General features: G+C 32.0%; 7 protein-coding genes and 1 long non-coding RNA gene across 9 annotated transcripts; 2 read left to right on the top strand and 6 right to left on the bottom strand.

Annotated features, from left to right (window-relative positions):
• Positions 1-1,972: 1,972 nt before the first annotated feature.
• LOC139095598 (uncharacterized) lies at positions 1,973-2,931 on the bottom strand. The gene is made up of 3 exons (XR_011544883.1): positions 2,676-2,931; positions 2,313-2,619; positions 1,973-2,245 (listed from the first exon to the last, which is right to left on the bottom strand). It is a non-coding gene; the product is annotated as an uncharacterized lncRNA (long non-coding RNA).
• A 117-nt stretch (positions 2,932-3,048) lies between these two features.
• CCHa1 (neuropeptide CCHamide 1) lies at positions 3,049-7,995 on the bottom strand. Its single transcript, XM_070646976.1, has 5 exons — positions 7,728-7,995; positions 4,079-4,114; positions 3,916-4,001; positions 3,774-3,850; positions 3,049-3,497 (listed from the first exon to the last, which is right to left on the bottom strand). The coding sequence occupies exons 1-5, from the start codon at positions 7,792-7,794 to the stop codon at positions 3,299-3,301; spliced, it is 465 nt and encodes a 154-aa protein (XP_070503077.1). The 5' UTR covers positions 7,795-7,995; the 3' UTR covers positions 3,049-3,298.
• A 21,654-nt stretch (positions 7,996-29,649) lies between these two features.
• Scp2 (Sarcoplasmic calcium-binding protein 2) lies at positions 29,650-75,400 on the bottom strand. Its single transcript, XM_070646984.1, has 8 exons — positions 75,273-75,400; positions 42,832-42,915; positions 41,697-41,749; positions 39,290-39,409; positions 33,804-33,832; positions 32,028-32,075; positions 31,823-31,958; positions 29,650-30,561 (listed from the first exon to the last, which is right to left on the bottom strand). Exons 2-8 carry the CDS (start codon positions 42,887-42,889, stop codon positions 30,451-30,453), a joined length of 555 nt encoding a protein of 184 aa, XP_070503085.1. The 5' UTR covers positions 42,890-42,915; positions 75,273-75,400; the 3' UTR covers positions 29,650-30,450.
• A 10,890-nt stretch (positions 75,401-86,290) lies between these two features.
• LOC139095579 (probable cytochrome P450 6g2) lies at positions 86,291-89,139 on the top strand. Its single transcript, XM_070646965.1, has 4 exons — positions 86,291-86,623; positions 87,404-87,997; positions 88,179-88,586; positions 88,752-89,139. Exons 1-4 carry the CDS (start codon positions 86,302-86,304, stop codon positions 88,952-88,954), a joined length of 1,527 nt encoding a protein of 508 aa, XP_070503066.1. The 5' UTR covers positions 86,291-86,301; the 3' UTR covers positions 88,955-89,139.
• A 1,190-nt stretch (positions 89,140-90,329) lies between these two features.
• LOC139095580 (farnesol dehydrogenase-like) lies at positions 90,330-92,110 on the bottom strand. Its single transcript, XM_070646966.1, has 3 exons — positions 92,048-92,110; positions 90,580-91,246; positions 90,330-90,516 (listed from the first exon to the last, which is right to left on the bottom strand). Exons 2-3 carry the CDS (start codon positions 91,183-91,185, stop codon positions 90,355-90,357), a joined length of 768 nt encoding a protein of 255 aa, XP_070503067.1. The 5' UTR covers positions 91,186-91,246; positions 92,048-92,110; the 3' UTR covers positions 90,330-90,354.
• Positions 92,111-96,770: 4,660 nt separating this feature from the next.
• Positions 96,771-101,974, bottom strand: LOC139095578 (transmembrane protease serine 9-like). 2 transcript variants are annotated; one of them, XM_070646963.1, is made up of 10 exons: positions 101,900-101,974; positions 101,360-101,382; positions 101,127-101,212; positions 99,547-100,290; positions 99,251-99,318; positions 99,069-99,140; positions 98,283-98,408; positions 97,813-98,222; positions 97,088-97,202; positions 96,771-96,870 (listed from the first exon to the last, which is right to left on the bottom strand). In XM_070646963.1, the coding sequence occupies exons 1-10, from the start codon at positions 101,958-101,960 to the stop codon at positions 96,812-96,814; spliced, it is 1,764 nt and encodes a 587-aa protein (XP_070503064.1). In that variant the 5' UTR covers positions 101,961-101,974; the 3' UTR covers positions 96,771-96,811. The 2 variants fall into 2 exon arrangements, with proteins under 2 accessions (XP_070503064.1, XP_070503065.1); XM_070646964.1 differs by lacking the exons at positions 101,360-101,382; positions 101,900-101,974 and adding an exon at positions 101,271-101,327 and having other exon boundaries at positions 101,127-101,217.
• A 3,631-nt stretch (positions 101,975-105,605) lies between these two features.
• LOC139095597 (hatching enzyme 1.2-like) lies at positions 105,606-107,317 on the bottom strand. Its single transcript, XM_070646983.1, has 2 exons — positions 106,888-107,317; positions 105,606-106,176 (listed from the first exon to the last, which is right to left on the bottom strand). Exons 1-2 carry the CDS (start codon positions 107,285-107,287, stop codon positions 105,638-105,640), a joined length of 939 nt encoding a protein of 312 aa, XP_070503084.1. The 5' UTR covers positions 107,288-107,317; the 3' UTR covers positions 105,606-105,637.
• A 3,758-nt stretch (positions 107,318-111,075) lies between these two features.
• Positions 111,076-113,063, top strand: LOC139095576 (cytochrome P450 6g1-like; the record flags this gene model as incomplete). The annotated part of the gene is made up of 3 exons (XM_070646960.1): positions 111,076-111,397; positions 111,874-112,487; positions 112,631-113,063. Coding segments are annotated over exons 1-3 (1,369 nt in total), but the record flags the coding sequence as incomplete, so codon positions are not given.
• Positions 113,064-113,303: the final 240 nt, after the last annotated feature.

The following is a 113,303-nucleotide window of genomic DNA, read 5'->3' as shown; positions in this document are numbered from 1 at the left end:
CTGCATAATGAAAATGCAATGATGGTCAGGTCTGTGAAGCCATTCTGTGAATTTGTTAGAGGAGAAACAATCTTCTGGCCAAGTCTGATTAAGTCAAGCAATATGCCTAGTAATAATCCATGTCCATTTCCTGCCGTAAGTAACATACTCAAAATATTTGTTTATTTGATGCTGAATTGATGTCCATCCATACAGGGATATTACAGGCTTCAAAAGTTTTCGGTGCCGTTTTCCAAAAGCTTAGTTCAGCCACTGAGTAGTGGCAAGTATCTGATGAACATTATCATGCAGGAAGCTGGAAAGGATCTTCTCAAATATACTATTGATTTCACTGTGAAGAAGTAGACATCCAGATAGACATTTTTGAGTGATTCTCAAGACAACTAGTTGGAAGTGCTAATTATTGACTCAAATAATAATAAAAGATATAAATTTCAAGGATATTAAGCTTGTTGCCTTTTATTGTATTTGGTAAACAGAACTGGTATCTTTATGGAATTTGCAGATAAAGGAACTGATTTTTTAATGAAGTCCATCGACAAATTGGACATTCAGACCCCTAAATGAACCCATCAGCTGTCAGAATTAAGAAACCATGATCATAACACATACTCAAACTGCATTCTAACACTTAATTCCCTTCCCGAACCTAATTGATTGAGTATAGTCATAAATACCCTCATTTAGATGAATTTGGCTCATTGTCTGATCGAGATTAATCAAATAAGCAACCAAAACATCTAACTGCATCTAAAACAAGTTCATTTGCTTGACATTTTGATTATTATTGAAAGATATACAGTCAATAGTCAAATATACATCACGTGCCTTAAATAAAACAAACAATTGCATCATATGGGTTCGTTCATTTAGTCAGTCTTGCCAAAAATCTGGAAAAAGAAGAACAGTTAGGGATGAAGGTACTCGGAAGCTTCCATACTACCTGAAAATCAAACTCAATCCAATCAACGTCCTTGCCTGAGGAGTATTAAGAAGTATAACATATCATGACCCTCCTGAACATCATTTATGCAGCAACCCCCAATCCAAAATAATTAAATCAATGTCAAAGCTATTCATATGCTTGTTGTCTGATAATTATCGATTTCCGGATGTAAACATATATAAAATTTTTAATTAGTTCAATTTTTATGATGAAAAGCACCGACTTTAGGCACTCAATGAATCATTTGCTTGATAGTTTTGCAAACATAAGTACATAAACGAGACAGGAATGGCTTTGAAGGAGATTTGCAGGATCTTTTTGTTAGTTACAGTGTTTTTACAGCTATCTACTCAAAAAGTCATTCCTATTGTTAATGAAGACTTTGAAGACTGTACTGAAAATGGTAAAATGGAGATGGTTGATTTCAGCAATTTAAAATTTCATAACCAGGATAACGAGAGTAAGTATTTGAGGTCCTAGCTGGTTTATGGATGTGCCTTAATTTCTGTATGTTAATATTTTAAAGTGTACATGAACGGTGATGTGACTTTCAAAACCCAGATTGAATCGCCATTTGTAGTATCCATGAAGATTGAGCAGTACAAGTACAATCAATGGTAAGTTGTTGTCTACGACTTAGTTGTAGCTGATATAGTCATATGACTAGCCAATAGCTCTGATCAATTTCTCTAGGGTTTCATCATTCTTAAATCGTTACGTTCCTGACTTTTGTCTGCAAATGAAGTCCATTCATGAGCCATGGTATCCAGCAACTAAAAATATGCCTAACTGTCCAATTCCAGAAAATGTAAGTGAATCTCAGTCATTAAGCTTTAAATGTTAATTAAATTATTTCCAGTCTGTCCTAACTATGAACAATTTGGCATCTGGTGACTTTATTAAGAAGATTCCTGACATGTATGAAGGGAAGAACAGATTCACTATAACTTATGAAATCAGAAATGGAACTAAACTTCATAAAGAATGCTTGAGAGTCTATTTTGAGTTGGAAAAACCGTAGCCAAATTAAATTTGTTCCTAAATACTGAATTTATTGTAATATCAAGCAAAAATACAGAAAAATACCAAAATGATTTGTTAATTAATTTTAATTTCTTAAAAGAGGAATTAAAAGAATCATAGATTCATAATCAGTTGGCTCAAAACTTAATTTCTTACATATATCTATTGATGTGCTAAGTTCCAGATCACTTAATCGTACAAGCTAGAATTAAAATTCCATGATTTCAACGTATCCACACATTTTTGTAAACATTGCAGTATTGAAGATATTGACGACTGTTGGATAGAATAAAGGAATTTAATTAATTAAATCTATTAAAAACTTAATTATTAATTTACGTACATTTTTGACATTATCCTTATCATTTAAATCAAAAAGACTTTCTACTTGTGCTGTATAAATGGAAGTGGAATCGTCTTCCATGTTCTTGCTCTTTTTGTAAGCTTTCTTAGAAGCATGCTTGTCATGATCGCTGTCTTTGCTGGATTTTGAAGCTTCATTTCTTTTGGATTTTGATGACTTGTGCTTTTGATCATAATCTTCATTATTGAATGATTCATAGTGATATTTACTCATTTTATCTCCATATTCTTGGTTCTTCTTCTTCATGGTTTCATTTTTGCAGCAACACGACCCTGTATCTTCACAGCTGTAACAAATTTTTCCAAATGAACCTCAAAAAACAATTGAAATTAATTATATTACCTTGTGTCAAAAAGTTCGTTGAATTCTCGAATATCTCTTGGCTTTCTTGCATGTTTATGAGGTTTGAATGCAGAGCTAATGGCAATGCAAACCATTAAAATCACAGAAATTTGCAGAAATAATTTCATAGCTTTCTTTATATTAAATTGACACTTTTGGACGTAAATAATGTGTTATATAATTAAATATTATGAAATATCTATCTAATTTTATCTATAAACGTACTTTAATTAAAATATTACAGAAAATGAACTGAACAATGACACACTCAAAAGCTAAGAAAGAAAATAACCTCAAGCCTTAAGCCAGAACCATACAACAGCATTCTTTTTTAAAATCTGAAAAATCGTTAAATTAGAACAATACAACAGCATTCTCTCTTTGATGACCTCTCTTCTTTATTTAAATAGTATATTAATTAATCTATAATTACAATGCTTTAGTGTACAATAATTTTTAGGTATTTGATGACCAAATATAGTTTTAAATCCAGCCTTAAAAATCAAAACAATATTTGATCAATAAGAAGAAAATATGCAGTAATATTTTTTCCCCATTTTGTAAAATCCGAGATGCTATGTTTGATGTTCAATTGAAGGAAGAAACGTGTTAATTTATATCCATTATTGCGATAAATTTGGAATCTGTTTTACTAGTCTCATCGATTGATATGGCTTAAGATCGTCATTGAGTCTTGCTGCTGTCCTTTGTGGTGCATCTTCATTTTCATCTGATGATTCAACAATTGTCCTTAAGTTTCTGTCAGACTCGTCTTCTTCATACATTGGAAATTGTGGATTTACAAGTGGGAAATTAACTGGTCTGTGAATTGAAAAATTAATAAATTCATTAACGGTTTTATTTGAATTTTAATTGCTGTTGTAGGGTTTTCAAACAGAGTTGGCTTAGTAAATTTGTGAAAGTGTTGATTTAAGTGTTTTTCGTGGAAATTTAAAGGAAAACTCGTGAAAAACTTATGTATCTGTGCAAATAGTGATTGTTAAAAGTGAAAGTGATGTGAAATAATTCGGAAATGATTGCAAATCCAATGAAAATTGTCAAATTGACCTAAAAGGTAAGTGATGAATTTTTACTTACACATCATTGTTTGGATATCTCATTGGTTGCTGGATGGAATTGTCTCTAAATAATTTCTTGAACGGAAAGACATCATTCTGCAAAGAATTCAGATAAATAGCATGAACGAGCAATAAATTTAATAAAAATTATAAAATCTCACCTTTTCTGGAAATTTCAAAGCAGCCCAATGATTAAAGTCGTTACTTTTGACATCTCTCTGTGGGTTGTATGATCGCTTTCCATGTGCTTCATAAGAATAATTGAAAGATATTACCAAGAGTCAATTTTCACACATAAATCAATATAATGAACATATCGCTTACCTCCCCAACATGAATGTCCATAGCTCAAACATGATGCTGAAAATAATAATGGCATAAGAGAAGGAAAAGAAGTTAATTTATAGGTATTCATTGAAAAATTGCAGTTGCATTTAATGTAAAAGATAGGATCTATTTTAAAACAAGAAGCTGAACAACATAATGGAATAATGGATATCCTTTTAACATTAATGATGCTCATCCAATAACTTTCGCTTTACTTTTCAAGAATTTCTCATTATCCTTTATGAATTATGAAATAGTGATGAGGCGGCGTAGGCTATGCTGTTGAAAGGGCATCACTGCCTTTTATCTTTGTGCATTCTTTTTAGTATAAAGGAAATGCGATTCCAAGATGGGTGAGATTTAATTAAATAATTTCTTGATTAGGTACTTGAATAGTTTGTTCTTTACAAAATCTTTAGCATTTATGAGGCTAAGGGTCAAATTGGTCTGAATTGAATCTTAAATTGCAGAATAGTCTTTAAAATTTACGGGATTGTTAAAAGCATTGATTGGTGCCATGAACCGTACATCATGTAAGGTTTCAGTCGAGGCCTACTACCACTCCAACTGTACCAAATTCCAACTTATAAATCACACCAAAATCCATCAAATCTCTTCAATCTCAAAAGGAATATTTCCACATCAAGCCATAAATAACCGAGATAATCCACAAATATTCAACCAATATACAAAAAAATTAACTCAATTTAACATTCAATCACCCCACAAAAATTGGCTTCAAGCATTAAAATATTTCATTTAATCTACTGTAATTATATTTACTCGAAACAATCAAAGTGATTGTGGAATTTTTCATTAAGGCTTCCGTACATGAAAGAGGCACGAGTGATACTTTTTGTACATACAATGGTATTTTCCTCATTGTCTTTGTGGCTTTTATCGACTCGCCCGCTTAACATTTTAATTTTCAATGAATAACAAAGAGAAATTTGATTGAAATTTATTTTGAGAATGAAAAGGGCAGAAAATTTAAATTAATTTTTGGGGATAAAGTCAAGGAATAAGGATTCTTAGCTGTAAACTGACATTTTTCACTATTTTTATAATCCATGCCACGTGTTTTTAGTTAAATTTAAGAATATTTCATCTTCCTTCATTTTAAAGCTCATGCCTTGACTACAATCAAGCTTTATTCTCTTCCACATACATCATTATGATGATGAAATGTAATTTTAAAAATTGCATTAATTTAGAAAATTAAAAACATTACAAAAACATAACCAAGTAGAGTACTTCTTTGTTATTTAGCGTGCTTTTGTAGCAGCATTACATTAAAAATGCAGTAATGGAATGAAAGAGAATTTTAAGAAGCTCTTCAAGCTTCATCACATAACCATATATGAATTAATACACTATTGTGATGACTAAGAAAGATGTGATATAGAATTATGTGAAAAGTAATTGACTAGAGTTAATGAAAAGGAGGAAATTTTCATTCATGAATTATAAGGATGATAGAACTGAAAGGATTTGTAGATTCTGGTTGAAGATTGACATTGAAAATTGAATTTTTAGCAATTCTGAATAGCATGATGTGTTTCCTAGGGCACCATTATGTCGTATTAGTTATTAAACGCGAGGAGGCCATGGCGGCACTGTAACCGCTGATTTTGATCCATTTTACGGCGGTTCACCGCATTGTGCCGTTTGGGAGCTGTTTTATGGACATTGGCGAGTGTAATTTTGGTTCATGATTTGACTACAAAGCAATATGATAGGATTGGGGGAATAGCGTCGTATTCAAGGGAAGGTGTTTGGTGGTCAACCCCTGGCTACGCTCTTAGGAGAGGGTGGGGTCAAAAAGTAGAATTTCTAACGTTACGCAATTTCTAAACGATCCCTTGATAAACAAACTGTACACAAGTATCTCTTTTCTCCTGTCAACAAATACCTGCGGTCTTTTTATTCTAAATTCGAAGACAGAAATCTTGTCAAATGAATTTGATTGAAAAGTTTCGACAGTATTGAATTATTAATAGAATATTTAATGTGTAATAGATTATGTTAACAAATCTTGACCAATTGACCCGAAGTTATTTCTAATCTTAAAATAAGAAGGCTTAACAGCAGTAACTGAATTTGAGAGGTTCGGAGATCATGATTGATGTAATGAACTCGGAGGCTTGTCGTAATTTAATTTTTGGTCACCAAAATTATGTCCTTAAGCAGGGATTTAAAATATTTAATGTTAGATTGCCCAGAATGAAAATGTCCACCCAAATTAAAAATTCATTAAGGTAATACTCGAAAAAAAATTTTGTTACATCCTCGTATCACTCCCTCAACAAGTTTCATTCATAAAAGGTTGCCCATAATAAAAACAACAAAGCCAAAAATACCGCTTATTGTTGTGTAAATTTACACTCTGTTACACGGTAATAAATGATAATGTGTGATATGAAAATCGTATGGATTTAGTTTTTTTTGATAAATGTACTTGATGTTTACAATCGTTTAGAAGAGAAAGGGATTTGTACAAGCCATTAAATATCAATCAGTCACTGCATATTAATAGTTTGTTGATATTTTATATTCTACGCTTAGTTAGGGATTTTATGTTTTGATATTTAAATGTTTGAATTTGAAATTAAATTTTTGTACTCATCCCTTACAGACAAATATGCCGCTTTTGGGTACCGTGGTGATATTTCTGTACCATGAAACATGCTTTCGTGCATGCTTGTTAGGGCATTTTCATTATTGCATTGAGTTAACCTATCTCTTTTAGAAGCTAAATTTTGAGTTCAAATGGATCAATGGTGGTTTGGTTTAGTACTTCGATACCTAATTATTGCTATATCGACTCTGCGGTCATTGTTTCGAGAATCAACAGGAGAAAATTGTCATTTGTTCGTTTTCGAATCATTTTTAGTGGAAAAGCAGCTCATTGCCTTCCTTTGTAGGCTACAGAAAGTTATGTCCTCAAAGGAATGTTTCGAACGACAACATAAACTATAGGTTTACTAAATGTAGAGGTCTGGTGCGTCCTAACTCATTAGAAAATTACTAGCCGCGAAACTTCCTAGTTCAGCTCAAGATCTCCATGATCTAAATGACTAACGGTTCTATTCTTTTAAAGCTTATTTATTAAACTAACTTGAAGAAAGGAAAAGCTGCCTGAATAGTTTTAAAACTGATTCAAACTTAAAAAAAACTGAATTTTAGGTTTTTAGAATTTTTGTCTTACTTCAAGAATAGCACAAGTCGATTTAATCGATCTAAGTCACCAGACCGATATAATTCTGGCATGGTGCCAGATTTAAACTGAATCCGTCCAGTCAGAGTCACACCAGTCTTGGGCTATGTTTTTGATCGACTAATAGAATTGTGCTATTTGGGATTTATTTCGTTTGCTGTAAAACCACAAAACTAACTTCTTAGAAAATAAATTAGGCGTAAAAATAGAATTTTTGCAAAACTTATGTCAAAAAATTCCCAAAAGGCAAAGAAACTTCTTTTTTTCCTCAGTTTTCCACTTAAATCACGTCATTCAAAAATATACAAAAAACCAAAGAATTTTCACACCCATAAAAATTCATGAAAAGAATTCGAAGAAATTCAATTTAATGAAATTTGATCCCATTTATGTTAAAAGTTCTAAATTGAAAGTAAATTGTCTGCTCACCGTCAATAAATTTAGCCACACTAAATACAATCATCAGACACGTATAGAATCTCACTAGATGTATCATGTTTCACACAAAAATAATTATTATTTGCAATAAAATTTAATAAATTTTAAAATTGACAAATGCTGGACGCGGTAATTGAATTAATATTTTTTTGCAAATTTAAAACTTAATTTGTCTAATTTTTAATGGAATGGATTTAATTAACAGTTTGATGACCAAAAAACTTAAAAAAATATTTCACAATTTTTTTTCACTTTTTCCTGTCATAAAAATTTTCAAATTTATTCGACTTGTTCGCACGACAAATGTTTCAACACTAACCGATGAGCATTACGATCATGTTGCTTTTATACCTGTTGCTACTCACTATCCATGCTTTTGCGAAGATGCGCCACTGTGTGGTGATAATGTATAAAGGCTCTGCCTGTTTGATTCTTTGTGTTTTTTCAAATTTTTCTTTTTTTTTCATATTAATTCAGTCATCCAACAACACACATTTATGCTTCATTTAAGGAAAATGGAAGTTTTTCTCTCTTCCTACTGATATAGTGACGATAACCACGACGTCATAAACAATTTTTGTCGCACTACAAAGAGATTTATAATGGAACGACATGTGATAATGATTTTTGTCCATCATAAAAAGTCACTCAAGTGTACATTTTGATTAATTAATATAAAGAATAGGGACATCATTTTCATCATAAAAATGGCTAATTAATGCATTTCATAATAAAATTTTTAATGAAGTTACACTTTCTTTTAATAAAATGTCAATATTGACATTTGAAATTTTATTTTGAGATTTTTCGTTCTCTTCTTGAATTTTTGTGCCCGGGAAATTCAGTATTGTTGGGATTTTTGGTTGTCCTAGCATATGTTGGAAGGTGGAAAGGTTTGACCCAAAGCTTCCCTTGATTGGGGACATTAAGCTTCCCAAGCTCCTTTACTTCTCTTGCTTCAAGTAGCTTGATGTCCATGTTTGATGTCCACAAGCAATGGATATCTTCTTAAGCTGCTTTGCTTCCCTAACTGCTTGGGGACATCAATCTTCTTGAGACAAGGGAAGTAAAGGAGCTTGAAAAGCTTGATGTCCTTGACTAAAGGATCCTTGGAAAGCTTTTTTGACCCCAAGCAAGGGAAGCAAAACTTTTGCTCAAGGTTCCGGCATCCTTCCTTTACCCTAAATGCGCCTAAATAATTAAGCATCTGATATTAAACAAAGCCTTTATGAACTTTAAGAAATTCTCTAATAAATTTTTAATTATTTGTTGATTTTAATACATTAACATCCTCTGGCGCGAAGCCTTTGGCATATTTTTATTTTTTAAAATGTTAAAAAAAGTATTTTGAAGTCTGCTGTAAAAGAAAGTGTAGAAAAATTTAACAGAAGATGAAACATCTCCTTTAGGATGAACAATAACAAGAAATAGAATGCCTACAAATCCTTTTTAACTTATGATGTTTTGATAAAAATAGAGTTAAGAAATTTATTAACATGATTTTTAACATTTTTAATTTAAGGGTAAATTCATGAATATTTTTTATATGATCTAAAAATTGACAGGCATGGTTAAAGGTATGCTGATGACGTTAATCAAAAACAGAATGAATTTTTTGACGCTCGGATCTCAATTTTGAACAATTCTTTCAAGTCATTCAACTCGAATAGCATAAGTCGGTTAATTGAATCAAAATCCGGCTCCAGGCTCCGTTTGATCTACTAACCGATATTCAAATATTGTGCTTATGTCTGCAGCGGACTGCAAAGCTTGTTGGCGTTTTCTCTGCTTCCTCAAATCACTAACTCTTGTCCAAGTAATAATTGCACTTACATGAAACTTGATACTGTCACTGCTACTGCCACAGCTCTGCACTGTCACGTCATTGTCATGCACTGTCAATCATGTCATTTTGTCACTACACTTTCCTAACTCCCAATTCAACTACATATGCAGACCGGAACAACTCCATAATTACAAGTTAAATTTAAGACAACAACTTTTTCAATTTTTAAGACAGCCATCAGATAAATAAATAAATGCAAATAAGACTAGGCGAAAGGTGAAAAGAATACAAATGTACCATAATAAATAATTAATAAGGAATAATCAGAAGAAGGAATGGACACGAGAGAAAGTGAAATCATAAAGACAAAGTTTTTCATTTACATGTCTGATAAAGAATAAATAATGAAATTGTCGTCATAAAAATGACGTCATTGAAGGAAAATTTGATGGTCTAAATTATAATGGGATGTATCAAATGACATATCCTGTGAAAAATATTTTGTCACACATGAATGACGTTCTTGTGAAATACTTTAAAAAACATTCCTAATGTTTGATGATTGAGGAATCAATGGAAATAAAAAAGGTCACATTGAAGGTATCTACAATCATCTATATTTTGGAAAATATGTGATATCTCCACAGAAATGTTGCTAAGTTATGGAAATAGTTCTCAAAAATGTTACAACAAACAAACCACAAACAGTAAAGTTTTGTCACAACAATTGACTTTTGTGGAAATTAGAACTTAAGTACAAGTCATCATAGAAGGGAGGGAAATAGAAAATTTAGATAAAGAAGGAGAAAGTGCGGGTTCGGCCTCGAAATCATAGTATTTCCTTACTTACTTCCTTGGCTGGGACGCACGAGGGCCCATTACAGCGCGTAGATAATGTCTAAAGACAGCTATATCGTTCGAAATCATAGTCGAGTGTTCAATTCAGAGTTGCAAAACAGGCACCCGTCACCGGTAAAAACCGTACAATTTCTTATTTTTTCTTTCAAAACCATACAAATTATCAAGAAATTGTAAGGTTTTTGACTATGACAGATGCCTGTTTGACAACTCTAGTTCAATTCTCAGTAACTTCCAGTGAAAGGGGCAGAGTAGCTGCCGGCTCTTAATGACCCTCCCCCCTGGCTACACCTCTGCATCATAGACTATTCAAACGTTTCATTCACCTTTTTCTTTTTCCTAGAAATTTAAAAATACATATTTTGATGAAAGTGAAACCAGTAAATGAAGTTTTTTCATATTGGAGTCATTTGGCCAGGTTAAATTAGTTGTTAATGAGTTTTTTAATTGTCGTATGAAATATTAACGATTTTTTTGAGTTGTGTCTTGTTGATATTCTCATATTACATTCCAAGAATAAGCTATGCGTGGACACGTTTGTGCAAAAAAGTTCATAAATTACAAAATGCTCGTGTATGCTCATAGTTCTAAGTAGGATCAAAAGGAAATTTTATTAAAAAATGTCTGTTTGACTATTGACTGCAATTGCCGATGACGATAATGATGAAAAGACTTTTATTTGAACTGCTGCTCAATTTATTGTCTGTCTCGATTATTACCTTTGATCAACAAGTCGGATGTACGTCAAAATTAGAAAACGGAAAGGAACTGCTGCATTTTTCAGACGCTAATTAGCACATTTCGTTCACTGATGCAGGCCGTAAATTTTTTATCCGTTTAATTAATTTTTCATTCATTGAAAATCTTTGCAAAATCCTTTTATAAAAGTGCTTGTTGAGTCATATCCAAATTTAGTGCTCGAAGCTCTTAACTTACGTAATTCATTTTTTATCAATAATTCATAATGACTGTATCCTATTGAAATTCAGTGATTCACGCTTTTGCTAGACATATCGATGCGTGAAACATCAAAACTTACGTAAAATATCCCAAATTATGGGGGAGTGTAGTACAATTAAAGATTAAAAATCAATTTAAGATTAATAAAATTGAATGATTGCTTTGATATTATCAATAATTTTTGAATACACAGACTAGTCATACTTTTGGAATTTGTGGTTGATTTTTGTGTTAAACTCAAATTTATGGTTTTTTGATACGAGAATTGCACAAGTCGGGTAATCGATCGGAAATCTGACTCAAGGTCAATGTAACTATGGAATTAACTAGATTTAAAGCAAATTTGACAGCAAGTCTGAGTCACGTCGGCCTCTGACGTTGGTTTGAATCCGTGTAACCGAATTCGACACCAAGTCAGATTCACGCCGATCTGGGATCTTATTTTTAAACAAATATCCGATTTAAAAATTGTATTTTATGAAAAACTTAATTTAATTAAAATTAAAGATTCAATATTTTTAGTTGTGAAAAATAATGACAATAATTAGTCAGAATTAATAAATTCTAATGCCACGTGGAAAATCTCAAAAAAATCGTTATTCATTTTCCAACAACATTTCAAAATCAGAAAGCTTCGGAAATTTTCCACAAAAAGCTCTCGATCGTAAAAGTTCAGAGAAACGTTTGAGAATCTTTGGAAAAATACATTTTTTAGAAGTTTTTTATTTTAACTGAAATTATCGTTCAATAAATGATTTATTTGAATACAATGAGAGATAAAATTTGTGATAAAACTTGTTAAATATGTAATTAAATTGATATATTAATACTTTAAATAAAATAAATTTGAATTCATTCAAGGTTAAATTTAAAAGCTTTTAAAATGGTTGTAAAGTTTCAATTTTACAATTTTATATTTTAATTAACATTGCCAAACAATAAATCTTTAAAATTACTCCTTCCGAACCTTCATTCATCCATTCCATTAATTTCAAATTAATTCACATTTCATAGCATTTAAAAAGTGCTGTACAAACTATTAACAAACCATTTCATCACCGATATTTGTTTTTGTTGTGTAAATATTAACAATAAATGAGAAATTTATCATTTCAAAAAATTCGAGGCTGAAATTTTCAATCCCCAAAAATATTTGGAAATGTAAACAAGAAAATCAATTAAAACACATGAAAAAAATGGCCACAAAATATTCGTTTCTGATAAAATCATCGACACAGATTTAAATACATAATAAAAATATAAAACTCAGATAAGTTTGGATTTATTTTAAAATTTTAAAAATTGTAAATTAGAGCGCATTTTAAAATATATTGGATCAAATTAATTTTAATTCTTAATTTGGTTCTTGACCCTTAACCACCACTACCCTCTAACCCTTGGATAACCCCCTATTGAACACGTCCCAGCCACTTAACTGTCAACGACAAGCTCATTCGACAGTAATTTTCATAAATTAGTCCACAAAAAAATATCCAAACTGCTAATAGCATCAAAAACTTTTTCCATCCAATGCCCTAAAATAAAAATATTATTGGCACAGAAAAGCGTCATAAAATGCATTCCGATGAGAATTCAATTTTCAGTCAGTTCATTATAATGTTCATTTACTGACGACTATCCCCTACACCGAATAGTGTATATTTAGTGAATTGCGAGATATTTATGTTTTGATGAAAAATTGATAATTGAGAAAAAAATGAATATCAATTAAATTTCCGGCTGTGCATAGTCATTCATATATTTTATGTGTATGTGTAAGCTTCCGTTTTGTTTCTTGTTTCTGATTGAGACAAATAGCCGAATATACAATAATTGCTTTTGTTATTTAATGAAATATTAAAGAGAATGGATGAAATAAAGGCTATATTTTTGGATGTGTGGGATTTTTGACTGAATTGAATGGCATCCAAGGGGCTTATTGAAAGAATCTGTCGATTGAGATTCTATTGCACTGGAAAACGAGAATTGGTAAGCTGTAGCTAGCGATAGAGTTAGATTTGGCCTTCATCTATGGGTAGTCATGAATATACCAATAATCGGCTAAGAACACTGTAACGTCTCGTCTTGCTGCTAACACGATGATAGCTTTGTACTTATTGTGATAATAAGGGATCCAATTGACAGATCCATAGTCTAGCGGATGATGACCAATCCTCAGATGATGTAATGTCAGGTCTGGTTAGCTATTGCCGGCTATCTACCTGCCACGCATTGGTATCCGGATATTTAATACTTTTAAATTGATTATGAGAGAATGAAGGAAAATATTCAAAATTGGCTCTTTTGTAGCATCTGCACCAAAAATGTTCTGTATCCATCAACTGACATCTGTTCTCATCATAGTCTACCTACTTAACAATCTAAATTCATATCTCAGTCAACACCTATGCTTCAAAAAAATTATAAAAATAATTTTCAAAGATTTACCACATATTTTTTGCTTCTAAAAGCCACTAGGGAAATTCCCCGACAGCTACAGCGCACGAATAAATTCATCACTTTCAAATGCATGCCGAGTGTGTCAATTTAATATATATTTTTTTTATTTCATCAGTTTCATTTCTCATCCAGCATTCATGCAGCAATTTTTTAGATATATTTTCCTGTGCATACCAAAAAAAAGTGGAAAAGGAATTTTCTTTTTATGTCGATTTCCTTTTCCTCTCGACGAAAAAAAAAAAAAGAAAACGTTTCTGTTGAATGGAATTATAATATCACGTAATTCGTTCGATAACAAGACGAACGTCCAATGAATTGAATCATTTTCTAATCCTTTTTATTCAACGATGCGATGTCTTAAATTTTCAATTGTTATTCATACTTGTTCTGCTTGAATTTGCATTTTTCTCTCTTTTTTTCCTCGTTTAGAATAGTTGAAAAAGTTGATGAATAAATTTAATGTGTCCAGTTGTCTTCTGGATGCCGGAAATTTACATAAAAAAAAAAAAAATGAACGAAAAAAGAATTTATCATTAAAAGCTGCTTTAATGCATTTTATGTCCTTGAGTTTAGAATTACAAAGCAGCACATTTTGTAACAAGATGACTGGATAACTGCCAGATAGTTTTTTTTTGTACGCAGCAGTAAATAATCACATGAATGCAATTATAAGAACAAATGTTGAGATATAAAATAAATTGTTTTTCATATTTATTTCTACAAAATGGTTACATTTTTGAAGTTTTATATGAATTTTTAAGCAAATAGTGGAGTTATTTGTTATATATGATATGATTTTAAATTCAACTGGGGTCCTGCCAAGGTCCTGTTAACTGAAAATGAAGCCAATATCCTTAACAATACAAGTTTTATGGTTTTTATTTACTAATTTATCCTTCACTGGCAAAGAGCAAGTTTTCATGACAAAGAAAGACCACAACGGTACCTAAAAGCGGTCTATTTGCCTGTTAGGGTTATTCTGTACCCGAAATGTCTGGTAGATAACTAGACCTACGGTCCAATAATTGTATTTTCTCAGGGACGTACGTATAGATTATCAGGACACGGGCTACGTCCCTTAACCTAGCGCTGCTCTCTTCAGCTCTATTGTGATGATAGTTTTTGTCCCAATGGACGTATTGCATTCTCCAACTTTCAATGACCCAGATTTCCCAGGGTATATCAATGCAACGTACCTTACCACAATTTGTGTGTCGCGTATCACAAACCGAGTCACTCAAGATTAAAACAGCGAAAAAGCACCCGAATTCAACTAGACATTCCCTGGGATTGAACCACGGACCTTTGAGTCGACTGCCCGACTTCCTAACCAACTAGACCATTGCTGCATTTTCGCTGTTTCCTCCTCCTCAGCTCCATTGCTATTAAAAAAGCTTCCAACCTCAGCTTCACTCACAATGATCACTTACTCGACACTATAATAATCGATTCAAATTTATTGCATACGATTGGTTTGGGAAAAAGGAAGTAAATTTTTTAAAATTTCACTTGTGCTTTCCGGAAACGAAAACTCAATGACTTTTTATGGATCTGAAATTTTAAAAAACTTTTTTCATTGTTACATGATAAATTGGATGTTTCAATTGCCAAGTTTTTAACGAAAACGATCTTTTTAAATTTATTTTCATTGCAGTCATTCTTGTTTCCTTTTTCTCGGTACTGGACAAGAAGAACAGAAGCCTTATGAATAAAATAAAAGTTTTGATTTACATTCTAGAAATTGCCTTTTTTTTGTGTGTCGTGAAAATTGTCGATTTTCACATATTTTCTCTCATGTTGTACTCATGATGATGTCATTGTTGTGTATAGCTATAAAAAATTGACATTTTCTTCTCAATTTGAAGTTTCGTACGATACTGAAAGTTTTTACGAGAATTTTATTGTCATTTTTTTGTTGGGCAAATTGGGAAATTTGAAAGCAAAAGTTTTAAAAATTGAGGTTTATTGATCAATGTGTCAGATGCAGTTGTGCTGTGAATTGTCTGTGAAGTCTTCATTTTTTGAGGCGTAAATGAGTTTTATGTGACCCACAAAAGTTGTTTTGAAGTTCTTTCTAAAAAGAATAATCCAAAATAAGGTTGAATGACAAGTTCATTGTAGCTTGCTAGGCTATTATCCTAATTCATTGTTGCAAAACCTTTTATTTTAAGCGGTACACCTTGGTGGTATGCCTAGACCAAAACCCTACACAGCATATGGTTCAGAGCATGTCCAAGAATTTTTGGCGTCACACCAGCGCAGAGTTGCAAAGCAGGCACCTGTCACAGGCAAAAACCGTACAAATTCTTACAAAACCATACAAATCATCAAGGAATTGTACGGTTTTTACCCGTGACAGGTGCCTGATTTTCAACTCTGCACTAGTGTACCGCGGCACACAGTTTGCCCACAACTGTCCTAAATATATCATAATATCCAAAACATTTTAGAATTTATGCTTCGATTTTCAATGCTCAGTGAGCAAAATTGAAATTTATTTCTATGAATATTCATTCTGACATTCCATTATCTTTGAATTGACATAACACAAATCCTTTAATATCAATTTTCCACCTTATGTCACTTAATCTTTAATTTTTCATTTTATATTAACCGACTTTCATCTTTTGTATTCAGTCATTCCTTTCTGTTGTTTTTATCAATCGATTCTAAACAGTTTAAGACACACAAAAACATATAAAGGAAATGGAATTAACTTTATACTCCAACTTAATGATCTCAATATTTATCTTGTCTCATCTCAAACCTGCATTGTAACATGTATTAAGGATAGGAAAAAGAAGACAAGGAAAATGAAAAATGATTAAGATTTGTCGAGAGTTTAAAAGGTGAAGAAACTGCTATGTTTGGTTTAAATTATTGATTTATTGGCTCCTTAAGGAGATGAGAATGGATTTTAGAAGAAGAAAAGAAGAATGAAAATCCATTTCTAAATGGTATCAATTTTTTTGAGGTTGCTGTAGTCATAGAAATGTATGGTTTTTTAGATCAGTAGACTATGTGGTATATAATGGTTGTTGTATATAATATGGAAGTGCTTTAGCTTTAAAGACACAAGTCTCGAAATTGTGCCAAGTATGACCTGGAGCTGTGTAAGATTGGATTTTAGAGAAATTTGTAAAATTGTACAAAAATAGTTCCGGAAGGCACATGGCTGAGGTATACTCAGGACGGGATAAGAGAATAAGGATTGGAGATCAAATGGCCCCAAATCCCATTTTTGTACAAAATTCTTCATTTTTGCTAGAATCTTTGGATGTAAAAATTCAAAAATTCCTCAATTTTGAGGTTAGATTGCACAAAATTTGACCACATCCCTGCCATTTTCCTCCCAGATGTGTTGGTCGCATCTGCATACACATGTCAACTTGAACTAAACTTGAAGAGATTCAAAACTTTTTGTAAATTGAACCCAAGAAAATTCTAAATTTCACCTGATACATTTTTAAGCTTTCAAAGCTTCTTTTACTTTTTAATTAATCACCAAAAGCACACAATACATTTTAAGTTTCAAAAAATTTCAAATCGATTTTGAAGAAATTCCACAACAAGTTCAATTTGAATAAATATATTTTCTTCATATTCTTTGCAACCCTTATCCCTTTTACTTTTGTAGAGTATTAATAAGTAATTTAAGTTCCATAAGTTTTCCTTTTCGTCTCCGGAGCCAAATTGGAATACTCATCACAATATGGAATATGCAAAAAATAATCTTAAATTAAATGTTTTTCAACTGAAATGATAAACTTTTATCCCTCAATTAAAAAAACTTTATGTTGTGTCACATATACATGCATGATGAAATTTATTTAAACAGTCATTTTTCGTTACGGTTATGGAGTTGAATAATTGAGTTATAGAAGTGGAATATTATCGTTTTAAGTTTCAATTTTAGTTGTTTTTTAATTTTTTAAGAGGAATACTAGTTTAAGAGGAAGTAGCGAATAAGAGAAAATTGGCAATTAGGTTTGGAAGTCGCAAAGTCGTCTTAAAGGTCACGGGTTCGATCCCAGAAAATACTAGTTGAATTCGAGGGTTTTTGCTGTTTTATTCACTTTAACTCGATTTGTGTGATTCGTGATACATAAATTGTGGCTAGGTACGTTGCATTGATATATTTCAGCGCCACAACACACCTTGATGGTATGCCTCAATCTAAAATGTACACTGCACACGGTTCATGGCATTTTTCACAGCTTAGACAACTCTGAGATACATCGTCACGTACCGAAAGTCTAACCTACCTAATCTTCAACTTGTCTTCATATTATCACACCTGAAAAGAATCAATTTTCACCTCCAAAACTATAAAAATCCTTTTTTAAAATCCCCAAACAAATTTAATCTAAAGCCTGTTGAAGGCTTACAAAGAGCATTCTCAAATCCCACCAATCCTCTATCTCTGTTATTGTTTTTATCCATTCACATCCATGAATGTCTATACCCTTTTTATCTTCACACCTGTGCAATGAATGGAAGTGAAAAATTGTTTTTTAATGAACAATAAATTTATAAAAATTTCTCATTTTATTTCCGACTTTTTTTCGTATTTACGCAATGCCTTTTTTTTACGATAAATTATCGCACGGCATCAATTCAATTCTCATTCATGAAATAAACAGGAAAATATGAAAAAATAAACGTAAACAATTTTTTTCCGTTGAGTTAAAAAGAAAAATTATGAGTAATTTGAGAACGGTTTTGACATAAAATGTTGTACGATAAAAAAGATTTTTTGAAGGTGGTACAATCAAGGAGATTGATTGTTTGATATAAAGTGAATTTTTGAGGATTTGATGTCGTATGACATTTTTGGTGGATTTTGCGTCTTGTCTAATGCAACGATATGAATTGTGGGATGAACGTTGAGTAGAAATCAAGGTTTAAGTGAGCGTTGTGCCAGGCTCATCAATAGTCCACGGTAGCTCAGTAGGTTAGAGCACAAGTCGAGAGATGTAATCGAGAGGTCGTGGGTTCGAATCCTACTCGATCCCCAACTTGATTATGACAATATCCACTTAAATGAGTGCGCTTTTAATTGCATATGCTCTTGGTCTGCTCAGGAAGCTTCAGATTCCAAGATTTTGCAATTTACACTCAATTTTCCATTGACACCAAACACACATTCCAACTTACACCCCATAAATAAACACAAACAATTTTCAATTACTTCTTAACTTTCCTACACACATCCAAACCATTTTTTTCATACTTTCGATCATATTATGCGATTATTATGATTGATTACAAACATTTTTACCATCCATTAAAGACGGAGAAGAAAAAAAATGAAAATGAAAACTTTCTCGCCAAAAAAATAAATAAATCGAAAATTATGCAAACGATGTGATTGAGATTATAAGGATTCATTTCTTGTAAGAGCAAAGAAGGTGAAGAAAAAAAAATCATTTTAAAGGTTGAAATGAAATAAAAGCCGGCACCAACGTGCGATTTAATCGATATAGCAATTTATTACGGTGGAAATTTGAGAGAAAACGAAACAAGAGAAATAAAGGCATTAATCATGGCTTCATTTGGAATGTATTAAGCTATCTATGGACAATAGAAGTGTTTGCTAGTCTGTCATCTGAGCTGTGGGAGGCCTCTTGGGAATTTATGAGATGCTGTTGGGTCATTAGACTTTAATTGGGAGTTTTTTAGTGATATTTTGTAATATATTAAGGAATTAGGCTTGATTATTCAAATTTGACAGCCTCGAAGCTCATCTTGAGCTCAAATAAGACTTACTCTCTTAAAACTAAACAAAAGACCTGCCTAAAGTCTCAGCATCCTTCATAAACAATAATAAATTTCAAAATAAAATCAAAAATTTCAAATTCAGATAAAAATTTATTATCCAAAATTTTTCTTATGAAATTCATCCTTTGATACTTCCAAATTAAGCTTGAAAGATAATTCAGACCTTTTTATCCTCAATAACTGATTTCACTTTTGTAAAAAATGATCCATTCCATTATTTCTGACTCTTTTTGGATGCATATAAATTATTCGCTAACTATTGTTGTTGTGGATATAAAAAAAATCTTATCACAATTTGGTCCTTTCTTGTTTAATACCCGAATAGCAAATGACGGTTAATCGAAGCGAAATTGGCAGACAGAAGTCAGCCATTTACTCGGAAATGGTGTAGGGTATTTAGGCACTATCTGAGGAAGCCGTTTTCGATCATCAATTGAATCGGCATGGTTAGTAAGTTTAAACCAAATGCAGCACCAAGTCAGAGTCATGACGACCTTGGTCTGTCATAGTACCAAATTTTAAACGATTAACCGACATGTGCTATTCGGATTAACAAGAGATTGATGTGGGTGTGATAAAAATTTCGCTTCTTTCCAAGGAAAGTCCATCACATTGTTTAACCTTTCATTTATAAATATTTAAATTTTGAAAATTAAATTTACTCAAGAGCTTTTCTTTGTAGAATTAAGCTTGATTGTGCTTTTGAAATGTATTTCTTCTTCATGTCTGCATTTGATTGCTTTTATATACATGAAAAATGAGGTTATGACTTTTAAAAAATAAAATTTCACGTATATTATCATGAATAAGTATAGGACCTTTCACTTATGATGTTTGACATGCATGTAGGGGCAGAAGAGCAAAGAGAAGTGTGGGATCAATTAGTTCAGACAAAAGGACATTATAAAGAACTGGAATATATGCTGTAGTTCTGAAGATTCATATTACAGAGACTGTTCATTTGTTACGTGTCGCAAAAAATCGACTTTTTGTCATCATACCCCCTTCCTTCCATAGACCTTTTTGGGGTCTCTAGGGAAAAGGGTCACAAAATCGTGTGACTGAAGGACCATGGCATGAAGTATCCGATTGCTCTGAAACTTTGTCAGAATTAAGTCCATATTGTGTCCATTTGCGTCCATCAAAATCGATGTATTGCGTTACATAATAAGTGAACTGCCCCCAAGCAATTAACAAAAACAAACCAGATTTAAACAAAAAAAACAGTTTTTTAAATATTTGTTAACAATTTAATTTTGTCAATTCAGAAACTGCCGATGGCATGCAACGTTATTAAATACTCTCTCGAGTATAAAAACATACAAAATTTCCAAATTATCAGTATTCATAAACAAGCCCTCTTCAGCGGCTATCTCTCCATAATATGTGCAAAAAAAAACCTTTTTTTTCTCCGTAGAGGAGCTTAATAAATTACATTTATACAAGACTTCACATCAATACCAAAAAACAGAAAGCTTTTCACCAATTTCGCTTCAATAATTTTAATCTCAACATTAAATCAGACAGAGGCATCAGATGTACAAAAGCCTAGTGTACCTGCATTAAAAATATTGAATTCAAGGCCCAAAAAATATCAAAATACTCAAGCTTTTCATGCCAAATTCAATCGAAATTTTTATCTCAACCTCCTACTCGGCAAAAACTTTATTCAATGAGAATCGCGATTCAATGAAACATTATTCAGCATATTAGAGTGGAAAATACAAATTATGAATGTGTATTCTACATAAGAGAAGGAAAAAAAAGAATTCCAACATGATAAATGGAAAATTTCTTTTTTTTTGTATATACAAAGAGCAGCTACTCTATCTGAAATGTATATGAACGTATGCTATAATATTGAGAATGAAAAGAGCCCCGAAGAACTGCTGAATGAAACAGGTGTTTAGATTTTTAGTCTTCATAACTTTCGCTTTAAAAAATGTCAGAGGAAATGGAGTTGATAATTGGGGGGATTGAAACGCATATTTTTAGTGTATGAAGTTTTAAGATATGTTTAAGTCGAATTCAAACGGCTCAAATGATAGAATTTATAGAGTTTTGGCCACATGAATCAGGTTCAAATCCCCGGGGCCGGTTTCTCGGTATCCACCTATCCCTAGCTGAGTGTAATTGTGTACTCTTGCCCCTACCCAAACGTATATACCTACACTATGCTTTCTCACTATCGGGATATCCCGAGATTTTTCGGGATCAGATTGAAATTATCGTAATTTCCCGAGGAAAATTTATCAGGACCGGGATTACGAGAAAGCATAACCGACACTTAACCTAAAGCCATGACATGCACCAAGCTGTAGATATAGGATGCACACTTAGAAACTAGTCCCAGATTTAGTTGAATTTGTTGTCTAATTTTACCAATCCCCAGACCCGGTTTGATCTTCGGAATCAATGTTATTGACATAAAAGCCTGTGTTTTGTAATCTTGCTGATTCTATATCCAGATGCTCGGTTCATCAATCAAAAATTCGGACTCATTCAAACTCGACTCTGACTTGATGTCGAATTTGAGTTAAATCCTAGAGTCACATCTGTATGATGCCAGATTTAGGATCGATTAGTCGAATTATGCAATTCAAGCTGGTCACAGACACAACTATAGGCAATCCTACAAATATTAACCCTGTTCTTTGAATAAAATCATGCAATTCCATTGAGTAGACAACAGAATAGAATGTTTGAAGATGAAGACCCCAAAATGATCACCATATAATCTCATGCATCTACAAGAATCAGCTAAGAAATTTTATTTATTTCTTCATATTATATTAGATTATACAATTTGTTTCCTCCTCAACATAGCGAATGAATGAAAGAATAAGAACGAAGAAAGTCATGAGTCGATAACATTTAGAATTTCACTTCATATTTCAAACAAAAAAATTTCTTTTTTCTTCCTTACTCCCATTCATGATAAAAAATATAAACAACTTTGCCGTTGTGTACTCATTGACGTAAGAGAAGAAAAAAATTCAGGTTTAACAAATGTTGAGTAGTGAAAGTTGTTCTCCCTGTTGTTGATATTAATGTTATTAAAACATCCCCCATAGGATATAAGGGGGAGAAGACATGGTTAGTGAATAATTCAAATGAGCTTTACGTTGGATAAATGTAAATTTTATGATTTGATGACTGAAGTAAGACATGCTCTCGTTTGATGATGAAATGAAACATGTTGTGTCATGTCACAAAAATAATTTGCAAAAAAATAAGAAACTTTTAAAGACCTTCCTGAAATTAAAAATGTTTTTTGATGAGAAAAAGAGAAAATTTTTGCGATATGTAAAAAAAAGTTTAGGTATGTTGATGACTGTTTGCGTTCTGTTGGATTCTTTGTGAATGTTGAGTACGGAGATGGTAGGTTGTTAGCTTGATTGTGGGTCTGTCAACCAACAGACAGGGTTGTTTTGATAAGCTTTCTATCTATCCTTGAAAATAAGCTCATATCTCGGCACAGAGATTGTTCGTCAGCGGAGCATCTACTGGTAATAGGAGATGTCAGGGTAAGACAGCTACTTGAATTTTGGAAAGCTACGGAGACAAACTTCTGCTTCTCTAATTCCCAACATTGGCTTCTCCAATCCTCTCCTCTGGCTTTCCCAATCATCCACTCCAGCTATCCTAACCCCATACTCCACTTACCTCCAATCCCCGTCCTCGCCCGTCCCAATTCCACACTCCAGTTTTCCGAACCTCAGACTTCGGCTTTCCCAATCCCTTACTTCGGCTACTTCAACACCTCACTTCGGCTTCCAGAAGCTATTCTAGCTCCAGCCTATAGCACTTTGCATCTTAAAATGTGGTTCTTAAATCTCCAATGTTGGTAACCAGCCTGAAATTTTTAAAAGTTGAAAAAAATAACAAAACTTTTGTTTTAAGTTTCAAAACGAACATTTTTTTTTTCTTTTTTATTTCACTTCATTTTATTTTGTTTATTTATTATCATCATTATATGCTTTTTCTATTACTTTCCGTCTCTTCTCTTTTTTTAAACTTATTTAATTATAATCTTCTTGATTAATATACTTTATTATTCACGAGAATAAGGGGAAAAAACTTCACATAATAGGGAAGTGAGAAAGAAGTAAGAGAGAATAATAAAGTTTGCAAGTTGCAATAAAAGTTATTCTTTTAATTATGAAGCTGATAATAAAACTTTAATAATCATATCTGTTGTTTCTCGGTTAGTGCTTTTACGCAGAGTTGAATTTTTATAGGTTTATTGAAAATTAAAATTCAAAAAAATTTAAATTTTTATGATTTTATATTTTAAATTTAATAATTTTAAAAAACAATTTAAAAATTTGAAAATTTTAAGTTTTTTAAAATTTAAATTTTAAAAAAATTTAATTATTTTAAATTAATTTTTTAAATTTTTTTTTAATTTTTTTAAATTTTCAAAATTTTTTTAAAATTTTTAAATTTCAAACAATTCTAAATTTTCAAAATCTAAAAAAACTAAAAAATTTCAAATTTCAAAAATATTTTAAATTCAAATTTTAAAAATCTAAAATTTTTAAAAAAACAGCCAAAATTTAACAACCCTGCCACAAAAAACTATACTCATTTGTGAACAATTTAAAGTGAGAGAATTTTAATTAAATGAAAACACGGAAAATATTTTCGACTTTATGCACAAAAGCCGCAAAAAAACTAAAAGAAAAAATTATTTATTTAATTTTCATGCTCGGAAAGATTTTACATTTAACATTAATTTTTTTTTTCATCATTTTTTTTATCATATTTCACATTCAACAATTATTTTTAATTCTTATTTATTATGTTTTTTTCTTGAATTATTTCACGCTATATGTGTAGAATGAATGGAAATATCAGTTTCACTTTTATTTTTTTTTCGGGCGCTTATAAGAATTGACAGTTTGATAATTAAATTTTTTTTTATAATATATTATTTTTCTCATTACTAGAATTGATATATAGTTTAATGGTTATTAAAAGGAGAGGTTGTTTTCATTTCATAAGATTTTTCATGCCAAGAGGTCAAAACTTTTTTTTTTAAAAAAATTGTTTGAAGTTAAAAACATTTTTTTAAAAAAAATTTGACCTCTCAAAATTTTTCACATTTTTTATATTTCGCTTTTTCGCATAAATTTTTAAAAATTTCTATATGATGAATAAGGAAAGGAAATTTCGAGAGATTTATTTTTTATTCCATAATCAGCATTTTTTGAAGGTTAATTAAGTTTTTAACAAGAATTTCGAAGCTAACTCGTAAGTTTACTATAACTTGATATAGGCGGACTTGGAGTACATTCATACATCAAGTAATTAGTTAACCCTTGCTGCACAATGAGACGAACCGTATTTTTCGTCATAAAAATGAGTCCTAATAAGCTAACACGGTACCATCTAGGCACCTTTACGTCTTACTGTAGATACGGCGACCTAGCAGTTGCCTGATGAACAAATTGCACTGTTCGGGCATCTAATCACATTATACTGATGCCCTATACAGATCAGACAGATAAACTATTAACAAATTTCAACATGAAATGAAAATTGTTACCTTACAAGTACAAATATATCACCTAAACTGTAAATATCCCATTCTAGATGATAAATAGATTACTAAGATATGGTTAAAACCGAATTAAAGCCACACTGCCTTCAAGTCATACCAATCCTCCTTAATAAACACCTCAATCTATTAACTCAATATCATTTCAAAGACTAATGCTCCATTTTGTGGCTGTAGCTTGAATTTAATGAAATTATTCATCCAACACCTTCAGATCAAAAAGAAAATATTTCCTAAGGAAATCATTCAGTTCTGCGTTAAATCATCCAATATTGACCTAAATATTTTCATCATGAAATTCAAGCATTATTAAATTTCATTCACATCATTCACCTTAATGAACATTATTTTACCATAGGCATGATTTATAATCTACAGTGTAGTGATGGGCAACCTGTGTGATGCGACACAGTAGTGTGGATTGGACATGCCTTGAACCGTACAACTTGTGAGGTTTCGGTCGAGGTTAACTACCCATCGAGGTGTGCCGCGGAAAATTAGAAGGTTGCCATGTGTGCCGCGACACCAAAAATGGTTTGGAAATAGCTTGAACCGTACAACTTGTAAGGTTTCGGTCGAGGTTAACTACCCATCTAGGTGTGCCGCAAATAATTAAAGGTTGCTCAACTCTGATCTATGGTTGAAAAGAACCACAAAATGGAACTACCTTCAAATAACCCCACAAAATGCTGATGAAATGGAAATAATTTTTTTTACTCTCTCATAATATAGTTTTTTTTTTTATTTATTGATAAAAGTAAAAAGGAGAAGAACTGAATAAATAGTTCAGTAGAGCAGAATTTGCAAAGTCACTTCGGTATTTAGTATTTTTGTTTTGATAGAAATCCTACAACATTAATACAATTTCAATTGTTTTTTTCATCATCATCATTATTTAATTTTATATCCTAAGGAGTAATTTTCTAATGCTTTATATAAATTGGCAACAGAAACAAAAAAAAAAGGTTGAATTAGTAGAACTAGTAGAAGGAAGAATTTTTTTTTATATATATATATTTCATTGTGCGTTCATGGCTTGTTAGAGACCGGGCAATGTACTCTAATAAGTATGTAGCTCATTAGAGTCCCCTCTGTATCATCGATCTTTTACTTCGCCTAGTCGTCTAATGAGCCATGAGAATTAAAAAGGATAAATATCGTTAAAAGGGGGTAAATATGAGTATGCTTATGCTCAATATTCTCAATCAATCACATTATTTGGGGATTTTTTTTTTCATCTTTTACAAAAGAATTTTTTTGTGATTTTTTAAAATTTATCGCATGTTAAGTATGGTTTGGGGAGGGTTTAGTGGGGTTTGTTTGTTAATTTTGAGAGATTCATGCAAATTGTCATCAAAAGTGTCGATCTAGCTTCAAATTTGAGATTTGAGCTCAAAGTCGGCTTTGAATTTTATTTGTAGTTCAGTCAACTTGAGTTAACTTTTCCATACAAAATCCAAATCGACTTAAAATTGAAAAGATCTTAAATTCACAGTTAAAATTCAAATCACCCCCTCAATACCCCACCATAACCCTTCCGTAATTCTTTTTTTCAAAATCCTTACTTCAATCATTTTTCATTAAAAATTTTCTCATTTTTTTTTTTTAATTTCAAATAGAATTGATCCGTTAAAATTTTCTAAAGCTTAAAACATTATTATTTTTGATCTTATGATTAGTAATTTTTTCTCTCATCTGGTCGCTCATTTTTAAAAAGTTTTTTTTTTTTCTTCTTTTAATTCTGCCTTAACTAACTGATTTAATTCATTCTACTGACACACATACATTAATTTAATATTTTGTGTTTGTATGAATTAACTGCTTTTTTTTACTTATTTTTCAAATTGATTTTATAGTTTTGTTAAAGTTAAAGTGAATTTTGGGATTTGAGGGATTTTTGGATAATGTTAAATATTTTTCTAATTACTGTAATTGTGCCCACAATATGTAAATTTGAGGTTAACTATAAATTACTCTTAATTATATTTTTAGTTAAAATTGAACAAAGCCAGAGCTTGAAGTCCCCTCGGATTTTATATTGAATTCGGAATCCGAATCTGAATCAAACTTAAAAGTTTAAATTAATTTTTTGACTACAAAACTATAATTTAATTACTAAATCTACTTAAATATTTGAGCTCTAAAGGTTATTTAAGTTTAATTTAAAAAAAAAAGTTTAAATTTTTTGTCAAAATTCTTCAAGTTTTAAAAGAATTTCCTACACTGAAAATGGCTGATTTGTTTCAGATTTGTTCATAAAATTATTTTAAAATTGAAGAATTTTAATCTAAATTTCCACATTTTCTATCAAAATTTACCTTAAAAACCTTTTTATTTAATGAATAATTATGCTAAATATTTTAACGATTTCTTTACGAAATCTACAAAATTGCAAAAATCAAAAACTTACAAAATAATTAAGAAATTCAAAAATTCAAAATTTCGAAATCTTAAAACTAACAAAATTAATACTGATCCCATCTCCCAAATCCCAAAATTCACTTTATTTCATATAATTTTAATAATTCTTATGCAATTCTTTTAAAAAAGTTTTTCTTCCGATTTTTATTTCTCGTTCTAAAAATTTTCTTTGTGTTTTAACATTTTTCATGATTTTTCTTTTCATGTTTTATTCAAAAAAATTTTCTTCTCATTCATTTTTGGCTAATGAATAAAATTTCATCAATATTATTTTGTTTTGTTTTATTTACTAAGAGTGTCTCATTAATCTGATTCGACATTTTCAACTCGTAAATTCATTTTTTGGAGAATTTTAATTGTTTAATTGAGGAAAATTAGGAATTTTTGTAATTATTTGTAAATTATGAGCATAATGTTCATAAACATATTGATTTATATAGCTTGTTTGTGATTATAAGAAGTTGAAAATAGATTTTTAATTGAATTTAGGATTTAAATTAATGTCGTTAAAATTGCAAAATTACCAAAAATTGCTTGCTTTTGCATTATTTCCTTCAATTTTGCATCCATAAAGATTCTTAGGACTACTTTTTGTGGTTTAATCATCAAGTAATGATAAAAACACTTCCGAATACCACAAAACATATCAAAAACTTCAATCAATTCACCTGCAAGCTCCAACTTCTTATTCCGTAGTAAAATCTCAATCTTGAAACTTACTTGCCATAAAACTTTGTGGTTAAAATCTCATTCAAGCCTTAACTCATAAAATATTCATATTTATTATCATTAAAAGAGATTCTTTAATGAAATCTAGTCCATTTACTTCCTTATGAGGAAGTAAACCTCCCCAAAGGTCCATTCACAGAATTAAAATGTCACAGATTGAATGTAAATTTATGTAAAATAGCAATCTTGTTTATGTCCTGTGAAATAATTTAAGATTATTTTTGGAAAAATTAAATTTTATTTTTCCAGTTTGTTTTTATGTGAAAAACCACAGAGATTCTCATAACAATAATCGTAGTCAACTCTATAGCAAGTTCATAATCATCAAATCCAGGTTCATTCAGGTTGAAAAATCTCATTTTAAAACTTCCAAAATTACCTTTGAGATTTTCAACTTCAACAATTTATTTGGAAATAAAAAAAACTTTAATTTTATCCAAGAAAAAATTTACGACAAGCAATTTTCATCTCTTTTACCAATTAACTTCCATTTAGCTTTCTTCTATCTCAGTTCTTTTATGCTTTTTGTTCACAAATGTGCAGGAATTGAAAACCATCCAAGTAACAATGCAATGTAAAAAGTGGAAATAGAGAAAATTGTAATTTGAAAAGGTTTTAAGTGTCGGTAACAGAAGTGAATTGATCACATATAAATTCTGAGTAGCACATGCAAGCTTTTTTGATGCTGTCATTTAGTTGCAATGTGGTTCTCTGATGTAGTTCAATGGACAACAAAAGGTATGGAAAAAAATGAGTTGGAGAATAGGAGTCAAGATGATTTGCAATTTATGGTTGAAGATTTGGGTTTGTGGATAGAAATTGAAGAGAATTGATGAGGTTGGGGATGAGATTTTGAGGACTGAAATATGTTGAAATTTCATGAATTCTTCCACTTCTTCAACATATTTTCTTATAGTTATTCTGCATAAAATCCTTAAAATTGACAAAACTTGCATATTCAATGCAGCATTTAGTTTCAAATTCAAGAATTAACTGTAACACATTCACAGGAAAAGTACAATTACGAATAACGAATCCCGAATGGGACTCGAACCCACGTCCTACAATTTCTGAGTACATGCTCCTACCACTGAGCTATCGTAGGTTATTCGACTGTATGACAAAGTGCCATATGAAAATTATACATTTTCTATATCTCTCTTATTGCTGCATTCCAAATGATATATCGTTGATGGGTCAATACAGGTATCTCATTCTAACATTTGCGAAGTCGACTAGGATCTTGTATGGAAAACTTAACCTGATTCGATTTGACTCAATATAGAATTCAAGTCCGACTTGACTCAAAATAAAATTCAAGTCGATTTTTTTTTTTTTTTTTAATTCAAGTCGACTTGACTCAAAATAGAATTCAAGTCAACTTGATTCTATGGAATTCAAGTCGACTTGACTCAATATAGAATCCAAGTCGACTTAACTCAATATAGAATTCAAGTCAACTTGACTTAATATGAAATTCAAGTCAACATTGCTCTATTGAATTCAAGTCGATTTAGAACTCCGAACATCTATGTTTATTAGGGTACCACATTAGAGTCATGCAGCACAATATAACTGAAAATCGACCTATGCATCCAAAATTCTATCCATTAACCTATAAATCTACCATTCTACACCTATTCATTATTTCCTATCTTTGTCGTCCATTGAGTCAATGAAATTAATTCCATTTATATTTCCACATAAGAAACTTTCTTAAGTATTCTTGATACACACATAACAAATTAATCATCTCATAAACTATATAAATATTTTTCTGCTTAATTGCTTCGACTACACTTCATCAACTATTATTTTTTTCATATAACACATAAACTTCATCGTCATTATGCTGTTAACATCTCGTATACACACAAAAAAAAAGCATTTTCTTATTGAACAAATTGAGTAAAAAAAAAGACAAAAAAAAAATTAAAGAAAGCAAAAAAAAAGTTTTATTGTTTTTATTTCTGCATCAGCGACAAAAAAAAAGAAAATAATAAAATTTATGCTTCCTCCAAAAAAGAAAATATTTATTTCTATGATGTTATTTCTATGTCTATATCTTAAATCTTGAACATTGATCTCATTTAAAGTTTTAATTGTTTCAAGATTTTTGAGTTGAAAAATTCAGTGAGACACTCTAATCAGCTTGGTTAAAAGGACGTTTTACCGAAAATGAAGTTGCCTGGTGCGGCTGGGTCGTCGGATTGCCAGAATTCTTGCCACAAAACGGCAAATTGTTCTCGAGTAACTTCAGTTGCTCCCTGTGAAAGAAAAGAGTTAAAATGTCATGAGAAAATTTATTTTAAAAAAATAAGAAAAATGAGATAAAATAATTTCATGAATAATGCATTGCCATTTTAATGGATTTTCTCCTTCTTGCTGCTTGCTTTATGTGCATTTTTCATGAAACTTCTTGTAAAGGTTATCACGCTTAGTTAGGCAATTGAGAATGGATTTTTGGACTTTTGCAAGACTTTTTGGATTAATTTTGGGGGTGAAATTTAAGAATGAGGGTGGTTCATGATTTGCATAATTCAGATGGGGTTGGTAGAATCTTATGTAATTCATGATTATTCGATTTATTAAAGTTGAAACGGTTTTTTTCTATATTTGAATTCATTCGTTACAATCACTAGGACATTGTTGTTTTGCCGTTATTACATTAATTCGCCCTAACCGCATGATGACAGTGGACATTGACCCATTTTTATGGAGAAAAATCCAGCTTGTCGCATTATGTTGCTCGGGAAATCAATATTCTTACATATTTTAATGCAGACCAGTAAGAAGAATCGGATTTATTATGAAATAGAAGACTTGAGTCGATTCAATTTTATGTAAAGTTCTAGTCGACTCGGAGTTTCATTTTAACACAATAACTCAATGTTGTTTAAACTGTGTGCCACGCAACACCTTGCTGAGCAACACCATGTGGTTGGTGGCATTTCAAAGAAACTTCAGCGTCACACAGTGTAAGCAACATTGCAATAGTCATAGAAGCTGCCAAATCGAACAATACGATGATGCAAATATTCTTTTTTGCTGTAATTGACCAAAGTCATCAAGTAAACGTCAAGGCATTCTCAGATTTTTCTATCAACATGGCAACATGTTGGCCTTAGCGGTGCTCTAGCAACTAAACTGTGCTACTCGGTCAAGCAATCCTATTATAAATCTTAAATGAGCATTTTATATGCTGTCTAAACGTTGGCAAGGCAGAGAATATATCTATTACCAAACAGAGGTTGCATGACAATTAAGTTGAAATTTTTTTTTCAAATTTATCAAGCAGTCGCCATTTGTTTCTACATAATGTCTCCTCGGCCGAAGTCTTGTGCCTGTCTGCTTAGTAATCTTTAATATCATCAACAAATTTTCCAATAAGCCAATGCAAATCCTTGCATATCACGAAATCCAAAGATACACAATCAGAATAATCAATTTCTAATCCTAAACAATGTGATAACCTTCAATGATTTTTTTGCATACTAAATATACTGTTATGTCCAAAAATTATCTTACCTGAGACATTTTACCAAATGCATCTTCACATTCTGCTTTGTCTAAACCATAGCTTGAGCATACAATTGCAAACTCAGACGCATCAATAGCACCATCGTTTGAAGCATCTTCTAAGTCGAACATAAAGTTCATGTATCTGTGTTAATTTGACATAGAAAATTGAATTAATTTTGAGAAGAATTTTTGGTAATTTTCATTTTCTTACCTTTGCTGCCATTCTAATGCATTGTTTGGATCCTTGGCATAAGCATCCCTAGAATGATATCAATGAAAAAGTTTATAAATTTCAAAAAGATAAATTTTTAAATGTTTTTTAAGGATATGAATAGATTATGGCATGACAAGGGGGTAATGAGAAGAGAATAAAAAAGGTAAGTTCATGAGATTGTGTTCCATAAGCACAAAAATGCTTGATTCATTGCCAAATATTTAAGGAAAAAAGCTCTTAAAGACTTTATAGTAGATTTCAAAGGTCTATGACATCTATTAACCCATAATCAAAATGACATTATTTCCGTAAATGCTTAGACACAAGTTTTTGGGAATTTATGCGAAAAACTGACGTGAAGTGATGATTTATCATAAGGATAAGGAAGGTATTTGAGGATTTCTTTAAGATTAGTATAATCCTTTTTGATACTTAAAACTTTCTTGTTCTCATTTCAACTGAAGAATTATTTCAAGGTTTCGAGAGTGTCTATTTCTCTAACTTTTATCTGTTCTTGTTTTTCTGTCTCGAACGGTTAACTTTAAAATGAGCATTTGAACTAATGCATTTAAAAAGTCATGAAGTTACTACCGCAGGAATTGGAAAACATGAATTTCATGTTTTTTAAAGAAAAGGGTACAGTTCATTGGGAGCTATTCACTCATTTCATAGCCAGAAAATTTTATTTGGCAAATAGGAACCGACTAGTTTTCCAATTTTCGAAGAGGTGATTCCCGTGTCCTCAATGACCCCGTCCTACGTCCCTGGCTTCATTTACTACGTAACTCGAAAAATCTATTTTTGGCATACCCGTACCTCCCTTACATTGTGCATTGTATGATTTGTAAAAATATCTCAACCCTCTCATCATCCCCTCTCTTCTCCTTAAGATCGGTATGTAATAAATGAAAGAGTACAGAAGAATTTAAGCATTAAAATGACTGATAGTCTGACTTTGTGGATGAAAAAGGTTACGTGGGCATCCAAAGTACTAAAGGAAGGAAGCTGTCGATAGAGACAGTATTGAATTTGGACTCGGGAATTAGCATGCGGTAGCCATCGATAGAGTTATGTTTTCCCGAAATAATTTTATTCGGAAAATTTCGGGATTTCCAGATCTCAGTCCCAATATCGAGAAAGCATAGATAGAGCTACTTTTAGGCAACATCTATGGAAACCCATGGATCACAATTGATCTGTACATCCAGAAAAGAAGAAATAAGAATTCAAACATCAAACAGCTTTTGGGATTGGGTGGAGTTCCAAACAAACAACTAAACTCACCCCCTAAAATATTTGACACGTCATTTGTGAACGACCCAAAAGTAAATAATTCATTTCTAATTTCAAATTATCATTTGATGTGATTATGTGATGTGTCAATGTTCATTTAAATTCATTTATGATTTATTGAATTTTGTGATTCCCAAGCGGCACAATGTAGCGAACCGCATTTTTGCCGTAAAAGTGGGTCAAAGACAGGCGTTCCGGTATCATCAGGACAACTTCACGTGTTGCCGACGTAGCGTTGCCCTGACGAATACGTTGTGCTGTTCGGGATCAGTATTAGCGTGACAAACTATTGATGCTGCCCCAAACAAGCATACAAAGCAGTTTAAAGAGCAAGCAACACTAAATGGTCACCCCAAACTCATGTCAAATCACAAAATTCAAATTAATCAGAAATTGATTTAAATGATGCATAATTTAGCATATGAAAATAAATTAGATTGATTGAATGATAAACATTAGATAAAATTGACAAACACTTACCACATGTTGCACCATTCTTCGACTGATACCTGAAAATATAGATAAATTAGATGTGAAATCATTTCTCTATATTGACTTTTAAGATTATCGATTTAGTTTAAAGCACGTTTTTCCCATGAAATAAATTCACTCGACAATGAGAAAATTCAATATTTTAATGGAATTTCGTGTTTCAATAAATTGGGAAGATTGAAAATGGAGTAAAAGATGATCAGCACTAGTTCTGAAGTACGAAAGTGGATAGTGATGTGCACATTAAAGGATAGAAATGAAGACAATGAGAGTATCTTTTGTTGACCTCATAAAAAGCAGTGAACAGGAAAAAGCTTTTTTGTTTTTGCAGGAAGAGTTGGTAACTTGAATTTGAGGAACATCTGTAAACAAATTATAGCAACTTTTTAGGAATTTTAAGAAAAAATTTGGAAAATGAAAGCAAATTTTTGGCAAATTATAGCAAGTCTTTGAAAAATTATAGCAAATTTCGGGAATTTTATAGCAATTTTGAAATATTAAAGCAAATTTCGTATAAATTATAGGAAATTTTTGAAAAAATTATAACAATTTTATGGAAAATTGTAGAAACTTTTTGAAACATTACAGAAAATTATAGCAAATTTTTAAAAAATTATAGAAAAATGAAAAAAGTTGGAAAAACTTTATGAAAAATTATAGCAATTTTGGACTATTGAAGTAACTTTATGCAAAATTATAGGAAATTCGTGAAAAATTATAGCAACTTTATTAAAAATTATAGCAAATTCTTGAAAGTTATAAAAAATTGTTGAAAAATTGAAGTAAATTGTTAAAAAATTATAGTAAACTATTAAAAAGTTCTAGTAAATTGTTGAAAACTTATAGCAAAATTATAGCAAACTGTAAAAACATAAGGTATAGAGAACTAGGCTCATTCCTCATCTTCCATTCCACCTCCAAACAACTCTGACCCAAAAAAAACTTTACAAACGAAACGAAAAATAATTTTAGTTTTTATTTCTCAAGAGATTCTCTTCCTGAAATGGACATAAGTGCTGTTTCATCCTCTCCAACTTAATTTAGGATTGTATAAGAGATAAAAATAATAGATAAATGTATTTGCTGAGAGAGAATTGTTATTGCATCTTTTCTGCTTTCTTCATTTTCTCTTCATTTAATTTAATGTCTCAATTCATTTCACCCCGAATGAGGAACTTGTGTCGTTGCTGTTTAAAAAAACTTTCCGTATCCTCATTCACGAAAAAAGAAATTTTTTGCCGTCTTTTTTTGGAATTAAAAAAAATGAAGAAATTTCTCACAAGAGCTGCAGGCAGTAACAATAAATTTATTTTTTGAGGATGATAATATTTATATTGCAGTACATCCAAAATAGCTCGTTTATTGTTAAAGTCTTGTGCATCTTTATAATGCAATTAAATCCACTACATCTACATCTACATCTTTACATAAAACACTGATGCTATTATGTCCTCTCGTGACTTAATGGATTCATAATGTGGGTTAATGAGAAGAAGTTTATTTTATTATACTTAAGAACAGGAATTGCATCATGTTGCAGGAAGATAGAATGCTTTTGTGGAATTTTTCTCCATTGTGTTATGTGTTGTTAATTGGGCAGATGTGCCAGCAGACACAATTTGGTCTGTCTGCGCACGATTGAAGAATTTTAATTGGGTCTGCAGACTATAAACTGCAGTGCGCTTGAAGAAAATGTGAGTTGTGATGATTGAGACTAGGTCAGTGAGTGAGAAAGTCATTTTGGGAGATGGTCATGAAGATATTGAGGATTTTAGGGCAGTAGGAAGATGTTTAGAGAGTTTTGAGAGAAAGAATTGAAATTTTTTAACTAAATTCTGGTCGCTAACTATAAAAATACCAAAAGAGATCCATAAATGAGTCTCGAGGCTCTTCATAGATGAGTCCCGTGACCCACCTTAGATGAGTCCCGTGACCCACTTAGATGAGTCTCGAGACCCAACTTAGATGAGTCTCGAGATTCTTCATAGATGAGTCCCGTGACCCTCCTTAGATGAGTCATAACCTCCCTTATTTTGCGCCTGAAGCTGGATCTGTCGCTGGCAACCGCTTGCCAATTACTAATGCCAAGTGTATTACCATCCAAAAAATGCGCTTTATACCCCAAACAACTCTATCTAACCACCAACTTTCATTTTACTACTTCCTTCTTCCTGACTATAAATTTATTCACACGAAAATTTTCGACTAATAATGGAGATCATTTATCATGTAGCAAGTAATTTACGATAATAATTCATTTGAAACAAGAAACTTGTGAAAAATTTAGTGCCTGTAATTGATGCTAATCGATGAGATTAATTCATTTTTATGTTGAAGCTATTCCTCCTGCTTTATGGTATTATCCATTAAAGTTAAGTTCTAGTTCAGTAGATTCTTTATGGGGCAATCATTTCTAATCCATTAAACACAAATTTCCTCAATTTTCTCATGAAGCCTTTTCTTCTTTCATCAGACACCCGCAAATACTCAACTAAATTAGATTAAACACTGTGGATTTTTATGTCTGTATACGGTCGGGTTGTAAGCTGAAGCTAAAATCACTTTTTTTTGTTAACTAATGGAAATGAGTACTGTGAGTAAACAATTGTTGGAATTGTTGCGGATGTTTGCACGCAATCGGTTCCACACCCTCAATTCAACACACAAAAAACACCTTCGTGATACTTAAAAGGGCTTTTATATGGCTGTCTAAAATAGCTTTTGTATGCCATAAAGTTTAAAAAATTTTAATTTAAAATCGATTTTTTGGACATTTTTGCGATTCATTTGATGGTCATGGTAGTGCATTATTGACATGTGTTGTGCTTTGTTTTGCTTTTGATATTAGCATCTGAGCGGCAGCAACAAACGACTGTACGGTAATGATGATTATAGTCAGTCACGGTAGAGTACGTTATAAAGTTTAATTGAGGCTTAATTTAACAACAAGTGAGTTGCAAAAGGTTAATGAATGTGGACTTTTTTGAGAATGATAAGGATTATGATTGTGGATTAGTATTGGGGAATTGGGGATTTTTAGGGATTGGTAACTTCAGGCGATATCTAAAGAAAGTCATGGACCATAATTGATCTGTACGGCTAGCTTAGAAAGTCAGCAAGTTGTAGATATGACTCAACATTACAAATGCATAGTCAGACAATGCTTAAAAATTAATTAAAGCTCAACTCTTCATACAAATCTAAATTCTAAGTCATTTACCACAAAACTATGAAAAACAATCTCAAAAAGAGCAAATAATGACAAAACCAGGTCAAACTCAAGTCAAACTCAAACAGTAACACCAAAGTAGTATTTCCCAGGTTGAATCTACCGCAAGTATAACTTTGACAATAAGTTTAACCAATGTTTAAACTTCTTCAACACTTAAAGATTGTTGAACTTTATAAAAACTCATTTAAATCGTTTTATTTTCATCTCAACTGATTCGAATTCCAAGTGACTCAATTTAACTTTCCCAGAAAATCTTTTTACTTCCCCCTCATCCACTTGTTTTTGTGAAAAAAAAGCTTTTTATAAATTTGATAATATCAAAGAAAATATAAAAATAAGGAAATCATGATTGAACTCAATTTTTCCTTGATAACCTTAAGGGCTTTCCGTCGTTGTTCCTTTGTTATTACTTGAAAAAAAAAAAAAATTTCGTAGAATAAATCTTATTAAATTCTCTTTTTTCCCACCCTTTTTTAATGCTGGGTTATTTTTAAAAATAAGGTATCCAGGATGGCAGGGATGGATGCAAGGGAAAGGAGGAGGGGAGTGCATTTGGAAGTCGAGCCAACCCTATCCCGTGCTTGGCGTTTCATGGTTAAAAAGGAGGGGCAGGTTGACCCCAAATTTGCACCACTTACCCCCTCCGTCTCTATATGCCCCTTTAAGGCATTCAAGAAAAGGGTGGAATTTGCATTAGAAGTCGACCCTGCCGCCACAAGCGTTGCGTTTCACGATCAACAAGGTGGGAGTTTTGACTCTAAATCACCGACAATCCACACCCTCTGCTTCAATATGCCCCTTTAAGCCATTAATAAGGTATTCAAGAAAGAAGGAGGGTTTGCTTTGCAAGTTGACTCCCCTACCTTTCCCGTGCGTGGTATGTGCCCACTCATCCCCTTCAATACACCCCTGTAAGGCATCCAGTCAGGAAAAAAGCTTATTAATTTTCCTTTGTCGTGAATTGAATTTTATTTTTGTACTTTTTTTATATGCATGAGCAAAAAAATATATTTGATTATATACATGCATGAAAAGAAGAAACTAAAAAAACTTTTTTTAAGCATGTTCGTTACGTATGTGGACTCAATAAATTTACTCATACCATCTAGCATGCTCCTGCCACCTCTACTCCATTTTTCATCTCCTTTTATTTTAGTTTCACATGTATTATAACATATATCCATGTTAATGCCCGGCAGGCAATAAAAAATCAATATAAAGGGTAACTTTACATGAGGCCATTGAGGTGAACGAAGCGTTTAGAACAAGGGTAGAAATGCTTTATGGTTGAAAATTTTTCACTGACAAGAATAATTTTTTTGCTAAGGTGGGGGTTAATTGTGTAAATTTACCACAATTGCACATTCATTTTACAAAAATATTACTCTTTTATGCTGTATGTGTAGCATTTTAATATATAAAACAATGTAACAAGCAATTCTACATCATGTTTATGTGTCCCTTAGGTAAGTTTTAATTTTTTTTATGGATATCTTATTGGACTTGTTGGAATTATGTGATGATTTGTTGATGGGTAAGACTTTAGGTGACCTGGATTAAGATAGCTTGACCTAGATATTGTTGCTTTAAGAGTATAGGGATTTTTAGAGTATTTGTAGCAATATCTGCAGATGACTATGTCGACACTAGAGCGACATGAGTCTGGCTCCAGGGTGAGTCTGATGAGTCGTGAGTCTGACCTCTAGGCGACGTGAGTCTGACACTACAGTGACGTGAGTCTGACACTAGAGTGACGTGAGTCTGACACTAGAGCGACGGGATTCTGACCAGGGTGGATGAGTCTGACCCTTACCGACCTAAGGACGGCATGAGTCTGACCCTAGAGCGACATGAGTCTGACCTTAGGGCGACATGAGTCTGACCCCAGATGACTTGATTGTAACTCTAGGTCTAGATTAACGACGTGAGTCTAGGTTCAAGTCTTTGATTAAGTTTGAAAATTGTCACATTGCATCACGAAAAAAATCCAATTAAGAGATATTCCACATAAGGGATGAATAAGCTTTATAAACACAACCGTACAGACTACAATTTAACGATTCCTCGTATGAGCTCCATAAAAACAGCTCTTTGTTCCGTCCAGTTACGAAAATTAATCCGACGAGAATTCTGATACTTTTCAACAACAACAGTGTATACAGCGAATAACAAGAATTTTTTTTATTGTGGTCGTCTCAATGACATTAACAACACACAGTAAAAACACAGTAGTGTAACTAACCTGTCCATCATTATCCTTATCAGCCTTTGACCGTAAACCCTCCCAGATTTTAAACATAACTTCATGGGTTTCAGTATTTTTTTCACTACCAGCAGGCCATCCTCGAAGGTCACAGATTTTCTAAATTAAAAAAAGAGAAAAAAATTTCATTAATATAAAAACAAACAAAAGCACAATGTATATTTAATGTCCAAAAATGAAGAGATTGGAGAACAGCACAAAAAAAAGGTCAAAAGTACAATAATGAGTAAAATAAGGCATATACCGGCAATAAAATATGAAATTTTATATCCTAAAACACACATTCTCATTAATTTTTCAATTGTTTCGCATGTTTGTGGACATAATTTTAAAGTTTATCTTTTTTTGTGCTCTACATAAATTAATTCATTCATTGTGTTTCATTATTAAGGAAGTTGCAGGGATGTAGACAGGGGTTTTATGAAGGATTTCCTCTTTCTGAGTGGTTTATGAAGTTGTTTTTCCCCTTGGGTAGTGCTTTAAGTCCCCTCCCTCCGCTTTGGGTGGTTCTTTGAAGCCTCCTGCCCGGGTTAGCTCTTTGAAGCTTAATTTCGCCCTGGGGTAATTTTTTTAAAGTTGCACACCCCTTCTTGGATAGATTTTTGAAGCCACTTATCCCTGGGTAGTGTTCAAGCCCCTCCGCCATTCGGAAATTTTTTGAACCCCCACTCCCACCCTGGGTAGCTTTTTTTGAAGCCTCACCTCCTCCCCGGATAATTTTTTTAAGCCCAAACCCCCTTCCGGGTAGTTTTTTGAAGCTTCCTCCCCCTAAGAAGTTCTTTGCAGCCTCCTTTACCCGCGGTAGCTCTTTGAAGTCCCGACCCCTCTCCGGGGTAGTATTTGAAGCCTCACACCTTTCCCCTGAAGTTTTGGAAGAGTATGCCTAAACCACCCTTCATACCCCCCTTGTCAAATGACATTCAACAGTCGGATTAATGAGAACAGAGGAAATGAAAGCAAAACAAAACTTTCTTTTTTTCGTTTGGGATTGAAACTTTATTGTTTTTGGAAAATTCAGCAAAAGATTTTTCGTAAGACAAAAGAAAACATTTCTTTAATCAGGAACGGTGAATTAATTTTAGGTTTGTTGTTTCTAATTTTATATCTCTTGTTTTTCGTTTGTAGCATAAATAATGGATATTGTCTTACTAAAAGTGGGTGTGTAATTAGGCTAGAATGTATCTGATTGCTGTGAAAACAATTAATGTGTGGGCTTTTAAGTGGCTTGAGTTTTGTGGGATTTTTTTCTTCAGCCTTTTCTTGGATTTCAATTTGGAATGAAAAGTGTTTTGGAATTTTGCTGTTTTATTTAATATTCTTGAGAGGTTTAAGGTGTAGAAAAGGTTAAAAAAGGGTTCATAGATCGGTGAAGACTCAAAAGAGTTAGATTTGGTATAATTCGGTCCGATGCTAGAGTAAAATCGGTTAAAAAAACTCGAGTGGACAGTAACTTGCCATTTACTAGTTATAAAGTGTATTTATCATTCAGGATGATTGCATACACTTTGAAAGGAAATTTTATGCATGGCGTAGATCCCAAACTCTTTCTTGTAGAAGATTTTAAGAGTATGTACTCGAACAGCACAACGAGTACGCTATGTCGCACGTGTTGACTGAAAGACCCGCAAAGTTGCTCTAATCGTAACGTGACGACTGATTCAAACCCATTTAAATGGCGAATACTTGAGTTTTTTGGTCTGTGTCGGTCAGGATAGTTCCTGTCAGAATTGGTTTTGGAAGTTCTCCGGGAGCCTCCCAACTTTGATTTTCTTCTAAATGTGTTAGTTTGAAATCTGACTAGAAGCTTTTCTGTAGCACTAACTGTGCACACCTCTTTATATTATTTATACCTATCAGATATCCCATTATAATGACACTAAATCACAACATTAAAAACCACATCATCCACCATTTAAAACTCTAAATCTTCAACTTATCTACAAAAACACCCCCAAAATGTCTTTAAAGCCTTCACAAAAACGTTTCCGTTGTCTTGAAAAATTGTTAAAAAATTCACAAAGTTCATCTTTTGTTTGGCTCTAGATAAGATAATAAATGCCGTATATCCCCTTGGAGCTTATAAATATTTTCTTCATTCCAGCCTTTACCGAAAATAACAATTCTTTCATTCACAGCCCTCAAAAACGAAATGAGAGCACAAAAAAATTGTTATTTTTATTATCACAGCATGCATAAAATAAAGAAATTTCAGTAAAATGCACTTTCGATCATAAAAACCATCCAATCCACCCCCAAAATGTCGTACATTATCTTCATTTTCATCTACAAAATCTTAAATAACTTAAAGCTGTTCTCAATGTTCTTCTTTTTTTGGTTCTGTAATATATTTCCAGTCGTAACGACTGTTGATGCTTTTTCTACTCACCTGAATTGCTATCTCGAAATCCTTTTTGTCGATTTCGCCACTATTATTTATGTCTGTGAATGGTAAAAAAAGAGGAAAAATAAGAAGAAAATATGAAAAGAGATGGCAAAGTAGCATTAAGGAGTTGAATTCTTTTAGCATTAAATAACTAATGACTTTCTTCCACAATATATGAGCATATGAACATTTGTTTGAGAACAATGAATGAAATAGAGACGAGAAGAAGGACGTGATGCAAGGTTTGGATTTGTTGAAAATTTGAAATATGGATTGGCTTAGGATTTGAAAAGGTTTTGATGAATTTTTGAAGATTCAGAGCTTATATTAGGTTTAATTTGGAATTTAATCGGAAAATTTGGAAGTTCTAGTCTTTTTTTGGTATTTTTGTTACTGTCAATTCGTTAAAAGACCTCAAATTTCGCATTTTGTTGAATTTCTAAAGGAACTTTAACCAATTCTCAAGAGCCAAAAAAAAGGCGTGTGGGAGGTTTGACACCCATGCCGTCGGATGAAGCTGGTTTCATCGCCGGATTTCGCCTGCCAATTGCCCAGTTCACGCTAAATGGTCCAGTTAGACTGATTTACAATAGAGCCCAAAGAGCTCGAAATCCGAGTCGACTTCGAACTCTACTTTAAATTATGACGAAACAAGACCTGGACATCAGTAGAATAGGCACATCCGAAATTGCTGACAAAATTGAGTATGCTCAATTAGATTTTTTTATGTATACTCATAAGGACATTCATTAAAGTGCGACTTCAAATCCATAGAAATGATCTATAACATCTCTATTGACCCCATCTGCTATCCGATAACCTTATTATCTCATAATCTTCCTTAAACTATATTAAAGCTTGATTAAAGTCAGAACACAATCTATCTTTCAATATTAGCTTTCCAAAGGCTTCCTTTAACCATACCTTGAAGTCATAAAAGTCTTAAAAATAAAAATAACATTTCATCCTCATGCACATTGGTATTAATTCATTCTCGTATCCATTTCTCCTCTTCTTTGTATATTTTATGCTCATATGAATAAATACGTATATACATGTAGGTATCCGTACAGCACAAGCTTTACTGATAGGATATCATATAATGAATTAATTTTTGAAATAAGAATTTGTATCTTACCAAAGAATACGCTGAAGACGTATAGGAGCTTCTTTTTTCTGAATGCTGAAATGGACATTGTTTCCTCTTTTTTATGTCTTTCTTCTGTGAATAGAGAGAAGATGCTGTATTTAATGAATAGAAATAACACTAAAAATAAGATTAAGTTGAAGGTAAAAAATAAGAGAGAAATTGAAAAAGTATTTGTGGTAAAGTTCAGGTTATCCTTTGTGTTGTCTGTGAAGTTGGAACGATGAAGGATGGGGAAGGGCTGGGAGTTAACCCAAATTCCACCTTTTTGGTTGAAATTCTTCAATTTTTTAGGGTTTTTTGGTGAAAAATTTAAAAAAAACCTTCAAATTTCCTTCGAACTACCATTTCACCCATGAGTCGAGGCTGCTTGATGTCGGAATGGTTTCGTACTTCGGTACCTAATTATTGTGATACCGACCAAACCCCTCCCTTCCTCCTTCTACTTGCACACACCCCTGTTGTGAATCTTCAACTCTTTAAAGATCTCAAACCGACCAAAAAAACCATCTCATGCAGAACTTCACTTGAAAATTAACTTATACTTAATGCAGCACACAAAACCAAAATTTTTTTTTCACATTTCAATTCATTTTCATCAATGCAGTCAAGTCTTCTTCATAAGCTTCAATCTAGCAAAAAAATAATTTCATTTTTCCCAAAAGTGAAACTAACAAGAAATTATAGGAGCTGAAAATGTTGTCAATTATTGTATTTCCCAGTACGAATGTCAAAATTAATGCTAAACTAAAAGTTTTTCTTTTTTTTGTACGTCTACAACCTCAATTTTAGTTTCGTTTCATTAAGAAACTTTTTTTTTTGGTGTCTTTTTTATGGCTGGATGTAATTAATGACACAGTTTTTTGGTGACAAAAGGAAGAAAATTGAGTTTCTTTTTGGATGCAAAAGGATGGTTAAGTGTTTAAAGGTTTTGAAGAGAATTTAGTGACTAAGTTAGATGTATTAAGTGATTTTTTGCATTTTGGCATATTAGAGTACAAGTCATAGAGGCCAAATGCACGTTACTGATAAAGAATTCTCAATCCTGGTATCAAAATGTTGTGAATCTCGGGATTTCGTACACTACAATCTCAGAATTGCAAAACCCAATTGATCTGAGGTAAGGTCGTTGTGTTCAAACTGTTGACCACTCGACCTAGACCTGAACTCTGGAACATTCTATTCTACAAGCACGTGAGTTTGGTTCCTAACAGAAAAGACGATCGACAATCAGTTCTTAAAGTGACTTAAAGTACTGTCAATATGATTGAGCTCTGTACAGTGCATCGTGCGCATTTAGTCGTTTATCTATTCCAGTGTTATCTAAACTAGATATCACGACACTCTGGATGTGGCATTGAACAGGAACTTTATGAATCCGGACTTCAAAATCAGTTTTCAATGTGGCGAAGTCCACAGTTTCCAGTGTAGGCGACTCTTCATTAAAGCCCTGTCAATTCTGATTTACTTAAGTAGTGTGAACAGTAGTTTAGACAGCAGTGCTACCCTACATACATTCCATTCTATCCTCCATGACCCACTTAACTATCACAAATATTTCCATCCATAAACATACATTAAACTCTCTATAAAGTCAGTCATCCGCACTTTAATATCGTCCCTTTCAAAAATATCACATTTTACACCATGAATTCAACAAAAAACCATCAAGTCATCCTGCATAGAACTTGCATAGACCATTCCATGATACATGTAATTGAATATGAGATTATTCTACATTTGAGCTTAAGTGCTACATAACTTCATGCATGTAATGCCATGAAAAGAAAGTCATCAATAATTTATGAACCTTCAAAAAAGGCACAATATAGGCGTTCATATAAATAGCAGACATAAAGTTTTAGCACTGAATAGCCGAAAATATTATTGGAAAAACATATTCGTGTGGAAGTTACAGCCATACTGAGTAAAGTAAAACTTTTTCAAGACTTCATAGACTTCGCAAACTGACATGGGTTAGAAAAATAAAGTAAAAATGAACTAGTTAGGCTCCATTGAGAGAATGAAGTCTTATTATAACTTTATTCATGGGAATATTTTCATAATAAAAAAGTTTTTGTAAGAAAAGAATGAAAACGATAAAATACTTGGTCTTGGCCAACTTTTAAGAATGTCGAGTAAAAGAGCTTTAATGCCATGATCATGGAATTAAATGTTAAAGACGATTACGTTGATGTAAATAGCAGATTTTCTTGTGGTTGGGTAAAAATGATGATAATCTAATGAGCTTATTGAATTTAAGGAACTTGTTGATGAGATGCTGTGATTTTGAGGTGAAATTCAGGTGTAATCGGGGTTTTAAGGGAACGTTTGCAATTATGACAGTTTATTCTCAATGGATTCTCAAATCTTTGCACTGCATGACGCAGGGTATATCAATGCAACGTACTAAACCACAATTTGTAAGTCGCGAATCACACAAACCGAGTTAAAGTGACCAAAACAGCAAAAGAAGCACCTGAATTCAACTAAACATTCCCTGAATAGAACCGAGGAACTTTGAGTCTAATGTTCGACTTCCTAAACGTGGCAATGGGCCCCCGTGCGCCCCAGACATGAAATTAAGAAGTAAGTAAGTAAGTTCGACTTCCTACCCAACTTTTCCATTACCGCTTGTTCGCTGTATGTCGATTGCATCTAAAATTCATTGCGACTTCTTGCTTTGATTCGAAATAACCTTGGTGCATCCTCAGAACTGAAGATTACTCCAAAATCTTAAGTAGCTTCACATAATAATATTTCTAGTGCCTAAAAGCTTCAATTTCTAGCTCCACAAGCCATAAATTCCCATCAGATACCATCTTTAGCTGCCTAACTGTCATAGTATGTCCAAAAAGTCTTAATCTTTATGCCATACTACACCATCAACCCCTAACAACTTGAAATTTGTCAACTTATCAGCTCACGTAATATCAAATAAATTCCAGTGCCACATTTATCTCAGCAACAGAAAAAAAAGAATAAACACCTCAATAAATTCCATTCTAACATCAACAAAAATAAGCTATATCCATTCATCAATACAATGTACAATATTATTTGTGAGTGTGTACACGACACAGCTGAAAGAAGATTAATATATATTTATTATTCCATCACATTAATTTCACACTTTCTTGCTTCTCTCCACTCGAGTTTTCCTCCTAAATAATTCATTTATTGTTTGCAGAGTATCGATATTTTTTTATTATTATGTATGTTGGAGGATTATGAGGGAAAGTGATGAGATTCTGGATTTTGCTTTGTCTGGATGGGTGGGGATTATATTGAGAGTTTGAATGGAAATTATGTTAAAATGTTGAAATCAGCATTGAGAGTATGCAGGGCCTTGTGTCAAATTATTTTTTAGGTCATCTTCTTGAATATTTTTCAGTTTTATTATAGACAACTCTAGCTTGCAAGTATGCTTTCTCGATACCGAGACCAGAACCGAGAAATCCCAAAAACCTTCCGGGATTGGGATTTCTTTCCCGAAATTCCGGTCCCGGAAGATTTTCGGAACTTCCCGGTTCCGGTTATGGTATCGAGAAAGCATACCTGCAAGAAAGGCCCGAGTGAAAAGCACACGACGTCAAAATAGCGAAAAATCCAAGACCAGGCCAGCATGAATATGACTTGAGGCTGTAATTTAATCGAATCTTACCCCAGGTCAGAGTCACACTCGCCTGGTGCAATATTCTTCTCGTTATTTCGACTCAGTATGCCATCTGGGTTGGGTATTAGGTATAATTGAGTATTAGATTTGTAGACAATTACAACCTAACTTTAACCATGCATATCCCAGCATCCATAGTCAGATGAGTTGATTGGAGAGAGGTAGGTGGAGATTGGGGGTGGCGCATGGTGCATGGTGGGGATGGAGCACAGAGTATGTGCATGGTGGTGGTGGTGCACGGTGTGAGTGCATGGTGGGAGTATGTAACGCTAAACCAGAGGTTGGGTTATGATTCCTATCTGGAGAAAACACTAGCAAATTGAAGATTCTCCGACTTTTCTCCTGGCTACCTGTCTACACAGCCTACATACCCTATTCATCATCTGTCTACCAATCCCAAGCACCCAAAAATTCACACAAACTCTTTTCACCTCCATTTATTATATCAAGCATTATCCCTCATGTATCGCAATTCACGCAGTATTTTCTGCGCCATTTAAAGACATCCGCACATTTTTATGACACGAGAAGAAAAAAATTCATAATTTAATATATGTACACAATATTATTATTGAGACTTTTGCTCTCGTTATTCTTATTATGATGACATTAATAAATCTTTAAGTAAATATTATTATAGCCATGGCATATTTTATTGATGCATTTCCTACGTTTATGTTCCTTATATTAGATAACATAAATTCACACAATTCATGCTTTAATGGATGACATGAAAGGAATCTTTTGTTATTTTCGTCCTTATAAGATTGTGAATGTGTGATATAAAGCTATAAAAAAATGTGCAACGGAAGCACAAGATTACCATCATCCGTGTCCACATCACTCCTCATAATTTTTCAATTCATTTAGAAATGAGGGGCTATTCATGGATATAATGGACATTTCTCACACCTTGATTTCCTTTCATTTATGTGAAGCTTTTAGTGCTATGAATTTTTATGGTTTCTTACTTTTTTTGAAAAGGACTTGAGGGTGGATTCTGTGATTTTATTATGTCTTAAACACTTATGAACGTTTAGGGCTGTAGAAAATATATTAATTTTGTGAGAATAAATTTATTATCAAATTTAACGGTTGAAAAATATTTGAAAATTCTTTTGAAATTGTATAATGTTCAAAAATCAGTTTAAATGACTTATTCGAATTTTTAAAATTTAAACAGTCAAAAAATTTGAAAATTTATCAAAAATTGAAAATAGTTCAAAAACAGTTAAATGAGCTTTGATTTAAAGCTTTTAAATTTTAACGGTCAAAAAATATTTGAAAATTCATCAAAAATTGCATTAAGCTCGAAATTCAGTTAACAAACAATTATATACGATTTTTAAATTTTAACGGTCAAAAAATATTTGAAAATTTTAATTTAATTTTTTAACAAATTTTTTCATCCCAAACCCCAACCCTGCAGCTATAAACTTAATCCCCAGCTATTCTTGCACTTAACAATGACAAATACGAGTAGCACTATAAAATAAGCAGTATAAAAAAGTGAAATTGCAATAAAAATAAAACTTATCTTTCTCGTTGTCCAAGCATTATTGAAAATAAAAATAATAACTTTTATGATAATGCTTGCAATTTATCAAAAGTCATGACAAATATAATAAAAATTGAGTTTCAAATTAGAAACTTTTCACTGTGGTTTGGGGAATAAGTTTAACGTTATGAATTTTTTTTAAATGTGAAAATAAATTTTAATGAAATTTTTTTATTTTTTGGTGTGAATTGTGGGAATTCTTTTTAAATGTTTCAATTTTCAAATTTTTCAATTTTTTTAATTTTCAATTTTATTTTAAATTTTTCAAATCTGATTCAATTTTTCATTTTCTTTAAACTCTTTTTCAAATTTTTCCATTGTTTTTTTAAATTTGCCAAACTTTTTAATTTTTTTTAAATTTTTCAAGTTTTAAAAATTTTCAAACTTTTGAAAATTTTTCAAGTTTTGTTTGAATTTTTGAAAATTTTCAAATTTTTAAAATTATTTCAAACTTTTCAAATTTCTTTAAAATTTTAAATATTTTTTTTTTTAAATTTTATGACAAAAAATTTAAATATTTTTCATCACAATTCACAATTTCACATTTTTTCACGACTTTCCAATTACCGGAATATGAAATATCAAAATCAATGAAAACAATAAATTCTTGAGTCTTTTGTTCCTGCTGAATTATTCATTGTCGTCTATTCTGATTGCAAAAAAATTCACGTACATTCTTTTTACAATACAATGCTTTGAATTGTAGCTTTTTATGAATTCTGACATTCGTTTTGAATGCATTTTTTATCAATTTTTAGTCGAATTGTATTGCATACTGATGGCTTTTATTGTGAGTTATTGTTGCGACGGTATGATCAGTTTTGAATTGTAGCTGAATAGGTCAGCTGGATGGGAATTTTTTAATGCTTTTGGCATAAATGTAGTTTGATTGGGGATTGATGAAAAGGTTGTGAGCTGAACAAAATGTCGTTTTAGAATTGGAGGGGGTAATTTGAAGATTCAGAGCGGTTTAGAAGGTAATTAGAGGACTGTGGCTAATCCATTACATTTTTACTATTTTTATTCATGCATATTTTGCATTTTTTGAACATTTAAGTTCAATAATTGAACCTCAAGTTCAACAATTGACCCTTAAGCTCAGTAATTGAACTTTTAAGTTCAATAATTGAACCTAAAGTTGAACAATTCGACCTTTCAGTTCAATAATTGAACCATTAAGCTCAATAATTGATCTTCAGGTTCAATATTTGAACTTTTCACTCAATAATTGATCCTTAAGTTCAGCAATTGAACCTAAAATTCAATAATTCAAAATTTAGTTCAATAATTGTACCTAAAGCTCAGCAATTGATCTTTTAAGCTCAAAAACTAACTTCATTTCAACAATCATTAATAAAAACATCACAATTTCCATCTCTTCCTTCCACATCACTCAACTCCCAAAAGCTTTCAAAAGTAACTAAAATACCAATTTATTCTCATTTCCACTCAACTGCACACTCTATAATAAATTTGCACTATTTTTTTTTCGAATTCCATCAAATTCTACACTGAAATTTTAATGCTGCAACTCACGACTCTTGACTGATGTCCTTCCATTAACTAAAAGCTTTTTTATTTCATAAATAATGAAGACGCTTTTCAAAAAACTAGTGTAAAATAATAAACAACTGAGATTTTTCATTTTTACTGCAAATGGAATGATTCCAATTTTTTTTTCAGTGAATTGCATGCTGAGTCTCATGATTTGAATTCATTTTTCTCATGAAATACTTTTTTGTTTTGTTTGTCATGATAGCTTCGCTCTTTTTGTGTGTTCTGTGTGTTTTATTGCACTTTTTTGTACTTTTTGAGTGGATAGAAAGTTTGTGATTAGATGAAGTTTATAAGAAAAAGAACAAGATTACTTTTAGTTAAAAAGGAGTTAAGGATAGAGCAGTGATGGGCAACATTTTAGTTCTCACGGCAACCTTTAGTGGTCAATGACTAAAACCGCACACGGCATACGATTCATGGCACTACCAAAGATTTTTGGCGACACATTATTGGGTCGTATCACACAGGTTAGCAGCCACTGGGATAGAGAAAGGTTTGAGGTGTGGGAAAATACTCAAGGTGTTGTAAAATGGAGCTGAATTTGAAGACAAATGAAGAAAGCTACGGTATGGAGTTTTTAAAGCACTTTTTTTCTTATATCAAATAGAACCCGCAACGCTTTACGATTCACTGTGGATCTTACTTAATTACTTCGCTGGCCGTTCAGATCAAGTGTGCTTTATGGCCTTCCCCAGATTACTGTGGATCAATAGGGACTAATCGTCATCAAATGGAACCCGGGCTTATCTACCTTTGTATTCTTGAGGAGGGTAGAGAGTGGGGAGGGGGTTTGTTGATTTTTGACTCCCAAAACCTCCAAAAAATTAAGTTTTGTCCAAAGGGAGAGGGGTGAGGTGGGAAGGTTAGAGACCATTTAACTCTCTGGTTGAAGATCATTTAACGTCCTGATTGGAGGTCATTTAACCATCTGGTTGATTTAATTCCTTGGCTGGATGTTAAATGACCTCTAACCTTCCAAACCCCTGTCCAAACCCTTTCTCAGTATGTTCCTATTTGTACCCTTTTTTCACCAAGATAAAAAAATTCTAACCCTAAAATCTCCTCAACAAACCCAACAATTTTTCACTTCCAAAACATCAAATATCTCTCAGCATGACCAAGAAATGAGTATAAACTTTTGAAAAAGCTAATCCCGTGCATGCCGTCAATACGAAAAATAAACTTTTTTAAACTCACATCTCTAAAAACTTTTCAAAACATCAAGAAAATGTTTTTCAAAAAAAACTTTTTTCTTTTATTAAATTCTGTCATGAATTTTTTAATTTCTTTTTCTTTTGTTTTCGACATTAAAGTTTCATTGCGCTTCAAAACTTGTTTCACAACACGAAACTCATCTCTCAACCTTTACATCAGCCACAATTGTGTCAGAAAAAAACTTGAGGAAAATTTTCTCAGCCTTTTTTCACATGATAATATTTTCATTCATTTTTCATACACAAAATTATGCTTTTTTTTTGGTTTTTGTGTGTATTTGTGCGTGTAAAAGTTGATAGAGATGTACGAAAATGGGAAGAAAGGAAAATGGAGGAAAAAAGTGAGAAGAAACTTATGTTTGTTGAATTTAACAGCAATAAATATTCTTTCTGTCACTATGGTTTTATATCCATTTTTTTTATGTGCTTGATAAACCACTTTGTTTTCTTTTTAAGGATAGTTATGTGTGGTGAACGAGAATGTGAACTTTTGTAGACAGTTTTTGATGATGACTTGTTGGACTGATGATGACGAATGGGATGTGAAATTGAGATGGAATGGTTTTTAGATGTGAAGTTTTGGGTTTTTTTAAGTTTGAAAATTAGGGGAAAATTTGTAATTTTTTTTTTTTAAAAGAAAATTTTTCAAATTTTTTGAAAATTTTCTATATTTTTAAAATTGTTTTACAAGATTCTAAAAAAAATTCACATTTTTTTTTGAATTTTTAAAGATTTCAAATTTTTTTCTGAAAATTAAGCAAAAATTAAAATTTTTACAATTAACTTGATTTTTTTAAAATTTAAAATTTTGAAGATTTTTTCCAATTTTTTTTTAAAAAATTTAACAATTTGTTTTGAAATTTTCGACAATTTTGTCTGAAAAATTTTGCTTTTCTTTTTTTAAAATTTTACAATTTTTTTAAAATTTTTCAGTTTTGTAAAAAAAATTAAAAATTTGAAAAGAATCAAAAGTTTTGTGAAATTTAAGTTTTTTTAAAAATTTTGTCAACTTATTTCAGAAATTTAAAGAATTTGGACGATTTTTTTTTGAAACTTTTTGAAAATTTAAAAAAAAACTTTTTTGAAAATTTGAATTTTTTTTCGATATTTCGGCAAATTTATAAAATTTAATCATAAATTTTTAAGATTTTTGTCAAAATTTTTCATTCTTTTTTGAAAAATTTGCAATCTTTAAAAGCTTTTTTAAATTTTTAGAATTTTTTTTGGAAATATTTTAAAATTTTTCAAAAATTCTCAGCAAATTTCAGTCAATCCATTAAAAATGCAATTTACCCAATTTCCTCCAAAAACTGCGCTTCATCCATTTCCCAACTCCACCATCCACCAAACCTTCCCATCCACTCTTCTTTTTTTCCCTTTTGTTCTTTCCATTATTCTTTCCCATTTCGCTATCATCATAAAGAACAATAAAACGTTTGTCATTATGAGAGGTGTACAATGAATCAAGAAGAACGAAACAGAGAATGTGAAAAATTGTTTATCTACGTATTTTGTGACATTATTTATGTGCGGTAATGTATCATTTCTTTTCATCATAACTAAATTAAAAGATAAGGCAGACTAAAGAAGAAAAAAGCTGTTGTTGATGAAGGTCGAGATTAAAATAACTGCAAATTTGCATTTTTAGTGTAGATTATCAATTCGTGTGCTGCCTGAATAGTGCAAATCGGTTAATTAATCGAAAATGGAGCGACCCAGGTCGACGTGACTCTGACTTGTGTGTCAGATTCGGTCTCTGGTGTCTTTGGTTTGACTCTGAGATGGTGTGCCGGAAATAAAGCGAATCTGGCACCAAGCCAGATAATTCTGGCTCTACTAGTGGCAGATGATTATGAATCGCATTGTGCCAGATGAATCTGGCTTCCATTGTGCCAGATAGATCTGGCTTACATTGTGCCAGATGAATCTGGCTCCCACTGTGCCAGATAGATCTGGCTTATATTTTGGCATATGATTCTGGCTCCCATTGTGCCAGATTGTACATCGATTAGCCGACATGTGCTATTCGGTATAATTGTTTGTAGAGTGGAATATGATGAATGAATATGGATGCTTAAGTGAGTGATGGGTTAACACAAAAGTATGTGTTGAGACAGAAAAGATGTCATTGAGGTTAGAACGTTGATAAATGCTGCATTGTGATGGATAAAGAGTTTTGTCGAGGTTGAAGTTGTGTTTGATGTCAAGATGAACTAATAGTTTTAAAAGAGGACATTGGATGTTGATGACGTTTGAAGATACAATATTTTGCTGTAAGGATGTAGTCAGGAAGGTCAGAGATGTTCTATACTGTACAACTCTTACCGAGAAATGTCTTGGAGGTGAAGGGAGTGGGTGAAATTGTCTAAATAGCATTTTGTGATTCCAAAAGCTTCTCGAATCACCAACTCAACTTGAACTTAACTTTTTATATGAGAAAATGCCATCTGGACTTTTGAAAAATCATTTTCAATGTTGTCGATAACAGCTGCAACTTCCCAAGCCATCATATTCAATAAAATTGTGAGAAACATAGCAATTATTGCGTTTTTGTTATCAATTGACATTGACAGGTGCAACTTCAAAGGAGTTCATTATTTAATAAATGGAACTAGAAATTGCCAGTCACAGTTGCTTTAACGACAGTCCATAAAACTCCCTCATTTAAAAAAACTAGGCGGAATTTTCAACATTTTTTTAATCACAGCTTTCATTTAATCGTAATAAAAATTCCCATTATTCCTCATTTTATTCAGCACAGAACTATAATTAGATATAAAAATATTCAGTATGCAATTTTGAGTCATAAAATTTTCATTCACGACCGTTCCACAATCCCATAAATTCAACTTTACAAAGCTAATGCCAAAAAACGAGATATAAATTGCATCTATGCTGCAACTAATGCATTATTACAAGATACACAAAAGGAAAGAAGGAAAGCTTAGCACCGCACATGACAATACTTTGTAGTCAAGATGATAACAAAGCAAGTTGAGCTCTGTGGGATGTCACGAGGATTATGGAAACCTCATGAAGCAAATGGTGCATAAAACAATGGAAGGTAGGATGGGGATATTGCATATACAGTAAGTTCTGAAGGAAATGGAACTGTTGTACACTTGGATTGAGATAGTTTCTTCCGCGGACGTGTAATATAAGCGCGAGGGCTACTCCAGGGCGGCACAATGCGAAGGTAGTCCACGACGTAACTCTATTGGCGGAATTTGGTACACCTGGTATACCTCTTATGGTATGGCCCAGTTGAGGGCAACCTGTGTGCCGCAACACTCTAGTGTTACGTCAAATATCTCTGAAAATGCCATGAATCGCATGCCATGTGTGGTTTTGATAATTGCTTACCACCAAGGTGTGCCACAAAATACAAAAGATTCCCCATCACTGATTTAGACAGCATCAACGAGATAACAATTTTAATCATGAACATAAAGTCATTCTTCGTTTTTTTCCATGAGCTAGAAAATTGAATTAGTTTTTAAGGCGTGTAATGAACACCGAGACACTGTTGCTGAATGTTCAAAATGGCTTTTTGTTGTTATAAAGTCACAATTTTTAAACTTTACAAAACAATTTGATTAATGTCGTTTAATGACAGTATGCTGTTATATTCACTCACTGAGATTTTTACTTCCATAAAGTGAAAATTGTGAATTTTCTTTGCCATTTTTTCTTGGAATATAATCCGAGTGGAAAGGGGGGATAATGCGGTAAATGCTGCAGAGGTGATTTGTGTTTGGAATGGAATTTCCACTCGGGACATTTCAAGCCTTGAGGTTCGGTTGAGTGAAATTTTATACCAACACATTTACGCATCCGAACAAAAAAAATAACTGAATTTTTATGATTGATGACAAAGTTTTTGTTGTTGTATTTCCCATCAACAATTTGTGAGATTTTTTCCGCTTCTGCCTTTTTCAATTCACGACGCACATAAACATATATGTGAAAGGGATTTCTTATTTCCTTCCTTTTTTTACTTTTTTATATGTAATTTAATTCTTTTATATTCGTCATCTTCCGCACCTTTCCTTTTTACTTTTTTTGTGACTCTTGATGTTGTTGATGTTTAGCGGAAATTTCGGATGTGTAAGAAGTAAGAAAATTTGTCTTGGGATCTTCTTTGATGCTTTTTTTTGTGGTTAGAGGGAGGTTGCCTTTGAAAATGAGTATTGATGTTTTAGAATGATGATTTTTTGGTTGAAAAGAAGCTGTAGATGTTGTGTGATAGTAATCTGGGTGACTTAAATGAAAAAAGCTTCGCTAAGGCATAAAGGTGACACATGAAAGCTACATGGAGAAATTTGGATGCCACATGAAGCTCACATGGATGTCTTATGAAGCCTTCATGGATGCCACATGAAGCCTTCATGGATGCCACATGAAGCCTTCATGGATGCCACATGAAGCCTTCATGGATGCCACATGAAGCCTTCATGGATGCCACATGAAGCCTACATGGTTGCCACATGAAGCCTACATGGTTACCACATGAAGCCTACATGGATGCCACATGAAGCCTACATGGTTACCACATGAAGCCTACATGGATGCCACATGAAGCCTACATGGATGCCACATGAAGCCTACATGGACGCCACGTGAAGCCCACATGGATGTCACATGACGCCCATATGAATACCGCATTAAGTCCACATGGATGCTACATGAAGCCCACATGGATGTCACATGAAGTTCACATGGATGCCTCATGAAGCCCACATGGATACCACATGAAGCCCACATGGATGTCACATGAAATCCACAAGAATGCCACATGAAGTTCACAGTTAATTATCATTATTTCCATTTCATGCAGTATCATCAACTCCAATTCATGAAATCAGTTCATTAACATTTTTAAATTTACGACTCAAAAGAATATGTTCTATGTGTGTCATATCTACAGATCATTTGATTGAATTTAAAAAAGGCGTTATTGCCTCTCATTCATAAAAGAAAATTTTCTCTGTCAAAATTTCTTCTTCTTTCATGTCAAATGGCATTAAAAGCTTCATTCACGACGAAGAAATTTTTACGCTTTTTGAATAAGAAGAAGGCAAAGGTATCACAAAAAGGGATGCGAAATCAGCATAAATTTTTTGTAGAACATAAAATCGACAAAAATATTATCAAACAAGGATGTGCTAACAAGAATAAATTTAGAGATTTCACATGCACAAAGGAGATAATCTCAAAAAGGTGTTAATTCCCCTCGGGATTTTAGTCAGTCTCAATAATTAAAAGCAAACAGCATCAAAAAATGCCTGCAAGTATATTTAGGTTAGGTCTTGTTTATTATTATTTATTTTTGAACTCTTTATTTCCAGAAAAAAATGGAACAAGATGCTCTAAAATTGAATTTTATTGCTAATGGAAGGGATTCTGCTTTTTAATTTGTTAAGGAACTATACTAAGCAGATGAGAATCTCGAAGAAAAAATTGGAGAATTTTACACCTCGTTGCTTTATTTCTGTTTCTTGTTAATGCTTTCGGGGATGTTAGTGCGCTTGTTTTATTCTCATGTCTGCAAGATTATAAAGATTTTGTGGACTTTTGGAGTTCTTTTTTATTCGTTCAATTTATTTTTTAGTCTTTAAGAATGGCTTTAAGGTTTATTTTAGATATTTAAGGGATTTTGGTATGTTTTCGATTTTATATGACGTTTACGGCTTCATAAAACGTCCATAGTTTACGATAATTAACCGTTCCAGTTCACTTACTACGTAGCGACTAAGTCGACTCGGATTTCGTATGAAAATCTCGTAACAGAGCTTGAAGTCGACTCCGGTGTTGTATGAAGTCAAATCGACTTTAAGGCAGTGACGAATTCATAAATTTTTAATTTTTTTAAAATTTTTGTCTAAATAAACCCTGGAAAATTGAGGAATTTTGATTAATTAAGTGATAGTGGAGTTGAAGGCTGGATGTAGGGGCGTTCACCACCAATCTCAACCTCTCCCCTATCTGTATGTGCTCCTGCTATTCCAAAAACCCCTATAATAATACACTCCTGCTTCTAGTTGTCCTATACCTCTTGGACATCTCAAGCAAACAACATCTAAGTCCTAAATAACACCAAGGTTGACTAAACACCAATAATTGTCCACAATGATTGATGCAAATCTTTCCGATTTAAATAATTTTTCCTTTTTCACTCTCATTTCACTATAAAATGCCTGAATATAAAAGCTCTATCAATCATAATTTATGTGTCAAAGACAGACTTAATTTTTCAATGTCTGTCGTCACTTTTAGTGATGAAATTTGATTATCTGACTTGATATCGCTTTCAATTGTTGACAGTTATGATGTTTCGAGTGTTTTTAATATTCTTCGTGATTTTTTTAATGTTGTTTAGCTTTTTAAGATTTGATTGAGGGTGATTTAGGAGATTGAGTGGCTAACGACTAGTTCTGGTGACAGAATAATTGGATATTCAATTTCTTATTCAAAATTTGCATCAAATTCCTCAATAAAATTCTAATTCTGTCCCAACCATCACACAAATCCTCAAAATTTATTCCTAAATTGTCTTCTCAAGCATACTCCACTCATGCATGCACACATAAAGTATTTACACTATAATCCTGATGAATTTATATCCAACAATATCATCCATGCAAAATACTCAATAATTCCAACTAATGTCATCATCATGAGAGCTAGAAAGGTTCTGTTCATTGTTTACTGATACAATATTTAAACAATGCTTGCAGCAGTAGCTGCAAAGGGCGGTTTTTAGTTTATTTTGGTTTAGTCTGTTTACCGAACGGCTTTTGTGGGTGATTCACTATTGTGAGGGATTATCATCAAATTTATATTGAAAGAAATGTTGTGAAATATGCAAAGAGTTGGTTATGGATGGCATGATTGGATGTGATGTTAAATTAAGGATTGGAGATGGAAATGAACATTGGAATCGACTGGGTATGGAGTTTATAACGTTAAGCATACGACTAGAGAGGGGTGTATTGAGGAGAGGGTTATGAGGCAGCGGGGTTGGCTTAATGGTCAACCCTCCTGGTTGCGTCCCAGCTACCACACATCTAGCAAGTTTCTGCTACACACAAATCAACAAAATTCATGAAAATCTCTCAAAAAACTTCAAATTCTCCTTTCAAGTAACCCAATACATTTTCCAATATTTTCCCAGGTCTTCAAGTTCCAATTTCACTCTCTTAATCCTAACGAGCTTCACAACAACAACAATTATTTATAACCCCCATCATGCAAAATGGATATCGATTACTCATCCTCATTTAGCATCACCGCATTACAAAATGTAATTAAATTAAGCAGAAGAAAGAATGGATCAATCATTCGATATGTTCTAGATGAAATCAATTTTTTTAAGAGAAAATCCGATTTATTCATTAAAAAATTGTACGTTGTGAGATTTATTTTCTACAGCAGGATGGATTTTACTGTACAGATGCAATTTGTGAAGGAGAATAATGAAAATGAGCTATAATTAGTTGATGAGAAAATGGAATTAAAACAGTGAAAGGGACGGAAGCTATGAAGAGCTTTTATTATAAAATAATTTTCTTTCATTATCATTATGATGGGAAGTTGTAGTGATTATTGGAGCATCAAGAGTCATTGGGGGAATTTTAACGGTGTCTGCAGATTCCATAAAATTTATATAGAGGAGCTTTTGTTTAATTTTTAGTGGAATTTGGCGCCTTCGTCAAGGAAGTGAGAAAAAATTAACAATTGGGACTTGAAATCACAATTGGGATTTGAACCAACATCTAACGATTTCCAGTCGCATGATCCTACCACTGAGCTATCAAGGGCTATTCGTCTATATGACAAAGTGCCATACATGAACTATTCATTTTATATGAATTATACATCTGTCCTTACTACTGCGGATTCCCAATGATACATCGTTAATTGGTCATTATAAGAATTCCATTCCTATACTATCACCTGCCAGAGTTGCAAAATAGACATCTGTGACTGACAAAAACCCTACTAATTCTCGATAATTTGTATGGTTTTGAAAGAAATATCATGTTAATTATCAAGAATTTGTACGGTTTTGCCAGTCGCAAGTGCTTGTTTTCCAATTCTGTCACCAGCTTCTATAGATTGCATATCGGGTTAATGCATTAAAAATTCTGTCTCATATTCCTGCTACTTTTTGAAATTCAAATTGCCTCAAATCCAACAAATATTCAAATGACTGAACACAAATCAATTCAATGAATAAATTCTAGCTGAACAAACTTCCTACTTAATTAATAGACAAATTTAAACTTTTTTCAAGTTTTTACGAAGAATTTTTTTTCATCCTTAAAATAAACTTTTTCATTGCTGATTCCGTTCATGCCCTTCCTTATATTTTCCTTTAACAAACATGCTCTTATATTAAGAGAAAATTTGATTTACACCAAACTCAATATTTACTATAACATTTCAACCAGAGTTGGAAAACAGGCACTTGTGACAGGCAAAAATGGTTCAATTTCATAATAATTTGTATGGTTTTGTAAGAAAAACCAAACAAATTCTTACAAAACCATACAAATTATCAAGAATTTGTACGGTTTTTGCCTGTCGCAGGTGCCTGTTTTGCAACTCTGATTCCAACTTAATAAAATTGAAGACATCAAGAGCTAGAGCAAATTATTCTTGCACATGATTCACTTAAATAAAACTTCATACCATAGCATAAGCATCAATATTATACGTTCTATGTTAGTGTCACAAATGTGAAAATTTATCTCATACGGAAGAGAAAAAAAAATTTCTCGATTTCTCAATTTCTCGTGCATATGCCATAAATTCCATTCATTGAACAGAGTCAGACATAAGTTTTGATTCTAATAAAGTCAATTTTTTCTTTATTGAATATGAATACGAATTGATGTCGAATTGAGCATAATTATGAGATAGAACTTCCTCGTCGCTTTTTATCTGAATATGATGGAGAGTCACTAAATGGCATAAGAAGCAAGCGAAAGATCTTATAGACATAAAATTTGAATATTTATTCCCTAAATTCATACAATTATGTTGGGATGATAAAAAAAGGGAAAATTTCGGGGCTTATTCAGTTTAAAATTATCATTTTGGTATTTTATTCTCATTTTCTTGGAAGATAAAGCAAGTAAGGAAGACTTTTGAGTCACAAAGTTGATACGATCAATAAAAGTAGTATCAAATATAGGCGAATTGTGTCAATAGAAGAGTTAAGCAGCATGGGTGAATGGTTAGACAACGACAGGAAATCAGTTAGTCTTTTTGTGAGGAAGAAGGTTCAATCCCATCAGAAGCCGGATTTTCATTACTTCAAAAAGTTTATTAATATTATGATAATTTGCACAATTTTAGCGACTATATGCGTTTATAAAGCCTTGAAACGTCGAAAGAAAACCCTAGCAAATTAGAATGTTGGATATGGTTTTGATTAAAATGGTCTATAAGCCCTAATGAGTAATAGGTGTTTCAAATTTAATAAGAAGAGCCATTCAATCCTAGTTTTAAGGACGAAAAATCCCGTAAAGTTCTCGGCATGAAAATGGCCAAAAATCAGTCCCAAAGCCAAGGTGACTCTGTCTTAACGTCAAATTTTATCAAATCTGGCTTGAGGCTAGAGTCACTCTGGTCTGAAGCTTGATTTTCAGCCATTTTTACATCGCGTGGCTTCCAGAAGCAATGTTCCGTCTACAACTAATCTCAAAAATCCCAAAACCCCCCAAAACGACATCAAAACTCCTCCATTTCTTCCACAAAATCCAGCATGATAAAAAAATACAACATTGAAAATTGTCTACATGATTTGAATGTCTAAACTAGTCCGTAAATATAAAAATTCATATTCGTGTAGATAAACGAAGAAAGTTAACAAGAAAATTGTATAGTCGTCACATAAATGGGATAATCTTTCCCCCTTTTGGGGATTTTCATTCGGATTGAAACAAAAATAAATTCATTTTTTTTCATCATATAGTCTGACTAATAAATGCTTTCATGAAGCTCAACAGAGATTCGGTTATGATGATAAATAAATACAATGGAAAATAACGAATTTTTATGATTGATTTAAAAGGATTTTCGTGAGCTTATTTGTGATATCTGTGATGGCAGGAACAGAGTTGCAAAACAGGTCCTTGTGACTGGCAAAAACCGTACAAATTATTGATAATTTGTATGGTTTCTCTTTCAAAACTGTACAAATTCTCATTCAAAACTGTGACAGGCAAAAACCGTACAAATTATTATGAATTTGTACGGTTTTGAAAAAAAGTACAAATTATCATAATTGTAAAATGTGACAGGCAAAAACCGTACAAATTATTGATAATTTGTATGGTTTCTCTTTCAAAACTGTACAAATTATCATGAATTTGTATGGTTTTTGTCTGTCACAGCCACCTGTTTTGCAACTCTGGGCAGGAAGAGCCATTTTTGCAATTTTAGTTCCGTTCCTTCTTCTTCATGCATAAAATAACGTTTTTACTGTCCAAAATTGTAAACAATAAGGAAGGTAAAATTTCCCGTCTGATCCTATTTATGAAGTAAATAATTTAAAAATTTTTTGGTGTCTTCTGCGGCGTTGGATATAACAAAATACGAGGATAGTCGTGATAAGAAGAAATTTACATTTTGTGGCTTGGTATTTCAATATTTATTAAGTTGAATCTTTTTACGACATTGCATCCTTTTTTTAGGTATGTGAGATATTATTAGCACATTGCTCTTTGAGAAAGGTTGGGTTTTGTTGGTTTCTCAGCTACTGAATTTTAAAATCGTGATATTTTATTGCAAAACAGACATAAAAGATTAGGATTCAGATGTGAAGTGCTTTATCTGAACAGCACAATGTAGTGAATTTAGTTTTTCTGAATGAAAATAGACTGTAAATAGCAATCATGTTGCCTTTAGGACACCCTTACATTTTGCTGCCTACAAAGCGACATAGCGACGGTTTGGCAACGAAGATGAGCTGCTTTTGTAGAGTTTCAGTACCCCTGGGCGGTTTGGTGTCCTGGGGTAAAGATCCACAAGCCCTTGGACAGGGAGAAATGTGTGGATATGTGTGGATATATGTAAAAATTCACACATTTTCAAAAAACACCAGATTCTGTTTTTAACAACCCGGTTCACAAGCAATAATCCGCAAAAGCACACCTTGCTCGCTAGGGAACTGATCAGTTACTGTATTGACGGTAAGACAGGAAGTGGCTCTAGAGGCCCTAATAGCACAAGTCGATTAATCAATCCAAAATCTGACACTAGGTAGACGCTACTCTTGCATTGTGCCATATTTAAACTGAATTCTGCACCATGTCAGAGCCACACAAGTCTGTATGCGATTTTTTGATAGATTAACCGAGATGACACTGTGATGGCTGATCTTGGCTCATTTTTAAGGCGAAAAATGCAATTTACCGCATTTTGTCTGTAGCCAACGATAGAACCAGCTTCAGGAGCCAACTGAGGGAGGCGATGGATCACAACTGATCTGTACACAGCGAAGTTGCAAGTAACCGTTTGTGTCGCGTGAGAATGTCATCAAGAAATAGTTTCAAATTTCATTATAAACTGTATAACTAGTTTTTAAGGACTAAATTTAATTACATCTACTTGACGAACACTTACTCTAATTAAAATGTATTAAGGGAGGAAATAAGACTCCTTCAACATAAATAAACATTACTGCAAGTTAATTATCAGTAATTAAATTTAAATGCGACTCAACTTACACGTTTCTCAGAAAAATTTCGATTTCTATTATTACAAAGCTATAAACAGAGTCAGTAACTTTCATCATTAAAGTCATATACCAGCACTATAATAAATGCAAATGTCATTTGAAAATAAAAATCTTTAATTGGCTTACACATGAGCGAATCTAAAATTATTACCTGTCTGGCTATTAAAACCAGCATTAACATTAATATTTTTAATGGTTTAATTTAAATTGCCATAGAAAATTATTATGCTGAATGTTAGTGCTGTGGCAGAAATTTTATAGCTGAAAAATTTCAAAAATTCCACTTTTTTTTTAATAAAATTTATAACTATCCATTATGGGATTTTGTGGAGATTTAAAAGGTCTCAACAGAAATTTTACATTTTCGTGTAATGAAATCTGACGTTGGCATTATCAAAGTCTAAATATAGAAGATTAAGTCTTTAGAGTATTTGTAGAAATCTTGAAGATGTTCAATAAAGTTTTATGAACTGAAAATCTGCGGTAGTTGGGTCGAAATGTTGTGTAATAACATATTTGGGAGATTGGAAAGTTCTTAATTAAATTTTGTGTTTATTGACTTTTGGGAAAGTCTTAAAATTTTGTGGAAATGTTAATTAAATTAATTTAAATTAGTTAAATTTTAAAAATCTTTTAAAGTTAAATTTAAAAAAATTTGAAAGTTTTTAAAATTTTGAAATTTTTAAATTTTAAAAGTTTTTAAAATTTAAAAGTTTTAAAAATTTAAAAATTTTGAAATTTAGAAGTTTTAAAATTTTAGAAATCAAATTTAAAAATTCAAAAATTTCAAATGAAAAAAATCCTAGTTTAAAAAAAATTTTCAAAAATTTTAAATTTTGAAAATTTAAAAAAAACAAATTTTTTGAAAATTTTTTTTAAACTAGGATTAATTTTTTTGAAATTTGAAATTTTTAAATTTTTTTAAAAATTCAACAAATTTTTTTTGAATTTCTATTTTTTAAAATAATTAAGAATTAAATTTTCATTAATTTAATTGATGTGAATTTAAAATTCATCACAAAATTCAATTCAATAACTATATTATAATTGCTAAAAATATTCAATACACAGCAATTTTAAATTTGCTTACATATCAATTTAAATGAACATTTTTCATAAAATACTTAAATACTCAACAATTTTATTTTTTACTTTTATTACTTCCAATGAATATAAATTTTGAAAAGCACAGCTCAATTCAATACGATGCAAAATGTAAATAATTGAAAAAAATAATTCAAAACATTTATGTTGAAAGCTTGCAGAATGAACAAAAAGTAAAAAAAATCTCAATTGAGAACTTTTTCTGATAAAAAAAAAATGTAAATATTTCTTTTGTGCTCAATTTTCGCTACATAAAGTTTATTTTATTGAAACAAAATCATTTTTTATTTAAAAATATATAATATTAAAGTAACGAGCATAAAGACTTTACTTTGTGAAGTAAGAAGAACTTTGAATATGTAAGCGATAAATCTCATAAAAAAAAGAACAAAACCACAAGAAATAATAATTTTCGTATTTTTGGATATGTTCATGCAATGTTCGTTCTTACTCTAGATATTCTCGTGGATGAAACAAGAAGTTTTAAGGATTCTCAATTTGTCCATTTATTATCGCTTATGTTCAGTACAAATGGATGTAATCTATGCAAGATGTTTCTGAATAATAATGAATGGTTTAGGCCATTTATTTGGTATTGAGGAGGTAATAAAAAGTGAAGCTAGAAGGTTAGATTTTAGATTAAAATTACTTTTCCATTACTAAACAATCTTAAAAAATTCAAATTTTCATGAATTTCAAAAATTAAAAATCAAAAAAGTTTTAAAATTCAAATTTGAAAATTTTCATAAAATCAAAATTTGAAAGTTTTAAAATTCAAAAGTCGAAAGTTTTCAAAAATTTAAAATTTGAAAGTATTGAAAATTTTAAGATTCAAAATTTGAGCGTTTTTTAAATTCTTAATTTGAAGGTATTCAAAAATTCGAAATTTAAGTTTCAAAAATTAAAATTTTATCGAATTCAAAAGTTTTAAAGTTTTCAAAAATCTTCAAAGTCTAACAATTTTTCAAAATTGAAGATTTAACAAAATTTTCAAATTTTAATGGATTTCAAAAATTTAAAATTAGAAGATTTTCAAAATTTTAAAGTTTTAAGATTTTTAAATTCGAAATTTGAAGATTTCATAAAAATTCAAAATTTTTAAAACGTTTGCAAAATTCAAAAGAAATTTAAATTTTAATAGTTTTGAAAACGATAAATTTTTAAATTCAAAATTTGAAAGTTTCAAAAATTCAAAATTTTCAAAAGTTAAAATTTAAATATTTTTCAAAATTCAAAATTTGAAAATTTCAAAAATTTAATTATAAAAAACTGTTGCAATTGAAAAATGCGCCTTTAACCTCAACAAACAAGTTCTCCAAACTTCTTTAGTTCCCTTTTCATTCGAACATTTTCCAAGACTTAATAATTTATTCATATGCATACAAAAGAAAAAGGAAATTCAAGCTCATGAGCATGTTGAAAATTCTCAACTAAAACTTTATCAACACGAAGCAACGAACACCGAGAATGAGGAACAAAATATATTCAAATTGCCTTTCTTTTGCATGATTAATTGCTTTAGATGTGAAATGAATGAAAATATATAATAAAATAAAAGAAAGCGAAGGAAAAAAGCCATGAGAGGGAATAAACAACGCTTGGGGATTTGAGAATAGGTGGGAAAAAACAAGGACAAATAGCACTTGTGACTCGAGAAAATAATTTTAAATTAGATCGCATGAAGTGAAGTGGAAAAGATTTTGATGAGGTTTGATTTTTTTTCTAGTTGATAAATTAGTTTGTGGAGTGGTTTTGTTGTTGTGAAGCATTAAAAAATTATTCAAATTGTACAAAGTCGTTACAAAAACCATCCTAAAATTCTACAAATTCCGCTTAAAACCCAAAAAACCCCAACCAACACAAAAGGCTTTAAATTTTCCAAAAAATTATAATTATTCTAAAAATCAGAAATTCAAATTTTATGAAAGTCTTAAAATTCAAATTTTAGCTTTAAATTTTAAAATTGAAAATTTACAAAGTCAACAATGAAAAATTCAAAACTTTAATCAAACTGTCACAAAAAGATAAAGTTTCTTCTGCAAAATTTTCAACATCGTTCCACAAAAACCTCAAACAGGAAAAAGTTGTAAAATTTTATAAAACTTTTATGATTTTTAAATTCAAATTTACAGGAAAGGAGGGAAAAAGCGTGGTAAAAAAAAGTCAGAAACGACGGGAATTACAAATTTGTTAAAGTCGTTACAAATACCATCCTGACTTCAACCTCCCGCTTACACACCCAAAAAAACCCCACCAACACAAACCACCTTATAAAAAATGATAATTATTCTAATGCCAAACAGAAATGTGTGGTTATGAAAGTCTTTTTGACAACATCTTTAGCTTTAGAGATACATCCATATAAGAAATAAATGAATAGCAGGAAGTCAACAATGAAAAACGGAAGTCAAAACTTTAATCAAACTGTCACAAAAAGATAAAGTTTCTTCTGCATTTTCAGTTCGTTCCACAGGAGAAGCCAAACAGGAAAAAGTTGTAAACATTTTAATATACTTTTATGATTTTTATGCTGAATATTTACAGGAAAGGAGGGAAAAAGCGTGGTAAAAAAAAGTCAGTAACGACGGGAGGCATTACAGCATTCAGCACATGTTCTAATAAGATTATTCATACGACCGCAGCGCAAAGCATGACATACCAAAAAAAAACTTCATCGATTCCTGCGACGCCTCAACAATTTAACGTGATTTATTTAGCATAATTTTCCCTCATTCTTGTCTATAAACTGTGAACGATTACAAATTGGAAGTAATGGAATTGATTGATATTGTTGTAATCGTTGCCGTCGTGCCATTGTTGAAGGCATTGTTTGTTTACATATCGATTGCAAAACTTTTTTTTGTGTGACATGCAACACATACGTGATGTGATATTCATGATTTGTGTCATGTATGAGCTTTCTTTTGATTTTTATTATGATTGGGGAACATGCAAATTAGACGAAGAAATGTTTACTGGCTGTTGACAGGATGATTGAGTTTTTTGATGCATAAATTAAGGAATTGCATGGGGATTAAATTGCATGGGGTAAAAAGAGTGGGGAAGGAGGATAGGATGTGTCTAAGCAAAGGGGTTTGATGTCGAAATTTGTACAATTTCTTTGATATTTGTGCGAGTTTTTGAGGCTAAAAATCCTAAATTCTGTTTTGCAACTTTGGTCATAAGGGTAGGTGGAGGTACGTGCCCCGCACTGAGAACCAGAAAATCGTTAAAACACTACAATTGTTTAAAATCCAATTTTGATTGTTTCACTAAAATTGTTGGCCACTCCTTTGGTGCTGTTGATGAAGCTCAGAAACTCGACTGATTTAAGTGATTAAAATATTTTAATCTTCATCTGCAACCATTAATTACTAAAAATCCAGTTACCCTAGTTGTAAACACATATGCACAGACCACAACGCCTCTAACTACACCTTGATATAATTTATTATCCGCAGTAAATAAGATCTAATCCTTGTGTACCCCACCTTGGCTATAAAACACTCGACTAAAGTAAATCCTTCATCCATTTACACTATCAGTACATGAAATTAGGCCATCACAGCTATCTTCTGTCAGATTTATGAACTCTTGACAGTTTACAGTCACAAAACAGACTAAAAAAACTTTTTTTTGTAGCCCAAATGTTGTTCTGCTTATCTTCTTTTACTGCATTGTTATCAACTTAATTCGTGATTCTTTTGATTGTCACTGCACAAACAATTTCTTCGTTTTTAAGCGTCTGCCGAGTTTAGACAAACATTTTACAGCTATCATCAGTCACTGACTGTTTGTTTTGTGACGATGAATGGAAGTTCTTTTTATAATTCCGCAAATTTACTTTTTTATAATGAAAATAAAATCTCTTTTGTTGCAAATTTTTTTTGTGTATGAAAAGTAATGAAAATAGTTTTGAGTTTAACTTCTGCGGTGTTTACATTCGCAAAGTAAGAAACTTGAAAGTTTTTCGCTTTTTTTATTCAGTTTTCTTTCGAATAATGGAGAAAATATTTATATGAAAATTCATTCACAAAATAAACTAACGGAATTAAAAGTTTCGTAATCGCTTTAGATGCAAAAAATAAATTTTTTATGAATTAATTCCATCATGTAGTCATGGATAGCTGAATGTGTATGGGGGGATTTGGGAGAATTTTACAGATTAAAAATGGAAATAATTGTGAAATATTCAAAGCTTTTTTTAGTTGAGAATACTGAGAAGCCTTACAAATTTCAATGAAAATTGGTCTTAATTGAATTTTTTGTAGAGAAGCAGCGAAAAAGCGGCAATTTTTAGAACTATTAATTCAATTCTAGTTGGAAGTTTTTAAAAATTTGAAAAGCTTTTGGAATTTAATATTGAAAATTAAATTTCAACAAAAATCACCATCTTCAATGTTCATCGCATCGAAATCAATAATCATTATGTAAAAATCAGAATTTAAAAAAAATTGAAATGTAAAAAATACAGAAATTATAACGTTTTTTTTTAAAAAAAAAAATAAGAATTGAAATTTTATAAACTTTGAAAAGCTGCGAAAATTGAATCAAATTTAAGAATTTTCAAAATTTCAAATTTTCAAATCATATTCATATAATTTAGAACTTAAAATTTCAAATTTGAAATGTGAAATTTTCAAAATTTATTAAAAATTTAAATTTTGAAAACTTATAGAAAATTGAAGAATTCAAATTTTAATCTAAAATTTTCAAAATTCTAAATTTGAGATTTTGAAAATTTCTGAAGTTTTAAATTCGAAAATTTTAAATTTAAAAATGTAAAAATATGAAAATTATAAATTTGAAAGTTTTTAACTCTATATTTTGAAAGTTTGAAAATAAGAACAATTTAAAAATTTTAATTTTTTTTTTCAAAAATTTTTAAAATTTGAAACTTATTATTAAAAATTAAGGAATTAAAAGTTAAAATTCAAAGAAATGTTTAAATTTGAATTTTTTACATTTTCAAAATTTTTTGAAATTGTAATTTTAACTTTTTTCAAATTAAAGTATATTAAAAATAGAACTAGATAAATCCTAATAATTCTCTTAATATTCCTAAAAATAGCAGCTTTAACTTAATTTATCAAAACATTATCCCCTACTCATTTTCTATAACAACCGTATTAATTACCACAAAGCAAAATATTGAGAGAAAAAAGTATCAGAGAACCTTAATTAACTTAAAATTAATGGCTTTTGTAACATACGTTTATCTTTAAAGCTATAATTTTCATAACATTTATGTTGATTCAAAGATAAATCCCTGATACTTTATGTAAATACTTGTTAGATACATTAGACAAACAGATATGTGCCATAATATGTAAATTTTTCGTACATGAGCAGATGTAGATTGGGTAAAATTAATCTTCTCTAAATAAATTGTGGTTTTAGATTTTTTAAATTTGATGAGTCACAAAACTATGAAAATTTCGATAAGATTTAATTGGGAAAATTCATATGGGAATATTGTTGATTATATGGATGCGATATACAGGATAGAACATTTCACATTTTTATAACCTCAAAAAACTTTCCAAATCCCCAAAAAATATGAAAATTGAGATAAAATTAGACAATTTTCTAACCTCAAAATATTCAAAATTTCCATAACAATAAAGCCGAAACCCAAAACATGTCACATCCAATACATATCAACAGATCTCCCAAAAAACCCTATTTGAATTCGAATAGTCAATTACTGTCGACAATGATAACCATTTTTAGTTCCAATACAATAACCATCTGTCATCTTTGACTTGATATTGACCACAAAGGATATCTCTTGTGGTTTGTGAAGCGTGATTGATTTTCATAGTGGAAATTGATTGATGTGGGATTCGGAAAATGTAGAAAAATGTTTGTTTGTTTAAAAATTCGATTAAGTTTTGGATTGTGCGGATTTTTGAGGGGTGCTTATGGCTGTGAGTTTTAAATTAGCATAGATTTTGAGGTAAATTGTGGAGTTTTGCTTGTGAGGTTAAGCATCAAGGTGGGATAAGAGGGAGAAAGAAGAACTTAGTCTAAGCAGAGGCATAGCTATAGCTAAGGGTGTCCAAATCCAATTTTGTATGAGAAAATATGTATTTAAGTAGTGATTAGAGCAGTAGTGGGCTACTGCAGTGCCGAAGCACACTATCGAGTCCCCAAAATTTCTTGGAAATGTCATAAACCGCATGCGATTTAGATCCAGGCTTATCATGATGATCACTGGGTAAGAATGTTGGCCAATCGATCCTAACGACCAGGTTACAATCCCTGGGAAAATCAAATCGAATTCAAGGGCTTTTCTGCTGTTCTAACGACGTTAACTCGGTTTTTGTGCTTTGCGACACACAAATTGTGGTTAAGTACATTGTATTCATAAAGAGTACGGATCATCTGGCAGATACTGTGGATTCCATGGATTTTGCGGAATTTGTGGAATCCATGGAAAATTTTCAAATCATGGAATTTATGGATTTTTTGGTGGAATTAATGGAATCCATGGTTTCTATGTTCTTGCAGTATGATTCACTCCCATTCATAGACCCTGGGTCATGCAATATGAATGGAATGGTTTGGTAAACCTTCCATCGGCTATGTTTTGGATGAATCCTTTTTGTGATCCTTTTATGAACGTCCCAAGAATTTTGGGTCTCATTTCTTAATCCTCAGACTTAAAGTTCTCCACCAGAACTAAATTTCTCCTCTAAATACACAACAAACTACCATCAGAATTCCTCCAAGTCTTACTTCCACTCCAAAAACTCTCTTTTCCATGACACAATTTCAACATCATCGCCAACTCATCCCCATAATTCAGCTCGTTGCACATAAACTATTCTCATATATAACTTTATAAAAATTCCTTTGAAGTTCAACTTTTTCCTTTTATGTAAAAAAAACTAGTTCTCGTCCAATATGTAGACATTCCTTATTTTACTACACTTGTTCAACATATTTAATAAAACTACTCAGTAAAAGTTTGACGGAAAACATACAATGATCAGAATAAAAGTTTTTTTTTTCTGCAACTAAGCATGAGAATGCAGAAAAAATAGAATGTTGAAGTTTCAAATTGTAACAGTAAAAATGTTTTAGGTTTATAGGAAAAAAAATTGCAAAAAAGATTTCTTTTTGTGGATGGACTGAAGAATTGAGTGAAAATTGAAAGTCAATGTTTGGTTAATTTTTTGATTTTTGTGGGATATTATTGGGGATTTGGTATGTTAAACTGGAATTGGATATATTATAAGGTATTGAATAATTGGAGATTGAGAACTGACATGAACTCTGGTTGTAAGAACAAAAGAGTAGTTTCATATCAAATTAACGCATGTTTGTCGAACAGGTTGACTTAACAAATCTAATTTTCACGTCAAAATGGACAAAAAACAGTAGACACGGTGCTATAGCGACAGATCCAGAATTGAGAACTACCACTTGGGTTTTCAATTGATTTTGATCATATTCATAGGTTAGCCAGAAAGAATCAAGAATTAGGGATCTGATAGCAAATTGAAGAAAATAGGTGGTTTACCCCCATTCTCCCCTCTCTAAATTGTATGAATACGCTGTTGTCTCATTTTAGGTCATTTTTATGCAGAACTTAAAGTTTCGATTCGGATTTTGTATGAAAAAGTCGACATCGAGTTCTATTTTTAACTTTAATAAATCTAAAGTAGTGAACAACCTTTTCTTCTTCGTGACACAACTCCACGATGGTAAGCCTCTACCGAAATAGTACACAGCATACGGTTTATAGCATGTCCAAGAATTTTTGGTGACACATTAGTATACCCTGACACACAGATTGTCCACAAATGGTCTAAAGTGTTAAAATTAAGCTAAATTTCATACAATTTTCAATAAATTCCTCAAAAAATTCTTGTCCAACTGCAAATTAGCTTTAATTGACTGATAAAACAATAAATCAAGACCCAACATACATTTTCAAGACATTCTTAACGATAACTGATATTTTTATCAAAATTTAAGTTAAAAGTAGTTAATTAACATTAATGGAATAAGAGATTGATAAGAAATTCAAGTAATTAACTTTTATGGACGACATTTCAGATTAAAGAAGTCTTAATACCCTCAAAAAAGGGACTAATGTCTTTATTTTAATCCTTAGCTTCAAAATTACTCAATTTTGTCTACCTTAAAACCTGACAAAATCTTCACAAGAAAACAAAATTTCTTAAAAAAATTTAAATTCGAATCATTTTTCACAAACAAAAGAGTCAAAAAACCTTAACTATTAGCTGCCTATCACGATCTGTTTTGTGTGCTTTTTTTTGTTCCTTCATTTTTATTTTAAATATTCATTTATCGAAGTGCCTCATTGAGAAAATTATTTTTTATTTATTTTGACAGACATTTGAGATGAATACAAATATAATAAAGGAAAAATTATCACGGAAGGAAACCCTTTTGTGTGAGGCATTGTGGGTGGAAAGTGGAAAATTGAAATGGAAGGAAAATTTGTTTTTTGAGATAAAAATTTTGATGGGAAATGTGCGTCAAAAATTTTTTTGAAATTTTAATGATTTTTATTTTTGTTTGAATTTAAACTTTTATTTTCATTTTTCAAATTCGAAACTATAAATTCAAAAATTTTAAAAGTTTAATATTTAATTTTCAAAATTTTAAATTTAAAATTATCTAAAATTTAATTTTCAAGCTCAAGATTATTAAAATTTAATTTCAAAATTCATAATTCAAAATTACATAAATTTAATTTTCAAATTTCAAATTTTATCGTTTATGCTTTGATGAATCAAACTTCATGTTAATTTATTAAATTTAACTTTTGAATTTTCTTTAAAATTTGAAATTCAAAAATCGAACTTTTATTCAACAATGTTAAAAATTTTTAAAATTGCATGTTTTATACAAAATTTTTAATTTTTTTTTGTTTTTTGAAAAGAAAAACTTGAAATTTTAAAATTTTTTGAAACGAAAAATTTAAATTTTTCTAAAAATTTTAACTAGGTAATTATTAAAAATAATTAAATTTGAAATTTTAGAAATAGCTTTTTCAACAAATGCTAATTCTGGATTTATTAATTTTAAAAAACATAAATTTTCTTCCCTTGGTTTAAAACTCAAACATCTAAATTGTACTTGACATCCAAACGAAAAATTTCCATGCTGGCATGGATCAATTTATCAAAAATAATTTAATTTCTTAATGAGAAAAAAGCTCAGCTCAACTCAAAGCAGGCCATCCCCGCAATGTTTTCTCATAAAAAGCCTCCAACAGCAATAAAACATTTCCATATCCACTCAATAACTGAATAAAAATGAAAAAATAATTCCATGCCATGTGTTATTTTGCAATAAAAAAAACGAGGAAATTATTGTAAAGCCAGTCAAGGACTTAAGAATATAAAAATTCTCTCATAATAAAAACAAATTAGAAGTCAAGAATCGACCATAAAAAGCTATTTAACATAAATTTTCTTTCCATATTTAACTCATTTCTCAAAAAAATTTTATCTTATTGCTTTTTGTGCCATTTGATAACATTTATTAAAATTTATTTGCATCCAACCATACACGATGATATCGAAGTCTATAATTTATAGGTAAATAAATTTATCATCATGTGCATAGTGTATGCATGAGTCTTGCAGGACCACATACATGAGTAATTTAAATTTATGTCGCTTTATTTTCAATTTTTAAAATTGGAAATGAAAAAAATTTCGATTTCTTTTTAATGAGAATTTTTTAAGTTGCAGAGTCGAGATTTCTGTGACTTTTTTTGATGTAAATTTAAATTTTAAAGTTAACTCAAATTTTTGGATTGAAAAGTCGATTCAAGTCAACTCGATTCCATACTTAATCTTAGAAATTTAACGAATTTTTGTTGGGTTGGGTGTTGACCTTCTAAGTTTTGGACCAAATTCCTCAATTTTGCTATAACTTTTAGAGAAAAATATCAAAATTCCCCCACCAAATCCCTTCAATTAACATATGGGTCCATAGCAAATTTCATATTTTCATAAAACATACAATTCCTTCCTTCTAATTTAATTTAGAAATTGACATTCCTAAAAGCTCAGCCCATTCATCATAAAATTCTTCTTTCATCAGTTAAACAGTTAAGTTAAATAATTCTAATTTATTTGCATTAATCTAGCCATTTTGGGAAAGGCACTAAAATAGTTTTGCATAGTTTTTTATTGAAGAAGTCGTGATTTTTTTGTTAACACTCATAAAATTAAGTAATATTTATTCTAAACAAAGTGCCTTTTTTGTGGATATAAAATAATTTAAGTGTCGCGTAAATTAAGTAAATCATTTGATTTTTTTTTGGTTGGAAGTAATGGATTAGTTTTGGGGGATGAAGGCAAGGGTTAGGCATTGTCGTTGATTTGAACTGCTTTTTTTTTATAAAAATAGAGAATTTTGCACACTAACGATTTTTTTTAAGTTGAGAATTTTTAATAATTAAGTTTTGAAGAATTTTCATCTTTAAAAAATTGAAAAAAAATTTGATCTTTAAAAATTAAAAAAAAAACTTAAAAATTTGAAAAATGGTAAAAATTTGAAAATCGTTAAAAATTTGAAAAATGTTAAAACTTGAAATAATATTAAAAGTTTGAAATGTTAAAAATGTCTCTAAATCTAAATTTACAAATTCATAATTTTTTGCAAAATGTTTAAAATTTGAGGAATTTTATAAAAAAACTGATATTTTTAATATTAAATTAAAGTTAAAATTATTAGTTTTCCTTGAAAATTCTTCAAATTTAAAACATTTTTCAAAAAATATGAATTTTAAAAATAAGATTATTTTTAAAATTTTTAAAATGTTAAACAGTTTCAAATTTTTACCATTTTTAAATTTTTAACGTTTTTTAAATGTTTAAGGCTTTTCAAATTTTCACATTTTTGCAATTTTTCAAAGTTTTAACATTTTTCAACATTTTTCAGATTTCTAAAAATTTTAAAATTTTCCAAATATTAATTTTTATTTTAGAACATTTTGAATTCTGAAATATCAATTTTTTTAACAAATTTAATTTTTCAAAAAGAATTAGATTCAGAATTTAATCAACAATTAGAAATTCAGAATAATCCTAATCTCGGTCAATCTTGTCAATTTAATCCACAAAAAAATTTCAAAATATTCAATTTTCAAATCTAATTCAATTTCCACATGAAATCTGCATCAAAACACAAAATCTGCAAATATTTTCAAATGTTTTTCAACCCAAACACAACCTCGATGAACAAGAACAGCAAAAATGTCTAAAAATCAATGAAGGATATGCCGTAGCATGCACCAATTGTACGTACGATCATTTTTAATTAGCAAAACAGTTTCAAATTGATTAAAATATCTAAAAAAAATATTGGACATGAAGTTTGTGGTTCTGTGCCACATTTCGACCACAAAGAACCAACAAGAAAAATTTAAATTTTACATACGAATTTTATTTTCCTTTTTTGAATTTTTGCAACTAAAATTCACCACAAAAATTTCTTTTTTAATCCATCAATTGCAGAACTTTACACAAAAATTTCTCTCTTATTTTTTAATTCCTTTTTTTTTTCTTTTTTATTTTTTACCTTTTAAATTTTTAATTATTTAATTTTTCTTTAATTCACTTCACACTGAATTATTTTGACATATATTTTTTAAAACTTTAAATTTACAATTTCGCCAAATCGAGCCTTTCCGCAAAAGCGAGTATCGCAAAACTGTAGCAAAACAAAATCATGTTATTCCTTTTATATGCCCACGAACACGGCAAAAAGAGTCAAAATATGATAAAAAAAAATAAAAAAAAAATTGAGAAAAGAACAAACAGCATGAAAAGAGCGTGAGAGAGCATGCTTCGTGCTGTTCGTGCTGAGAACCTTTATTTTTATCAGCATTGTGCCGAAGTTTTTCAGCATGCAATTTTCACGAAGAACATTTCTTTGGTTGCTGAGAATGAGAGTGAAGTTGAGGACGAAAAAAAAGGAACAAGAAGTGCTGCCTTATTCGGAGAATAAATGAATGAATTCAATGAATGAGTGAGTTTCATGGATGATGTAGGTAAAGGTGATGTTGCAAAATCATGAAGTGATGCGAATAAACAGCGAGAAAATGGATTTAAAAATAGACTTTTTTTTTTGATGGTTTTATGTACTTTTACTTCAGTCTTACGTCCTTTTTTGTGTGCCTGTGCCTGTGCTTTATGGATTTTTTTTTCTTTCTTTTTTTGCTGTTGAATATTTTATAGAGCTTTTTTGGAAGTTAAACGAAGTTTTTCTGAGCTTTTCTACTCAGAATGAAAAATCATTCATTTTAAGTTTGTTGTAATTTTTGTATGAATTATTAACGAAATCTTGAAATTTGATTTTTTCAGTAACAGAAAATTTAAGTTTTAACTGATTTTTGAGATTCAAATTCTAATATTTCTAAATTTGAATTTTACCGGTTTTGAACTAGAAGTTTAACCTTTTTTTTTTATAAATTCGAGCTTCAACAGAATTTTCAAGATTGCATAAACCTTAAATTTTGACGGTTTTGTATAATTTGAATTGTACCATATGCACCGAATATTTTTAAAATTTGAATTTTAATTGATTTGTGAGATTTGAATTGGTATATGTAAATTTTTATTTTTAGTTTTATTTCATTTGAATTTAATTCAATTGTGATAAAACAAAAATTTTATATTTTGAATTTAAAAAGATTAAAAAAATTTAAATTTTAACTGATTTGTAAAATCTAAACTTAAATGTTTTTGCAAAATTTTAATTTTAGTGATATTTAGATCACTCAAATTTTTTTAGATTAAAAGCTTTTTTTTTTTTGCTTTGTGAATTTCACATTTTAAACATGTATAAAATTTGAATTTAAAGATTTAATAAAAGCATTTTTATTAATTTTGTAGAATTTGAATTTCAACAGTTTTTGAGGAATTTGGATTTGATGGTTTTTGTAAAATTTGAATTTATAATACATATTTGAATTTTAACGGATCTGTAGAATTTGAGTGTTAACCGTTTTGCAAAATTAAATTTTTAAGGATTTATTTTTAATTTGAATTTCAACGAATATTTCTAAGATATTGCAAAATTTGAATTTTGACAATTTTGTAAAAATGTTTCAATATATTTCAAAAAATTTAAAATTTTATGATTTTTAATGAGTTGAGCTTAAAGCTTGGAACAGTTGAATAAAACTAGAATTTACTAACAAACTTTCAAAATTCTTAAATTATTATTGACAAAAAAAAGCCACACCATCAACATCAAATCCACACAAAGTTCACGGCAATCAACATTATAAGCCCCAACCGTTATTAACACTTTTTTTCCGCCACTCGCACTCATATTTCTTTTATCATAACTTTTAAATCTAATACACCGCACAAAAATATGTTCTAGCATGAAAAATTGTTATTTACTACCCGTATGTACGAATACTAATTTCTATGTTCGGGAGACTTTATACATTGCTGCTCTATTTAACTTTTACGGGTATTGCGAAAAAAAAATAGTAGAAATTGTGACCTAAACTTTCTATCAGGCTTTTCCACTAATTATTTAATTGTTATAATTATTGATTGTTAAGCATATTATTAGCTTCTCTATATGTTGACATGAAAGCTATTTGGAATGATAATTAGAGAGTTGGTAAGGAGATAACAATGGATATTTTCTGGATATTGTTTCGTGTTTTTAGGGGCTTACATGCTTTTTATTGTCTTGTGTGACCTAATTTTGTTGTAATTGTACAGGATTAATTGTTTTTTGCAGCAAGACAAAGGTTGTTTGCAAAAATTGGGATTTTTGTATTTCAAATTTTAACGAGTTTTTGAAATTTGAACTTTAACAATTTTCAAAAATTAAAATTTTAACGATAAACAAAATTTCAAATTTTAACGACTTTCAAAATTTTAAATTTTACTGGTTTTTAAAATATTAAGTTTAAACGGGTTTAAAAAATTAAATTTTAACAATTTCATAAATTCAAAATTTAATGTTCTTTAAAATTCAAATTTTAATGTTTTTTAAAATTCAAATATTAAAACTTTTTTAAAAAAATTCAAATTTTATTAAATTTTTAAGTTTAAACGAATTTTTAAAAATTCAAATTTATTTTTTTTTCAAATTCAAATTTTAATGAATTTCTTAAATTCGAATTGTAATAAATTTTCAAAATTCATTTTTAACGAACTCTAAAATTCAATTTTAAATAAATTTTTAAATTTCAAATTTTAACAGATTTTCATAAGCTTTAGTAAATTTTCAAAATTGAAATTTTATCGGTGTTTCAAAATTCAAATTTTACGGATTTTCTAAATTCAAATTTTTATTTTTTTTTCATTCCTTAATTTCAAATAATAACTGAACTTTTAAATTCAAATTTTAACGGTTTTTTTAAATTTCAAATTTCTAATTGAATTTTAACAATTTAAGTAAATTAAATCATTAACTTGTATTTCTAAATGTTAACACAACCCATCAATAACACATCAACAAGACTTTACAACCTAATAAATTCCCCCCCATTCATCCATTCAAAGTGATAAATCCTTGACTTTCCCCATCACATTTTCAATTCAAACTTTTTAGTATATAAAAGCAAGCACAAAAAAAATCCATTTAAAAGCACGAAAGGAAAAACAACAAAAACTTCATTCCCTTTACTTCCCCTTCATTAAAATGTTCATTTTCCACAATTCCTATTGTGCGAATAAAATTAGAAAAAAATTAAAAGTACTTTTTTCCCGTCGTAACTTTTTCATGAGCTAAAGTTCTTTAAGTTTTCCTTTAATTTTTCCAATTCACGTAATTAAAGTTTAAATAACTTTGGCAAATTATGTTCTTAGGTGAGAATATGGAATAATTAACAGAGAAAAATGTAATGCTAGTGATTTAATTAGTTTTTTTTCTAGGAAAAGGCTAATTAGTAAATAGGAAATAATAAAGTTAAATTTGTAACGAACTTTTCAGATTTGAAATTTTAATGTATTTTCAAAATTTGAATTTTTATAATTTCATTAATAATCAAAATTTGAATTCTAAATGACATTTTTTTTAAATTTGAATTTCTTTAATGATCGAAATTTGAATCTCAAATGACCGTTATTTTTTAAAAATTTGAATTTTCAAAACTTGTTCATTTTCAAAATGGTTTCAAAATTCAAATTTAAAATGAATCGTTATTAGTGATCAAATTTTGAAATTTTGAATTTCCACAATTTCATTAACGATAAAAATTCAAATTTCAAATGACCGTTATCACAAATTACCTAGAATGACTTTATACATTTTTTTAACGAATTTTCCCAACAAACCATTACTCGACATATTCATAAAAGTAATCATACAAGCACGAACACTCAGAAGCCAACATACAAAACAGCAATTTCAAAAAAATAAGCACAAAAAAAGCCATGTAAAGTCTTTAAACATTATTACTTATAATGGAAATGATGATGACATTACAGCAATAATAACAAAATTTTATTTTCATGTCCAATATTATTAAATTGAGCTGTTAAAGTTAGTCGAGATTAAAAAGAAAAGTTTTCAGGCGGAAATTATGCTGAATAATTTAAAGAAATGTTTCTTTTGTTTTTAAAGCTCAAAATCCTTTAATTGCATTAAGAACTGACAATATATTTCCATTTCAGCTCCGATTTCAATTGATTTGCTTCCAAAACTAAGTAGCTATAAGGCATAATTCAATTAAAATCTTTCTTAAGTGTTTGAATTCAAAAGGATATTAAAACGATTGTTTTAATTCCAGACGAACTAATTCGAAGACAATTAAATTTTAATCTTATTTGCTGGAACTATTGTAAGAAGAATTTGCAAGGTTAACAAGGAGTGAATGGATTAAGGAGCAGGCATAGCATGACTTTTGTTTTAAAGCGTGCCACTTTAGTCAAGTGAACTTCAAAATCTCCCGAGCGACACATCATGAAAGTGACTATGACACATTGTGACAGTGACTGTTACACATTAAGACAGTGACTTTGACACATTGTGACAGTGACTGTGACACATTGTGACAGTGACTGAGACACATTATGACAGTGACTGCGACACATTATGACAGTGACTGTGACACATTATGACAGTGACTTTGACACATTGTGACAGTGACTGTGACACATTGTGACAGTGACTGAGACACATTATGACAGTGACTGCGACACATTATGACAGTGACTGTGACACATTATGACAGTGACTGCGACATATGATGACAGTGACTATGACACATTATGACAGCGACTGTGACACATTATGACAGTGACTGCGACATACTATGACAGTGACTGCGACACATTGTGACAGTGACTGCGACACATTATGACAGTAACTGCGACTCATTGTGACAGTGACTGCGACATACTATGACAGTGACTGCGACACATTGTGACAGTGACTGCGACACATTATGACAGTGACTATGACACATTGTGACAGTGAACGCGACATTTCATTTATTATGATCACAGAAAATTGTTGCATCCGATGTGTTTCTCGGGTCTGTAGCCAATTTCTCGCGTCTATCCTATCCATGCTATCCAAGCATCTAGTTTATTCATTTTATATTCCAACTAAAATATCAATTAAATATTAAAATTAATTAAGTCTCAAAACAGAATTTCCAATGGAACTTTTAACAATTATAAAGCAATCATCCTTCTTATTTTATATTTGCCATCTCATTTCCGATCTGATAAAAGTTCAGAAAAATATATCCAAAAAAATTAGTCAGCAACTGTATCAATATTCATTTCTTATTCATCTCTTGAATCTTGAAGTTGATAAAATATTCATATAATTTTCATGTAAACAGACAAAGTTCCATTTTTAGGCTGAAACAAGAATTTCGTGAGAAATTGGATCGATTGTATTTTTTTCTGTTGGATGTTGCTTGGGGATACATATCGTAAATTCTGATTGAGCTGATTTTTATTAAGAATTTATATATTTTTCAAGATGAAAGGGAATTTTGAGGAGTTATGATAGGATTTTATTTATTTATTTTAGGGAACTGGATTGCCAATTATGCTCGCTTGTGTTGTTTTAAATGATTTGATTTGTTTGATTTTTGGGGAGCCTTTAGGGAATATGTATTGTGTTATTTTGGAAATTGGAGGGAATTTGAACAATCTATAATCAGTGGGAATCGAACTCACTCTCTTACATTATCTAATTACATGCTGTTGTCATTTAACTATGAGCAACTGCTTTGAAGCATGACAACTTGCTATCTTAACGTTTGATACATTCCGAACAACATATTGTACCGAATGGCATGATTGCTACATGATACTAATGTGCCAACAACAGTCTTCTTGGTGCTGTTAAGACACCTTCACGTCTAGTGATTCATACTTCTAATTAAAGGTATTCTAGTGACTACCTGAGACTATATATGCATAATATAGATTTAAGATTAATCGTCAAGGATAAAATTGTTCTCGAACAGCACATCGTGTTCACAAGAGCACCACTACGTCGCCCTATTAACGGCATGACATGAAGTACATCACACTGACGATCAAATAATAATGCGCTTCGCAACATTGTGACACTCGGTCGCTGTGCTTTAAAGTTCTAGTCTTGTCATCAATGATTATGACTCAGTTGTGTTGCTTGCATTTATTGCTCCTGTTGATGTGTCTTTAATTGACAATCTCCAAGAATACAAAGGAAGTAAAGCATTCAATCTGTAAATGGGATTACTGTAGTTCATGCCATGTTCATTCCAAATGTAAGCTACAGATACGTGTGACTTCCCATCAACTATCTTCACTCTTTTACAGTGGTGGGCAACCTATGTGCTGCGGCACACTAGTGTACAGTCCAGCATTTTAGGAAAATTCCATGAACCGTATCCCGTGTGCGATTTTGGTTGAGACCTTTGCATAGATACACCTTGGTAGTAAGGTGTGCCGTGAAAAATAAGGTTGCCCTCCCCTATTTTATCAACATCAGCATTGATGTCAGCAAACAAAGTCGCATCACCTTATGAATCACAATTTATCCATGAAACATCCACTTCCTAATCAACAATGTAGTTCTTATCACTAATTGTAATTACAGCAAGAAGTAATGACACAAACTTGCATAATTCGTCTGCACAAACATCAAACAAAGATAGCAATGATTTTTTTTGCGCATTTTTATCTACAAAGTATCGCGCCTTATCTAATTGCACTGCGTACATGTCTCTGATGATTTACAATATCTTACGTCAAGCGACTGCGGTTGAGTAATAGCAAAAAAAAGCAGTTCTTTTTATATCAAAAAAAAATTTAAATAGAGATTGGATATAAGGATACATATTTTGTGTATAATGAAAAGGATTGGCTTATCATTGTGCCATGAATAGATGATTAGATGAGATTCAGCTGTTTTTCTTAATAATCAAAAATTCTTTCTATTGATTCTGTAAGTCATGATTAACTTGAAATATTTTTTCACTCGAAAATTCCAAGTAGTCCATCAATTCTAGGCCCTCAAGCATGAAATTTAATTTTTTCTATGAAAATCCATTGGTGGATAAGCGAGAGTTTATAGTAAATAGGAAGAAGAATTGAATGAAAAGTTTGTGATTGAGAAATTCGAGGATATTTGAAATTCTTTGTGAAGATGAAGCTTGATGCTGAGTGTTTTGTATAGGAATTGCTTAGAACCTTACTACAAATGCTACTAAGTTATTAGTCTTGAACCTTACTACTACTACTAATACTAATAATACTTCGACTACTACTAAGGAACTAATAAGGGACTACTACTAAGTAAAGTTCTAAAGTATAAAAGTTCACACTCAAAACATAGCTTGAGCAGGAATCGAACCCATGTTCTCTGCGTTAATTGTCAAGTTCCTTATATACTGAGCTACTTGGGGCTGATAGAGAGCGTTGCACAATGCTTAGTTAAACCTTCTTCTCATTACAGTGCATATTACTAACTTACTTACTGTAACCATATTCCTTTGCGTGAAGCTTAGGTTACAATATAAAGCCTTTCAGCGGACTCGGTAGCTCGTTCATATAGTTTGCAAAACATGTATTTCAGTCATAACAATGACATTTTCTCTGGCATTACTGAATAACAAGATTGACTTGCTAAATCGGCACATATTGAAATATTGCCACTACAACGATGGCACGGATATACTTAGAACCAAATGGCAATTACTTAACGAAACTAATCAAAATCGAGCTACCCGTCGCCATGTTGGAAATATTCAAAACTGTGCTGACAGACTCAGAATTCAATCATGAGATTGAAAACTCTATTTGTAGCACATTTGAACCCTAGCCTTAGTCACTTTTGAGATTGTATCATAACACAATAGTGCAATGGTGGACAACCCTTTTCGTGTCATGACATACCTTAGCTTTAGTGTGCTAAGGGGCAATGAGAATTTGTTACCTTCACACGTCACGTACTTTGATCGGTCCAGTTATCGCCTAGTTGCCGGGATCATTATTCCAACAGAATGACTAAGGCTCTATCAATTTGTACATTCTTTGTTAACATAACCTGCAATAACCCTTAAAAATAGATCAACCTGCTGAAGAATGCACTCAAAAAGTCAAAGAGCTTGAAAATTGATTTTAATGACTCTTCTTGCAAATTAAATCTTGTTCTACTTCACATATCCGTTCCTATAATTTCATGAGCAAAAATAAAAAGCGATGATCAAAATTTTTTGATGACTTCCAATTCAACTCGTTCATTTCTCTTTATTTTTCATTGTGAATAAAATTTTACGATATTAAAAAAAATTCTTTCAATTTTAATTCAACGTGAGCATACATTCATGAAAATCAAGTCATTGCATGCACTCAAATGCATCCACATCTTCATCTTTCATAATTTCAGTGTTATGGGAGATGAAAAAGGAATTTGTGAATGTAGAAAGATATGAAGATTTAATTTTAATTTAACATTTTGAGTTTGCATGATGAAAGCTTTTAACAAGCAGTAAGAACTGCTCCAAATGACTGTAGTCACTTCTTTTTTTTTTGTCAAAAACATTTTTGATCTCGTGCTTTTTTTCCTTGGCTTCTTGAATACAAAAGAATTATTCATTGTGTGTTTATTCTTCGTCAGATGGGGAAGATGAGCTTTTTTGGAAGTTGTATGAATAATGAGGAGATTTAGTCAAGATTTTGGATGTAACTGACATTTTGGGACTTGTATTAGAAAGAAGCTGTTGATAGAGATAGTATCAAACTTAGAATTAATAATTGGCAAGCGGTATCAAGCGATTGAGCCAGTCACGGGCACCAACTGAGGGAGTCCATAGATCACACTTAATCTATACGGTCAGCTGTGATGTAGATGGTTATGCACAATGTCTATACAATGACTGACTAGACTAATAAACCCTAGAGCTTATACAACTACGGAAAACTGCACACCATGCAGTTTGTCATGTTTATCTTTTAATATTCTATTTCGTAATAGCATAATTGGAACATGTGATTAAGCACCATGCGTGCATGCATCTTAAGCGACTACTTATGCTATAATGGCAAAAGATTACGAAGATGACCAAAGAATTCATGGAAGGCAATTGTTAACAGAGACATAGAGGCATCTGCAGGAGGCCATGGAACATAATTGATCTGAACGACCAGTGAAGTAAGAATTAAGCAAGTTATATATGGTAAGTGATCATATGGCCGATTAAAGAGCTCATGGAAAGAAGCTGTTGATTTAGATAGCATTATCCTTGGTACTGTAAATTGACAAGCGACTACCAGCGATGGAACTAGCTTCAGGCGACATCTAAGTCAACTATGGATTGCAATTGATCTGTAAGAATGTATATTTAAGCACTTTATTCTAAATTAAAGTAGATCCTTATTAAGATAATTCCAAAGGAAGATGTTGACTTAGATTTTGTATGGAAAAATCGACTAAAATCAATATTCAGAGCATTAGACTTCTTAAAAACGCCAAATTCCTAGTCAAAACCTCATGAAAAAAAAACACACAAACCCAACGTAAAAAAACAAGCAACATTTAACTCTAACGTGCTTATCACGGTGTTATTTTGCTGCTGCTGATGAAACATTTTCATTCAATCCAAAAATACAACACCTCTTTTGACACGAGAATGATGAGTATTTTTTTTGATGTCATTGAGAATCTTGTATATTGATGCTCAGCAAAGACTGCTATCCCGGTTTGATGAATGAGCTTTTTTGTTAAAATATTTGAAGCATAAATTGACAAAATCATTTTAATGTTAATTAATTTTAGATTGAAAATTTGATACAGCACTTATCGAAAAGGGTGGAAGTGCTCTCGAATGTCTGTTGACATGTCACAGATCAACAACAACAACAACATCGAAAAAAGTTAAATTATTTTGTATCATGTTGCATTATTATGTGACAAAATAAATTAATGAGATTCAGTTCAATGATTATTGAATTAGTATCGAATTTTAGTAGTTGAGTTCATGTCGATAGAACTATCAAAATTGATTAAAGATTATTAAGGTCAATTGAACGATTTTTAAGCGACAAGATGGGTTGACACACGATTGCATCTGATTTTGGCAATGATAGAAGTGATGTAATTAAGGTATGGATGGAGATTATTTTATAATTGGTTGTGTCTCGCGTTTAGTGTTGTTATGTTGGTATTAGTCATTAGCTTTAGGCTTGTGAATGCTAACAGCATGTGTATATAATGACACTCAAAATTTCTGGCAATAAAAGACATCGATGTCGTGAATTTATTTCAGTGATGAGCAACCTGTGTGCCGCGGCATCTAAAAATCAACAGCATATGCATCAAATGGTAGTCAAAGTCTATATTCGATAAGAGACATCGATGACCTGAATTTTATTCAATGGTGGGCACGACACACTGATGTATTACAACACACTGATGTGCTATGACACACTGATGTGCTACGATACACTGATGTGCCACGACACACTGATGTGCCACGACACACTGATGTGCCACGACACACTGATGTGCTACGACACATCTATATGCTTCCACACACTGATGTGTCACGAAACGCAAATGTACCACGTCACACAGATGTGCTAAGATATACTATTGTGACGTAAACATTTTTCTTGGGTCAAGTCAGTGTTGTTCAAACTGTGTGTCGTCGAAATTTTTTGGCAATGACATAAATTTTTTGGCATTACGTGAGAATTTTCAATTGTGGCTTAGCACCAAGTAGTGTCATAGCACAAAAGTTTGGATAACACTTGGCTAAAGTGTGCCGTGGCACAAAAAAGGCTGTCCATCAATGATTTAACCTTTCATGCTAACTTCTCGGATAACAGACGATGCTTAACTGACGAATAATGAGAATTAAAGCCAGGGTTGGTCCAAACCCAGTCCATATCCAGCATTGCACTGTCTTGACGTCGACTTATTGATAAATCAATTCCACTTGTGAGTATTCATGAATTTAAATAATTCAAAAGTGTCTCACCCTTGAAATTCTATCAATAAACAACTCATAAAATAGAACTTAAATCTCACAATTCTCTCATTAATTCTCAATTAAGTAAACAGTCTCATGATTAATCAATCGCAAGCTCATTTCCATTATTCAGTCTAAAATCGACATTCCACGACGATGGGTGTCTTGCTTTTAATAGCATTAATCTTCTTATTAATCGCACTGTGGTTCTTTTGGCAGCAGACCTACTTTAAACGTCACAATATTCCATATGTGCAGACCAACATTCTACTTGGTGGCTTGAGTGACTCACTGCTGAAAAAGTGTGGATTCTTTGAGAATGTTCAGAGACTATATTCACGACCAGAAGTTAAAGATGTTCCATTTTTTGGATTTTTTATTTTTCAACGACCTGCATTAGTGATTAAAGATCCAGAGCTGATTAAGAGAATTATGATTAAAGATTTTAATAGCTTTAGTAATCGAGTGACAGCTTCATGTGAGTATTTATTTTGGGCTATTGAGGTTCAATGACTCATGGGAAATATTTTTGGAAATTAGAAAGTAAAGGCTTGAAGCTTTGAATTTTACGTACGTGATAGAAAACTGAGGTTGTGTAACTTTACGTACGTATTTTTACTACCTTACATAATTTTACGTACGTATTTTTAATACGTCAGTCAATTTTACGTACGTATTTTTAATACGTCAGTCAATTTTACGTACGTATTTTTAATACGTCAGTCGATTTTACGTACGTATTTTTACTACGTCATGTAATTTTACGTACGTATTTTTTTATAGGTTATGTAATTTTACGTACGTATAAAACTTCGTTTTGTTATTTTACGTACGTAATATTACTACGTTGTGTAATTTTTACTACGTCATGTAATTTTACGTACGTATTTTTAATACGTCAGTCAATTTTACGTACGTATTTTACTACGTCATGTAATTTTACGTACGTATTTTTACTACGTCACGTAATTTTACGTACGTATTTTACTACGACATGTAATTTTACATACGTATTTTTACCAATTTAATAATTAATTTAAATTAAACTATTTTCAATCTAAATATCATGGACATACAGTACATCCCATTCAATTTTCAACAACACTTTCTACCGCATCTAAATATTTACAATTGTATACTTTCTATCTCCTACTCTATTGACAAACAAACACATCCTGTATCTTACTGCATTAAAGCTGTATAAAAATCACATAAATTTTCTCTCCCATTTTCATTTATTTTTCTTTATCACCTTTAGACGACGCTGATCCATTGGGAAAATACAATTTAATCTACCTGAAAAATCCACTGTGGAAGAATTTACGTGAAAAAGTAACGCCATTTTTCTCGAGCGGAAAGCTGAAGAAAATGTTTTATATTATGGATACACTAAGTTCCGATTTAATAAACTACATTGATAAAAGGATTCCTGAAAAAAGTGATAAAATTGAATTGAATGTGCGAGAAATGGCAGCGATGTACACAACCGATGTTATTGCATCAGCTGCATACGGATTGAAAGCAAATACATTGGAGAATCCTGATAGTGATTTCAGACAAGTCGGTCGGCGACTCTATACATTCAGCTTTAAAAGTGGATTGGGAAGATTCTTGCAAGCAACACGACCCGAAATTGTCCCATATCTTGGCTATAAGCGGTTTGACGATGAAAGTTCTGATTTCATTCGAAACAATGTCAGACATGTTATGGAGGACAGGGAAAAGACTGGCGAGATCCGACATGACTTGATTGACATTTTGAATGAATTGAAGAAAATGGACCTTCGTGATGTTGATGGCAAGCCTATACATGATGATGTGCTCTATGCTCAGGCTGCTGTCTTTTTTATTGGTGAGTACTACTCGACCCCTCGCCATACTATCCACCCCTTGCCATGCTAACCACCCCTCGCCTTACTCCCCACCCCTCGCCTTACTACGCACCCCTCGCCACACTACCCCTCCCCCACCTCTCCAAGTACTACCCCTACCCCCACCCTTATTAAAATGCATTGAAAATCTCTCCATTCCAGCTGGCTTTGAAACATCAAGCTCATCATCATCATACGCAATCTACGAGCTAGTTAGAAATCCTCACATTCAAGAACGAGTTCGTGCTGAAATTAAAGAAATGCTCAAGAATCACAACGGTGAAATCACATACGATGGAATCATGAATGAAACTCCATTTCTATTTCAAGTGCTACTTGAAGCTATTCGATTATATCCAGTTGTACCATGGATAGACCGTGAATGTACAGACCCAAATGGATATTCACTTGAACCGTATTCGAGTTTTAGAATTCCGTATAAGATGCAGCTGTATATGCCAGCATTTCCACTACATCGTGACGAGAAATTCCATCCTGATCCAATGAAATTTGATCCTGATCGATTTGGACCGGAGAATAAGCAGAATTTCCAGCAGTGCTCATTTATTGGTGAGTATGTCCAAGGTACTGTTCACTTATTACGTATCGCTGTTAGGGGTGGGTCACATGGTACTGTTCTGTACTAGAGGGTGTAGGATGGGTCAAAAAATTACGTAATAAGTGAACTGTCCCTAACTAGGCATGGCTTTAATGTTACTAAATAATCATTTCCAGGTTTTGGAGCCGGCAGCAGAATCTGCATCGGTGAAAGATTCGCCTATGTCCAAATGAAGACAATGCTTGTGAAGATTTTGAGAGAATATAGAATTGAGGCATCTCCATCGACACCATCTGACATCACCGTTAGTTCAAAAGCTGCAGTTATACAACCTGATAAGCCATTACTTGTCAATTTTGTTAGAGATAAGTTAATTTGAATGATTCCTATTTTGGGCACGAGTAAGCATTTAATGAGATTATACAATAGAACATTGCGATTGAGTGATAATGAACTTTAAGGGATTTTGTGTTTTGAATTTTTGTTGGCATTAAATTTTGGGTAAATTTTGATCAAAATAGTCAATAAATGTTAATGACATTTTCAAAAGTCTGTTCTTAACAATTGTCCATTTCTATTTATAGACAATCTTATTTACTACGCGTCAAAATGAGATAAGACAGTGACTTGCGATAATGCTTTGATGCTGACACTAATGTTTATGTTAGGGTTGGTATACATATTATGGATCGTAACGTATAGGGAACAAACTGTTTTAGGGTGACTAGTTGTATGTTTAGTTCTTAGGATTCTATTCGTAGTGGTTTGGATCTTTTGGTTCTAATTAAGACTATCGCGTTATATAGACTGAAGTCATGACTATATTGAAGATTACCGTCGTTGAACGATGACTTGAGAGGAACCTTTAGTAAACATCAGGAATCCAAAACCCTTTTTGAGTATGATCCTGTGATTTGACATCCATAGAAGTAAACATAAGGACGTTAGAGTCCGTAATATTCCGAACTGGCAGAAGGTTTCGAAGGATAGAGCTCTCTTTAAATTTTTCCTATGCTCGGCAATGGGCTCTCGTGCACTACAACTAAGGAAGTGAGGAAGTAAGAAGTTAACATACCCAGAAAGAACCTAGGTATATTATAGTAGTGTGTCACAAATCATAGATTAATATCCACTGTCTCATTTCCTAATTTCTCATCAATTCCCAAATTGAAGACACCATCCCTAAATTTAATTCACAAAAAAGAGATAAGCCAGTCAAAACATGTGAGATTAAGTGTTTAAGGCATTAAAAATTTGTTGCTGATAACAATGTTTTGAAACTATAATGATTTTTTTTTTGAAAGAGTGAAATGGGGGCCAATATTAGAATCAAAACACAGCTGATAATTCAGATCATTTCAAAATTGACTTAGAATTATTTAGTTGACCTCTTAGCATGTGTGATGTTGAAGACAAGGCATGGAAACTTCATAAAATTCCAAACTATTGCAAAAATAATTTCGGCACTTCCGGACATGATTTTTGACATCTCCTTGGATATAACTAAGCCAGTGGTGCGTAGCCTGTGTGTCAAAGCAATGAGTGGAAATGACATAAACCGTGTGCCGTGTTCGGTCTTAGTCAGGGCTTACCTAAAAGTTATGTCGCGAAAGAAAATATTGCCCACCATTGTCCTTAGTTAATCCTAAACTGTAATACGGATATCCATAAAGATTTCAAAAATCACGTCATATTTTGGGAATTTTGTGAGTTCCACGTGACCACGCCTTGAATAACGATCAATAACTGCCTCATTTGCTCATATAAAGTTCTCTTTATTCAAAACTTCTCTCCAATAGAACGAATAGTGAGTTCAGTGACATTAACATTATTAGGCGTGCTCAGCAAGTATAAAACAGCACTTCCGATTTCCTTTGGTTCCAAGTACGGTCGATTCTTGTAAAATTCTTCTGTATTTTCCCACCCACCTGTCACTCGCACCTGAAACATGGAAAAAAATTAAGTTAATTAAATGTTAATGAGCACTGCCAACATTTTTCTCACATTTGTCTTCACAGTTCCTGGACTAACATTGGATATTTTAATTTTATCACATCCGCTAATAATTAATTCCTGTCGGATAATCTCAGAAAATGCACGAACAGCAAATTTGGTTGCAGCATAAACATTCCCAACAATTGGAAATGGAATGTAGTGTCCAAAAACGGATGCAACATTAATAATCATTCCATAATCTTCAGTTTTTTTAATTAATCTCACAGCTTCACGTGTAACATGAACGCATCCCTTAAAATTAACATCAATTGTGTCATTTATCTTGTCGGTTGCATCATCTCTGTCACTTAATACGGATAGATGATGTCCAAGACCAGCACAATTTATGAGAACATTTACAGACGAGAATGTCTCTTCAATCCATTTGAATGTCTCCTTGAGGGACTTCATATCAGATATGTCACATTTGTTTGCATACAACTTTCCACCTTTAGTCGACATCTTATTGTTCAGTTCTACAACTGTCGTCTCATCTATGTTTTTATCCAAGTTGATTACGGTCATGCCATTGCATACCAATTCGTATGCTACTGCTGCACCAATTCCTGATGATCCACCCGTCACAATTGCTGTCTTTCCACTCCACTTATCCATTTTTGTTGGGTTAGTTATGGAGTTTGTGATTGCTTTGAGTCCTTTAGGGGAGTTTTTAATCCTTTAGAGTAGTTTTGAGAAAATTGTTAGGGATAAAAATTAAATAAATTCAAGAATTTCTAAAAGAAAATCAAATTTTATTAGAAAATCTTCAAAAAAGGCACTAAAATGAGTAATCTGACATGGGGTCAGTATTGTATTAGCTTAGGATTGGATATGGTTGCCAAGTTAGGCTCTAAGCCGGACGCACACAGGATGTCCACCACTATTTTAGAATAAAAATCCCTGGCGAGTGTTTCAGCGCCTTGAGATTACAGGCTACAACGCCTTGAGGTTACGAGTTATGGTGCTTTGGGGTAACGAGTTATGGCGCCATGGGGTTACGTGTTATGGCGCCTTGGGGTTACGTGTTATGATGCCTAGGGGTAACGAGTTACGGCACCTTGGGGTTTATGAGCTACGGTGCCTTGGGGTTACGAATTAATGCGTTTTGTGGTTACGAGTTACGGTGCCTTGGCGTTACGAGTTAGGACGCCTTGGGGTTACGGGCTAAAGCGCCTTGGGGTTACGAGTTACGGCGCCTTGGGGTTACGAGTTACGGCGCCTTGGGGTTACGATTTTCAGCGCCTTGGGGTTACAAGTTACGGCGTCTTGGGGTTACGAGTAAGGTGTCTTAAGGTGTCCCAGGGTTGGGGGCACACTGGCTACTTCTCTTGAAAACCATATCATTCCTTTTGCACTTTACAAACCCTAGGTTTTATAAACTATCAAAATCCCATCCAAACCCTACAAACAACTCCAAAAAAATGCAACAATCCAACTAAAAATCTGATAAAGTTCCCGTAAATGTTATTATGCTTACTTTAAAATTCTCTGCCTTAAAGCGACGGTAATGTGAATGAATTGTTCAAGAGCGATAAGGCGACTAAACTAAGAGAAGAAGACACAGAAAAATGTTCATTTAAAGCTCTCGCATCCAATGTCGCACATACATACACAATGAAAGATAAAGAAGCCAATTGTTGAGTAAATGAGAATTTAAATTGGTTTTTGTGGACGGCTAATTATTTTGTAGATAATGAATGAATATTAAGCTCTTGAGAGAGTTTTTGAGATTGCTTGGTGATTTACGTGGACTTTTTTGATGATTTTTTTATTAATCAATGAGGCGGTCAGTAATCAATTTGAAATAAGAAGAACTGGAACTAAGTCAATAAATGTTGTTGTTATTAACTCTTATCTGCTGGATCTGTAGTGTAAATTGTGGATTAGACAATTTTTATATAGAATGTAAGCCATCAAATGAACCTTCAGGATCTGAAGACTGTCCTGTGAATTCAAGATGTATAGAACTTAGAGAAATGTCAACTGCCATTTGTGCATGTATGCTGAACTTCTCGGTAAACACAAATTACTCATTATCCGACCAGAATGCATCACAATACTGCATTAACCCATCGACCACAACAGTTGAATTGACATCAACAACAGACTTCATAACCACAACTATTGAACCTTTAGTGACGACTGGACAAGAACGAAATAAGGAACCAAAAGTGTATTACAATCCAATTGGAATTACAGTAACTGTAACGTTGATCGTTGTGCTGACTTATGTGCTTTTTAGAATTATAAAGGAGAACCATCATGTCGAGGAATGGACACAAAAGAAACAAGTTATTAATAAAATGCCATTAAATGGCAGTGTGTAGGAGTGATTGAGTTAGGAAAAGAAGTTTAGTGACATACGATTAGGTATCGACTCAATTGGATTTGGATGCCTTTGTGTTGCTCTAGTCATGCAATGCTTGGTTTTTGTGGAACCCGACTTTATTTCTGATTTGAAAAATTAAATCAGAGTTGCTAAACAGGTGCCGACAAAAACCGTACAAATTCTTGATAATTTGTATGGTTTTAAGGTAAGAAAAACCATACAAATTACCAAAAATTTGTACGGTTTTTGTCTGTCTTAGGTGCCTGTTTTGCAACTCTGGTTGGCACCTGCCATCGGTGCCGATTGTTGGAGATAAAAAATGACCGAAGACAGCCGATTGCCAACTCTGATTGAAACTGTGAACAAAATGACATCAATAAAACATACCAAATAGGATTCTGTTGAGTGCCCCACAAAACAGCACAAAACTTTAATTTGATTTTTGATTCCAATAAAAAACAGCATGTAGTACTTAATAATTAATTGTGAGAAAAAAAAAATGTTTCCAAATAATTAAATTTAATTAAAATATAATTTGATATTTAATGTCCATCAATTGATATCCAGGCCACATCCTCATAAAAATTCAATAAAGTTACATTTAAATTGATGATTTTTCTGCATAATTTTCTATTGAAAAAAAATTTCTCCCAATTGCATAATTTCGTTACGCACAATTTGAATAATTTATGTTAATCAGCCTCATAGGTTGCCCCATAACCCATTTCAAATGATTATGTTGAAATAGTAAAATTTGGATAGGCTTGATCAATTTTATTGATGAAGGCGCATTTACTCAAATTTGAAAATAACGGTTAGTAAATATTTGAAAAATAACGGTCAAAATATATTTGAAAAATAACGGCCACTTAAAATTTGAAAAATAACAGTTACTTGAAAATTCAATTATAACGGTCAAGAAACATTTGAAAAATTAGCAATCAATAAAAATTTGAAATTAACGGTCAATAGAAATTTGAAAAATAACGGTCAATTAAAATTTGAAAAAAATAACGGTCAAAAAATATTTGAAATTTTCAATTTCTAAAAAAAGCGCCAAAAATGTGTAAATTTAATTGACTTAAAAATATGTGGAAAATATAATAGGATTATGGCTCCGTACCATATATCCTCTAGGATAAAACAAATTCAGACTCTCTTGGGTATCACTTCCATTCTTATATCCTTTTTGGATATAAAATAAGAATTGCTTGTCTATTTTTGTTACCTGATATAAAAAGTCGGTTTAGTGGATTGACTACGATGTGAAAAGATATAAAAATAAATTTCTAAATTTTACATTTTCTTTTCTTTATTGATCCTTTACAGCTTCCTCCACATACGTATTCCCATTCAATTCGGTTCCTTTTCTTTATTGTATTTCTTTACTTTATGCTTTCTTTTTTTTCTTATTCAGGATGTAAATGATTTGCAATTTGAATAGTTGGGAATTTATTCATTTGAAATTGGTTGACTTCCATGCTGAGATGAGGTATTGAGGTGCTAGGAATCTGGATCTGTGGACTTGTTTGTATGGACTTCTCACTGCATCTATTCCTATCCTATTCCTATCTAAACCATGTCTAAGGTATAAGCTTACATTTACCTTACACAGTGATTGTTACCCCAAGGCAGGTATGTATACCACACCTTCCCCCAAGATAAACTCTAGAGTAGTAACTAAGGACGCAGGTTGCCCTATGTGCCCCCAAAAATGTATGAAATTTCATGAGCCGTATGCCGTGTGCTGCTTCGATTAAGGCTTACTACCAAACGGTGTGCCGCAAAAAATGCTTAGGTTTATGTACCCCTGGGTATATGCCCTGGGATGTATGCCTCCGGGTAAATATGCATGACTCTGAGTAAATTCATCTATCGAAGATACACTTCCCAAAGTTATACCTACAACAAGGTATACCTACCCAGAGACACATGATCTAGTGGTATACATACCCATCCAGGTACATACCACCTATCCCTGATGTTTATCTGGTTTGTATGACCCTGCATAGGTGTAAATCCAAGGATATGCATGTATCCCTGGGTAGATGTGCATATGTACCTAACTGTATGCGTACCTACCCAGAGACGTGCATACCTAGATGTACATACACTTACCCAGCCCTAGAATGTATTCATGAAACACTTCCCAGACATGCAGTGGGTAGTCAATGTGTCAAGAGATGAAAACTTCAAGTTCCAATCCCAATTTAAGTTCCCCTCAATCTTATTAAATCCATCGCTAATTTCCTTAGAATTTCTAGAAAGCAACATAAAGTCACCCAAAATCAAAAGTCATTAATCTCACAGCACTAAAAGGTTTATCAAAAAATTCCATCCTTTAACCTTCACATTTTCCGAATTCTCCCAAAAAAAAAAGTAACATCCAAAAATCAAATATCTCTTAATCTCAAACATCACCCATTCATCATTCCTTTAATGAAGATTCAGCATTCAAATCTATTCAAAAGAAAAAAAAATTCACTGAACCGCTCACAAAAAAGCCCATCCTTAGTTCCGTTGGAAGGAAGCACAAAATAATTTGAATTGACTCCAAAAATTTTTCATAATCTTCATCATCATTTACCCGCAAATCTTGGTCGTACGTAAAAAAAGTTGTGAGTGGAAAAATCCCATGCGATAAAGATCCTTTGATGTATAATTTTTTTGGAAATTCGTGAGCATGGAAGTTAATTTTTTTGAGGGGGAGATAAAGGAAAACGGAGAAATTCAAAAGAGAAAAGGTGCTTTAATGTACATAAGCAGACATACACAAATTTGAATGTGAAACTTTTTTCGTGTGTTTGGGTTTATTTGGGGAATGAAAGAAGCTTTTAGGGGTTGATGTGTTGCAGTCTGGGTTGTTCTGAGATCGTCAGTTTGGGTTTAAAATTTAAATTTAAATTTTTAAAATCCGTTAAAATTTGAGTATTTGAAAATCGTTAAAATTTGAATTTTAGAAGACAGTTAAAATTTGAATATTTAAAAATCGTTAAAATTTGAATTTTAGAAGACAGTTAAAATTTGAATTTTTGAAAACCGTTGAACTTTGTGTTTTTTTAAAAACCGTTGAATTTTAAATTTTTGAAAAACACTAAAATTTGAATTTTTAAAAATCGACAAAATTTAAAATTTTGAAAACCGTCAAATTTGAATTTTTGAAAACCGTTAAAATTTGAATTTTTAAAAATCTCTAAAATTTAAATTCTCAAAAACCGTTAAAATTTAAATGTTTAAAATTCGTTAAATTTCAAAATTTTCAACCCCATACCAAAAATAAAAGCGCTTAATCTCCTCAAAATCATCACCTGTAAAAATCACTTTCAATTTTATTCCAAAACAGAATTTTCCACCATCCCTCGCGAGTATTTTCAAAAAGCATCAGCGGCAGGCAACAAATAAACGCAGGAAGAAGCGAAGAAGAGATGAAAAAAAGAAATAAATTCCTTTCCTTCCTCGAGATTTGCAATCGTTATTGTTGTTGCGAGTATTGTTGAAAATAAATTATTTGAGATATTTACAGAATGCTCGTGACTTTAAGACTCTTTGTTGGTGGGGATTGTTGAACTTTACTGTTTGTTTTCTGATGGAAATAGGTGCAAATTAAGTAAGTTTTAATAGGAAAAGTGTTGAATTTCAATTTAAGAATTGGGTGCAATCCGCAGGGGAGTAATAACAGATTGGATTCGAACCCCTCCCCGTTCCTCATCAAGGCATGATTGGTAGTAGATTTTTATTTTCAAAAAATTATTGACCGTTAATCTTTGAATTCGAAAACTCTCAAAGTTTGAATTTCAGAAAACCGTTAAAGTACAAAAATTCATGAAAATCATTAAAATTCGAATTTTTGAATTTGAATTTGAAAAGATCGTTATAAAAATTACAAATTTTTTCTTTATTTTTCAATCTTCATCAATTCCAAACAATGCTTTCAATCCAATTTAGGTAGTAATAGACATTTGTATAAACACCTGAAAAAGACACAATTTAATTAATGTAATAAGGGGCCGTTCACTTATTACGTAACACAATGGCCGACTTTTTGAATTCTACCCTCTCCCCACCCCACCCCTAACAGACAAAGAGACCGCTTTTCTGCAATATGAAAGCAAATTATTTGGCTATTAGGACACTAAGCGTTACGTAATTAATGAACATCCCCTAAGATAAAGCTCAATTAATATTTACTTGGTACGCCAACAGCTTCACATTTTAAACCTCCAAAGCTACTAATTCCAATTATTTTGTAGGTGCATGCTGAAAACTTGTCATTTCCAAGTAGCAAAGCTCCACCGCCGTCGCCCTGTTTAATGAGACGAAAAAATGTTCACATTAATATTCATATTAATCTTAAAATTCGATCTAACAGCTCATTGTAGTCATAATTAACGCAGTGGTGAGCAACCATTCATTTTTCGACACTAGTGCATCGCTAAAGTGACGTTAAGACGTGCAATTGCTCTGACGTCCATTTTTAGGGCAATAATTGAAATTTGCCGCATCGGGCATTGTGAAGGATAATCTAGCCCGAGCAGCACAATGTGGCAAGCTACATTTTTTAATTTTTGGTCCGTCATGGTGTCTGTCAGGGCAACTGTCATGGTGTCTGTCAGAACAACTGTTGCGGTGTTGTCAGGGCAACTGTCACGGTGTTATCAGGACAACTGTCGCGGTGTTGTCAAAGCAACATTCGCAGTGTGGTCAGGTCGTGTTTTACCGTTGATACGACAATGCAACAGTATCTTTGTGGATATGGTGTGTTGTTTCCGGTTCGCGGTTTGAACACTAAATGTGCTGATCGGATTAGCAACAGACAGAACTCGAATTCGACTCAAGTTTCACACGAAGTCGAATCAGTTTGAGTCTACTTTAGTCGATAAAACCTGAGTCGACTTCAAGCTCTAATAACATACCTTGCAAGGACCAGCAGCTTTAAAATGTTTCCCATAGCAAATCATTGATTCTTCATCAATATTATGTATTAATTTATCTTGACATTTAGGTATTGAATATCTGTCGAGTACGACTTTTAGTAATGAATCTGAATAACGATTATCCTCAGTTCTTCCAAAACCGGTAAAAATTGCTTGCGAATCCTTAGGCTGTCTTGTTGGTAGACAAATTGGATAAAGATATTCGCTGAACTGTACAGTGTCGTTAAGCTTTAAAAGTCCAATATCGTGCTTAACTATTCTAGTTGAACTATTTGTATATCTAAACGTTTTTTCAATGCCATAAATAAAGACATGCTCATCGTCTTGTGATCGGCTGTTCATACCCAATTTGACATACTTGATAAAGTCGAATTTCACTCCATGGGTAGCTGAATATTTTGAAAATTGAAATTAATAATGTGAAAATAATTGTTAATCTTATGCTTTACATGTTAGAACAAAGTTTGGTGATATTAAGGAGCCACTGCGTAACCAGTCAATGCCGTCGCTTTCACGACTTTTGTAGCCCAAAAGAGCATGATGAGGAAATTCAAACTTTTTTGCTTTTATTCCACCTGTAAGAATTGAAAATCATATGTCAATATATTAATAGAGTTGGCAGGTGTTTCAGGTTTAGATGCTTCCTGCCTTAGGTGCAGGACTCTAAAGAAGAAGCGCCTTCATTGGAGTACGGAGTCCAGACTTTAATGGAGTCTTGTGTTTGGTGTCCAGACTTGATTAGAATTCAGAGTTTAAACTTCAATAGAGTCCGGTGTCCAGACTAAAATGGAGTCCGGTGTCCAGACTAGAATGGAGTCCGGTGTCCAGACTAAAATGGAGTCCGGTGTCCAGACTAAAATGGAGTCCGGTGTCCAGACTAAAACGGAGTCCGGTGTCCAGACATAAATGGAGTCCGGTGTCCAGACTAAAATAGAGTCCGATGTCCAAACTTCAATAGATTTCCAGTCTTTGTGGATTCCACGAAGTTTAATGGAGGCGTCCTTCTGTAATTTTAGAGTCTCAACTACCAAAGTCTTGCCAACTATGAGCTAAATTTAAAGGACATATTCTAGGGTTTGCGGAGACCTGCAGCAGACTTGCATTGTTTGTTGTTTTAGATGTGCATTCAGATGCGCAGACTTGCGCATTTAGATGCGTAAACTTGCGCAATCACATGCGCAGATATGCGCATCTAGTTTTGGAAAACTCTAATATATTCTTTAATTAGTTCAAACCTGCAACCAGTCCCACGTTATTATGTTGACATGTACGGCCGAAATGTGTAAGCCTTTCGTATTCTTTGCATTCTATTTAAAATGTAAAAATAATATGTAAATTAGGTGGGAATGATATAAGATATATAATGTTTGAAACTACTCTATGAGCTATAAATGGCTATTATTTAAAAGAATATTACTTATTTCACTGATTCTGCAATCCCTAACAAAACCTTTGTCATCATAACATGTTGGGTCTTCGGGAATTCTAAATTGAAAAAAATAGTACAGTTATCGAGGAAGTCAGCTCAAATACAAACTAGAGTGTGGCCGTCTCAATTCCGATTAGATTGTCGAATCGAACATTTCAAACTCAACTTATTTTAAAATAAAAATTTACGTTACGAAGAAAATTAAAATTAACGGTCGAAAAAAATTTGAATTTTTTGAAAAAAATTTACGGTCGTTTTTGAGACAGCCACACTCTGATACATACTTTTCAGTTGTTGTTGTGGGTGGAACAATTGGCTCAAAATTTAATTTCTTTCCAGTTGTTATCCAGCTGTAAAATTCTAAAACATTAGTATACATTGCATATGAAGTGACATTACATCCTCTTAATACGTCATGCATTGCAGATGAAACAATTCCGCGTAGATAAGAAATTCCATCATGTTGTACAATAAATCCACCTCCACTGTCACCTTCACATACACTAGTTCCATTGGCATAACCTCCGCAAAACATTCGATGATTTATCCGCGGGCTGTGATCTTCACTTTTAACACAAATCTCATAGCTATAAATTGGAGATGTAATTACTCGTGCTATATTTTCATAGCTATCAGTATTTTCACTTCTTCCAAAACCAACAACAATTCCTTCCGTTTTTGATGCTGCTTCTGAATTTGGTACAGCTATACAAACTGGCTGAATATACTCATTGAACGTTATGTTCCTTTTTAACTTAATAATGGCTATATCGGCATCGTATATTAGATTATTTGGAAACCAATGATCATGCATGGATATGTCCTCAACTTGAACAGTTTCTTTTCCAATTTCATCATCATCTGATAGATCATTAACACCAAGAACAACAAGAATATCGCTTGAATTGAAGCTGTGTGAATAGTATTTTGATATTATGCAATGAGCAGCTGTTATGACCAAGTTATTAGACACCAGAGTACCACCACACTTGTATTGTTTATCTTTTGATTGAATAATCGCTACATGCCTGATTTTTTCATGAAATATTAAGAGGCTTATTATTTATTATAGTTCAGGGGGGAGTGGGTTGGGGGTATAGTAAGAGGGGTTCACAAGTTTGAGGGTGAATCTGAATTAAACAATTTGAATTCCGACTTTTGATTATAGATTCAACAGGTAAATTAGAATTCTTAATAAAAGATCTCGGTAGGATTCGAACCTACATCCAACGATTTCTTGTCGCATACTCCTACCATTGAGCTATCGGGCGTTATCTGATTATAAGGCAAAGTGCCATACATAATACTATTGCACTGAAAACTGAATCCCATTCCAACAGTAATAAGTAAGAAACCCTTAAATTGAAACTCGAAATTCGATATCTCGAAGTTCAAAATTCGAAAAACGAAATTTAAAGTTCGAAATCCAAAATTCAGTCAAGCATGTTACAAACCAATTTAGAAATTCGAAACTAATAATTCGAAATTCGAAATACGAAATTCAAAATTCGAAATTCAAATTTCAAAATTCAAAATTCAAAATTCAAAATTCAAAATTCAAAATTCAAAATTCAAAATTCAAAATTCAAAATTCAAAATTCAAAATTCAAAATTCAAAATTCAGATAAGCATGTTGCAAACAAATTTCGAAATTCGAAATTAATAGTTCGAAATACCAAATTTAAGATTTGAAATTTCGAAATTCGAAATTCTATATTTAATACAAGTTAACTGAATTAATTTTTTTGAATTTTTATTGATTTTAAATTTCGGAATTAATTTTGAATTAATCGAACTTAAATGGCTATAATCGGAGAAATTATATTCATTTTTGGATACTTGTTTGTAAGATAAATTTACTCACCATGGATATTCTCCTGGAAATATTGCTTTACCATAATACATTTTTGAAGTTAACATTGAACTTTTTCCACAATTTTTAGGTCCATTCTAATCTATAATAATATTTAATTAAATTTAAATTTAAAGGAGATATTTAGTAACTTACCAAATATGTATGAAGAAGGTCATTTTATGTTTATAATAAGGAAATAGAGTAAATTATCATTTTTTGGAACATAAACATTTAAAACGTACCTCCAGCAAGTTCCACGTAAATGCTGGAACGTAAAACAAATTTTAAAAATTTAAAAATTTATGAAAAATTTAAAAAACTTAAAAATTTAAAAAAAATTAAAAATTTTAAAATTTTTTCTTAAGTGTAAAGAGTTACATCAGTGTTGGGTAACTTGTGTGCCGCGGCACACTAGTATGTCGCCAAAAACTTTTGAAAATGCCATGAACTACATGCAACATGCGGTTCCAGTCGATACTCACTACCAAGATGTGTCACGAAAAATGAAAGGTTGTCCACCACTGGTCTACAAGTCTTGGAAGTTTGACTTTTCTTGGAACTTCACTCATACTGAATACGTCACTTTTATACTTTGTACATGCTAAGTGCTCAAATATGTAGATTAGTGGTGGGAAGCCTTTTATTTTTAGTGGCACACTTTGATGGTAATCCATGACTGAAACTACACACGCCATACGGTTCATGGTACTTCCAAAAGTTTTTGGCGGCACACACTGATGTAAATGAACCTCTTTAGGTGAATTATATCTTTTATTCCTTACCATTTACATCACAAACTATTAAGATGAAAATTAAAATCAATTTTAAAGTAACTGTGCTCATTTTGACTTTCAATGAGCGACTAAATATATTGAAAAGAGAGTTTAGAATGTTTTAAGACTTGATAAGAGAACTCAAAATACAAACATTCTCAATAAATGGGGAAATCCTAAAATGTTATTCAGTTGAAATTTGTTATCGATGATTCGACATACTTCACGTCAGACTATATGTAATTTCGAAAGTGACCGTTATTTTCAGTTGTAACACATTTTCGCGGCACATCAGGGGTGTAGCTAGAGAGGGACTTTGGGGGTTTTTTCCTTTGAAAGTCCGGGTTCAAGTTCAGGACTGAAAATATTTTTTTCGGATTTTCAATTATTTTCTGTACTTTTTTGCAAGATTCTAACGTAATTTAACTAGTTCTTTTAATATTAAGACTCAAAAAAGTCCAAAAGGACTCCAAAATATTGCCAAATTTAGAAGTGACCTGCGAATAATTTGCGAAAATCTTCTGGCCGCCCCACGAAAAACTGATTCAAATTTTGAATTTTTAAAAACTGTTAAAAATAAAAGAAAGAAATTTGAAAAATTGATTCGAGCGAGAATCGAACCCATGACCTTGAATTTATTTAGTACTCTCCTTAATATGCTACTGATACATGGGATTTTAAGTGACAATTTTTCTATTTTAAACGAAAATTAAATTTGTTTTAAAAATTTCTTAAAAATTTAATTTAAGGTTTTTAAATTTCTTCTCAAATCTACAAGATTTTTAAATTCAAACATCCAAACCCACATGAATTTACCTTGAAAATTTTTTATTTTCAGAATGTTCATTCACATTCTCATTCTGAGTTCTGTTTTCGCAACAATGGTTCAGGCTGTTTGAAAAATAATATTTATTTTCGAAATAAATTCATTAAAATAAAATTGAAGTGCACAAAGACATTTTCATGTCCTAAATGTCTCCATACTTCAAACCAGCATTTCATCATCATTCTACACAGAGTTGCGAAACAGTTGTCTGTGACAGGCAAAAAACGTACAAATTATTGATAATTTATATGGTTTTCCTACAAAACCATACAAATTCTTAATAATTTATATGGTTTTCCTACAAAACCATACAAATGATCATGAATTTGTATGGTTTTTGCCTGTCAGAGACACCTGTTTTGCAACTCTGGTTCTACATCTCAAGGATCAAGGCTGAATTGCGAATTTATCACATTTATGCCATAGAACGGTTGCAATGTGCAGCATTTGCTGACAGATCTGTGTGCATGCATTTGAAGTAACTTAATTATTGGCAAATGCACATTCACACACATGCACACATCCGAAGAAATGAAAAATGGTTCTGCATTTGTGTTTCATCATCTGTGAAAATGACATAAAAATAGTGAATCCAGGTGTGTTGAATTGTGAGGCTGTTTATGCTGTATTGTTTCATCATTACACAGCATAAAATACATTTTCATTTAATTAGAGAGCAGGAGATGTACAAATGTATGTCAGATTAAAGCCTTGTATCATCATCATTGTGATGATAAATTAAATTCTTATTCAGCCGTGCTGCTTTTTATGCTGAATCATTTTGTTGATGATGTTTACTGGTATTTTGTTCAGGAAAAAATTAATTAATTACTGAATTAAATTTTCCTTTGTCGCAATTAATTTTGATGAACGATTTGGTATTGATATGTGGAACAAGGTGAGTATGGGAGGGGATCATGAGATTATTGATAGGGCAGGTTGTGGTTAATAGTGAAGTGGAATGGGTGAGAATGCTTTATAAATGGGATTAATGTCATTTTATAAAAATGGTTGTTGAATATTTCATTAAAACATGTGGAATGGGTGAGAATGCTTTATAAATGGGATTAATGTCATTTAGTATGAAAAGATGTTAAATCTTTTATTAAAACATGGATTTAAATTAATAACATAAAAATGCAACAAATTTCCCAATGTAAGATAATCTATTCTAAAAAATGCGCTCTATTCCTTCCAAATCCCAAATAACTTCCTTAAAAAATTGTCACACTCACTTGTCACACTTTCCCATTTCTTCAACTTTCCTTTTTCAATTTTCTCTCTTTTTATTCCAAAAAAAAATTTAATTTTTTTTCTCAATTGATTTTTCTCAACATAACTTAATTAAGAAACTTTTTCCTTTGTTGTTCCAGTTTTAAGTTTTTGTTATCCGCTCGTGACCGAAAAGGGAAAAAGTAACAACCCCAAAAAATATATAAGGAAAATTCTATTCACATCTTTAGCAGAGCGACGACGATAGTTTGTGAACTTTAGTCTTTTTCAAAATACAAATAATGGAATAAAAAGCAGTCAAGCTTGAGCGTCTTTTGGGGGAACTTTGGAGTTGGAGCTTTTGTTTTGGGAAATGGTGGCTTTTTGGGGCAGTGGTGGACAACCTGATTACTGCAGTTCACTATGAATTTTGGAAATGCCATAAAAGTGTGCGGTTTTGATTGAGGCTCACCGGAGTGTCCAAATGGTTGTCCAATACTGTTTTAGGGTGAAGTGAGGTTATGTTTGTAGGATGTATGCGAGGATCTTATTCATTAGAGTCCAAAAAGGGGTGCGAAACTAAACCAACATACATCCCTCCACAATTACAGGCTTGGGGAATGTTTGTACCCGACCCACCCCCTTCTATGACCTCTGACTACACCCCCAGTATCCTATGAAATGCGCTCCATCCAAAACTCGCATTCCATACTTATCACACCTAATTCCTTTTTCAAATTGCTTCATTGTTGCTTAAATACTCAACTTTAAATCCATTTTTCGTATGGTTTAAAATTCTATTGTTGTTCACGTACGTATGTTTTCCTTTGTGGTTAGGTGCCGAAACTTTCTCATATTATTTTACATTCAATTAAAGAAATTTTTGAAACTTGTTCATTTTGTGGCTGTAAAATAATTTAAAATTGAGAGGATTTTAAGGACTGAAAAGATTTTTTTTAATTTAAATTGTTTTTAATCATTTTGAGTTGAGCATGTAAGGATGAGGAAGGTAAATAAAAATATTGAGGTCGAGAGGTGAGGAGGAACAATTAAAATTTTTCACAAAAAGTGGTTTTGAGATACGCACGTGAAAAAAGAATTCAAAATGTTTTTAAGTATGTATTGAAAAATTTAAGATTTTAAAATGAAACATTTCAGAAAATTTAAAAAATGAAAAATTTAAAAAATGAAAAATGTGAGAAAATTAAAAAATTTAAAAATTTGAAGTATTTAAAAAAAATTGAAAAATTTGATAAAAATTTAAAAAAAATTTAAAAAATTTCAAAAATTTAAAGAAAATTGAAAAATTTGAAAGTTTTAAAAAAGATTAAAAATTTAAAAATTAAAATTTATTTACTCAAACTGAAAATTTGTTGTAAATATGAATAATTGGAAAAAGTTTAGAAAATTTAAAAAAAAATTAGAAAATTTAAAAAAATTTAGAAAATTTAATTTTTTTTTAAATTAAAAATTGGTTTTAAAATTAAAAAATTTGTTATAAAAATTCAAAAATTTAGTTTTACAATTTAAAAATTTATTTTCAAATTTTAAATTTTGAATTTAAAAGTTGAAAATAATAAAATTTAAAATTTTTATTATTTTTTTTTCTTTTTTGAAATTTAAAATTTTTTATTTTTTGAAATTTAAATTTTTTTTTAAAAAAAATTATTCCTTATTTATCACTTAAATTTCCAATACAAAACCTAAATTTAATATCCATAACTAACTTGATTACACTGATACATAGAATTAATCCTTTTCACATCACCTTGACTCAATCCAATTCTCTGTCCAAGAACATTACGATATCTATGATCATTTGGTAAAATTGTCGGCATTCCATTTGCTGAGAATGTATGTGTATCATAATGCATAACTGAATAATAGTCATAAGGTGTTCCAAAATTCTCAAACAAGGATGGATTCAGAGTAATAAATTGATTAATCTTAGTCTGATCAATATTATAAGAATAAATAGTCACAAATTTATTCCTGTCTATGTGATTATGCATATGATGAAATCCAAGGGCATGAATCAACTCATGTATTATGTGACCATGACCAATGCAATTATCACGTTGTAGACTCATGACTTGTGGTCCAAATTTCCTACCAATGTATGAATAACATCCCTCATCTGATATTATATAGATGTAATCACTTTCATGACTTTGTTGTTTGAATTTGATGCAGGTGTGTGTTTCGATGTCGTACATTGCGGAGAGGACGGTTGCTTTGTCATCAAATGCTGTAAATGTAAACAGTATTTGAGTATAACCAGTTATATGTCTAGTTTTAAGGAGGATTTTTGTCATCTAAATGCGAGGAATTGGTCTCAGATCTAGACATGCAGTTAGTCAAATAAATTTGAGTCTAATCCTTATAGTTCCCGATCAGCATGACGCATAATGGGCCGAAATCAGCCGTTACACAACAGTCAGGGCACTTTCGAGTCTTGTCATCAACTCGGCAGTGTAGCGTAGCCCAAGTGATCAAATTGTGCTACTTGGGGTCATTAGCAACAAATGCTTAAGACCAGCGAACTGATAGTCGTGCTCGGGGAGTGGACAACTTAGCTGATAAGTGACCAAAGTCATGAAAGTGACATATTTTGTCACCTTAAGTTGTTCGACCCCTGGACCTGTTGATAGACGTATGGTTGAGTAGATGGACAAGCAATCGTCTAGCTCGGATAACGACAAGCCTGTCAGATGAGCATACATATAGATCAGTGCTGTCCAACTTTTTTGGACTACGAGCTTGGTGGTAAGTCTCTAACGAAACCGCACTTGACATAGGGTTCATGACACTTCCAAAAAATGTGGTCGCCAAGACACACAGTTTGGATAACACTGATATAGACAGACAATGGGATAGAACTGAACCATTAGGCATAACTGACTTAAACCCTCAAGATTTCACTTCCTTTAAATCCACAAAAAACCAAAAAAAAACTTACAAAAGTCATCAGATATTGTGTAAGGAACAACAACTTTTCCATATGCATTTTTTGGCCATCGTCTAAATATATTTGACAATCCAGTTCTGGCTGCAGATCCACTTGTATCATTTACACTATCAAGTTGTTCATCCAGCAGGACAATGTCACCTTGAAAGAATTTGCCATTTTCTGGATTTTTGTCCTTTATTTGATGCTGAATAGTTGATGTATTTGTTGCATTAACTGATTTTATTATGTTTGGATTGTCTATCAAGCTGATTTGCTCAGAATCTGTGTCATCTATGCGATTATCAACTTGAATACTATTAAACTCATCTGGATACACTATTCGACTGTCGGAAATAGGAATTGATGAAATTTCACTAATAATGCACAAAATTATTAAATATTTCATCATTTTACGGTATTAAGTCACTGAAATTTCAATTCAGACTGATTTTTAATCTATTTATGGCACAGAATTATATAGAATAGCTTATTTAATCAATTTTTAGCAACGTATGTCATACATGACTCATAATCTTTTGAGTATATATGGGTTCAATCCAGTTCTTGACCTTTAAGTTCATCACAAATAGCCTATATTGGATGATGTGGGAAAAATGGAAAGAAGCTGTAGATAGAAATAGTATAACACTTGGAATCGGGAATTTCCTAGTGATAGCCAGTGATAGAGTTAGTTTAAGACGACTAGGGATTTCAGTCCATTAATCCCGAATACCGGAATACTGAAATTGGAATTTCAGACCGAGGTTGAAATCCCTAAAGGTGACATTCAATAGTCATGTATAGGATGATTATCTGCTGTATTTTTGCCGGGGCGCTGCTGTGCTTTTCAACCTTGCTGCTGTGACCCGATAAGGCCTCAAAATGTCCCAATTTTTCAAGAAGCTCAAAAGAACCCCAAAAGTGCCAAACTTAGAAGTCTCCCGATATTTTGCGAAAATCCTCTAGGCCAACCTAGTCATGAATCATAGTTGATCTGTACGGCCAGAGTAGTATGTACGTAAGTAAAGAAGATGCAGAAGTGACCAGAGTTGCTTCTAGATGACAAAATAACTTAATTAAAATTACTAATCTTAATTGAGATACGAACTCACGTCCCACACGTTCTCGGTTGCTTGCTACTTCTACTGAGATATTGAGGGTTACTTGTCTACATGTCCATAAAAGCTCATGACATAGAAATGACGACTCTGACGTCGGGTCGAATTTCACTAAATCCATCCTGAGACCTTCATCAAATACGCATCTGGCAATTGAGAAAATAGTAAGTAGAAGTGGCTTGGTGGCAGAATGGCTTAGTACTTTGGTTCCTAATCATTACAATACCGACCCAGCGATCATGGGTTCGAGTCTCGGCTGTACCCTCGGCTTATTACAAGCAGTAATGTCTATGCTTTCTCGCTATCGGGATCGGGATATTCCGGGATTTCCCAATCCCGAACCCTGAAAATTTATCTGGACCTGAATTTCGAGAAAGCATAGTAATGTCATCAAAAGCAGTTGCTTTGCTCCCATTATAAACTGAAGATCCACAGACTCCAGTGTCTATCCGACTCACCTTCACTCATTAAACTTGTTTTCAACAAAAAACTAATTTTTCCCATTTCCAGCATTTCATAAAACTACTTCTGTGTCTGTTTTTCATTTCCTTTTTTGAAAACTATCTCCTCATTTTTATGTTCAGTACATCCACAATTTTGAAACAGATACGAGAATGAGAGTAAGTTTATAGTATGTGGGTTGTAAATAATTCCAACACATGCCATTGGTATATGATTATTTGTAAGCCATATGCTGCAATATAAAGTTTCGAAGGAGCAAGACGATAATCTTTTTTTATAAAGCAAACATTTATGGATGTACAGAACAAAAAGACATAGATAAACAGAGAGTGAGAATGAGACATGTTAAATTAATCGTAAATAATGTTCTTGAACGTGTAGAAATGGATGGAATTGGATGTGAAAAGGAAATGATGAGATATTGATGAAGTGTAAATGGAAAGTTAAGGAATTTTGTTGGATATATGTGACATGGTGTGATAAGATCTTGTGTCGATTGGGAAAATAAGTGGAAATTTGCAGGTTGTGCAGCTGTAAAATCGTTAAAGTTTCTTGATTTCGGAAGTGCACTCTAACGTTTTGGGAGCTTAAAAGTTGATATTGAAGTCGTGAGCATTGTGGGAATTCATGTCACACTGACAGCACCACATAAGTGTTGCCCGATGTTGTTTGTGCCATGAGACACCAAAGTGATAAGCAACAACCGCTTACTGCATACCAGAGTTAACAGTACTCTAATATAGAAGCACATCCATCGGATTTCGGACACCAGTGGAGGAACCTTCCAAAAAAGAAATGGAGTCGCTTCAATGCACATTTTTTTGGGATGCGATTCTAAATTGGAGGCGTCTTTTTATCCTTTTAGAGTTCAATCTCCATAAAGTCCTGCCAACTTTGGTGCATACACTATTGTGCTGAGGCACACAGTACTGGAAAGCGAGTTTTAGAGCGATTTAGAGGCCGGTTTTTGTGGGAGTCGAACACAAGTCTTTATGGAAGAAAGGTAGAAATGTGGCATGAGCACTCGACCACAGTGGCCTTATTCAAGAACTGGCAGATTCACCTTTATATGACACGATACTCAAGATTCCACTCTGCTCATAAACCACACTGGCACTGGACGACACAATACTTAATTTCAAAGCTGCCAAGTTCATCTTCGATCAAAATGCTCATCAATTCATCCTTATTTTCCCACAATACATCCTCAAATTCCATTAAAACTATAAAAATTCTTCATCATGTCACATAAATTTCTACCAAACAGATCCAACGTATTTAATCAAAGTTCACACCCAGAATACACAAATGTACACAATTTTATCAAACCAATGCAATATCTCATCACATCTTTGCTGTAAATTAATCTTCCATTGCAGCAATATCTCTTGATTACCTCATTGCATACGTTTCAGGTGAGAAGTAAAATTAATAAGTAGGTAAGCGGAGGATGCATACGAATCAGGCAAGATGCAGATGAGAAAATGTTGATGTTGAAAAATGAAAGTTTTACAGTATGGATGGTGAATATTTAAAGTTGTGAACGAGGGGATGACAGTAGATATTTTTTTAGGGACTTAAGAAAGTTTTCTTGTCTTTAAAGTTGCGGTGCTGATGCTTTTACATGAATTTAAAAACTTTTGCTGTAAGCTTTTTTAAGTAAAATTGCAGCAAAGAATGCTGACAGTGATAATCAGACTGGAACCATCTGGTACTTAACAGAATTATTTTTTTTTAAAGTAATTCAAGTAAATTTATTTTTGGATGACAATAAATGGAAAGGTGGATGCAATCTTTATAGGGAATGCTGCGGGATGGAATTAAGAATTGAATTTATGAATTTTTTGCCAATTTTTGCCATTACTTTAATGAATTTGCCATTAAAGATTGAGGAAATTAATTTAAATGATCTAAAAATTAGCCGTCAAAAAGTTTTTGAAAATAACGGTCAAAAAATATTTAAAAAATAACGGTCATTAAGTTTTAAAAAAATAAAGGCCATTAATACTTTGAGAATTACGTAAGTAAATTTTCAAGAAATAACGGTCATTAAATTTTTGAAAAATAACGGTCAATAATTTTTGAAAAATAACGGTCAATAATTTTTTGAAAATTAACGGTCAATAAATATTTGAAAATTAATGGTCATTAAATTTTTGAAAAATAACGGCCAATGTATATTGGAGAATAAAAGTTAGTAAACATTTGAAAATTAACGGTGAATGAATATTTGAAAATAACAATCAGTAATCCAGTGGTGGGCAACCTTTTGTTTTTCACGGCACACCTTAGTGGTAAGCCTCAACCGAAACCGCACACAACATACGGCATACGGTTCATTGCATTTCTAAACATTTTTGACAGCACACTAGGGTATCGTAGCACAAAGGTTGCCTAACCACTGCTTTAATCTATGCTTCTTGTTTTTATTGAGAACAATTCTGAAGAAAATTGGAATTGCATTTCTTATAATCAATTTTATCAGTTGTAATGTCATGTAATGTCAACAATATTATTAAGAAAATAAAGAATGGAACATATAAAAACGCAACAATCCTCTCATTATTCAGTCAATTATCATTTCCATTATTCAGTCCACAATCAACAGTCCTCAACGATGGGTGCCTTGATTTTAATAGCAATAATCTTCTTATTAATCACTCTTTGGTTCTTTTGGCAGCAGACCTATTTCAAACGTCACAATATACCATATGTGCAGACCAACATTCTACTCGGTGGCCTGAGTGATTCACTGTTGAAAAAGTGTGGATTCTTTGAGAATGTTTTGAGATTGTATACCCGACCAGAAGTTAAAGATGTTCCATTTTTCGGATTTTTCATTTTTCAACGACCTGCATTGGTGATTAAAGATCCAGAGCTGATTAAGAGAATTATGATAAAGGATTTTAATAGCTTTAAAAATCATGTAACTGCATCACGTGAGTATTGGAAATACAAAGAAATTAGAAAGTGACTTAATTTTACTTAAGTATTTAACATCGAATCGAGGTGGCTCGGTAGCCGAATGGTTTCGTTCTACCTAATTAGAGTGATACCGACCAAGTAGTCATGGGTTCGAGACTCGGTAGGAGAGACTTTTTCTCATGTCCCTTTTCGAATCCATGAGCAGTCATCATAGCCTCCCTTTGTAAGCTAAGGAGAACAAGCTGACTATAGCGTCATCAAAGGAGTGGTTCTGGATATCCTTAGTGCAGTGTTCGGGATCAGAGTTGCAAAGCACGGGTCACTGTGTCAGGCAAAAACCGTACAATTTTCCGATAATTTGTATGGATTCATAAGAAAAACCATAAGTATTCATAAGTGTTTTGAAACTCTGATTTTTAATCTCAATGATCTGACTAGCTAAAGAATAAAATACCCTCAAAAATCAATTATTTTTCCTTATCACCTTTAGACGATGCTGATCCATTGGGAAAGTACAACTTAATATTCGTAAAAAATCCACTTTGGAAGACTTTACGTGTGAAATTAACGCCATTTTTCTCAAGTGGAAAACTGAAGAAAATGTTTTATATTATGGATACACTAAGTTCCGATTTAATAAACTACATTGATAAAAGGATTCCTGAAAAAGGCGATAAAATTGAATTGAATGTACGGGAATTGGCAGCGATGTACACAACCGATGTTATTGCATCAGCTGCATTCGGATTGAAAGCGAATACATTGGAAAATCCTGATAGTGATTTCAGGCAAGTCGGTCGACGACTCTATACATTCAGCTTTAAAAGTGGATTGGGAAGATTCTTGCAATCAACACGACCCGAAATTGTCAAGTATCTTGGCTATAAGCGGTTTGACGACGAAAGTTCTGATTTCATTCGAACCAATGTCAGACATGTTATGGAGGACAGGCAAAAGACTGGCGAGATCCGACACGACTTGATTGACATTTTAAATGAATTGAAGAAAATGGACCTTCGTGATGTTGATGGTAAACCTATTCATGATGATGTTCTCTATGCTCAAGCTGCTGCCTTTTTTATTGGTAAGAAGGAAATTGAATTTGCTATGTGACGGTGGGGGAAGGGCGCATTAGGAACAGGGGTGTAAGCCCCAGTGGCACAGCAAGGGTGGGTATCGTGAAGCTTTAGCCTGGGCGCCAAATCAGAATGCCAACCCTTCTCAATATCCCCTACTCTAGTTAATAGACATTGAATAATCTCTCCATTCCAGCCGGCTTCGAAACATCAAGCTCATCGTCATCCTTCGCACTGTACGAGCTAGTCAGAAATCCTCAAATTCAAGAACGAGTTCGTGCTGAAATTAAAGAAATGCTTAAGACTCACAACGGTGAAATCACATACGATGGCATCATGAACGAAACTCCATTCCTTTTTCAAGTGCTACTTGAAGCAATTCGATTATATCCAGTTGTACCATGGATTGATCGTGAATGTACAGACCGAAATGGATATTCACTTGAGCCATATTCGAGTTTTAGGATCCCTTACAAGTTTCAGCTGTATATACCAGTATTTCCACTTCATCGTGATGAGAAATTCCATCCTGATCCAATGAAATTTGATCCTGATCGATTTGGACAGGAAAATCAGCAGAATTGCCAGCAGTGCTCATTTATTGGTGAGTTGTCTTATGCCTTTAATGATATAAATTGATGGCATGTAACTAAATAATCACTTCCAGGTTTCGGAGCCGGCACTAGAAGTTGCATAGGCGAAAGATTCGCCTATGTCCAAATGAAGATAATGATTGTGAAGATTTTGAGAGAATATCGACTTGAGGCATCTCCATCTACACCTTCTGAAATCAATATCAGCTCTACGGCAGCAGTTATACAACCTGATAAGCCATTACTTGTGC

This window comes from Chironomus tepperi, unplaced genomic scaffold (genome assembly GCF_022539635.2).
Source record: "Chironomus tepperi strain 1889 unplaced genomic scaffold, CSIRO-AGI_Ctep_v1 contig_365, whole genome shotgun sequence".
Classification (NCBI taxonomy): Eukaryota; Metazoa; Arthropoda; class Insecta; order Diptera; family Chironomidae; genus Chironomus; species Chironomus tepperi.
Note: the sequence above shows the minus strand (reverse complement) of the source record. Positions and strands in the feature narration are given on the sequence as shown.

What these genes read in the sequence shown, in the direction of transcription:
- CCHa1 (XM_070646976.1), bottom strand. Translation starts at nt 7,794, where the DNA reads ATGATACATCTAGTGAGATTCTATACGTGTCTGATGATTGTATTTAGT. An exon ending in TGTGGCTAAATTTATTGACG is followed by an intron (nt 4,115 to 7,727) that starts GTGAGCAGACAA and finishes TATTATTTTCAG; the next exon opens with CATCATGTTTGAGCTATGGA. An exon ending in AGATATCCAAACAATGATGT is followed by an intron (nt 3,498 to 3,773) that starts GTAAGTAAAAAT and finishes TTCAATTCACAG; the next exon opens with ACCAGTTAATTTCCCACTTG.
- Scp2 (XM_070646984.1), bottom strand. Translation starts at nt 42,889, where the DNA reads ATGTCCATTTCAGCATTCAGAAAAAAGAAGCTCCTATACGTCTTCAGC. An exon ending in CGTCTTCAGCGTATTCTTTG is followed by an intron (nt 41,750 to 42,831) that starts GTAAGATACAAA and finishes TACCATTCACAG; the next exon opens with ACATAAATAATAGTGGCGAA. An exon ending in CATTTGGTAAAATGTCTCAG is followed by an intron (nt 30,562 to 31,822) that starts GTAAGATAATTT and finishes TTTCTTTCACAG; the next exon opens with GGAGCAACTGAAGTTACTCG.
- LOC139095579 (XM_070646965.1), top strand. Translation starts at nt 86,302, where the DNA reads ATGGGTGTCTTGCTTTTAATAGCATTAATCTTCTTATTAATCGCACTG. An exon ending in TAATCGAGTGACAGCTTCAT is followed by an intron (nt 86,624 to 87,403) that starts GTGAGTATTTAT and finishes TATCACCTTTAG; the next exon opens with ACGACGCTGATCCATTGGGA. An exon ending in CCAGCAGTGCTCATTTATTG is followed by an intron (nt 88,587 to 88,751) that starts GTGAGTATGTCC and finishes AATCATTTCCAG; the next exon opens with GTTTTGGAGCCGGCAGCAGA.
- LOC139095580 (XM_070646966.1), bottom strand. Translation starts at nt 91,185, where the DNA reads ATGGATAAGTGGAGTGGAAAGACAGCAATTGTGACGGGTGGATCATCA. An exon ending in CAGGAACTGTGAAGACAAAT is followed by an intron (nt 90,517 to 90,579) that starts GTGAGAAAAATG and finishes TCCATGTTTCAG; the next exon opens with GTGCGAGTGACAGGTGGGTG.
- LOC139095578 (XM_070646963.1), bottom strand. Translation starts at nt 101,960, where the DNA reads ATGAGCACAGTTACTTTAAAATTGATTTTAATTTTCATCTTAATAGTT. An exon ending in AATAGTTTGTGATGTAAATG is followed by an intron (nt 101,383 to 101,899) that starts GTAAGGAATAAA and finishes TTTACGTTCCAG; the next exon opens with CATTTACGTGGAACTTGCTG. An exon ending in ACCAAACTTTGTTCTAACAT is followed by an intron (nt 98,223 to 98,282) that starts GTAAAGCATAAG and finishes CAAAATATTCAG; the next exon opens with CTACCCATGGAGTGAAATTC.
- LOC139095597 (XM_070646983.1), bottom strand. Translation starts at nt 107,287, where the DNA reads ATGATGAAATATTTAATAATTTTGTGCATTATTAGTGAAATTTCATCA. An exon ending in CACAATATCTGATGACTTTT is followed by an intron (nt 106,177 to 106,887) that starts GTAAGTTTTTTT and finishes TTACATTTACAG; the next exon opens with CATTTGATGACAAAGCAACC.